Here is a 142,405-nt window from a genome sequence, read left to right as displayed (position 1 = left end):
AGGAAGGAATTAAATGACTTTGTTTCCCTCATAATGAAGCAGCTGCAGGAAGTTTTTGGGGGCCCACTTTTTTAAAAGAAAAATCGGTTAAAACTGACGTTTATTTCAGGTGCCGATGTTCTCCTTATTTTCCTATCTTCCTTTAATGATGACTAATTGCACAGTCCTGAGACCAAATAAATATGTATAGAACTGAGAAATTAATTTAGTGCCCAAATTTATACCAGATGTGTTGAAAAATTAAAATGTAAATTTTAAAATGACATGATTAAATGAGAGCCTATCCACTTATCTGCAGCCTTTTAAAAAGAATAATAAAGCAGTGCACATTTTATTTCCTTCTGACCAGTGCCCTGACATTAAAGGAACTCTCAGTCAGGAGTAGAATTAAGCAGGGCTGCTTGCAAACTGGTAAAGCAATTTCGCCACCTCTTTGACTTGAAGAGGAGTAGAAATTGCTGTCCTTGGGATATGGGTTAGGAATTCAGCATACTTTTCAACCAGCAGTATGGCTGCCTCTCAAACTGGCAACATTGGATGAGAGCTGTTCCTGGTTGCGTTGAGGTTGAAGTTATTTCCACTGCTCTTAAGAATAAGTGCCAATTATGGGAAGGAGAAACAAGAGCAGAGTACGTATGTATGACCAGTCCCAGATAAACATTACATGTGAATCAGCAAAATAAGGTTTTGGACCACCAATGATGCATACTTTAGCTCTTGCCAGCCATTCTGCTAGACCACACTGTTTCTTAAACAATCATCTTACAACTTGGCTTAATCGCCTTGAGCTCATGATAGCGCAGTATTTAAAACAAGGGAGTTTATTTAATCCACCTTTAATTACAGAGGCCATGCCTGTTCATTTCCTTTAAAGCACCTTGGCTTGGCTTACATTTTTCAACCATTTAATTGTCAGTGTTTGCGCAAGCCACATCATCCATCAATTTGCCCCGTGAAAAACAAAACAAAAACCTGCTTCTCTCAAAACTTTGCAAACACATCTTTCTTCCATTTCTGAATGGCACTTAATTACAGAATATAAATGCCAAACTATGAAAGAGAGCAGAGCAGTTTGCCGCTCCTTAGGGAGAACGTAACGGTGCTTTTGAAGTGCTGTGGGCCCATTGTGAGAGAAGTCGCCAGGGGAAAAAAACCTACCTTGACGTGTTGAATATTAATATATCTTTATTTCACTCGCTCAGAAATGCATTTCTCTTTGTTTTGAGACAGGTATGAAGAACTTGTGGGCCCTCCAGATGTTGTAGGACTATGGCTTCTGTCACCATCCCAGACCATTGGCCATGCTCGATGGGGTACATCAACATCTGGAGGATCTCAAATTCTTCACCTTTGCTTTGACTACTTCTTACTTAGAATGCAGCTCAAACGAATAAATAACCCAAGTGACCTTTCATAGCCTGACTCAAGCTTTGTCTACTCCTGTGTTCCTTCCAAGGCAAAACCTTAACATGTGTCTGCAACTGCACTCTATTCTCACCCGTATGTTGGGCAGAGCAATAGAAAATATGTCAATCAACCCTCTTATGGTAGCTACCTCACTCTTGTGACTGCTACCTCAAGGCTTATTTGCATCAGAGCAGCAAAAGGCACTGATCCATCTAACCCATATATTCATGAGTCTGAGAACTTTCCTAAATATTTATTCCAGAGTAAAACACATAGATTAAGGTAGGGCTGAGCGAAGCCTAAAGATGCCAAGAAAACAATGCGTTGGAGGATGGAAGAGATTCGTCCCATGCTTTCACCACCCTGAATATGTGAACAAAAAAAAGATGGTTAAAATTAATTCAGGCTAAGCTAATCTACTCGAAGCAATTATGATAATATGGCATAAGGCTGCAATTCTAACCCCAGCTGTTTATCTTGAGTGTAGACATACATTCACTTACTAGTTAGGAATAAGAGACCACCCGTTTACAGATTTCCTGTTAAGCTCTAACATGTTATTTGTTTTGTTTGTTTGCAAAATTATATCCCACCCTTCACTGTCAAACCAAACAGCATGAAACCAATCAATAAACACTGAAACATGCAATTCACTACATAAATCATTCCATCTGTCAGCATACTACTAGATAGACCAGGGCTCCTAAATCAGAAGGTCTGGAGAAAAGGGTAGACTTCCAGCTGGCCCCAAAAGATGGCCAATGGTGGTGCCAGCTGGACTTCAGGGGAAAAAGAGATTCTGCAACTGGTCCCAGAAGAAACTGGTCCCTTTCATACAAAGTGGGGTGAAAGGAAGGCGCCATTTTCAGCCGGGTATCTGATGCGACTTTGTGTTTTGTTTGCTTTAGCTTATCGTGATGCCGGAGGGTGACATGGCAAAGCCACTCCTCGGCCGACAAAATGTGGAAAGTAATGCAAGCCTCATTGCAGCCACTGGTAACACGACGGTGGGGATCCTGGGCAGTGGTGACTTTGCACGCTCCTTGTCTATGCGCTTGGTGTGCTCAGGTTTCAAAGTGGTGATTGGAAGCCGGAACCCAAAGCGCAATGCCACCCTCTTTCCATCAGCAGCTGAAGTAACTTTCCAGGCAGATGCTATAAAGAAGACAGATATTATCTTTGTGGCGGTTTTCAGAGAACATTACACCACACTCTGCGACCTCAGTGATGAGCTGTCTGGCAAAATCCTGGTGGATGTCAGCAACAACGATGAAATCAACCATCACAAAGAATCAAATGCTGAGTATTTGGCGTCACTTTTCCCATCATGCACTGTTGTCAAAGGATTTAACGTCATCTCAGCGTGGACGTTACAGTCAGGCCCAAGGGATGGGAATAAGCAGGTACTGTTCTGATATATTGGTTGTGTGTATACATCCAGACCTGTCACACTTGGAGAGAAAGAAAATGTGGTGGGAGGGGGGGAGAAAACATGGCTAAAAATGCAGTTACAATACATTTTTTCTCATACCTGTGATCAGGGCTCTTTGCAGTTTGGAAATAACTTGTACACAGCCTGCTGCCTTGCATACACCTCAGCAAAACCCCAAAACTCTCAGCTTCCTTTAAAGTAAAACACTAAATTCTGGGTCTCAGAGTTGCGAGAGCCATGATTTTTATGCAAATGGATTGATTATCTGATTGAGTCAAACAGAATTAATTCAAGCAATCAATTAAGCTGTCTTTATATTAGCAGTTCGAAAGCACGTCAAAGTGCAAGTAGATAAATAGGTACCACTCCGGCGGGAAGGTAAACGGCGTTTCTGTGCGCTGCTCTGGTTCGACAGAAGCAGCTTAGTCATGCTGGCCACATGACCTGGAAGCTGTACGCCGGCTCCCTCGGCCAATAAAGCGAGATGAGCACCACAACCCCAGAGTCGGTCACGACTGGACCTAATGGTCAGGGGTCCCTTTACCTTTTATAATCTAGTGACAGCCCTTGCGAAACAAAAACCAAAAAAAGCCACCCTCTCTGGTGTTCAGGTTCTCTAGGAGTCTGGGTCATAGCCTACAACTTACCTCAGAATTCAAGAAACTTGGGAAGAGGAAGTACATATGAGTCAACAGAGACAAAGGTGCACACATGAAATGCTCAGGTGTGTCCGTATTATTGCTTTGTATGGCACTCGCCATGCCATCGCTCGTCCTTGAACCCCGTACCTGTGCTCCTGATCTCTGCTTGCCAGTCGCTGCCATCACATGTCTTCTGTTTCCTGCAGGTCTTCATATGCTCCAACAACCAAGAAGCCAAGCGTGCCATTGCCGAAATTGCTCACATGCTGGGGTTCACCCCGGTGGACATGGGCTCCTTGTGCTCAGCTCGTGAGATTGAGAATATTCCGCTACGGCTTCTCCCTGCCTGGAAGATCCCCGTCTTCTTGGCCCTGGGTCTCTTTCTCTGCTTCTACACATACAACTTCATCCGGCAAGTTTTGCACCCTTACATCCGGGAGCAAAAGAACAAGTTTTACAAGATCCCTGTGGAGGTCGTCAACACCACGTTGCCTTGCGTCGCCTACGTCATGCTATCCCTCGTCTACCTGCCTGGAGTGCTGGCGGCCATTTTCCAGCTCTACCGCTGCACCAAGTATAGGCGGTTCCCTGACTGGCTTGACCAGTGGCTGCAGCACAGGAAGCAGATAGGTCTGCTAAGCTTTTTCTGTGCAGCCCTGCACGCTGTGTACAGCTTGTGCCTACCCATGCGGCGATCCCATCGTTACTCGTTGCTCAGAGATGCTGTCAGTCAGGTACTGTACTTCCAATTCTTTGGAATGCTGGTACATGGTCTGTTCTGTCTGCAAATGATGTGGGTGTAAAAAAAATGCTGGTGATCTTAGCTCGTCCCTAAGATCAGCCTCCATACCTGAGGCCTGGAAAGTGGTCAGTTTAGCACCATTTAAATAAATAAAAAAGCAATTTGGGTCAGAGAAGATTTTGGGAAATTACAGGGCAGGTAGCTTAATATCTGAACCAGGAAAAGGGGTGGAAAGCATTATTAAAGCTAAAATTACCAAGCACATAGTCTTGCATAGTTTCTGCAAAGTTAAGTCTTGTCTCGAGTGTGTCAAATAAGTATATGGATAAGGGTAATCCAGCAGACACTGTGTACTTGAACTTTCAAACAGCTTTTCATTCTGCCCCCTCACCAAAGTCACTTTATGGTCCTTTTATGGATCAGTAACTGGCTAAAGAACAGGAAGCAGAGAGCAGGACTAAACTGACAGTTAAGACAGTGGAGGGATTTAAGTAGTCAGTACTGGACCAGTGCTTTTAACTTGTTCACAAATGATCTAGAGTTGTTGTTGTTGTTTCTACCCCATCCATCTGGCTGGGTTTCCCCAGCCACTCTGGGCGGTTTTCAACAGAACATTAAAAACAAAATAAAACTTCAAACATTAAAAACTTCCCTAAACAGGGCTGCCTTCAGATGTCTTCTAAAAGTCAGATACTTGTTTATTTCCTTGACATCTGATGGGAGGGCGTTCCACAGGGTGGGCACCACTACCGAGAAGACCCTCTGCCTGGTTAGAGGTGATTAGTAAGGTGGCCAAGTTTGCTGATGACACCAAATTGTTTAGGCTGGGTAAGAACAAAACAGGTTTGCAAGGAGCTGCAGAAAGATATTTCCAAACAGGGCAAATGAGCAGTAAAATTGGCAAATGCAATTCAACGTAAACAAGTGTAAAGTGATGCAGGTTGGAGGAGAAAACCATAACTTCACATGTACACTAATGGGGTTCTGAGCTAGATACGCCTGACCATCGTGATCTTGGGATCACGATGGATAGCTTGATGAAAATGCCAACCCCACTGTGTGTACTAGCTGTGAAAAAGGCAAATTCCCTCATTAGGAAAATAAGCTGCCATTATCATAGTGTGTTATACAAATCTATGCTGCGGCTGCACTTGTAATACTGTCTATAGTTCTGGTCTCCACACCTCCAAAAGGATACAGTGGTACTTCTGGTTATGTACTTAATTCGTTCCAGAGGTTCTTTCTTAACCTGAAACTGTTCTTAACCTGAAGCAGCACTTTAGCTAATGGGGCCTCCTGCTGCCGCGCAATTTCTGTTCTCATCCTGAAGCAAAGTACTTAACCCGAGGTAATATTTCTGGGTTAGTGGAGTATGTAACCTGAAGCGTATGTAACCTGAGGTACCACTGTATTGTACAGCTGGGGGGGGTGGGGAAGGTACAGAAAAGGGCAATCAAAATTACCAAGGGCCTGGAGCGACTCTCCTTTGGAGTACAGGTTGGAATGTTTGCGGCTTTATCATTTTAGGGGGGGAAAGGCAAGAAAGGGTGGATGTGGCAGAGGTGTATAAAACCATACCTGATGTGAGGAAAGTGGACACACACACACAAACTATGGAATTCATTATCATAAGGTGTGGAAATGGCCACCAATTTGTACGGCTTAGAAAGAGAATTAGACAGATTGATCAAAGATAAGGCTACCAGTGACAATGAATCATGCTGACTGCATCCTACCCCCCGTATCAGAGACTGTCTGTCTCTTAAGTAGCAGTTGCTGGAGATCACAAATTGGAGAGTGCTATTGTCGCCAATGTCCTACTTATAGGGCTTCTCATGAGCAGCTGATGGACCACTCCGGAAAACAGGATGCTGGATGAAACGGGCCTTTTGTCTAATAGCAGAGATCTTCTTACGTTCCCCAAAGCATTGCATGGGAGTTTCAGTGCAGCTAGTGGAAATATATTCCACATTAGCAGTTTTAGACTCACAGCCTAAGAAATACTGATGAATGCAAGATGCCGCAATGAGTTAGCACTTTTCAGGTTTTTTATTCCTGCTAATATTGTCTGAGCCTCCTTCCCGATCACCTTGCTGTATTCGGTGCAAGGGATGCAGTCCCTCAACAGCCTCTTAATTCCAGCTGCATTTATTTCTCTTCTGTGATTCTTGTAAATAAATCCCTTGCAAGCCGTTGATGCCCATTTCCCTCTTTTCTTGCATTGTTTCTTTCTTTCTTTCCCCCCTGAGCAACATCCTTGCTTCATGAATCGCATTGATTTTAATGGAATAAATGGCTGGGTCTAAGTGTCAGTCTCTGTAATATAGTACAAATCCCATTTCTTTTTTTCCATTAGCCTGAACGCTTCTCTCCTAAATGCACTTAAACCAAATCCCATTAAGCCCTGAGCAGTCAAGTATTCAGAGAGCGACACTTGTGGACTTAGCTCAAAACTGGAGCTGATTTCACATATTAATTGCAGCCTTCAATGGCAAAGCATGGTCTGATCATGGAGGTGCCAAGTTATTGGCAAGCCCTGCAGAGGTCAGTGGGAAATTGAGGCTGATACAACAGAGGTGTTGCGTATTTGACGTTCTCTGGTCCAAGAGGTGGGAAGACAGTCTGCCGTGAACAGGGCTGCACTCTTCTGGAAGGAGCAGGTCTGTAGCTTCAGTGTACTCCTGGGGTCACATTTGTCACTGGAGGACCTCAGTGGCTAGGAATGCCTGTTTCCAGTTACCTGGCTGCTGCATTTTGGACCAGCTAAAGTTTCCTAGTTGACCAGCTACAGCCCTTTGGAACAGAAGCGAAGCCACTGTAACTTCCAGCTTGAATTGCTGCAACATGCTGCAAGTGGGGCTGGCCTTGAAAACAACTAGGAAACTTCAGCTGGTCCAAAACGCAGCAGCCAGGTTACGGGATTGGCTTCCATTTAGAACACACATAAACCCCTATATCCTTTTAAATGTGTTGCAGACAGGAGGGTTGTTTTTATTAAGTATTTTGTGTTCTTTTTATTTGTATTTTAATGTTGTGAACTGCCCTGTGATCTTCGGATGAACTTAATTTAATTGTTTAATAAATAAAATAAATGTCCAGATCCAATTCAGTCCCCAAAATGTCTGAAAGGCTACCTCCTTTCTTAGAGACCCCCTCAAGTGTTAAAATCAGATTACCTTCTTGATAATTCCACCATCCTCAGTAGTTTAGAGGGAGTTGGCAGCACAAGAGAGGGTATTCTTTGTGGCAGTTGCAAAATATAACTTGTAAATGATGATGATGGCGACTGATGAAATATAAGGTTGCTGGATGGACAACATTGGTGCAAACTCATTTTGTCCAGGAGAGGAGGCAGGTTGCAGTGGCAGTAGATTGAGGCCAATGGCAGAATTAAATGCCTAGACTGGAATGGGAGTCAGCCATGTGCTGGTGCAGAAGAATTTAATCATTGCCACCTTTGACAGAAGGGCCACCAGGCTGCTGCTGTTAAAGAAAAGAAACCCCATGAAAATGCTTCGTGGGTACGGAGCGAACTCTGTGTATCTTTTAAACCCTCTTTTGTTGCTCCTACACACCTTTGCTCTTGTTCCTTCAGGTGGAGAAGAAAACAGATCCATGGATAGAGGAGGAAGTCTGGAGGATGGAGATGTACATCTCTTTTGGCATCATGGCCTTGGGCTTGCTGTCCTTGCTTGCCATAACCTCACTTCCTTCCATCTCCAACTCTCTCAACTGGAGGGAATTCAGTTTCATTCAGGTAAGTGCTGCAATTCAAGGGTTTTTAGAGAGGGGGGAAGGAAGACAGTTCCCAGGGCCAAACCAGACACAACAAGGCTGTTGTTCACATAAAAAGCAAGGGATGTTTTTCTAATCTCATTCCAGTGCAGGGTGGCTGGGAACAACCTTCCTTTTTTCGTTTTCACCATAAAACAAGTAAAAGTAATGAAAGTAGTTCAGAAGATTGAAAAGAAGGGTCAAGAGCTGTTTTAGCCATGCCCAACATTAAAGCATTTGAACAGCCCCTTGGTTTCTCAAGCCATTTGCTGCTGCTGTTTGAGAAGTACAAGCCCTAAGTTCCTCTGGTGCACAGGATGAGTGTTGGGGTTCTTTGGACCCCAGACAGTTCTGCAGCATAGATTTGACACTTAAGAACTGATTTGCGGCTGCCACCCCATATTAAATATAGAAAATATCAGCACAAAATACGTTCAATACTAGTTCAAATCCATTTTTTTTATTTTCCTTTTCATTTCGTCATTTGCTATTTGTTTCTCTATATTGCATTACCCTAACAGAGGACTTTGTTGTTCCTCTGCCCCCCAGTGGTGAAAGTTTGTGTTTGTGTGTGTAAAAACTAGTTTAGAAGATCTCTACTAGGACATGCATGTTGTAAAACGACATCAATAATTTATTTTCCATGCATGTGTATTAGGATACAGTCCACTGCACACTTGCTTAATAATAAGCCCTACTGAATCCAGTGGCCATTTACTTCTGACCAAATATCCATAGGATTGTGCTGCTCTTTCTTTTTTAAGGAAGCCATTGGACTAAGACAATGGTCTGGATACTGAATTTCCCTTCCATAAACAGAAGGGACTCCCAAATCAACAATTCTTCCTGTTAGAAGAAAGAGGTTAGGGGTTGGAGAGAGGGGAGAGGCCATTTACGTACATCAATTCCCCTGCAGCCCCCAGCACATACCCCAAGCTGTTCTGGAGCGTCCCCTCTATACTCTGGAGTGGAGTTGCAGAGGACATACAGTGGGAACCTGCAAAAAAATCACCGCCACCAGCAGCAGGATCTCATGAGCAGAGTTCCACTCTCAGGAACTTAGGATCCATGCCAATGACTCATCAGAAGCAAATCACTGGAAAGTATCCTGCTCCAGTCATTGTATCTATTTTAGGCTGAATTTTAGCTGCCTGAGTTTTGCTCATTTATAAGAAAAGAAAGGCTTGTGTTACAGTTGTTCCATACCTATAGTTAGAGTGGTTTGTGTTAAAACTGCTTCACTGTGGTGGTGGTTGCATAAAGGGAGCTGTAAACTTTTACAAATCATTACTTAAAATTGACCTGATTACTTGGCAATGGACCTGATTACTTTGTGCCAGCCTTTGACCAGAAATGTAAATGTGAGGACAGCTCATCTGATCAGGCCAATCCGCTGTGAGAGTCTGGGAATTTGAAAAGAGTAGCTTCATTCTGCCCAAGTAAAATGCCCTAGAATAGGGGTCAGCAAACTTTTTCAGCAGGGGGCCGGTTCACTGTCCCTCAGACCTTGTGGAGGGCCGGACTATATTGGAGGGGGGGTAATGAATGAATTCCTTTGCCCCACAAATAACCCAGAGATGCATTTAAAATAAAAAGGCACATTCTACTAATGTAAAAACACGCTGATTCCTGGACCGTCCACGGGCCAGATTTAGAAGGCGATTGGGCCGTATCTGGCCCCTGGGCCTTAGTTTGCCTACCCATGCCCTAGAAGCTCATATATTCCCACCAACAGAATCTGGCCTAATAATAACAACAACAACAAAAATGTCAGCATTACCCATTTTAGCTCCTATCCCACTCAAATTAGTTATAACTACATCACATTGAAATCAGCAGCTTAGCAGTTTGGTTAGGAGGAGGTAAATCAGGGCCATTCGGGTGTGGTGGCTTTGTCCAGTTGGCTGCTCAGGATGCCAGGAGCCCCAGAGAACCCACATGCACCTTGTTGGAGGTCCCAATAGATACGCCTGTTTCAAATACTAGGTCATCCACCCACCCACCCTCTCCATCATGATATCATTCCTATTCATTTTCTCTTTCCAATCTCTTGTTCTTTTTGGATTTGCCCGCCCCCCTCATTCTCCAAGTCTATGTCCCTTATTGTGACAAAGCTAAAGTATACCTAATTGACATAAGCACATATTGCCTATATGCCTCCATTTCCCCCTCCATCTGTTTTCCCTTATTTTAGCATACAGGGACCTGTCATGCTTGCTCTATTGACGCACATTCACATGGCTACTAATAATAATTTTCATTGGTTTCGGACCTAATTAAAACTTACTTGACCTGGATGGAGGGCAGCCTTTGGGGATAAGGCGCATTTCAAAGCTGCTGCTCAGGTGCATCCCAACCCTGTGCTTACTCAGAAGTAAATCCCACTGAGGAAAGTGGGACTTGCAGCCAAGGAATTGTGTACTGTATTGGACTGTAGCATTGGGTAGGATACAGCTACATACAAAGGATAAGCAACGCTTGGGGAAACAAGAGTACCCAACTCCAGCCACGTCACTGAAAACAATGTTGTTGTTCCTCTTCTGCTCCCCTTTTCAGTCCTCCCTTGGCTTTGTCGCTCTGGTGATCAGCACTCTGCACACCCTGACTTACGGCTGGACCAGGGCCTTTGATGAAAGCCAGTACAAGTTCTACCTGCCTCCCACCTTTACTCTCACGCTGCTGGTACCGTGTGCTGTGATCCTGGCCAAACTCTTCTTCCAGCTCCCTTGTATGAACCAAAGACTGCGGCGCATCAGGAACGGGTGGGAGAGGGGCAGGTATGTCAAGTTCACCTTGCCCAGAGCATCGGGGGAATTTTCGAGTGCAGAAACCAGCAGCACTGTGTGATCCAGCATCTCTCTCTCTCTCTTCCATCATGACAAGTTTTCAAAGAGCACTATGAAGATTCTGGGGGTTTCTGAATATAGTTTTTGTTTGTTTTTTGAAGCTTGTAAGTTTGGTATTATTGAATGGTGGTGATAATCATCATCTTATTTCAGGCACTTAAGGAAGGAATGTTACCAGTGTTTTAGAATATACTGGTAATTCTGGGGGTGGGGAGAGTGGTTGCCTTAAAACTTAAATCTTTTGGGGGGGTGTTTGATGCGGCGGGGGAGAGACGTTACCAATGTATCTGGCTTACACCGCAGTATTTGGAATATATTGGTAATTATGTAAGGCAGGGGTGGCCAACATGGTGCCCCTCCCAGAAGTTTTAGACTACAACGTCCATCAGTCCTGACTATTGCCTAGCCTGTCACTGATAGGACTTGCAGTCCACAACACACAGAGGGGCCCATGTTGGCTAACCCTGATGTAGGGGGTGCAGAATGGTTGCCTTAAAACCTCAGTGCACAATTTTAGTTGCACAGTTTAATGATGCATAGGAAAATAGAATCACTCTGCTGATGCATTCAACAAAGGGGTGGGACACAGCATTTTCTGCGCACCTGGCAAATGGTTTCTGTCTTCTTCTTTTAAGCCAGCATTCCTGCATGATCACACAGAGCGCACAATCAGTCCACCCGTAAACCAAAGTGGCAACTCTGGAAGGGCCTATTCTCCGACAACAAACGGTGTAAAAAAAAAATACTCTAGGTCAGATTGGAAGTACGTGTTAAGTTTATTACACGGCTGCCATTAAAACAGCAACCACATGTTTATAAATCCCTCCTCCCCTTCTGTATACAAACTACCTGTGCCCCGATGCCACAGCCTGTGCATTTGCCCACCCGACATGATGGTCTGAAGCTGACGGGACAAAACCAAAAAGTGTCATCGGTTGTTGCAGAGGAATAACTAAGCGTGAAACTGCCACACATTTAAATGCAGTTCCAGCCTCACTTTTCCTTTGCATGGGCCAAATTCACACATTACTACTTATGTATTTATTACATTTATATAACACCTTTCTGCCAAGGAGCCCAAGTCAATTTATGATTTTTTAAATATTGAACAAATAAATGATGCAAAATGTAAAGTTGGCCCTGACTGAGCTGGTGGGGGAGGAGGGAATAGGTCCGACTGGAGCAAACCAAACCATGATGTTGTCTTTGCCTGCTTGCCTCTCTCTTCTCCTTCCCACACAACTGGTGTCCACTGACTGGAGCAGGCCACTATGTCATCCATGCAGCAATTGCTCAAGTCTCTTTGGCAGCTTTGATTAAGTGAAACGGCAGGTGTGCCAGTGATCGTTTTAGCATGTCAACAAATTAGGTAAAGTGAGCTTAAGAGGAACCAGGCTGCAAACTGAGCACATGCTGGCCCTCAACACAAATTCCCTCAAGATGTCTTGCAAACAAATGGTGCAAAAGTTGGAAAGCAACCTCCATTCCCAAGAGGGAGTAACAAGAAGCTGGTAGCTCTCTAGAAACATGGAACAGTTGATTCTAAGCAGAGCCTGTTGCCCTATGAAACCTCCTCCTGTGTCCTCATCTGCAGCATGTCGGTCTCCCCATCCACCTCGCCCTCCAGCCACTTCAGGTGACACACAGGGAAAGATCTCCTGGAATGGATCGCAAAGTTTGTAGTGGCTGGCAAGGAATCTCTTCAGTCCAAGGGTTACACTCCCTTATGAGGAAACCTTTGGGGGCTGTGTGCCAGTGATGGGTCTGGCCAGAGACAAAAGTGGGCCAAGCAATGGATGCAACTCTTTGTGCCTTGGTATTGTAGACCATGTTCCAGCCAGGCAGAAGCACTTAAGGAGGGCTCTGAGCAGGGCTGGTCAAGGGCTGAACAGGGTGGTCTGAAGGCTGCATTTGGCCCCTGCAGTCGTGGTTCCCCACCCATTTAATATGGAGGAAGCAATACGTACAACAGTTTATAGAAAGAGAAGAAATGAGCCTTCCCACCACCTCATCTAGTGTGCCCCTTTTATATCATAGAATTGCAGACTTGTTTTAAAACAGCGCAGGGGAAATTGGGGGTGGTGAGGCAAGGAGGGAGAAAAACGAGGGAGCAGCAGTAATTTGGTTGCTGGCCAACCACTTGAGGAAACAATGAAAACTTCCAAACGCAACTGCTGACCAGGAGCTTCTACAACCAGCTGACATGGCTGAAGAGCATCCATTTTTATGGCATCTTGTAGGGAAGAAAGAGGCTCATTGGCCCACTTAGAGGTGACCAGAGGGCAAGCATTTAATGTGACATTTTAAATTCACATCCTTCAAGACTGCCAGTCAAATGCCCCCAAACACCAGGGCACCTCAACTCCCTGCCTCTTAAATCTTCATTTAATGAGCTGCTGTATTCCCACCCAACCTTTTTCACAACTTTGATGCCAAAGCATTATCTAATGAAGCAACTTCCACAGTTGATGTACAATGGAAAGGCATTTCTGCACGCCAAATATAAGTCCTAAGGTTCTGGACGGTAAAAACGCATACAAAGTTCTAATGAGGAATGAATTCATCGGCTCAGAACCGCTTGTTCCAGGACCTGGAAAAGCCAATGAAGGAAGCTGGAACACCTGTAATTAAAAAAAGCCATGGGACAACCTTAACAAAAAGAAACAGCTGAGCAGAAAGTGGGATGAAGATGCTTTCAGTATTGTCCGGAAAAACCACGTCTCCTAAGTTAACACTAGTGCAAGTCACTATAAACAAATAAAATAACAACCCAAGACTACTGATTCACAGCACGGACAGCTTATTACTCCATTAAAGCAACATAAATCTTTGTCTAGAAACGGGCTGCTACACCCATCCACACCCCACTTGCATTGCAAAGCAACCCCGTTGAACTGACCCGATAACGGTTTCAATGCCACCAGGGATGCATGTTACCGTCAGCTGCTACACATACAGTATGTAGAGTGGGACTCTGACTGCTAGCTCTGATGTGTTGTCTCATATCTTGAGGACAAACGCTGTAACCCTGGCCAGATCAGATCCTGACTGCTGAATGGATTAAATGGTGCAAAAATGTTTTGAGACCACAGACGTGCTCGTTGAATCTGAAGATACAGCATAGACATTTAGAAGTAGTAGCATTATTTGATTACTGTTAGGATATTAGATACGGAACCTGTCTTGATACATACCACAGGACCATTTAGACCACAATCTGCAGTTTCCTTTTGGGCTACTCTGCCTATACAATTTAGAAGGGGCATATCAAGGCAAGTATCAGGCTGTGGCCTACAATCATAAGAAGCATGAATACATTCTCTACATGTACCGGAAGATGTTCTTGGGGACTGTACTAATAATAATTCCCCCCACCCTTTCCTCTTACACTTTGCTTGAGTTCAGAAAGACAATTTTGAAAGTTTGGGTAAAAAAAACAATTTACAGGGAAACCTGGGGAGTAATGACCGCTGTGCACGATTTACAATTTCCCGTAATTTAACTGCTGTCATACAAAATCTTGGGAGGAGTTTAAAAAGCAGTTTGGGAGTTCTGCAAGGGCAATCTTTGAAAAGCTAACTAAAGAACATTCAGGTGCATGCAAAGAGCACTCCTTTGGGTCACAATGTTGTGTAACACATGAATCGTCTGAAAGGCTTTCAAAACGCTGCAGAGGGAGGAAGAATCAGGCAGAAGGCAAACAAGGATTCTGTCGAAGGTAACAAACTCAGGCAGCAAAAAAAATTCAGTAATGGGCTGGCCTTAAGCCATTGTTACCATGGAGGATGGAAAGACAGAAATGCAATTGTTCCTTTCAAGAGTTTGACATGGATCTGAGCTGTCTTCATCTGGTATAGAAAAGTGAACACTGGCACCAGATGTAACACAATCGTATAGGACACCCACGTTTCTTTGTTGTAAGTCACTGTGAGCATGATTTTTTGTGTGTGTGGAAAAGCGGCATACGAAGAAAATTGAATGAATGAATGGCATTCCAGTCAGGGCGCTATGAAAGCAAATGTATCTGAATGTCTCTTCCAGAGAGTTGTGCTTGCTTCGGTGGGGGCTGGTCTATGGGGGCAATGGAACATTGGACAATCAAGCCTTCTGACTTACATCCAGTCCAGGGGGTGGCCCTGCCTATCTGCTTCCTCCTCTTCAGTCTCAGAGGTCCCCTTGCAGAACTCAGCAGTGAGGAGGATGGGGACAAAACTAGAATTAGTCGGCTCACCTAGTCATTGCCTCTGGTTCTGCCTTCTCTCCCCCCCCCCCCCAGTCCCAATGGGACACCAGATACCACTGACTCCATTCACATGCTATCCTTTCAAAATCAAGCCTGCAGCTGCAAGATCAAGAAACATCTCTCCTTGAAAAGTAGCCAGCTGACCCTATTTATAAGCAAAAACCCAGTGAGGACAAGAATCGAGAGATCCAATGTGACCGAAGAGCTGAGGCGGAGAGAGAGGTGGAGTATTACTCCTCACAATTTTATGCAGGTCTAGAGGAGAAACTTCCCAGTGATCAGACACCTAAGCGCTACCTGCTTTTCTTTGGCAAGCAACAGGGTAGCTACCACACTATCATGGGAGAAGCAAAAGAGCTGGGAGAGAACAACACCACCAGCCATAGGCAAGTGATCCCTTATGTTCTCTAACATGCCCCTCCCTTGCTAAACTGCGCCAAGGCTGCTACTCGGGAGTAGCAAAGCGTAGCTCCTCTCCAGATATTCTGAAAAATGTCAACGTATTTCCACAGGGTTGCTTTCCACATTTTTGTCTGCTTTCAAGACGCGAAATTCAGCAGGGAGGGCTAAGCTTGTACTGTGCTGCCAGGGGGGGCCAAGCAGAAGGAGGGGGTGCAGTTGTTTGGGGACCTGGAAGATAACGACAGTCATGGTGAGAGAACTGTAAGCCTCCGTGACTGTGCCCTTGCAATGGAAATCCTGTGGGGATCCAGCCTCTTTGCTTTTAACAGATACCACCGATATTTTCCGACTTCCCTCCACAACCACAAAATCCAGAAATACACAAACACACACCCTCCAGCCCCAGACAGATCCTTGTGCAGTGCACACAAGGAAGACCCAGAGCTCTGGCAGCTGTAACTTGACAGGCCACCTGTTCATATTGTAAGATGCCCATATAGTTGTTACATTCTCACTCATCATTTCTTCAAACGAACCCCAGCTGCTTTACATACAAACATGGAGGAGGCCAGGTTTCAGCACCTTCCTTTGTCTACAATGAACAACCCATAAAACATACAAGAACATACGAGAAGTTAAACAGAATAAAGCCTCTTTATAAATAAAAAAAGTTGCAAAACAAAAATCTTTTGTAAATAGTTTCTGCATTTTTAACCCATCACTACTGGGACAGAAGGGTTACGTGACGCTTGTTTGAAGATACATACCTATGTTATTTTTCTATTTATATTCTGTATGGATATACTGCTGCAAAATGAGAGACATGAAAATGTATACTGCTTACCATTGATGTTTTCTGCACTGCCCCAATTGTGCCTTGGGAGTTTTAACCAGTTACTATCCTGCCTCATACTGGAACTTTAATGCATCCTGTTGCTATCTTGTACAAAGTGTAACCAGGATATATATCTATGAAATGGAAGCACTGGTACTAGCGAAGCCCTGCTATTTATTTTCTTTCTTATTCGCAGTAAAAAAAAAAGTTCTTTCTAAAGTTCCTTTGCATTTTATCCTAGTTCGGTTGTTTGAGGCACATTTTCTCCCCTTGCGAAACACCAAGTTCCAGGGAGGGAGGGAATCCTAAGGCCAATAGAGATTCCCCTGCACTAATATTTATTGTTTTTATTTAATATTTATTTGATATTATTTTTATTTAATAGGCTAGTCACCTGGCCTCTGAGCTTCTTCTAAGGAAGGGGTGAGCCATTATTTTATTTTATTTTATTTTATTTATTTTATTTTATTTTTTGAGACAGTGATGACTTTATTGAGAGGGGAGATGTTACTGAAACAGTCAAGTTTCTTCCAGCCTCTCTACTTCCTCAGAGGCAGATGGAACAAGAGAAGGCCTCCTACTGCAAGATACAGAGCCGAGTTGTAAGAAAATAAGAAATGGAACTCTGCCTTTACTCCTTTGATGCCATGTGAACCAACAAGTCTACCACGAGGTTGCTGTATCCATATTCATTGTCGTACCCGGAGACCAGCTTCACAAAGTGATCGTTGAGAGCAATGCCAGCAGCAGCATCAAAGATGGAGGAGTAGGTATCACCACTGAAGTCACAGGAGACAGCCTGGTCCTCGGTGTATCCCAGGATACCCTTCATAGGGCCGTCGGCAGCTGCCTTCACAACCTTCTTAATGTCATCATACTTGGCTGGTTTCTCCAAGTGGCATGTTAAGTCCACGACAGAAACATTGGGAGTTGGGACGCGGAAAGCCATCCCGGTGAGTTTTCCATTCAGCTCAGGGATGACCTAGCCAACAGCCTTCGCTGCACCTGTGGATGCTGGGATGATGTTCTGAGCAGCTCCTCTGCCATCTCGCCACAGTTTCATTCTTGGCTTAAGATAGGGAGGAAACACTGTCAGGGAACCTTTACTGATCCATACAATGACCTAGGATATCTCGAGGCAACAAAAGTCACTTCATTCTCTATTTTAAAAAGCTATAGCAGGAAAAAGCGAAGAAGCAAAAGAGGAAAGGCAACGATTGCCTTCCCTCTTCATCGCTTTTCTTTTTAGCCACTACCTCAAAAGAATGCAACATGTCGAAGACACCATCTCCTACTTAGGAGATGCAGAATTTTGATGAGCTTATTTGGCACATGGCTTCAAGTGAGTTCATTTAAATTCTTGCACTGAAGCTTAACCTCTGCAGGTAAAGCTTTCAAACACTCCCTAGGTATTTGCACTGGATTTTTTTGATTTTTTTCAATTCCACTAGTTTCCATTATGCAAAGCTTTCCCTTTCAAAGTCTTAGGATCTAGCGAGCGCTTAATTTGAAGCAGGATTTATGGGGGGGGGGAATGTTTTATAATCACCCCTAAGATCAACACACCCAACAACTGTAATTTAATACAACGAAATAGACACGAAATACCCCAGCTATATTTGCATCCATTGTAGGCAAGTATTGGTTATGTTTTGTAAATTAATAAATACATGTTACTTAGTGCTATTCTTATGGAAAAAGAGGCGCCGGAATTCACCGTGAATGCCTCCCTTGTTCTCTTATAATGGCAATGGCATCCACCTGAGAGGTGCCAGAACTGAGTTCAGGTGAGTTCCAGCGGGGGGGGGGGGAGCCCTGATGTTAGCACTCAGTACTGACCATATTTATTCCTACAAAAGCCCCATCAGTTTCAGCCACACCTGCTTCTGCATATGTATTCTTAAGGAAGCTGTACAGCCTGATCCTATGCATGCACCCTCACAAGTAACAGTGCAATGGCAGTTGCTCCCAAGTAAACATGCAGATGACTTTTTCTGTGATCAATATCTTTAACGACCGAATTGCAATGAATGCACACTATTTCAGCAAACCAGATCAGTTTTACACAAACAGAACTAAATTAACAGCATGAAGAAGATTCCACATCCATGATCTGCAGGGAATAGATTCAGGTTAGCATATAATAAAGAGGATTAACATACAGGAGAAGCAAGCTAGGAGTTTCCCCTGGCTTTTTGCTTAACATCAGTCCAGCAAATATTTGTCTGCGCAGCCTTTGGCATTTCGTCGGGCATAGAGAACACAGGCCCCTTGGGTTAAACCAGTTCACTAATGGTTATTCATAAAGGCATCACTATTTTTCCTTGCACCTGCAAAGCAAAAGCACAGGCTGTGCTGACACCTTGTGGCTTTTGCCGCAGACAAATCCGCTTCTCCCTGCAGAGTAAAATTGCATTGGTCTTTCTTCAAAAGCAACTAGTGTGTCTGTCTGTCACAGTCGTGCTTGCTGAAATTCCAGAAACGGCTGTCGGCAAACCATGTGCTTGTCACTCGGAGAACAGCTGCAAGGTGACACTTACGACACGAGTAAACCAAACTGAATGGGACAGTCGCACCAACTCAAGTAGAGGACAAGCGTCCTGATGTGCTAGGCGGCTAAATGGGGGGGGGGGGTAAGGAGTCTCTGCCCCTTACCTTTGCAGAAAAATAGCATGCTAGCACACAGCTCAGACAACACAAGGAGCTGAAAATCCCTCGCCTAACAAGACTCCCAATGCTCTCTTTGCTCTGTGACCCTGTCACTGGGTGCATATCCATCAGTTCAAAGCAGCTGGTGACAGGGAGATTAAAAACTGCAGGGTTTTGGGTGAGAAGAGGATGTATACAGAAACTTTGTCTCTTGCCTCCTGCACCCCGTAGTTCATCCACAACTCCCCCAACGTGTCTCTTACATTCCTTGGGCACCAAAGAAATCTCTCACTTTGCTTCCCAATCACTGCTTTATCTCTTCTATGTAATAAAAATCAAAACTCTTTCCAAGCCCTTCTGTGTTTTCCTCAAATCCATCATCACAGAAGTGCAAGGCAGTGTCACCCAGGTTCAGAAGGATATACGTTCTTTCTGCATTTGTGACTTTTCGTCCAAAGAGTTTTGGCCCCCCTGTAGGCATGGTTTTCTCACCGGCTACAAATTTTTTATCCTCCTGACCATTTCTCCTACAGTCAATTCAATTCAGCACTCTAGAAACCATAAATTTGCTTTTTAACCTTGAAGCCAAGAGCAGCTACACATTTGTGTTCTCCCTACGATAAAAGATGTTTCCCTTATGACCATGGCAGAGTCATCCACTTCTCTACATGGCAGTATATCTAAATGCTTGCAGTGACATGAAAACAGGTTCAATTCACATGTTACTTTGGTAGCAGAGATTATTTTATCTGCAATCGCTTGCACTTCCAAATCACCACCAACACCCCACATTCTTGAAGCATCGTGATTGATCTAACCCTGTAAGGTATCTGCCACAAGCTGAACTGCACAGCACACACAAGGAGATGCATCTGTTTCCATTTCAGGTATTAACTTAATCAAATATTCAGAAGTTAGTTATTCGTGCATCTGGAATCCCTCATAAAATCTGAATGAGTTATAAAACACATTTATTTCAATTGGGACTAAATTCTAAGGAAGCCTAGGCATTTTCACACCCACCATTTTGCAGAAAAGAAAATTGGAAGGCACAGTTTATGCATTCCCAAAGGCCAAAAATTACTTGGGGTTTCTGATGTTCCAGCCATCATCTTGTATTGCAGTTCAAAACGTTATACCTCAGAGCTCCACCAGTACTTTTTTTGCTGCCTGCCAACCAAAGCTTATCACTACACAATTTCGAACTATGTATTTCTGACTCCTTCTGTAAGCAGAAATGAGGCACTCAGCTTGTAGAGGAAAGAGGATGGGGTAGAAATCTAAAATTAAAATGTTTCAATGTTAGTGTTTCTCCATACCTTTGGGGGCGGGGAGTCATTTTAAAGAGCTAGTGAAAACACACAATAATCAGTACTTCAGAAAGTCGTAATTCAGAAGTATCATTGCCAGGAATAAAACAGAGACCCTATTGTTAAAGCTCACTCAAACAATGAAGTGCCCCTGCTTTTGCACTGGAGAATTCCTGAAACAGCAGCAGCATTAACTTTTCTCTCAAGAGTTTCTTTATATATTTCCAGATTTCTTACACTGCGCAATACAACTGGACAATGTGGGAACACTAGGCACAGAGTGGAACAACTGTAATAACCTTCAAAAAGAGCCAGTGCACAATGGACAAAGTGCATCAAAAAAGAAAGAAACGCTACCAGGTTCTGAAAATATCTGAACCACACCTGTACCTCTCTTCTTTAAAGAACACCACAAAACGGAAGCTACAGACTTTAAATTTGCAAGGCATTTATGTTACTATCCACCTCTTAAATACGCATTCTGGTCTCCAAATGGCTATCCCTTAAGACCAAAGTATATTCTATTATTCTAACAGAGAAAATAATCCCAACATGCCTTGGGATGGCCACTGACCAAATGGCAACACACCACCTTGTTGGAAGCCCCAGTAACCAGCCAATATGGTGCAAGGAATTTTACTGCATATCTACACCCAATCAGAAAACCAAGGAAGGAGAGCAGGTGTAAAATTCCCATCACAGAAGGGGCTGCTAGAAATTATTGACTCTGCAAGTGGTTCTATGCCCTCCAGGGTAAATGACTGGCTAGTAGGGGGCAGGTTCAACTACAAGGAAGCTTCTTCTTCTGCCCCAAATCTACTCTAGTGGGTCAGGAGAACCCACAGAACAACATGTGATGGTGGGGGGGGGAAGAGGAGCTCGTTCCGTAAGGCAAGCCGAAATACTTATGGTGATGGAACAATCTCCTCAGTGCTACAAGGAATTCCACCCTATTTCCAAAAAGAACAAACAAAATTCTCCATTTGCTGCCCACAAATCCACCAAGCATCACCCCTGTGCTTTACAAGAACGTATTTCACTTAGAACTCTAGCCATCCCTTTAAAAAAAAAGCATTTTGTCTGCAAGGCTGAAGAAATGAATTTGAATATGGAACATGAAAGATTTGGCATGAGTTAGTGCTAATGGATCAGTCACACCTGTTCCTTTATTATTTTCCTCACAGAAAAGGATCTTTGAGAGTGAGCTCTGAGGGAGGAACTGGCTATGGTGTGACAAGATTTTGAACAGCAGCCATTCTGACAAAACCCCACAGGATTCCCAGCCCCAGCAGTAATGACTCACTTGTGATAAATAATCCTTTATTTCAGAAGTTTCCAAGTTTGTACACAACACTTCCCACCCCCCGCCCCGTGAAATTTTTCAGATTTGTAGCAATAACATATAACCATTCAGCAGCAAGTACCCATTTACATTTTATCCAGAAGACACAGAAAGGATTTTTTTACAAAGGGAAAAGAATGGAAAATTAGCTTACATATATATTTGGGTTGTGTACAGAAAAAACCCACCTCATAGGATAGGCTTGGCTATGGCTTCGTAGCTCAGATTAGCATCATATTTTGCCTCAGATCCAAGGCAGAGCTCATCTTGCCATATTTCCCAAAGTCTGAGATGTCTTCCCCTTGAACAGAATTATAAAAAAAATAGCCCAATATATTTCCTAAGTCTTGAAGTCAGCCAGCTTCACCTCAGACTCAAGCTGCCTTGGATTCTAAGGAGGTCCAAGTACCTCCAAGGAAGAGATTTTTGCCTCTGACTTGCATCTCATCCAAGGCCAAGGCACAGCCCTAATAAAATACTGGTGTTAGTTAATTACATTTTACATCTTGTCCACAGCCAACATTTCACATTTTAAAAATGTATGGTGGATTGGTATGTTTCCACTGTAAAACACTTCCCATACGATTTGTGAGTAGGGGCTTGTGTTTGAAAAGAACTGAAGATAGCAACTGTATGAAAAGCAGGGTTTGTTGTTCCTGAAAACAAAATTCATAATACTTATAATATACAGCTTTTTAAGGTTTAAGAATTTATAAAGCCTCACAAAACAAGCAGCAGGGGAATCTTCTCCCAAGTTGCAAAGTCTTCACCAGGTAGCAACAGGATTGGCTTTATATTTCCTGTAATCATCCATGCAGAAAAATGCAAGCTCCGTTTCATTTGCTGAAAGGAAAAATATTGAGCGTGTTTGGTGAAAACATTAATTTTCAAGCCACAGAACGTTAGATTAACATTAATTAGAATCACAGATGGTGCTGAATACTCTATGGTTCAAGGCTATTGCTAGTTATTCGCTTGTTTGTTTTTACATCAGATCCAAATAGCAAGAATGCGCTTAGTACACCCCACCCCACCCCCAAAAGCGTACTACAGCCAGGGGCAAGAACAGCACCCTTGTTAAAAGGCACCATTTTAAAACAAGGGCTTGCAAATGAAACCATTTGCAGAGCATTCCATAAATAAATCCAGTGCTTCTCTTCAGAATACATGGGGAAATAACAAAGTTCCTCATTCTGTTCCGCAGGAGGGGGGATATCCCCCTGAAATTAACCTGTAGCCATAATAATTTAATACTTAGAGGATGAGTAGAATATTTTACAGATCACTTTACATTCTCCCTCATGACCCATAAAAAAAACGTGTGTCTGAGGGAGCTAATTTTTTTGCCCTGCCAATGATTAATTCATGAGGCTTCAACAATATGCAAAGTGAAAGACACAAATTGGCTTCTCCAGCAATACCTTCAAATGCCTCTAATTATCCACAGGGGATATGGCAGAGCTGAAGGACCCGCAAAGGTTCAGAGCAGCCACAATTCTTCCCACCAGCGGGTCAAGGACTTCCTCTTCTAAAACAGTAAGTCAGCAACATTACTAATTCTGAGCGGGGGATGGAGCTGACAGAAAGCCATCACAATTAAGAAACATCGGATTCTTTTGAAGTGGCAAGCCACGACTAAGTTCCACCGGTTTTATTTTTTTTTAATAAACTAAACCAGAAGTTAATGAAGTCTGCCTGTGTAATGCAAAACAGGAGCGAGGGACGGCAACTCTGAATATTGGCTAGGATGCCTGCGGAAACTGGAGGCAAGGGAAAGTGAGGAAGATACAGCAGCAGTTCCCAAACTTTTTTGCCCTCCCCCCTGGACCTCTTAAAAATGGTTGAGGGTCTTGGTGGGTCACTTAATCGTATTTTTTCTTCCTTTTTTCACAATTGTAACGTGCTGTGTTGTAATTCTTAATTGCATTTCTATTGCTTCTTTTATTTCTTATATGGCGTTTTATTGAATGCCATAAAATTCTACAGCATTCAAATTCTAAATGTTCCTCACAGGCCCGCTGCAAACCCTCTGAATGAAGCTCGTGGACCACAGTTTGGGAACCTCTGTCATTCAATATACAGTGGTACCTTGGGTTAAGAATTTAATTCGTTCTGGAGGTCCGTTCTTAACCTGAAACTGTTCTTAACCTCAAGTACCACTTTAGCTAATGGGGCCTCCCGCTGCCACCACACGATTTCTGTTCTCATCCTGAAGCAAAGTTCTTAACCCGAGGTACTATTTCTGGGTTAGCGGAGTCTGTAATCTGAAGCGTCTGTAACCTGAAGTGTCTGTAACCTGAGGTACCACTGTACTTGCAAAACAAATGGGAGATGGTGGGATGATGCCTTAAGTCAAGGCGGACCACTGGTCCATTTAGCTCAGTATTGTCGGCAGCAGCTCTCGCAAGGTTTCTGGCAGAGCTTCTTCACATGCTGGGGATTGAATCTTCTGCAAGCCACCCTGAGACCTCTGGGGATAGGGCAGAATATAAATTCAATAAATAAATAAAATAAACCTTCAACCTTCTGCATGCAAAGCAGATGCTCTACCACTGAGTTCCAGCCCTTCCCCACGAGACAGTTAAGCCTCATTTATCAGACAATTGTTGCCAATTAAAAAAAAGTTAATTCTCCCAAGCACTTCCAGGTATAGGGCCTGTTTCTACAGGGTGAGTCCTTTAAAAGAGGCCCCATGGATACAGAGTACACATGTTCCACGGGGCCTCTTTTAAAAGACTCACCCTGTATATAACATTTCACTCCTGGGTTTATAACCTGGGAGAAATAAGCAGCAAGCTTCAGGTTCACACACTGACCCCCACTGTCCACTCCCTCAAGAACCACATTTCTTTGAATGCAGGATCTTTCTGGTTTAGTTACTAGAGCCTTCTTGTGACAAGGAGACTGTCGTCTTCAAAAGCAACTACTCTACTCTGAACTTTAAAATGGTAAGCGCAATGCCGGTGGTGAACAAAAGAGGTTCAAAGACTCTCTCAAGGCAAATCTTTTAAAATGTAGTATAAACACCAAAAACTGGGAAACACTGGCATGCAAGCGCTCCAGTTGGGGAACAGCCTTTACCAAAGGTGTCATGGGTTTTGAAGATGCTCAAACTCAGAATGAAAGGGAGAAACGTGCTAAGAGGAAGGCACGCTTGGCAAACCCTTACCGTGATCAACTCCCACCCGGAAATCTATGTCCCTGCTGTGAAAGGACATGTGGATCCAGAACTGGCCTCCACGGTCACTTATGGACTCACTGTTAAAACTGTGTTTATGGAAGACAATCTTACTTGGCTACAAGTGATCGCCAAAGAAGCAGCAGCAGCAGCACAGATTGAGAAGTGGGTAACTTGTGGCACTCCTGATGCTGCCGCCCTGGTTTCTGGCCAAGCATGTTGGGCTTTTAGGAGTTGGGAGTCCAACAGCAGCTGGAAGGCTGCAGGTTTCTGCACCCCTGCCATAAAGGAAGGATGCATTTCCCAACTTCAGAAAGTAGAGAACGCAAAGGTCCATATCCCCTCCTCTGTATCTTCTTGGGCTACATCACTAGCCAAACCAAAATAGTAAAAAGGGGCAGTGATGACAGCCCTCTGTATCTGACTCAATTCAATCATAGAGTCTTTTTAAAAGTGCCCAAGTCTCTTAGCTTTTCAATTTAATTGTTCAATTTAATTGTTCAATTCAAATTCAATTCATTAAGTGTTTCACCAGCTGAGAACCCCATTCTTGGGGAGGGTTGAACATAATTCTTCCACTTCATGAAGCAAAATTTCTATGGTCCAAATATTCAGGCAAAAGGTATACAGCTTCCTTTAATGCTTGCCTCCTACATCTCCACCATGAGAAGACTGGCCTAAGAAAGCCAATCTCACAAGACAGCAAAAAAGCATTTAGGTCAGGCAACCCCCAAACTCGGCCCTCCAGATGTTTGGGGACTACAATTCCCATCATTCCTGACCACTGGTCCTGTTAGCTAGGGATGATGGGAGTTGTAGTCTCAAAACATCTGGAGGGCCGAGTTTGGGGGTGTCTGATTTAGGTTCTTACAGGACTCATCTGTTCCAGGGCTTTCATTGAGACTATACCTACATAGCAGCTGCCCATGTTTCTGGTTCAGTGCAGATGAAAAGAATTCTGGAGCTCCCCACCCCCCACCCCATGGAAAGTTTTCCATTTCCATAAGTTCATTAGCAACAATGAATGGATGCCAATTGCAAATACGGGAACTGGCAACTTCAAAGTGGTTGGATTTGCTTACAAAATCCAAGCAGCATCAGCATGTGAAGTCAGGTCACTCTCTAGGGCGCCATAACATTTTGCAATGATAATTACCCTGTACAAATTAGCCGAATATGCAAATTAGCCTAAATGAGCCAATTCAAACATTTCTGGAAAGCCCACATCCCTATTATTCTGTTTATAACCACAGTCATTCCCTCCATTCCTGATGTTTACACTGTGAGTGCCATTGCTTATGCAGCCAAAACGCTACTGTCAGAGGGCAAGAAAGGGGTGGGAGGAGGGGGACTGAAAAGTTTGAAGACGTGCAAAAAGCTTTAGGAAGGGAGAGAGAAGCTCTGAGGGGGATAAGAGCCCAAAGCAATCCAATGAGGGCTGGGTATGCTCAGAGACTATGGAATGCTGACTGTCGGAGAGAGGCAGGAAAAACTGGAGAGATGGGATGGAGCAGCCACCTCCATGCTGTAACATTTTGCTGCAAATCCCACCGGTGTTCCACTAAACAGCTGCTTTAGAACACTTCTAAGAAACAAAGGAAATTTTCCCTTACAGTAGCAAAAGCATATTTCTGCCAGGAGAAAGAGGCCAGCCGTGCTGGCTTCAACATATCATTGTCTCATAATGAAGCTCCCCTATAGGTGCAGAGCTTTTAACAACACTGCATCAGCTTTCCAGTCAGGTGCCCTCCTCGTGTTTTGCACTACAACTCCCATGATCCCCCACCAGCAAGAGCTAAGGATGATGGAGAGTTGTAGTGCCAAACATCTGGAAATACCAGGTTGGGATCTTATCAACCCCCAAAATTAATTGAATGCAGAAATGCCCTAACACACCTTACTGATTTAATATTTAAAATCTCTTCATCATGTAATACATTTGATTGCTGAATATGTAAGCAAGTGTATAAAGATATAAAACAAGCACCTTTAGCTGTACTGCTGGTTAAGTGTTTAATGGTTCTTGTATTTGTACTTGTTTAAAAACCCAATAAAATTTTGTTTTAAAATACATATATTTAAAATCTCAGCAGTTAACTGGGAAGCTTGCTGGTCCAGTAAAAAAAAGACCAGAACCTAGCTCTCCTCATGCCATCAGTAAGCCTGAGTAGTTTGACTACCTCACAGGCCAGCCAGAGTATCAACCCAAAAGCTTACTTTTCTTTTTCGTATAATGTGAATCGAATGAGATGTGATCGCTACCTGCTCAACAAATGTTTCAGAAGTTCAGCTGGCTTATGTGGAGCAAAAGTTTACACCCACCCAGCGGACACCTGGTTTGCCACACAACACTGTTACCTTGCATTTATCGCTGCATGACATGGCCTATGGCACTTCCCAATCGGGTAGCAAGCAAATGTGTTCCAATATTCCCTTTTTATACTTATATTCCCTCTCAAGTGATCTTGGTGACTCTCTAGAACTGCACATTATTGAACAGGCTCTCATTACTCCTCACTAGTTACACTGCTTAAATTTCCAACCGAAGCATCAGTGTAAACGTCGCTGAAAAGATGAGGCAGGCACGGTACGAATAACCAAGCTGTCAGTCATTTAAAATTACCTTCAACAGAATTCCAAGCATAACCTTTTTATTTCGCAGTGGGGGGGGGGAACGACAGAGGGAATACCCCCATTAGCATTCTGAAGAGAGGTACATGGGGCCCTCGAACCCAATGATTTGAATGTATGTTAAGCATACCCACACTGGTCCTCAATAATAGTCAGGTTGCGTACGGAACATCAGGTTTAGCATTTGCTTTTCAGCAGGCTATCCAAACATAATCAGCCAGGATAATGACAAGAACAACGAGCTGAGGCCTCAGTCAATCCCAGCCCACTACCAACCTACGCCAGCGGCTTTCAGGGTGCTGTCCTCTGCCAAAATGAGTTTGTCATCATCTTCTAAACTCACGACGAGTTCATTGGTCTAGAAATGGAGGGGGAGGAGGGGATGAAAATAAATACGGAGTAGTCAAATAACATTATACCCTACTAGAAGGCAGGCACCTTCCAGCATGAACAAATTAAATTTAGAGAGATTTAGGAGGGGAGTGAGCAGTCATAAGATGTACCTTAGAGCCATGCGCCTGGTGAAGAATCTTCATTGTATCTGAAAGAGATTGCTTGCTTTGAGATAGGTTTTTTGTTTCTTCTACTGGGCATTTAGCTATAATGCTCCATTCTAAGGTCTTGTGCATCACACCATACATTCTTCCCGCACATTTGTTACCTTGCAATATTTTTCTTCTTATTTTGCTTCTCTCAACTAGAATTGGACAGGCAGTATAACATCATCACAATCCTAGAAAATCCCTCCGAATTCAACAGAGACTTGTTCTTTACAAGCTCAAAAATACTAACGGAATCAGCTGTAGAAGGTTTATATACTTAGAAACATGCAATCTAATCTCACATCCATTAAGCCTTGAACACAAACGCCGAGCAGAATCCTTAAGACTACTCAAAAATACAAATAAATTAAAAACCCAGTTGACAGTATAGGCTGCAGAATTCAAGCCACAAAATGAATCTGAATTTCCAATCGCAGTTTTGATTAGTAGTTATATGGTTTAAAAGTAAAAACTCACACACACACAGAAAGCAGCTCCCTTTTTAAACTGTTAATCAGAAGTTGTGTGATACAAGATCATCTTTCTTCCTAATATAATCACAGTTTCCCAATCCGGATTGGAGGCAACCTCAGAATACATCCCTACTTGATAAACCTCTACTTGCAACAAACATGCTGAATTGTGCATGAAATATAAAAGCTGGTGGTGTTTGCTAAGGACACTCACTGAGGACCTTTTATACCAAACACAGAGAGGCCACATTACAACTGACTTTTTCTTTATCTTTGCAAAATAAGTGGCAATCACCTATTTAAAGTAATCTTAGTAAAAATATGAAACAACCACCATGTCTTGCAATTGCTATACTGTTGCTGAACGTCCAGCCTACCTATCGGTGTTTTCAGGAAAGTCATACCCTCAAGCTTTGAGCAGCATTTTATTTTAAAGTAGGTGTGCTTCAAATGGCTGCTTTTTTCTGATAATTGCACTCTGGTTTCTTATTATCAATACCTGCTGCTTTTGTAACCATGTTATGTTATGCATTAGCAAAGCAAGGCAAAAGGCAAATGTTCACAACCAAAAAACCACCCATCCATTAACTAAACTGCTGTTTTCTTGCCGACAGTTAGTGAAGAACTATAATGGATTGGGTGGGAGCGGGCGAAACCTGTCAGTTTTGGTTCTTAGTTTCTTATTTTTTCAATCTTAAATGCAGTTCTCCAAGATGCTGCAGCACTTCGCAATTTTTTCATAAAAAATTAAGTGCTATTTTAATTAAAATTTAGTGCTATTGTTTCATTAAAATTTTAATGCTATTTTCGCCTAATGTACACATTTTGCAAGGATTTTTTTCCTAATATGCTACTGTATGTTTTGCATGCTGTTTTCACTAATCTATTCATTTTTATACACATTTCCCCAGCTATGTACATGTTTGTAAACACTGGTTAGAGAACTTTGTTTCAGAAAATGCAAATTTGACACATTCAGCATTAAAGGCAAACTTAATTCAGTTTCTCCCCCTATCCCAAGACAGGACTGAACTGCAAAGCACTGGAACTCTACTATGCAACTAGGAACCACTACAAATGTCCCCTGTAACTCCTGAGTCAAGCCTAGATCTTCTTGACAACAAAAGCAGGAGAAACCTGCTGTTTAATTGTTGCTCCCTGAAAGTTTTCAAAATGTCAGATTCCAAGCTAAATATAATATATATACTATATTGCCAAATCAAATATATTTGATTTTGCAGCCTAAATCCTGTTTGTTTTCAATGATTAATAAAATACTTTGCTTTAATTTTATATCCGTTTCACAAATTCATACTTAAGCTCTTTCCTGTTTACCTCCAGCCTCATTCCCACTCTCTTCTTATTTACTATGTAAATTCTTTCCACACGTAAGCCTCTCATTCCATGCTTCTTTCTCCTGCTTGGCTACCCCTTCTGACCTCACAATTAGTTGCTGGATATTGAAATGCAGAAGCACGGAGGAAACTGCAGTTTCAAAGGATTGTGGGTCATGAGCAGCACTTCAACATGTGAGGCGAGTTTAAGAGGCACTTAAGGAAGATGATAAAAAAATTAATACCCAAAAGACAATGCTGCCAATTAACACCAGCATGAATAATCTGCAGGCTAATACTGAAATGAATTCCAAGATGTACAACTGTTTAATTATTCCATGAGGTAAAGCTTAACCTGTCATGGAACCAAAACTCCCAATTATTTTCCAGCCCAACCTCTACATCCAGCTTCTCCTCACAAAAAACCACAATGGGTATCTAATTAGGTCCCCTCCAGATGTTGTTGAACTACATCTTCCATCATCCCTCACCAATGACCAAGCTAGCTGAGGCTCATGGGAGTTGTAGTCCAACAACATCCAGAGGGCATCACAGGCTAACCCCGATGCAGATAAACCAATTTAATGGAAGTGCAAGGAAAGATACATACCGTATTTATATTTTTTAAAAGGAGGTGGAAGTCCTGTCCTTAATACCACATCTAGAAAAAAAATGTTGAAAAGGAACATTAACCATTTTCACTTGGATTTAACAAGATACACACAATGGGTAAAATTCAACACTGCACTCTTCCAATTGTTCCATCTGTACAAGCATTTCAGCTTTCCAGGTGGAGCAATCATCCCTCCTTCCCCTGCACACTCTTTTGAGGGTTCTCCCAAGCCCCCCAGAGCCAGTTTGGGGGGGCATGGGGAGAAGATGGGGGAAGCCCCATTTCACAAACAGAAGTTCTTGCCCTGGGCTTCTGCTTTAAGTGAATCCTGCCCACAGTTATTCTCTGTTCTTAGAACCAGTAGCACAATCCTATGCATGTCTACTCAAAAATATGTTCATCTGAGTTCAATGGAGCTTACTCCCAAGTAAGTGTGCACAGGCCTGCAGTCCAAGTCATACAAATCAATGGAACCCAAGTTCCAAGAAAACATGAAGGCTTATAGTGCCACATTAAGTGTACCAAAGGATGTTTGAAATTACAGGTTAAAATCATGCACAATACATCCCAGTATCTGTGAAAAGTCATCATAATCCCATGAATTCCATCCACACTGTTACAGTGGTACCTCGGGTTAAGTACTTAATTTGTTCCGGAGGTCCATTCTTAACCTGAAACTGTTCTTAACCTGAAGCATCACTTTACCTAATGGGGCCTCCTGCTGCCGCCGCGCCACCAGAGCACAATTTCTGTTCTCATCCTGAAGCAAAGTTCTTAACCCAAGGTACTATTTCTGGGTTAGTGGAGTCTGTAACCTGAAGCGTATGTAACTTGAAGCATATGTAACCCGAGGTACCACTGTATATCCATAACTGCAGGAAGCCTTATATGTTACATGTCTCTGAAGCTGAGGGTCCTCTGAAGGATGAGCAATAGAATGGAACCTACGGACGCCTAGAACGTTGTTCATCCAGGCGATGACATAGTAAAAACATAGGAAGTTGCCTTATACCAAATCAGACCATTGGGTCCATCTATCCTAGTATCATGAACACTGATTGGCTACAGCTTTCCAGGGGTTCAGGCAGGAGTTTTTCCCAGCACTACCTAGAGATGCCAGGGATTGAACTTGGTACCTTTTGCATGCAAAGCACTAGGCTACAGCTCTTCCCTGGGGCCTATCAGCATGGGGCAGTCCCCCCCCCCTTTCCCCCCCTGCCACATGTTCCTTCACACACCAAGAAGCACTAGCCAGCCATAACAGTTCCTTACCATTCTTCACAAATTCAATAAACTCTCCGACAGTCTGATCCAGAGTAACATCATGGTACACAACAGGTTTAAAATTACGGTGCTCAAATGAGCGAACAAGACGAACAGTGACAGTAACGTCTTCTGATGACATGTGAGTTATCTAACAAGTACCTGGAAGGCAAAAATGTAATGCAACATAATGAAGGAGCTTGCTTTTGGAAAAAACAAGAGCATAAGGTCCTAGCATTGGGTACAATCAATGTTTCAGTAGCAAGAAACTTCAAGTTCTGTTGTTTATATGTTTAAGATGCATTCCAGCATTGTACATAAAGGATTGTACCCAAAATGCATATTGATATCGAACCAGAACTTTTAAAAATATATATACAAAGAGCAGCCCCTAGGGGCTGACAATTGGCAGGGTTGTAGTAGACAGCAAAGGGGAATTTAACCCATCCCTGCCCTGTGGAATTCTGTATCATTCTTTTGAATCTAGCATTTGCACTGGAAGGATTCCCCTCCGGCACCAATTGAGGATTCTACTCACTTTCAAGTGAACAAAATTTATATACCGCTTGACTGCAATAAAACCTCCAAGCAGTTTACAATAAATAACCTATTGAAACAAATCTAAAATGGTTACTTGCAGGTACTATTGTGTGAATAATATTTATTACATTTCTATACTACCCTCCATGCTCAGATCACAGTGAGGTTTACAATATAAAAACACAAAAATACATAGCATAATAACAAAAAAATACCCCTGCTGTTCAAAAGGCTAGATTGTTTAATCAGGGATTTAGCAAAGTTTTAACAATGTTCATTCTTGTGCCACTTCCAGTGTGTTGTAATACGGTTTGTACTTGTAAACAGATGTCTCATTTACTTGCTGTATCTTATTTGCTAGAATATACTATTTGTCGTTTTAACCATTTAAGTAAAAGGGTGTTTGTTTAAGAATCACATCGGTTGCCCCACCCACTTTTGGTCTGGCACGTTCAGAGCATCATGCAAGCTACACCAAAACCACACGGTGGCATAAATAATGTTTAGTAAAAGTCAAGCAGCGCTGTGTCTAACTAAGACACTTAGTTTTTAGCACCATGAACTGTACGTTTGCTCATAATGCACAAATACAAATGTTGTACTCTCCCAGATACTATGTTTCGTTACACACAATGTACCAGGGCACTGGGGTCGGAGCCACCCAACCCAAATCTCCCTGAGTATCACTCCAAACTCTATTTTTATTTTATTTTATTGGTCTCTTGCTCAATGGTGTAGCGGTGCAGGGACGAAGCACCGCCACTTAGCTCAGAGTGGTGAGATCACCTTATGGCGGGCGCCAATATATAAATAATTGCGTCAATCCTCTGCAAAACCACTATAGCGACCAACCAAAGTGTCAAACAGAATGTGGAGCAATTCTGCGCTTGACCCCATTCTCATGTCAGGCTAGGAAATGTCATTCTTGCTGCTACTGGGAATCCCCTGACCAACTCGCACGACGAATCCCGCTCTCCTCGTCCTCCCCGCACTTTGCCTCACCGGCGCTCCAGGCAAACGCCTTCTCTCCAAACACGTGGCCCAATCTCAGGCAGAGGACTTCCACTTCCTGGTACTTAAACGCCGCGTTTCCCAGGCAGCCTCCACAGCCTCGCCTCCTCTGCAAACGCCTTCCAGGAACTCGCCAACGATTGGCTGTCGCGAGCACATTTCTCCCGCCCTACTGGCGGAGTTGCGTCGCCCACTGGTCCCTTTATAATTGACGGCAACTTTGCCCATAGAGAGAGCAAAACCCATAGCCGGTTAACACTATATGGGAAATATAGAGATATGGAACTTGTAGAAAGCTTAACCTGAAATCTTATATACATACACGTTCTTGAAACTCAGAGAGGTTTACATACGTGTTTCATGTTCTCTGCTTTATTTGGTATTTGCACTGTACAGCGGAATCTGTTGGGAGCTGCCCGGAGTTGCTAGGGAAACCCAGCCAGATGAGCGGGGTATAATTTATTATTATTATTATTATTATTATTATTCACGTTTACATTCGCGTGAAAAGTGTAATCAGAATTTTAAAATGTATTAAAATTGCTTTGCGGTACAGTCCATTCTCCCCATTGTTGCAGGTTGGGGAGAAGGCTGTGGCCAATAGTGGCTTATGACAACCCTGCAGTGTAGCCCACTGTTAATACTGCAAAACGCTCCTTTCGTTGCAGCAAATATTTAATGAACTGAAGTTGCCTTGACACACCCACTTCCAACCCAAATCAACCGCTCAGTTTCATATTAAAATAGTATAATTTACGGTCTACGGAGACGGAAACAATCGTCTCCTTCGGCGAGGCGGGGTCTAGGGCTTGAAGCTGCGCGTTCGACATTCCTTTTCGACTGCAAGCGCTTCTCTTTTCCGCCGGGCGCCCCCTCGCCTAATTACGCTTATTATCCAGAGGCCAGCCTTTAACGTTGATGTACTTCCGGTTCTCGACTAGTCTGTTGGAATACTTTATGTGCGGGTCAAGAATGGGGGAAACCACGCATTGACAGAAACATTTCTCTCAGCATAGTCTGCTGAAAATGACATTTTCTCAGCATAGTCTGCATCTTCAATTAGGGCAATTTCCACGATTTGAAATTGCTAATCAAGAGTTCTTACCCCAGATAATAACCGTAGCTATTCTGAGCATGCAGTTTTGCTTAAGAACATTAAAAAAAAAAAAGCGGCTTGCAAAGTCCACCTAACATAGCATTACGTCTGCAAACGAAAAAACAAGCCAGCAAGCGCTGGACGGTCCACTAATAATCATGGGTGTCTGCTTTTTAAAGTTCGAATTAAGCTCAGGATGGATGCACGCGCACGACTTCCGAAAGTCCACGCCGCTGCTCCTTATGTGCAGCCCGCAGCTTCCTCGACAGACGTGATCGTTGTTGTTGTTTTTCCCCCATCCCCCCAAAATACTTGCTTACTTTAACCTTAATATCCTTATGTATTTTCATCAGCTTTTGCCATGGGCGTAGCCAAAAGAGGGGCAGCTGCCCCCTGCCGAGATCAAATAAAACAATAGGAATACGTACTTAACTAATTGGCCAATCACGTCGGTTCTTTCCCCCCTAACAAAAGTCCTGCCCCTCCCTAACAAAAATACAGTATTGGCCATGGGCCTTTGCCTCACTCGCGAAGAGGGTCTTCAAACAACGTAAGGAACCAGCGAGGTGGACTAGTCTAGTATTTTGGTTATACGTACATCTGTGGCCACCATTGGAGTCAGGCGTTGCCTTTCGCCCGTCAGTCACAGCCGCTTGCCGAATCGCGGTGGGAACAAAGGCCGGCGAGCGCCCGCCCCCTCTCTTCTGATTGGCCGAGCGAGCTGGGCTGATTCGTGAAATAGAGACTCTGGGGCAAGAAGCTGCAACGGGCGCAGTTCAGCCTTTTGTTGCATCAGGAAGAGGTCGCTGCGCGCTTCTGCAACCATGGCACAGGTAAGCCCCCTTCCCTAACAAAAGGGCGCTCTTCCAAGACACCCCACTCCCTTTGCAGGCGCGGCAAGTCTGCTTCTCTTTCGCTAGGCTTTTCTCAGTGTCGGCTTCTGTTTTCTTCGCATTTGTCGGCGGAAGGGTGTTGAGGTCTTGTTCCTGCTTTCTTTCTAGTTGGAAGTGTGTCTTCCACACTTCTCCTTCTGGCCGCTGCCTGATAAATTTCTGTTTTATGTTGCTCCTGCAAGCGCCCACACAAACCCCACCCCGCAATATAGGCGGCCCGGAATGAGGTGGGGGGGTGTCTCTTTCTTTCCTCGTCGGGCAGGAGGAGACATGAAGCGCCCTTGTTCCCCCATTGCAGAGCACGCGCTTGTGCCTTGGTAGGCAGTGCTAAGTTCTCCAGGGGCTTATTCCTCCGCAAAGTTGTGGCCCACTCTTAAAAGTAAGTCGCTACGTCTGAAATAATAGCCAGTGATCATTATAAAACCACAAATATGAAGCGTGTACTAGCCAGGTAAATTCTTAAAAGTTCTTCCAAAGCCGTTACTTTGTATCTTCAGTCATGGTGGTTGAAACTTTTCAGAAGCCAGACTTTCAAGATTTTGCACAGTGGGTCTGCAGTCCTTATGCATAATAGCTTGAAGCTGAGTTCTTGTTTAGAATTGCTAATACTGTACAGGCAGCCTTTTCTTTTCTCTCTCTCTCTCTCTCTCTCTCTCTCTCTCTCCCCCCTCCCATCTGGAACAGGCACTTTTGCCTAACTGATCTAGTGGTTGAAGGATGGGTGATAAAACCTCAGTTTTTATGGTATGTGAGGCTCTTGTGTGAAAGGATTCCTTAGCATGCTGACTGTGGATGCAACGAGAATTTACAAAGTTGGGCCTGGGAAAAAGCATGCAAATGTAGCTGGAGATAATGGCCCTTTGTGGCTTCCGCTGCCAAGAGCATGAGCAGCTTGCTCAAGGTATCCGGCAGCACTTGGTGGCGTGTGCAATGTCTTGGTGAAAGTGGCTTGCAGGAACTTGAACTTGAAAAAAAATTGGGCAACATCGGAGGCAGCCCTCGTAAGTCGTGCTGGAACAGCTTTTCTGCCAAGTGTTAGTAAAGCAACTCATTTTGCAACCTTCCACCCTCAGGATAATTATCAAGCTTCAAATCTCCACACTATTTGCCCAACTAAGTTCCCACACCTTGAATCTTATGCATGCTTGTCTGGGAGTAAGTCCAACTAACCTGGTGGGACTTATTTCAAAGTAAACATGTAAAGGACTGTACCACAGTTCATGAAGCTCTAAAACGTTTGGTGCTAAAATTTATTCTGATTTGGATGAATTATGTTTGCCTACATTAAGTGTACTGAACAGCAGTAAATCCCTTAATTTGAATCCTTTTTCGAAATAGGCAGAGTTTGAAAAAGCTGCAGAAGAAGTCAAGAAGCTGAAGACCCAACCAACAGATCAAGAAATGCTGGATATCTACAGCCATTACAAGCAGGCCACAGTTGGAGATGTAAATACAGGTATGAGTTAACTTCATACTACATTCAAATCCATGCTTAGGGATTGGTCATTGAGCAATCGTTGCTCATTGGGATTGCTCATTGAGCAATTCTTTCATCCTAATCTATTGAGTTATTTCATTGAGAACTATAAACTACTATATACTGAAAGGTAACGGAACTTACACCAGGTAGGTAAAGATCCTATATGCTGTGTGTCCAAATGAGCACCGTAAGTTAAATGTAGGTATATTAACTGTATGTAACACTTGATAGTAAATGTGCTCCCTCAATACAGAGCTCCTTAAATGCCCGGGGCAGCCTTTCAACGAGATCAACTTGCCTTTCATTTCAGACTTGCTCGTTTGCTTGAAAGCAACTTGCAATAGTAAGCAATTTACTTAGCTGCTTGTAACCTCTTTCAAAATCTGCTTCATACCATAAATAGTTAAAAGCATCAGTTGCTACTGCTTGCATACTACCTCCATACTACATAGCATGGAGTCCTGCGATGTGCATAGATTTCATACAACAGCATATAAATAAGTGGATTAAAAAGTAATATTGCAGCAAACATAACTATAGTTTCAGGTACATCATTTCACATCAAGTCTCCCTATTGAGGTGACCATCACGGCTAACTTCTGATACAGCAGCTCCTTTGAAATATGTAATACCTCACATACTTCAAGGAGTGTAGCCAGATTTAGCTGGTTATTATGAAAGAGTAGAAACTTCGAGTGGGATGTAACTTGCAGTAGTGCCTGCAGAAATGTTCTACATTTCAAAGGCCTAGTCAGGACGAGTTGTCCGATCCTTGCAGAGCTTCCATGTTCTAAGTGAAGCATTTTACCCAATCCAGTAGTTCAGGGCATTGCTTAACTTATTGGCGTCCTAGTCTAACTGACTCTCAAGAGCTTTGGGCTAGGAGCACTTGCAGCTCTGAAAGATACTTGCGACAAAGCTTGCTCTGATTTGCACACAACTCAAAACAAAATGCCTTTTCTGTGAGGGTCCTTGGCATAGAACTCGTGAAACTGCTGTGAGAATGGCAACTATAAACTGTTCCAATGGAACTTGCTATAAGTTTGAGCGACTGCCTTTAGAAGCTACAACCAGATCCTCTTTACCCCTCTCCACAACCCTTGCTCAGTATTGCAGTACAACAGTTAAGCAGGATATGAATGTGTCTGCTGCTCTGGATGTGTTGCCATGTTGGCACTCCAAGTATCCTATTGGACGAGTGTTCAGAAAGTGAATTCCAAAAGGATAGGTTGGGCCACTTTTAGTTGGCTGGAGCTGAGATAGCAGACCATTGCACAGCTAGACTAGGGTTCGCATAACAGCCTAGTATTACGCTTGGGTTTCATCTTTCAAGAGGAAGGTGAAACGATCAGATTCGCTAGTCGAGGACAGAAGCACCTATTTGGTATCTTACAACTAAAAGCACACCTGCAGAGTCTTCATGTTGCACTGGATAGCACTGTTTGGGGCGGGGGGGGTTAATATTTAGATATCCTTTGCAGGAGTATCAATAAGTAGCTGAAGTCAGGTTGGGGTGTCCTACAAGCAACTATTCAGAAGAGCCCTAAAGATGCTTGGGAAGTTAAAGTTAAAGCCCCTCGTGCAAACACAACTTTTGTACTGATCACGAGAATGACTCGTTGCTCTTAGAGGCCATTCATGTTGCCACAGCTGGTACCCTGATCTACCAACCTACTTGGTGGTTCAACCTACAGTGGTACCTCGGCTTAAGAACTTAATTCATTCTGGAGGTCCGCACTTAACCTGAAACTGTTCTTAACCTGAAGCACCACTTTAGCTTATGGGGCCTCCCTCTGCCGCTGTGTGATTTCTGTTCTCATCCTGAAGCAAAGTTCTTAAACCGAGCTACTATTTCTGGGTTAGCGGAGTCTGTAACCTGAAGCATCTGTAACCTGAAGTACTACTGTATTGGGTAACTCCGAATGCAGGGAAGTTAGCTGAAAAGGGAGTCCAGTTTCAGTACGTAAAACTGGATGGAAAGTCTAGGCATAATTCTGCTGTTTCTGTAGCTTGTGTGTGTTTTGGAGGATGGGGAGGGGAGAGAGGCTTGGTAGATGAATAAAGGATAGCATACTGGTTCTTGATAATGGGACCAACCAGAAGACTGACATAAGTGCCCTTGTTTTATTTTGCAACAGTGTGATTACTGATGGACATGCTGCAGGAGGGAGATCTGAAACACTTGGCTAATTGCCTACGCTTCCAGTGCCAGCAGTGCAAGGGTCAGGCAGTAGCTTAGCTTCCCTCTGGGATGACAGTGCCAACTAGAGCTAAAGGTCACCCAGTACCTTGCAAGCAGCTGGTTTTCATGAATAGCCCCATTGCCAATCCTGGAGTAAAAATGATAGGGCTGTGTTTGCATGGAATTCATTCTGAAATGCTAATCATAGAACTTGAGCACAATACATTTGTTTATGTATGCCCCACCCCTCTCCAGCCACTCCTAAAGCACAGGCATGGAAAGTAGGTCAAAAGGCAATATTTGACCATCCTGGGCCTTCAGGCAAGTCCTTCTAAAAGAGCAGTCAAATACGGACAAACCTACTACACCAAATGCTGGTGTTCAGTAGATTGCCAAGGAAACAAAGGCTGCTCTGGTACAGTAGCCACTGCACTAGGCCAAGGCACAAATGGTTAACTGTTACAAATGGTTAACTGGAAGCCAGATGAGAAGTTGCTGGCTCAGAGTTCATTCGATCCTTTGGAGGATGCTGTCTCTTTTCATACAGGGTGGCTGTATAAAGATTACTGGAAATATATGTGAACTTATTCAGATGCTTGAGGTTCACTATATAAATGCAAAATAACACGGTACGATGGAGATTGTGATCGGTTCCCAAAAAAACAGAATCGCTTGGAGCCAAAAGGAAGAGGCCGTCTGTTCCAGGTGAACATTTCCGCAATGGAATCTGCCCCTGTATCTCTGTGTACCATAGAGTAGCTAGTTGGGTAGATCAGAGAAGAGAGTGCCAGAATATTGTCTTCCTTATTGCTGAAAAGGATCCTCCTTGTAGATGGAAGTGGAACAACCAATATGGCAGCAGTGGTCCCAAAGTGAGCATCAAGTAACTACCAGAGCTTGCTCCTGAGATGTTCTGTGCATTTTCTGTCCCAGGGAATGGTTGTCTTAAGTGTCCTTGGATATATATATAGAGAGAGAGAGAGAGAGAGAGAGAGAGAGAGAAATCTATCTTTTCGGATCTTTTTCATTTCCAAATGGAATATTGCAACACATATGGCATGCAGTTTGCATGAAAATGTAGGGTGATTCCCTAATGTCAAACCACAGGGCATTGCACCCTGCATGAGATTGAGCAAGTTGTCTACCATTAAAATTAGTTGTGAATTGATGAGTCAGTTTCTGATAGGTGCAGCCAGTATGGGCACATTTATCTTAACATCTAGGCTGCCTAACTTGGCAACACAGGCTTCCTACCTTATGGAAGAACAAATATGCAGGCACTTCTGTTGATGTGTTAGTGAGTTGAGTTAGATGATCCAAAGGAAACTTGCTCATCTTGGTTCAGGGGGCTCCATTGTAGGCAATACGGTGCTTATTTTGCCGTCTCTCCAGCACTTGGTTATCCTGGATCCGAGAATATGGGTTGGCTTTTAGGTTGCACATTAAACCATGTATAAGAAATCATTTTGAACAATGATTAGTAAATACCCTTCATCCAGGAACAAACATGCCATGTTGACTGAACAATCCTTGGATTAAAGCTGTCCTTCAAAAGTTGAGAGGCAGCAACTTTGCTATCATTAGCAACTCTTCAGGGGAGTACCTCTAGATTGGATATCAACTTTAGAAAAACAGCTAGAATCAGCACACAGCAAAATGTGATCTATCCTAATGGAAACTCAGAGTTAACAAACAACTTACTATACAATGAACAAAAACATGCAGGAAGTAAATATTTGGCAGGCTTAAAGCTTTTTAACAAGCAGGACTAAACTTCTGTTTCTAGGCTGCAAAAAACAAACAAAAATAATAAGTAACAAAGGGATGCCAACATCTATACCCCAACCATGCTGTTGCCTCTTAAATCTAAATGGGAAGCTTAAGATAAATAAGACACTGACTGGTCAGGATCGTGATCATCTTTATTTTTAAGAAGTTGCACCTGCAAGTTCATGCAGTTTGACTTTGTTTGTATACCCAAAGTGATCTCTTGTACTGTGGGGGGAAAGCAAGGCTGTTTCATTACTATGTTAAAATGTCACTGTTTCAGACCGTCCTGGGATGCTTGATTTCAAAGGGAAGGCCAAGTGGGATGCCTGGAATTCCTTGAAAGGTAAGCCTTAAGTGTAACAGCAAATACAACTCAATTGCTATCAAATCACTGGGATGGCTGACTGAACTTAATCTCACCCATAGATCAACATTACTTGCCTTAACTCTAACAGTTCATTCCTTCAGCTTTATGGCCTTCCTTTAAGCCCTTAGTTTCAGTGTCACAAAAGCTGGCTATACTGCAGCTGTTTCATGTTTCCACATGTGCACAGATGTGCTGGTGTCAATGGATGCAGTGGGGGGAGGGTATCTGTGTTGAAACTCCTCCTAGCAGGCTGTTTCAGCACCTTTAAAATTGCCAAGAGTCGTCTTTTATAGATTCATAGCTCTGTACCTGAGAAGCTAGGAGGTTCCTTCGGCCAAAACACATAACTTGCAGGGTGTACATGGGAGTCAAGGTTGCTTGTTGCTTTCCTTTCCCCCACCTTATCCATTTTAAGGGATCATGATCTCCACCACTTAATCTAGTTTCAACATACAGCTGGGCCATCTTTTAGACTGAATTGACTATTCGTGTTCACAGGCCGCTGAAGTAAAGGTAAACCTACCATACAGTTATGTAACAAATGGGCACAGAGGAGTCCTTGCTTGGGTGACTAGGGCGAGGGAGGCAGGCTGATACCATAGATCTAGCATGGGTTGAACACTACTTCATGTTTTATCTCTGCTCACATGCATAATCCTTTTTCTCTTTCAGGAATGTCCAAAGAAGATGCAATGAAAGCATATATTAAAAAAGTGGAAGAGCTGAAGGAAAAATATGGAATGCAATAAACCCCTTTCCTGCATGCCTTAAAATGGAATCATGCCTTACTCTACTAACTTAAACTGTGTTACACAATATGGCAGTGCCAAGACTTGATGCCACTTTCTATAATTAATAGCTGTGTAAATTTACTTCTAACGGTTTGTATAATAAACACTATCAAATTCACTTGTTGGTAGTCTCGTGGATCTCGTGGATCAGGAGGAGTCCATTACTGTGCATGGTACCTGCACAAGTTGCATAGAGGACCACTAGTATAGAGGCTGGCCTCTGTCTGGCTCTCCAGCAAGGATGGCAGGATACCGTTGAAATATCTGAAGCCAGCCACAGACTGCTTTTAGCTGGAGTCCCTTGGCGCTTCCCTTCTTTGTCCCTTGGCCAGTCATTAAGAGCTGCTCAAGTGCTTCCAGTGCTGGGGCAGACATTGCTTCACAATTCCAAGTCTCTTGCCCATCTTGTGCGTGAACAAACAGCGAGACACTCCACTGGTCAGAAAAGTGGCAAGTTCAAACCACAAAAGCTAAGGAGCCTTGTTCTTGATGTAAGATTGGAAGTGCATTGCAAATATTGTTGTCTGTATGCAGCTTATAAAACTTGTAGGTCCCAAGCAGAATGATGCCGCACTTACTGTAGTTGAACAATGCAGCCAGTGTGGGGCACACCTTCAATAAAAAGGTAAAGGACCCCTGACAGTTAAGTCTAGTCGCAGACGACTCTGGGGTTGCAGCTCTCATCTCCCTTTACAGGCTGAGGGAGCTGACGTTTGTCCGCAGACAGTTTTTCCGGGTCATGTGGCCAGCATGACTAAGCTGCTTCTGGCGCAGCGGAACACCCGAAACCAGAGCAGCGCATGGAAACTCCATTTACCTTCCCACCGGAGCAGTACTTATTTATCTACTTGACTTTTTGGCGTGCTTTCGAACTGCTAGGTTGGCAGGAGCAGGGACCGAGCAACAGGAGCTCACCCCGTCCCAGGGATTCGAACCGCTAGCCTTCTGATCGGCAAGCCCAAGAGGCTCAGTGGTTTAGACCACAGCGCCACACACATCCCTACACCTTCAATAGCAGCTGTACAAATAATGTAGTGTAAAGCACTGGAGGGAAGTTCAACAACGCATGATTTGAAACGTGTCTCCTACATGAGCATTTCAGCTTCCCCTATGCACTCTTCTGGGAGTTTTGTAGAATCATGGAATTGTAAGGGACGCTGATGACCATGTAGTCAAATTCCCTGCAATGCAGAAATATGAAGCTGTCAAACCTGCAACCGTAGTGTTGTTAGCACCTCTCTCTAACTAGCTGGGCTATATCTATGCTCCCTCCACGCCTCCATAGCTGGTTTCAAGAGGAGCAGAAGGAAAACCCATATTGTGAGAGCCCTTGTGCAGTCCTTCTGCTTATGAGATGCATTAGGCATATTCCCCTCAAGTTGTTTGGAAAATACTAGAAGTGATATCAAGCTGCTCCATACCTGGAGTTAGACCCACTGAAATAAATGGGCTGATTTTGTTAGATTGCATTGGCTTCAGGGAGTCTGCTCTGAGCAGCACTTGATGTTGCCCTATGATCTAGCTTTGGATGTTGCCCTATGATCTAGCTTCAAATAGCAAAGATGACCCTTCAGTACAGGATGGGGGAAGCCAGCTTAATCCCTTGGATGCAGGCATAGTCTTTGAAAACTGCCTATTCACAGGCGGTCTTCGACTGTGTGTCACCTTAAAGGCTTAGTATCTTCCACAGGTTTCATTCAAACAAGTGCCAGCACAAGGGACCCCAAGACAAGCAGTGAAATGGTGTGAAGGTGGTTTTGGGCAGAGCAGAGCCATGGCCCTGAGACATGGCAGCCTGTATTGTATTGGGACAGGGCCAGATTTAGGTTTGATGAGGCCCTAAGCTACTGAAGGTAATAGGGCCCTTTATATGTCCAGCTGCCCTTTGTCAACAACAAATTGTCGCTGTTTTTTGTGTTGAATATATGCTATATGGTAATTTATGGACCCAATACATATCTAAAGCCATTTGCACATAACAGATAGGAGCCTACACAACACAAAACACTGTTGCTGTATGTAGGTTTTATTTTATTTGTTTATCTTATATTTTGGAAATGTACATCCAGTTGTTTTTTTTCCTTTAAATTTTTTGGGGGCCCTAAGCTATAGCTTCTTTAGCTTATACGTAAATCCGGCACAATAGGGAAGATTCCTAAATCCTACTATGGGCAACAATCTAGGTGATGCTTCTAGGACAATGAGGTGTTCCCCGCTGCAATTTTGAGAAGCAAATTGGGTCATAACTCAAAGATGAGCTGCAAAGCCTATCCTGGTCACCAGATGGAGCCAAATAACTCTTAATGTAGGCGATTTGGACGCCCTTGCCTACTCTTGGCAACTAAAGTTCTTAACTGCAACTACTGTTTTTTACAGGGTATTCAAGCAGTATCTGTTACAATATTCAATTGGAAGGATTAAGTAGAACCTTTTCACTCCTAAAGCTAGTGTGTGCTGCTCAAAAACCTTGCTGGTTCAGCTCAGATTTGTTTTATCTGTTTGGAGGTAGCCAAAAGAACCTGAAGCTTAGTGGAATCAAGAGCGAAGAACTAAGGCTGGCAGGCTTCGTACAGGAGCAGGTAAGAAGGCCTAAGCTGGATCATATCAGAGTAGACTTGGAATTCCATGATGCCTGTTAACACTGAATGCTGACTCTCCTTGAGTAGCTGCTGGGACCAAAAGAAGTTCCCAGGCCCTGCTCCTTAGAGCTCTGCAGGTAAAATGAGCAGAAGTGTGCTACTTGGACCAAGCCTTTCCAGTTAAAAGCTATAAAAAACATATCCTGTGAGAAGGCTAAGCTACATACACAAATGAAGTCTGGCTATGTGTTGTTTTCCTCATGGATGTGTGTGTTATGTGCTTCAGAAGACAAGTACAGTCATACCTTGGTTCTCAAACGGAATGCTTCCAGAAGTCTGTTCGACTTCTGAAAACGTTCAAAAACCAAGGCGCGGCTTCCAATTGGCTGCAGGAGCTTCCTGCACTCAATTGGAAGCCGCAGAAGCCGCGTCGGACATTAGACTTCCAAAACAAGTTCACAAAACTTCACTCACTTCTGGGTTTGCGGCATTCAGGAGCCAAAACATTCGAGTCATGAGGCGTTCAAGAACCAAGGTACGGCTGTACAGGGGTTGGGTCTTTTTTTCCTTCCTAAAAAATGCTGTTCTCCATCTCAGGTGTTTAAGATTTCTCCTATGGAAGAAAATCTATAGTTCCCATATCTTTTTCCTTTGGGAGATGGGATGGAAAATAGTAGTTGTGGGTAGGTGGGCTATTTTCAGCAAAAAAGGAGGAAAGGGGAGAGGATCTTTTTCCTTATCACCTACTTTTCTGAGGCTGAGTGTTGCCTTGAGAGGGGAGTCACAAGCTAGATGTGACTCAAGGATTTGTTTCTAAACAAATAAAAACTTATCTCTTGAGTGCGTATAGGGGTCTATACCATGACACAACAACAGCCTCTTGCCAGACATTAAAAAACAAACCCTTGCACTATTTATACCATTGCTAGATATGCTTTGAAAATGGCCTTATTTGTGGATTTGAAGAGCTCCTGCTACAACTCTTGAAGGTTGATTAAGCTGCCACTTTGCCTGCTCAGCCTAGAACAGGGGTCTGCAACCTGCGGCTCCGGAGCCGCATGTGGCTCTTTTACACCTTTGCCGCGGCTCCGGGGCGGATACTAGCAAGGGGAGGAGGCGCATTGTGCGCCCTGACACTCCCCACTGTGGCGGGCGCTGTACTGGCTGTGACGTCACATGGGGGCGGTGCGTGCATTAGTCACGCACCGTCCCGACGTCACCTTCCCGCCCGCTGTCAGATCAGAGTGCAGCGGCGCGCATGTTTGCGGCTCCCAGGTTTTTTTTCTTCGGAAACGGGTCCAAGTGGCTCTTTTTGTCTTAAAGGTTGCAGACCCCTGGCCTAGAAGAAAATCTGATAACTGGGCAGACTCTTGTTTTTATGGATGCATTGTAACAAAGGATGCCAATCTGAACTTTTTCTACAGTTTATTTCTGTTGATCACAGTATCACTGCAGTTGGCACTACTTCATATGAAAAGAGGCCCCTATTCTGACCCTGTTACTATTCCTTAACTTAAATGTGACCTAGAAAATGTAAGTAAATATCCTGACCTAATACTTAATGTAATGGTCAGCACACACAATCCTGTGTTACCAGAAAACGTTAATTGCCATTTCCTGTAAGAAATAATTGGGTTCAGCATAGGCAGTGCCATCTTTCTCCAAAGGTAAAGTAATGATTCAGGAAACATACAATCAACAGTCATGTCTCACTTGGGTCATGTCCTTCCAACTTCAGACTTGGTAAACAGACAGTAACTTGTAGGAATAAACAATAGTACAATGAATAAATGAAGTATAACAGTCAGGAAGATCCTGCCTCTCCCCAGTTATGTTGGTCCAAAATTATACTTAAACCCCATATTTAAGTTGGTTGGGATTCTGGGAAGTTCACAACATCAGGGACCCACTTTTCACACCACAATCTCAAGAATAAACTAACAGATCAAGAAACAGGTGAGAGACACTGTAGTTGTGCTGCTATAGAATATCAACAGATGGAGCTTAACACACAAGGCACAGATCTTTGGTTCTGATTGATTCAAAACAAATACATGTGTCCCCCCCCCCTTTTTTTTTTTTTAGGGTGGATACTACAGCAAATCATATCCACTCTAGGATTTTAGATAGATAAGGATCCTTGGGGGGAGGATCATTTCACCTTTATGATCAAGCTATGTACTACATGATTTGCTGCCTATTATTATTATTTTATTTATTATTAGTGCTTTTTACTGGGGGGCTGCAGGGGTATGCATACTCCTAAACATTTTGTGAATCTAAGTTTGGTCTCACTGAGGGGCAGTATTTCAATATGAGTAGGAAAATGAGAGTACCCCTAAACATTTTTTTAGGAAAAAAGCACTGATTGATTATTTTATTTATTTATTTAATTTCTGTATGTAAACAGGCTGCCTTAAGCAGCATCCATATGCTCTCTCCATTTTATTTCATGTAAGAAACCAACCTTTATTCCTCTGTTTTGTGAACTTCATTATTGGGTGTAAGGTTAAAGGCAGAAGCACATATTCATAAACGGACACATACGAACTTCACCCAAAGGTCCCAAAGCTCTTCAAAACTGAATGGATTCACCTGTACACCTTGTATCTGCAAGTGTCTCCACTGTTGGGGAAAAATTGACTGCTGTGCAATGAATGACTTTCAGAGCTGCACATTGCAAGAGTTCTCTATAAGAGTTGAGCGCACACAGTTCTAGAGCTGGCTCACAGATGTACTGATGCCTTTGAAGCAAATTTGCCCTGGAATGTATCTAAAACTGTTAAACACTCCAAATCTCTCTTCTCTTTCTCTTTCAACCCCCTGTATCTTTTGAGTTTCAGATCATCATATTGTTTCGCAATACATTGGCTGACTAGCTTTGTTTTGCACAGAACCCCTTCCACTGGACATCCTGTTTTTCCATTACAAGCTCTGCTTCAAAAAAGGCCAAACTATCTTGCAGTGTTGAAGTGAGTCAACATGATGAGCCCTTCTTTCAGTCTCAGCCCTTGTAGTTGAGCAAGTTTTTCTATCATGCCTCTATTCTACACTGATATAACCTTATATAAGCCCGTAACCTTATATTTATCTCATTTGTGTGTGCTATGAAAGGGCACATTCAAAAATTTGTACAGTGGTACCTTGGTTTTCAAACGTCTCGGAAGTCAAACATTTCGGTTTTCAAACACCGAAAACCTGGAAGTAAATGCTTCCATTTTCAAATGCACCTTGGAAGTCGAATGGTTTCCTCTGGGTTGTTGTTTTTTTTCAATTTCCTCTATTGAATTTGCAGGCCGCCCTTTGAGCCTCAGTTTTCGAACGTTTGGGAAGTGAAAGGGTCTTTCGGAATGGATTACGTTTGGCAACCGAGGTATCACTGTATTTTCTACAGCATCTGAAGGAAAGGACGGGGAACAATGATTTGGGATTATGGGAGTTGTAGTCCAACATCATCTGGTCCCGTATCTCCCACCTAAAAGACTGCAAATGTCATCTCAGCCCCAAATGTATTTTGGTGGCACTCTTTTCAAGCACCACTTTCTTTTCTCTCTGCCCCAGCATTAAAATAGAACTTTATAATACGGGCCTACCTTACAAGACTGTTGTAAAAATGAATGAGGTGACCATAAATCATGCTGAACACTTTGAATGTGCTAAGGTATGCTTAATCAAGATGAGGCAGCTGTTTTAAAGTGTTGTCTTACATCTCTCATTATGCAGAGTCAAACCACTGGACTATCTAGGTTTGTATTTTCTACTTGGGCGCACAGTGCCTCTCCACAAAGCCTTTCCCAGTACACCTACCTGAGATCCTTTTAACTAGAGATGCCACAGATTGAAACATGGTCTCACCCTGAACTGTGAGCCTTCCACTTGGTTTGGCGTATTTCCTTGGTGGGGTTGCGAACTGCCCTAATCACACTCTTAAAACGCTAGATTGCTATGTTTTCAAGACAAAGCTTGGACTTTGACAGCAGACTCTGATAAAGTTGGATGTTTTTCCTTGTGATTCACATGCTGCAATCTTTTCAAAGCAGTAACGACTTTATCAAATATAATGAGAGAGTGCAAAAGTTCGCTGTTTTATTATTCTGGCTAGGAGCTTCCTTACTTTTATGTGGAGTAACTATAACACTATCAGATCTCAGGCATGTAAAATTGGAGACCTTTAGCCCATTCCCTGACTTTATACAAGGCTGTATACAATCCCCTAAGGTGTGCTGCAGAGGACTATATCTGCTGTATTTCACTCTACTAACTGCTGTTTCAGTTGATCTTGAAAACTAGCTGCTGCTCTCAGAAAAGAGACTTGACTCCTAATTTGTGACATAGTCCAAAGGGAGCATGAAACAAGAAAATAGCTGACCAGCACTACAAGTACATGAAATCCCAATAAAGTAGATTTCTTTCCATTTTGTTTTTTCTTCCACATAACCTGATTTAGTCAATGAAACAGTCACCAAGTACGAAACAATATTGGCCTTCGAATGCAGAAATATGGAATGATCAGGGAAAGCATGTGGATGACAGCTTGCAAGAAATAACATTTCACAGTGCTGGTGCAAATACTGCGTGGGCAATTATCAAACACAAGAAGATAGCTTTTTAAATGTTGAGAGCTATAGATTTCAGAACAAGAAAGAAACTGAGGATATACACTTTACATGGAAATGACAGCACAGACAAATCAATAAGCCCACCACCCTGCTCCAACAATCAATTCACTGCAAGGGTGAGCAGCAAGAGAGTAAGAAGGATCCTCTGTCCACCCTGCCTCCCTTATTTTGCTCAGCAATGCCTTGATAGCTGCAGGCAGTGAACATAAGAAGGACTTGAGGGTACAAATATGTTAGAGCATCAGCCTTCAATCATCCTAGCATGCCAATGCCAGTTTAACTGCAAGCATGTGCAGTCTACCCCAGGCAAGAAGCTGGCATTGGATCCAGTTTTCACAGGCTGCTCAGAGCTGCTCAACTGGCATTTATCTTCTTGTGTTTTTCTTATGTTAAATGTTGTGCAATCATTGCTGGGAGATCCCTACTGTGAGTAAGAACTCCCAGAGAGAGTGCATGCGTGCGCGCGTGCTGTGTTCATCTGTTGGGGGGGGAGTGTCTAGTGACACCTCTAAAACAAACAAAATGGAGGCGATATGCTTCTCTCAGTGGCAATAACACTTCTGAATACCAGTTGCTGGAAACCACAGGACAAGGGAATGTTACTGGGCTCATGTCCTACTTGCAGGCTTCCCATGGGCATCTGGTTAACCACTGTGAGAACAGGATGCTGGACTAGATGGGCCTCTGGCCTGATCCATCAGGGCTCTTCTTATGTCCTTAGGATTATTTCAGAAGCTTTTTTGTGACACGTTATCCCCAATTGACTGGTGCACTTTCAAAAGGTGACCTTGGATGATAATGAAATGCAACCTGTTGCTGTTGTCGGCCTTTCTCTGTCTCAGGAGAAAGTGGAGAAGCGTGCCTTTGGGGGTGAAGTCAAACTGTTGCAGGGTTGCAATGCAGGCTGTAGAGACTAATACCTGTATGGAAGAGACATGTTTTGTTGCAGCTGAGGCAGATGAAGGTGTCTGGTTTTGCTTCCCTCATACAAACCTGCTTGGGTTTTGAGACCTTTGGGGGAGGCCCTTCTCCCAATCTCCACCTGAGAGAATGTGGGAAAGGGCCATCTTGGTGGTAGCAACTCCAGAACTTCCTCCCTGAGGAAGCTAGCCTGGCTCTCTTTGTTGTCCTTCCATTGGCAGGTGAAGACCTTGTTCCAACAGGCTTTTTGCCAAGTGACTGCTTTTAATGAAAGGGCTGGTGCCCTGCTGCTTTTTATCACAATTGTTGGTATTTTTAAAACACGTGTTACAAAAACGCTTGTTTTTTATTGTTTTTTTCTACGTTTTTAGTGATCCCCCCCCCCTTTGTAAGCCACCTTGAATCCCGTCAGGAGCAAAAATGGGGTACAAATAAGTTGTTGTTACTGACAAATTGACAAACTGTACTCCAAGTCTTGTTTTGTTTGCGGTTATTGCCCTGCTGTGAAAAAAACCAATAAAATGCCTATTTCACAGAGGAAGGAAGCACAACTTAGGTCGCCCTGAAAGAGGCGGCTTGGAGCACTCCAGGTCACCTGCGCATGTAAGCGCGCAGAAAACAGCGAATCCCCCCGGAAAAGGCGATCCGTGGAGATCTGCGTGGATCCCTGCCACCCGCGGCGACCCAGGAGGGGACCCTGCACTTCTGCCGCGGCCCAGGCGAGGGCGGCGGTTGTGCCCCCGGCGGCCCTTCCCTGGCGCCGGGCTTGCCCGGAGCGCCCTCCGCCTCTCTCGGCCCTCCTCCCCCTGCTCCTCCTCCAGCCGCTCGCCGGCTCCAGCCGCTTTCGGCGGCCTCCTCCTCCTCCTCCTTCCCTCCTCGGCTCGCTGCTGACTCAGCCACAGGGAAAACTCAAAGGGCAGTTCGCCTGCCTGCCTGCCTCCCGCCGCTCTCGGCAGGACGCGCGGGCGAGAGCGGCCTTTGACGCGCCCCACTCCGCCGCCATGGGCCCTTGGCCGGGAGCGGGCGCGTGAAGCGGGCGCCCGGGAGACATTTCTCGCGCTCTCCTCCGCCGCGCAGCCGCCGACCTCAAAGTTGCTCTCCGGACTTCGCCGCCTCGCTCCGCGGGAAGGGGCGCAAGGCAGCATGACAGCCATCGCAGTGCAGGTAAAATCGGGAGCCCAGGAGGAGCCATTCTTCCTCTCTGGCGGGTGGGACAAATATATATCTATCTCTTTTTGTTTGAGCTGGAGCTGTGTGTTTTGTTGGCATCGCTGTGTGCCGCCGCCGCCGCCCTTTGTTCTGGCGTTGCAGCGCCTCTGCCCGCGTTTCCCCCTCGCCCTACAGGCAGAGCCGCTCATCGCAGCCCGCGCTTCAAACTAGCCGACTTTCTTTTGCCACCTGTTGCTCGATGCAAATTCCCCGCTTATTATCATCGCTTTGTCTTGAAGCAAGGCGGAAAAAGTTCTCTTATGTGCTATTGTGTCGATCCCCCTTGGCTGTGGCCAACTCTCTGTCTCTCCCTGTCGTTTCCTTTAGGAGAGCTTCCCGGATAGAAGATCTTCTGTCCTCCTGCAATCTCAAAATCTCTCTCTCCATCGCTCCCTCTTCCTGTAGGTGTGTGTGTGTGTGTTTCAGATCCTCCAACATTTCTCCGATGAAAATAGGGACACCCTATTCCATCATAATAATAATTTCACTATTTATACACCGTCCATCTGACTGGTTTGCCCCAGCCACTCTGGGAGATTTCATACATACATACATACATACATACATATAACACTAAACTTTTTTTAAAAAACTTCCCTATACAGGGCAGCCTTCAAACATCTAAAAATGGTACCTTATCTCCTTGGCTGGGAAGGGATCACATAACTCCATACCCTCCAACATTTCTCCCATGAGAACATTCCAGGGACATTCCAGGATCAAATCAGAAACCAGGACAGTTTTTGTAAATCTGGGACTGTCTCTGGAAAATAGAGACACTTGGAGGGTCTGGCATTTACATCTGACTTTGAATGTCTGGACTGCTTTTCTAGATTTACATTCACCATCCAATGAGGGAAATCTGATGAGAGACAGTAGTTAGAGCGTGGGGGTTAGGGTTCAAATCCTCCCTGTTCGACATAAAGCTCACTGGGTGTCCTTGGGCCAGTTGCTGCCTCACAGCCAAACCTACCTCACAGGGTTGTTGTCCCATTGAATATGCAAAGTCTGTGCTTTCTAGCTGCATACTTCAGGGGTGGGGACTTTTTAAAAACTTGTTTGCTTTCTGACATTTCTGCCCTGCCTTTCTTCCGCCATGAAACCCCTTTTAACATCACGTGTACAAAACGATTCTGCTCCAGAGGCAGAGCTATGGTCCGTTGGGGTTTCACTGTGTAAGCTTTTGTCAACTTAAGGACTCAAATAACATTCTGAACTTGCTCCATTTCCTCCCTTCTCTCCTGGAATGCAATGAGTTGTTTACAAAGATCAGTGGCTCTGTTCCTCCCCGGGACATTATTACTGATGTTTCAGCAAAACTGACTCTCGCTCAGTGGATCTTGTGAGGATATTTTGTGCAAGAGCCATAGTTTAATATATAGAGATAGATAGATATATAATGAACCACAGGGGCTGCAATTAAGAAAAGAAGAGATATAGGATGTTACAAGGAAGATATGCTCACAGCGAATGTTTTTAGCTTGTGAACTAAGCTCCTGAGAAATGGGAGCAGGATGGCATCATAGAGAGTTGCTTTATACTGAGTCTGACCATTGGTCCTTCTAACTGAATCCTCTCTGCACTGGCAGCTGCTCTCCAGGATTTCAGACAGAGGTTTCTCCTTGCCCTGGAGATGCTGGGATTAGAACCCATGACCTTCTGTATGGAGAGTGGATGCTCCAACCACTGAGCTACAGCCTTTTCCTCAAATTCCCTTTTCAGCAGTTTCCAGCAAAATCATATAAATCTATGCATGTGTACACACACACCCTTAAAATTATTAAATAATAAAATCAAGCATTTAAAAACACTTAACCTTTAAGCAACTCCTATCCAGCATTTATTATTCCTCTGCTGGATGTCTCATCATCAATGCAAGCTCTGCTTGACTGAATTTCCCATCTTTCCCCCCAAGTTGTCCTCTCCTGCTTCACACTCCTTATCCTTTGAAAACATCACCATTCATCACGCTGATCAGAGAGGAAGTCCTGGTTTTCTCTTTGATACCTCTCTGCCTGGGATAGCTCACTCAGTAGAGTATGAGACCCTAAATCGCAGGGTTGTGGGTTCGAGCACCCACATTAGGCAAAAGATTCCTGCATTGCAGGAGGTTGGACTAGATTACCCTTGAGGTCCCTTCCAGCTGTACAATGCAATGATATTCCTTTGCTCCTTATGTTGTGCCCATATCCAAAGCAGCCTGGATAGCTCAGTTGGTTAGAGCATGGTGCTGATTATGCCAAGGTTGCAGGTTCAATCTCTGTATGGGACAGCTGTATATTCCTGCATTGCAGGGGGTTGGAATAGATGATCCTCAGGGTCCTTCCAACTCTACAATTCTGTGAAATCATGTCACAACATTATAAAATGATGGCCCTGGAAAACCCATGAGGCAGCTCCTCAGGCAATAAAGGTTATCTTGATGGAGACATCAAAATAGTCAGGGTCCTTTCCTCCAACACACAGGAAATCAGAACTTGGTGGAGCTGCAATGCTCATTACTAGAAAAGTGTGTATAGGGAGAAGTAGAACATTTTAATCTCTCACTTTTAAAACTCTGGAGGCGGCGTCAATGACAGCCAACACTTCTGCACAGAACAAGCCATGGCAAGACAGATCGAAATGTTAAGCTGGGGAAGTTTCAATGCAGCCTTGGGCGGGCGGCCTGGGCAGGCAAGCTTGCAGTGGCAGCCAGGGAGGCAAGTTCGTAAAGTGGGGCAAGCCACATGCGCAATAGACGTGTTCCTACACACACAATTTAAAAAAAATGCTCCGATGGTGGGAGGATTTCCTGGTTCAGCCAAGAACAGGTCTGTGCTGCTTTGTTGTTGTTGTGTAGCGTTTAGTCGTGTCTGACTCTTTGTGACCCCATGGACCAGAGCACGCCAGGCACTCCTGTCTTCCACTGCCTCCCGCAGTTTGGTCAGACTCATGTTTGTAGCTTCGAGAACACTGTCCAACCATCTTGTCCTCTGTCGTCCCCTTCTCCTTGTGCCCTCCATCTTTCCCAACATCAGGGTCTTTTCCAGGGAGTCTTCTCTTCTCATGAGGTGGCCAAAGTATTGGAGCCTCAGCTTCACGATCTGTCCTTCCAGTGAGCACTCAGGGCTAATTTCCTTAAGAATGGATGCGTTTGATCTTCTTGCAGTCCATGGGACTCTCAAGAGTCTCCTCCAGCACCATAATTCAAAAGCATCAATTATTCAGCAATCAGCCTTCTTTATGGTCCAGCTAGTGGGAAATAAAAACTCTGTTTGCTAGTATATGGTGCCTTGTTGCTTCTCTGAATAGTAGTCAGCCAGGGCATTGCCTACAAGACCAAAGAAAGATGTGACTAAGTGTAGCCTGCTTCACTTTTCTTTTTCTTATGAATGAAATATGGCAGATAATTTACTTTCTTTCCAGACTCTCTTCTTAACAGCATAAATGTAGCATCTCTCTCCCTCTCCCCCTCTCTCTCTGTCTCTCTCTCTCTCTCTCTCTCTCTCACACACACACACACACACACACACACACACGAGATGTTATATTCAAAAGAGTGGTTTGGTAAGACTTCCACTGCTTCTGTGGCATTTTAAATGTTTTATCACTGTCTTCCCTTTCTCACAGCACTCTCAAATCATTTGTATATTAAGGCTGCGTACACACCATAGATGTAAGGCACATTGCTTCCCCCAAAGAATCCTGGGAACCCCTCGCAGATCTAAAGTTCCCTGCACCATTAACAAACTACAATTCCCAAGATTCTTTGAGGATAGCAGTGTGCTTTAAATGTATAGTGTGTACCCAACCAAGCTTGTCTGCACGGTGTATTTAACTGACTTCAACGACTCTTGCTGTTATTGAGCATTCTTTCTAACTGGTCACAACATCAATAGCAATATAATTGCTGACTGCGATTTAAAAGCAATCGGTGTTTCTTTAATAGGAGGGGTATTTAACTTCTTTCTTTCTGGACCTTCTCTTTAAGGCCCAGTGGTTACTCACTCGTAGAAGACGGACAAGATCGTTTTTTGAGATGTTCATCAGGAGCCTGATTATCCTCTGCGTTGCGATAGCCATTGTCCTGTCCTCCATTGCTGTGTGCGATGGGCACTGGCTTTTTGCCAAGGGAAAGCTCTTTGGACTGTGGCACTTCTGCACAGTCGGGAACAATAGTGCCCTGAAATGTGCCACTGATCTCACGTTGGCCAACATTCGAGGGATCAACGCGGGAATGACTTTTGCAAGAAGTCTGGTGTCTTTTGCTGTTGTCGTCGCAATCTTTGGCCTGGAACTTCTCATGGTCTCCCAAGTCTGTGAAGACGTCAACTCCAGGAAGAAGTGGTCGATGGGATCGATCCTCGTTCTTCTCTCGTTCCTGCTCTCATTCACTGGAGTTTTGAGCTTCTTATTCCTTCTGAGGGACCACATCACTCTCACGGGTTTCACACTAACCTATTGGTGTGAATTCATTTCTGCCTTCCTTTTCTTCCTGAATGGAATCAGCGGACTTCATCTTAACAACATCACATTTCCGTGGAATAGAATGAGGAAAAATTAAAAGAATGGTGGATATTAGCTTCACCAGATACACAGAAAAGTAAACTGAGGCCTTTCAAAAGGAGACCAAGTTTTCTTAGTTTACATTAAGAGAAAACATATGAAATGGATGTCTCCAAGATCACTTGATAATGGATGCTGGATACTGGAAGTTGGCTATTATGACCTGCTTAGATTTTGAATGATGTAACTCTCCACAGAAATGGAAGTGCAAAAGACTGGTTTCCTTTTTTAAAAGCTCATTCATTTAAAGGTGGCCCAGTAAAAGCAAAACAAACTTGGTTTGCTGGTTTTAATGCTATTTAAGGCGCATCCTTACTGTAATCTATCTGGAGTTCTTAGATTTATTAATCAAAAGCCCCAATCAGGTCACAGTAAATTGTGACTTAATCTCATTAAAACCAATAGGTCAGATTGTCAGGACTAAGAAATCTCACTGGAGGCCATACTCAGTATCCAAGTGAGAAAAGATTATAAATGTGCTTTGTCCTTTTCAGAAAACTTCATGGTTTCATTTTTGCACATCAGCTGGGATCAAGATTAGGATCATTTGTACTATGCAAAATGTTGAGAATGCTAACTAGGGTCTCACCTCCAAATTCAAATAATTTGCATTTTAGCATAACCTATTCAAAAAACATTATATGGGCTTTGGTCCTTGTTGTTTCTGCCATGAGAGTATATCTGATTTATATACAATGCCAACATTTCAACAAACCAGCCATGCACTGTGGAGATTATTGCTCTCATCTGAACTGTACCTCCCATGAAGCTTTTTATGGTGACAATTTGGTTTCACGAGATACAGGGCTTGTCTTACATCTCACCACATTCTGGTGTCTCTCTTAACCATTTTCCAAGTGGGAAAGGAAGAGATCTCAGGCCAGAGTGCAAGAGGTGGCTGGGCTGCCCTGGAATGGATTTCAGTGGCTTTCCAGATGTGGTTGGACTCCAGTTCCCATCAGCTGCTGCTGCCAGCATGGCCTGTGGTCAGGAATGATGGGAGTTGTAGTCCAACAATACATGGAGGGCCACAGGTTCCAAGCACTGCCCAGCCGCATCTCCTACCTGGAAGCAGGATGGTTTGAAGGGGAACCACAGGAAGGCGCATTGATGGAGACGGACACAGACAACCAGACTTTGGTCATCGTGGCAAAGCTGCTTGCCTGATTTGAACCACAACAAGGAGCCTAATGACAGTAGGTATACTCTTAACAACACCGGCCAAATGATAAAATAACACCTGCAGTATTCATTTGGTTCAGTATAAGTGATTTTAAAAGAAACTTCCTTAAGATGTCCACCTTTAATTTTGTAACATTCAGGCACCCCTGTTGCTGGAGAGCAACACAGAGAATCAAAATGCTTAATATATGGGTTGCAGTCATCTCTTACATGGCTGGAATTTATGCTATATAATTGAATATTATGTCTGATTGCTATTTCTTTCATTCATGAATAGCAAGCATGGACCCCAGTCATTTCTATCTTAGAGTAAGCATCTTTATGAATAAGTATTATTCTCCCTCTCCCTTTTTCTTCACATGATTCCACAATCTCATTATGTGGCCAGATGGGTTAGAATGATTTCAATTATAGAAGATCCACAACCCTCATTGGGTTGGAGCCGAAGAGGTGAATTGGGCAGCTTAGCAGCAACAAAGGCACTTTGCTGCAGAGAGGCAGAGCTATCTGCCCAATATATTGTTAAAGAGGTCTTTGCTACTCAGAGTTAATGAGGAAAAAACAAGGCAAACTCTTCCCTATGGGCTAGAGATGATCTTTCAAAACGCCATCACTCTATGCAGTCCTCAGAGAACAGGATGTAGATCAGGGAATGCTGTGCTAGCATTGCCAATTTCACTTCCCCCTTCTCAAAATCACAGGAAGCAAAGTTCCTGCTCTCTCTTTCTCTGAAGGCAGTCATCCAAGCTGGGAGTGTTGTTCAAATTCTCTTCTTGTTTTTTTTTAAAAAATTAGGCTTTGATAAAAATGCTTGGAAATTTTTTTGTTTGGGTTTCAGGAGTGATCTAGTGTATATCTGCTGGCAGGATTGTTTTGAAAATACATCCAGGGGCACACGTAACTACCTATGTAGTTCTGTATGGATTGACAATTGTTTCTTGTGAAACAACAGCCGTAATACCCTAAAGAACCACCATTTACCCAGTGCAACCATTTCATGACTAGCAGAGAGAGAAGTATCCTCACGATCCACAATGGCTTAAAAGGGGTTGGTCAAGGTGGCTTTTATGTGAAGCTGTTCAACGCACCCGACCCCCAAATAGTTGTCAAAATGGTGAGCGGTTGGCACACATTTGTTCATGATTATGTTGCAGACATGTTGACCAATTGTCCACAAATGGTCCAGACATTCTAGGTGAGTTGTCAAATGGTAGAAAGGGCTGATGAACGCAAACCCTTATCAGAAACATGGGACAGGCCCTCAGAGAGACTGTGCTGTTCTCCATTTAAGCACAGTCCTTTTAAAATAATGGACATCTGGCAACTGGAAAGAGGCACTATTGTGCCATGGATTTCATTCAAGGGCAATCCCAAATGTTTGTTTAGGAAACATGCTGTCTTTTTGGAAGAACAGTCTAGTGAATGAAGGAATTGTGGCAAGGCTTGGTTCCCCACGGGCCTCCCCAGATAATCATCTTGCAGCACAACAACTGTGCAATTGTGACTAATCTGCTGTGTAAGAGCCACAGAAGTGATAGCTTCCCTTAAATAAGGACACATGCTTGGGGGACTTTTGCATTCCCTCCCCCTATCACTGGCTGCTTCTTAAGAGTTTCAGCTCCATTTTTTAAAAAAGCTCAACACTCCAACACTCCCTGAAGTACACATCATTCAGACTTTTCTAAAATTGGCACACTATGATAAGGCATCCCACATGCATTAGGCGGGCCTGGGTATCACACCATTTCCACTGAACTGAAGCTTTCAAGACTATCCCATGGAGGTTAAAATGCATTAGAGACCCATTTTGAGCTGACAATCTGAAGGAGCCCTCCGCGCCATTCTATAGCTGGTTCGTCTTATGGGCGTATGATTCCATTCCTAATAAAGGCCATTTTGTCAGTAAAGACTGGAGAGTGTGATAGCAAAAGGGCGTGTTTGTATGTGGTCTTTGTCTCAAATAAGTGTTGTTGTTTTTTATTATGAAACCTGCAGCTTTTCTAAACTGTTTTCTTTAAAAAAAATGGTAAGAGAATATAGGAAGAAATCTCAGATCTGAATGTCAAATGTTCAATAAACTACTTTGTGAATTGCTAGTTCTAATCCTCTGTCGCAATTTGGGGGCAGGTAGCCATTAAACAAGAGCATGCTTTGCACACAGACAGACCCGAATTCAACCCCCAGCATCTCCAGGTAGAACTAGCAAAGATCCATCTCTGAGACACTGGAGACGGCTGCCAGTCAGTGTAAATAATACTGAATCGGACTGTTTCCTAGCTTTCCTCCAAAATCAAAAATGAAAATGGAAGACTATTGGAACACAGACTATGGCACAGTCTCACAGCCACACATTTCTCTAGAGCAGAGTGATACAGTGCATGGAAGGCTTAGCAGAAGAGACCAAATTATATTTGAAAATATTCAACTTGAATCAAAGATACACATGCAACTGGTACTGTGCATAGTCACATGGTGGAAAAGGGTGCACATTCACACCCAGGGCTGAATAATAGCAAGGAATTGCTATCTTCATCTTTCTTTGCTTGGGAGCTTCACGAGGGCATCCGGTTGGCCACTGCCACAGACTAGAAAAGTCTGGCACTCCACAGGCAATTCTTAGGCTCTTAATTAGTACTTTGGCTCAAGGCGGCAGCATCAGTAGCTTGCAACAGTTCAGACTTGGAAGGGCGCTACTGTAAATGGGTCATTGATATGCCACAAACGGGTTGTGGGCAGTACAGGTGGGATGTTTTGTTTTGTTAATTACTGAATTTCCCAGTAAACAGGGATAGCATCCAGCTTCCTTGGTTCTTCCCTGAACCCAACGCAGATTGCTTTTCTCTCAGATCCCCAACTCATATGCATGTGTAGTGCGATGCCAAAATGATCTAGGCATGTTGAAAAGAAAAGCAAGTCCCTTTCAGCCTGGCAGAAATGCACACAGGACTTCAACAGCCAATTTCACAAGGTTTATTATGAGTTAGAAGCTAAGATGACAACCAGAGGAAGCAGAAGAGGGCAATTCAGTTTAAGCCTACCTGCCAATGTATAATGTTGTTTTCACCTAATATTTAGCTTTGGATTCATCACAACTATTTGTTCAATAAGGGATAGTCCAGAATGATCACACCAGACAAACTAGATGGTTCAAACTATCACACAGAGTAGATGTTGTTATTATCTCTTCAGAATGGGCTACTTGCTCCACACTGCAGCCTTCTGGGAGACCTGTAAGCTATTGGACCACAACTAAGGAGTGCATATTTATGCATCATTAACACAATGTAATGCAAAAATAAAAAAGAGAGCATCGTAGAGGCTTGGTCCCAGCTGATGTATATTATGCTTCAATTTGTTCAAGGTCTCATGTGAGACAAGAAACAGTAGCTCTGAAAAGATGGATGACGACGTTCAGTTAAGAGAAATGCTAATTCAGATTTTTTTGGTAACTTCCCCTGTGGCATTTTACTTTCAGGATTTATTTTAACCCTAGCATGTTGGAAAAGTGTGACAACTCCCCTTATCCTTAGTTTGAGGCTTCTACGTACCGGTATATTTCTTATTTGGAGGTAATAAGTCCTTTGCTTTAATTCTGGATTTTGGTTCAGACAACTGGTCATACAAACTGCCACAGTCAGTACAGAGCCCGCTTTGGCAGATGCATGAAGTGGGCACCGAAAAGTGTGCTTGGATCATACACATGCACCCTGACTGCAAAGAAATAAATGAGGGGAAAGTATTCAATTTTTACAGCAGGAGGTCAAAAGGCCAAACAATACAAGCTGTACTATGCAGGACGTGCATGAATGCCGAATCCAATCAAGATCCATTTAGCATGGGTGTGACTGGCAGCTGCTAGTGATATATAGGCATAAGAAAATCAATAATGTGGGGGGCGGGGAATGATTACTTTCTCTAGCGAGCAATGAATACCCAGGATCTGTTGAAACCCAGTTTCACAGTGTCAGTCACATTTGCTAATGAATTTCTTCTACCTGGTAGGTTCATGTTGGAATCTCACATGTTAGCAACACCTGCATGTGGTTCCCATAAGAGGGGAACTCAAATGTGCACATCCTTATTTGCACATGCAAATCAAAAGGCCTCAGATGCATTCTTTCTTTTTTTGCTCGCTCGCTCTACCAGTTTGAAGGCTCTTGCACTTCTGTGGGCCAGGCTGCAACTCCGTGCAATAGAAGAGAAGGCCAGGAATACACAGCCACAAATTATGAGTAAGGAGGAGTGCTGGAATCTTCTTGTTAGCTATTGCCACCCAAGGAGGAAGAATTTGCTGCTTCTCAATGTGCACACATTGCTCCCAAGAAACGGGGGGGGGGGGAGTCCCTGACACCCATCCCTCCCCAATCAGGCTAGCTGTGGCTCCTGCAGTTGCATCATGTGACACAGGGGCATGATCCAGATGAGCAGCAGCACAGATTTCCCCAAGGGAAGGGGAGAGAAAGCATTTTGCAGAGGCAGCCGTGAAAGCAAAGCAAATGCAACGACCCAAGCACACATGCCTGACATTTGGAAGTAGTTTTTAATGGTGGGATTGTCTCCACTAGTCCGCCTGGCAGAGTGGCGTTGTTCCACTTGTGCTGGACATGATACAGTTGAAGTTCTGTCGGCTCAAGCTCTACTGGCATGCAGTCAAACTAGATGACCCTTTGAGGTCTCTTCCAACTCTATGACTAAGCCATGTTTATCTACCTATATGTTTATATTAAAAAATTCAGACATGCAACCCATTGAAAGTAATAAGGAGGTAAAAAATGCACATTAACCCCACTCATCTGCTCAAGAACAGTCTTGCAAACACATCTAACTTAGCTCTGGCTTTGGCAAGTCTACCTGGAAAGGGTTCAATAGTAATACATCAGCCGCCACAAATAACACTCTGCATGTGTTTGATGTCTTTTCTGGTTTGGTACCAATATCATTAGCTGGGCATTCTCAGCTTATTGAAGAGATCATTGTACAATGGGAGGAAAAGGTAGTCTGTAATATATGCAAAACGCAAGATGTTTAGGGCTTTCTAGGCATCTTGGATTAGCCCCAGAAGACAACAGGAAATCAAGGTAGACGATGGAGAATAGATATGGCACCCAGCTTCCTTATTCTTAAAACATCAAGGCAGCCCTTCACAGAATGTGTTACAGCAGTCAAGCCTCTAGATTACAAAAGCATGAACAACAGATACATGGGCTGAGAGAGACATCATCTTCTGAGAAAGTAAAGTAATTTAAAAAATATTCCCACAGCCATCATGGCAGCTGAATGTCCAAGGTCCAAAGCTGCAAACCTGTGAGATCTAGTTTCAGTGCTGATCACAATCCATCGTTGAATCCTGCAGCCAGTTAAGGGTGTCATTTTTTGCTGTGTGTGTGTGTGTGTGTGTGTGTGTGTGTGTTTTAAAGCTTGTATTCTACAAAGTGTCTCCAGACAACACAATGTTTCCCCAGGGAAATGCAACTCATGAGTCATGTCTTGTCCAAACTATTCAATGCCGCACAATATTCAGCAGTACAAAACAAATCAGAAAAGCCCTTTAATCTGGCACTCACATCCCACTAGAAAATGGCATCTTAGAATGGTGTAGTCAGAAGGGAATCTTCCACCAGGAAACAAATCTTCATACATCTTCTTTGTAAAAAAAATTTTAAAAAATCCTCCAGGGGATAATAAAGATTCTGGGCACAGACAAAGCCAGACTCCGCGCACAGCTAATTAAGGGGCAAATTTAGCTTTCAGATCCATAATCTCAATTCTTGAGCTTTCCAGTTCCCTCCGAGTGAGCAATTAGTTCTTTCCTGCACAAGATCCATCACATTTGACTCAGATTTGGGGCAGAAGGTCCCCTTTCCTCCTGGGGGCTGGGCTTCATCAGCTGCAGCACCTGGGTGAACCCACTGACATCATTCGGAAATGTGCAGCTGTGATGCTTCTGCGAATGAATGTGTTTTCTTAAGTGCCACTGCCGCCATTTTCTGTGGATCTCCTGTTGGACCTAAACAAAACACTATGGGGTCAACATGCAAATAAGAAGAACACGTATTTCGATTTTTAGTGAATTACAATCTATGGGAAACTCACCTCTCCGTTAAGAAAACAGTAAAGCACAGCCACAGCAAAGCCCTGAGAACAAAAGAGACCCGTGTCATTTATGAGATATACAACTGGAAATGGCAGGTCAGCACTCCAGAATAAATATAGAAGCAAGAAAAAGCTCATGTAGACCTTCCAGGCATGCAGTGTGCTGCCAGATGTGAAGAAAAGACAGAGTGACTTACAGAGCAATCTAAACTAGGGCCGGAGAAGAGTGGTCTGTCTACTACTGCATCCCAAGTCCTGCCACCTCAAACCAGTCCGGGGCGAGAGGTGCAGTGGGGGGGGGGGAATCACAGGCACATAGCCTCCCCCAAAGGGCTTGGCCCCCTGAAGCTGGTGCCCCTGGTCAGGGCAGAAGGTGGCAGTGGGATTTCCACCATACCACTCCCACGAGCTCCAGGATTAGAAAGCTGGAGCAGCTTTGGAACCTGTGATCCATGGTCAGCTCTGCTCTATCCCTGCCCCATAACACCCCATTTCGGGGGCCCATGCTGGTTAACCACCTGTGCGAACGCTGCCATGCTTAGCGTCTCAAGTGCTATGCTTTCTGCTACCACAGCAAGTAGCAGCAGAAGTGATGGTCCCTGTCACCTGTGCCATATGTTAAGCCCCTCCAGTGGCAAAGATCCATGGGTTAGGATTGGATTGTTACACTAGGAGAAATGATATACTTTGCTGGACCAACTGGATATTTTAGCAGTTGCAGTGTTTTCAAACTCGTGCAGGTCTTTCTTGCAACAAGGGCATTCTGAGAAGAAAGTGAGGCATGGGGCAAGATGGAACAGGTCCTTGTTACAAAGAGGGTCCTGCAAGGTGCCATGAGAAATACTGGATCTCTGGGGTGTTGGTCTAATCAGAAACCCAATGCAGAGGAGGGCTACATCATGCCCAACCTGAATGTGTATTTCATTCCTTGTGCCATTTAAAAAAAGAGAAAGACTGTTAACTACCTTTGTCCTTGTGGGAGGACTTTATTCCTAAAGCAGGCATGGCTAAACCCGTTTGGGTTAGGGACTCACCTGCCTTCTCCCAATTTATGAAGTGCCCAAGACCCAACAATTATGTTGGTGAAAGGTGGGGGAGAATCGACAGTACTGGGATGGGCAAAGACCAACACCCTGATAGGGATAAAAAAATGTTCCCTCCCCAGTCATCTAATCAACCACTTGACCAGTGGAAAGAAGGTAATAACCTGTCCTCCTCAGTTGATCTGCCCAGATCTGGGAGGAGGGGGCTGTGTGCCAATGTCTGTGTCTGCTTGTGTTTGTTCACACTCTCTCCATGTATGTAAAAGTATGCATGAGAGAGAGTGGTGCAGCCATATCCACCACTGGCATGCAACCTACAAAAGATTTGCCAAGTGTTAATGTGTTGGGCCCCCAAAAAAGCATTAGCCAATAACCACCCCTGTCCTAGTTACCTAAGAATTCCAGTTACCTCTTTGCATCCTGTTTGCTCTAGACACCCGGGGGCCTGGAAAACATTAAGGAGGTTTGCCAACACAGCCTGTTTTGATTGCAAAAGACGGGTGGGGCTTCTTTCATCTGAAGATGATGAAGACCTTCCAAGGAACCAGATTACCTGGAAAGATCCGATGGCTTTTTCAAACAGAGCTTGAATCTCCATGGTGCCGTTCGTGGTATCGAAAGGGAAGAAAGCAAATATGATGTAATGGACTCCAAAGAGAGGGATGAGGATGAGTGTGGATTTAGCGAGTCTCCTAGGAGTAAAGACAGAGATAACAGAACAAAACAGAAATAAAGAAACGGCCTAAAGAGGGTGAGCTTCATATTGATCTCAGTTTGTAGGCAGAACTATCCCCTCCAGTAGCAACAGCAGAAAACGCAAAGGGAAGTTTCAGGGGCAGTGCAGGCCTGCCTTTAAAGATCAGCAGTATCACTAGTGCCAGACAACAGGTCACAGAGTCTAGGTCCCAGAAGTCCCTGCAGCTTCTGTTTTTTTACACATGGGCAGCAGGCACTATGGACATCCTCCATGAATCTATCTAAGCCCCCTTGAAGTGAATTCCATAGTTTATTTTATTTTTATTTTTTTTAATAATAATTTTTATTAAAGTTTCAATCAAAAATTAAACAACCAAAAAAAGAAAAGAAAAACATCAAAGAAAAATACACAAATACACCATACAAATCTCAAAGAGAAAATAAAAAAAACACAAAAGACAAAAATCAACAATAAAAAAAGAACATAACAATTAAAAAAAACAATATCTCTTTTCCATTTCCGTCTTTAAATTTGCTTATTTTCTTGACTTCCTCATACCTCCCTCTTTTGTATTCCAATCCAAATTGTTTGTCCAGCAATTTCTTTTCCACTTTTTTAATCCCAGTCTTTAATTTAATATAATATTGAAATATATAACTTCAACTTCTTTAAACCTAATCTTTAGTCTTAATATAATATAACATTAAAATTTTACCTCTTAATTGTCAAATTTCCATTTCATTAAACATCTTTAATCCTAATCTTTACTCTTGATCTATCATTAACCTTAACCTGTACAGCTGGAAACCGCTTGTTTTCAGTCGTGAATTCCATAGTTTAAACTCTGTGCTGTGTGAAGAAGTGCTTCATTTTCTCTCTCCTGAATCGCCTGCCTCTTCAGTTTCACGGGATGGCCCTTAACCGAAGTACAGTGGTATCTCAGAAGTCAAACGGAATCTGTTCCAGAAGTCTGTTTGACTTCCAAAACATTCAGAAACCAAGGTGCAGCTTCCGATTGGCTGCAGGAAGATCCTGCAGCCAATCGGAAACCGCAGAAGCCTCATCGGACGTTCAGTTTCCAAAGAACGTCCGCAAACTAGAACACTCACTTCTGGGTTTGCGGCATTCGGGAGCCAAAACAGACGAGTACCAAGGCATTCAACAACCAAGGTATGACTGTATTACAAGAGAGGGAATGGGGATGTTCTCCATCAGCTTTCATCACACTACGCTCAGGGCTTTGCATCCAGATTTGTGCTCTGTTGCTGCTACTATAGATGGGGATAAGATCTTTCCAAAAGAAGCACAAGCAGACCTGGAGGCATTTTATTGGGGTGGGTGTCCTTGAGGCAGCTAATCAGACAAGTTTATCTGGGTGATACATATCTTTGCATATATTTGCAGGCAAACAGGTAAAACGTCTGTGCACAGGTATCTCTTGCTGTTGTACTTATGTGTGAGGCTGAGGGTTTTTTTGTTTTTTGTTTTAAGCTGTCTTACTTGTATTGACTGGAATCCTTGTTCCTTCCATCTGGCCATCTAAGTTTGCTCATTAGAATCCTCACAATATTAACAAACAAAACAAAATTGATCTGCAAAGAGAATGAAAAGCTGGCATTGACATTCACATATTTGAAAGACACGCATCAAATTTGCTCTCTTCAGTTCGATCTTCATCTCAGAAATCAGCTGTGAAATGGACTTACAGCAATAGCATGAATTTGTTTATTACGGTCACAGACAAATAACATTTGGTACAAAAATAGAAGAGGCATTGTAATTCAGACTTACAACAATAGAAACTACCACAGGGCCTTGAATGAGCCACCGGGCATATGTAAGATGAGTATCCCAGCATCTGTAAGATAGCAAAATTCATTCATTATGCTTTTCAGGTCAACAAATGCCAGCGAGCATCATGTTAGCAATATTTGTCTTCAAAGGAAAAATATCGCAAGGCAACATGCCCAGCAGATAGGAGCTGGCATCCATCCTGCCTTTCAAATTATACCGGATGGATGAAACTATTAGAATACTCAAGTGTGCAGAAAACAAGCAGGAAAAGCAGAATAATACATTTGCATTTTACTGTGAGTCATGATTCAGAGGAGCTCAACAAATTGGCAATGCCCTAGTCGCCATCCTTTTTCAACTTGATGCCCTTCTTCGCCACTCCCATCAGCCCCGTCCAGCCTGGCCAATGGTCACAGCATGATGGGAGTTGTAGTCCAAAGCCCCCCCAGGATCGGGAAGAGTACCCTGGTCTAGGGGTGGGGAGGAGCTGGATCCATCTAGACCTTGATCACCCTCAACCTGGTAAGGGAAGTCCCAATGGTGTCAGATGATCCATTTTTGCCTGTGCATTTTGAAATCAAACTGTGCGGGCAAAGGCACAACACTATGCATGCAAGCCCTGAGGATCAGCTGATTGTCTGGGCTTGCATAGCCCTGTGGTGACTGCAGGCAGCCTTTCTGCCCAGCTGCTCCTTTACCTGCCACACGGCTAACCTCACATAGGACATCAGATGTGCAGCAGGAGGATGCTGCTGGGCCAAAACAGGCTTGTGGTTCTGGAGGGCCCCAGGCTAAGTAAGAAGACCAGGGCTGAGGTGAGGGTTGGCTGAGGACAGACTGAGGTTAATAGAGTCTCATAGAGCAGCCTCTACAGCTTCACCTGGCTCTCACTATAACCAGGACTACTTTTCTTGAAAAAGAGGGGCTGTGATCACCTCCCTTATTCCCTTAGAATGGCAATGGCGCCCGCCTGAGAGGTGCTGGAACTGAGTTCTGGCAAGTTCTGGCTGGGGAAAAAAGCCTTGACTATAACACAGGTATATATGGCTGCTGGCCTGAAAGATTTTTACTTCTGATACCATATTCCAACCCCAGTCAAACGTCAAAGTCCAGAGGCCTCACAGCAATGCAGCTGAGTCAGCTTCTTATCCTTTGACTTGAGGTTCCGAAAACACTTCCTTGTTTTTCAAGATAATATTGTGTTTTCGTTTAGCGCGGTCTTTGCAACGAGAAAACAACAGCACTTCACAAACAACCCAACTCCCCCTGCTGGATGGGAAATGATCATAATCAAATTAACGCATATGCAACAATACGTTTTTTAAAAAATAAGTGTTTAAGGTTCCACAATAATCTGTGTTGTTTTTGATGCAACAGGCGAAGAACAGCTGCCCTTCTGGAATTTATTATCACAATAACTGCAGATGCAGCTGCTTCCCTTCTTGCCATTTTAATACAGAGAGCTCCTGACAATGAGAGTCTTTCATAAATGCCCTGCTGCTGCTGCTGTTGTTGTGATGTGATGTTCAGATGAAAACTCTGCCTATTTTATTTTATTGATAATAATAAAAGTATGAGTTCTAGATGACAAATGAAGGCTACAAGTGGTTCTTGGAACAGAACAAAAGACATAAACATGGTTTGAAACCAGATTAACTGGCCTGACTTCCCAGCATAGAATGATGGGGATTGCTTGAGACAATATATGTCTGGGCAGTGGGAGATGGCAAAGAGAAAAGAACGGATTCTGTTTTCACAAGGAAGCTGCAGATTTTTTTATACTGGCCAGGCACTTGTATAATGGGATACACACTAATTTTAGGTGTGGTTTGATCAGTATTAATTGCAACTGAACTGCTACTGTTATTCTCTTCTTGTCTCAGTGTTTCAGAATATTGCAAGAAAATAGGATTGCAGCCATTTAAAACCAGCTGTCAAAGGTTCTGTGGGCACACAGCTGAGGCAACGCTAATAAATACAGAGCATGGAAATATGTAATGGAAACACAACTTACCCAACATTTTCATGTAATAGTCTGGTCGTGACCCATGCAATTGCAAAGAAAGTTGGAGTGCCTGCAGTAAAGAAAAAAAAAAGGGAACCCCCCCCCCGTCAACCCTTAAGGCTTTTCCATACTTCCTTTTCTCCCGCTCCTTTTGCCCACAGCAAAAACCGCTCTTTAGTGCTCACTTGGAGCAAATAGCAGTTCAGGTGTTTTGCGGATTGCCCTTTGTTCCAATTTAGAGCTAAAGACTAAGCGGAAGTGTGGGAAAGCCCTTAATCATACAACGCACAGGAAATCATAGCATTGTAGAGTTGGAAGGGACCCTGAGGATTATCTGGCCTGCAAAGCAGGAATATGCAGCTATCCCATCACCAGCTAAATGAATATTTTGACTCATAATAGCAAACTCCCGTGGTTCTGTGCCAATCAATTTGAAGCAAAATGGGAACAACCACAAACCAAAGAGAAGTTCCCCTGATACAGTGGTACCTTGAGTTAAGAACTTAATTCGTTCTGGAGGTCTGTTCTTAACCTGAAACTGTTCTTAACCTGAAGCACTACTTTAGCTAATGGGGCCTCCTGCTGCCGCTGCACTGCCACTGCACAATTTCTGTTCTCATCCTGAAGCAAAGTTCTTAACCCGAGGTAATATTTCTGGGTTAGCGGAGTCTGTAACCTGAAGCGTATGTAACCTGAAGCGTATGTAACCCGAGGTACCACTGTATACCCAGGGAATATGAAGCTATACACAAGCACATCATGTTTCAGTTCAGTTGTCCCCAACTCAAAAGGGAGCAACAACAAAAAAGAGCATGTGGAAAACTGGCTGCTGAGGACTATGAATGCATATTACTGGCTTCTTTGAAATGTGTTTGTTACCTCAGCTGTGTAAGCAATACATTCTGCCCCCCGCAAACCCTGCTCCATCACACCTCAAAGCTGTGCAAAGGATAGCGAGAGGCAGAAGGAAAGCGGCGAGTGGGGAGGCAAGAAGAGAAATAGAGGGAGGGGAAGCATCAAAAGAAGCAATGTAGCAAAGAGGACGAAAGAAAGAGGAATAAAGCAGGAAGCAAGAGCAGGGAACGAAGAAGAGGGAGCCAGAGGCTGTGTACACTCCACACGTTTAAAGGACATGACTTCCCCCAAAGGATTCTGGGAACAGGAGCATGTTAAGAGTGCTAGGAATTGTAGCTACAGCTCCCAGGATTATATGCGTGAAGCCATGTGCTTTAAAGTTGTGGTGCCAGAGATGGAGTAAGACAGGAAGTGAGAGACACACGAAATGAGGGGAAGCAAAGAAGAGTGCAGGAAGGCAAGGGAAGCAGAGCAAGGACTGAAATGGAGTCAATGGGGGATAATACTGTGCAGCATTCTGTTGCGGCTCCCCCACTGGTGTCAACTGGTACTTACCCCATCCCAGAACCACAAACCACCAGAAGAACTTTCTTTCGGAGAAGAAAGACATCACCAGCAAGGTATGAAGATAAAGCCCTTCCACAAGAAGCCAGCTGTAGTTAGCCATGATACAGAAGTTAATGAAGATCATGATAATCTTACATCGGCCCTGAGGAAAGAGGAAGAAGTGCTTTGTCTCCCTTCCCTAGGCATTTCACAGTCCTGCTACCGAGCTTTACCTTGCTGTGTCATGCTTGCTTTATCACCGGTGTAAAAGTCGGATTGTGGTTGTTACAATTACTACACTCATTTTTGTCATTCTCATTGTAGATTTTGAGTGATACACAACCAAATTACACACAGAATAGACCTGTGGGAATCAATGGACTGAAGTTGCTTAAATCCATTTATTTCAATGGGTCTGTTCTGAGTATGATATCATGGGATATAAGTCGCTATTGCCCATGTATTTTATGTATTGGTTTGGATTATTTTATTTCTGCCATTAGCATCCATGTTTAAATGTATGCTGTATTCTTTTTTATAAAAAAAAAGATGTAGAAGATTCAAAACGTTATCTTTTAAAATCAACTAGTCTGCAACAAATTATTATTGTTCAAGTCCTGAACAGTTTTCCCATTTTCAAACCTACTGCCAATCACAGAGGTTCACATTCAGTCCCTTGGGAAATCTTTATAAGAGCTGATTAATGCACTTCAATTAATTTCCTCCTAAAGTGTCATGATGCCACATGACACGTTATCCAAATTGTGTTTAAACACGTTTTGTTCTTTGGTTTCTTTGGCCTTGTGATTATTTTATTCCCTTGTGGTTGTGGTATTCATAAAACCAAAGAACAACTAAATATATAAACAATATATTATTTATGTTCAGACCATACATACACAAACAAGCAGATGAACAGCACACTCCTTAGCATTTTTTACTCATACGTAAATCCTCAGTTTTCAATGGGTCTGCACCAGGGAAGTTCACATAAGCTTGCACCTCAAGTCTGCCATTTTCTCTGACAAAATGGCTCACAGGGATGGAAAGGGATTTTAATTCTCAGGCACCTTTCTTCAACCTGTGATGAGCTGGATGGTAGGCCATATTTATAGGCTTCTTCCTTACCATGTGTAACTCACAGTAGACTGCATCGTCAGTGTCTTCAGACAGGACAGGATCTCTGATGAAGTTTGCCAAAGCTCGCAAAATGAACGATGCAAAGAGCTGCATGTGGATGCAATTTCTCGTACAGCGAAGCCTTCTGTGGCCCAAAGAGAAAAGCATCAAGATGGTTTCTAAACAAGGAACTGCTTGGGTTTCTTATCAGACATATGAACAGATCTTATACCATTTAAAGCAGAACCAAACTATTGATCTATCAAACCCATCTGCTCATGGGTGTAGCCAAGATTTTGGGAGGGAGGCAGAACTGACATGATTGGTCAGTTAGTTAAGTATTTCTATGGTTTTACTTGATCTAGCGGGGAGGAGCTACCCCCCTGCCCCCCTTGGGTATGCCCATGCATCTGCTCTGATAGGAAACTGCTTCTCCAAGATCTCAGTCCTGGAGATCTCAGTCTTGCTACTTGAAGTCACTGAGGATTGAATATAGGGCCTCATGGATATAAGGCAAAGTGTGCTACCACTCAGCAATGGTCATTCAAATCAACAGGAACCCCATCAATACTCTGCAAACATCCAATACCATTGCCTGATCCAATAGCATCATGAAGCAAAACTGACGTATTGATGGTAAAACTGAGAACTGTTGGACTGAAGATCATCTTTCCCACAACACTAGGGTGAGGAACTTGTGACCCTCTGGATGTTTCCGGGCTAGACCTCCCTGACTCTTGGCCATGCTGGCTGGGGCTGATGGGAGCTAGAGTCCTACAGCATCTTGATAACTGTGGGTTCCACCTCTGCTTTAATAGAAAGACAAAAGAACTAATAATGGAGCAATAAAAAGGGGGGATGCAGTCATTGCTTCTTTGCCAGGCTTCATCAGATCCACCTGAAAAACTTATCCAATGAGCAGGAGATCCACCTAAAATACAGATCATCTTCCCAAATCCACAGCTTAAGTTTTAAAACTTAAGTTTTTTCTTCTACCCACTTGAATATACACTTCTGCCTGTTGACGTTTGAACAGAATGTACACTTCCCCACTGTTACTGTGCAAAACAGGAAGCCCTTTCAGAATGAATATCTGACGAAAGATCAATGGAACGGCTTTTGAAATAACACTTTATTTCACTATTCATTTGGGGTTGGGTTTTTTCACAGATTAACCAGGAAGTAGAAACAAATATTTAAAAAGGAATGAATAATTCTTCTTCACCTGAAAGAACCCAGAATGCCCAAGGCAATTGTCAGCGCCACCAGAGAAGCGCTGGTTCCGATGGTGTACACAATCTCCAACTTCCTCAGGTAAGACACCTGTCAAGAAACATCCAGGTACACTCAGTCCAGGCAGAGATGTGAATGTGTAGGAAACCCACTTGTCTCAAAAAGAGTGACAACATGTCTTTTTTCAGAACATGCTGTCCCATCATTTGTTCTAAAAGCACGACCATGAACTAGGCTTTGCCTGCAATCAGAGTGATTAGAAAACACTGCCCCAGGTAGAATTAGGCTGGATTTAAAATTTAGAGACACACACAAAAAAACCCCACAGAGGGTTGTAAGTGGTTTACAACATATTTAAATTGTTTTACCATTGTCTACAGGTGCAGAATTGATGTGCCAGAAATCAATGGCCTGGCAGTAGGCTTTGCTTCCATGTCAACTGCGCTTGTGTATAACTAATCCCAATTGAGCGTCAGTCACTTAAAACAGACTGCTGTCCTATAACGAATTTTTGAAGGGAGAAAGGCTCTGTTTGTACTGTATTATGACTGAATAATACTATGTTTTGTCACCAGGTGGGGCTATTTGCAACACCTTTTCCTACTCTGCTCTTTAGTGCTGTGCTTCAAACCGGAGTAAGCCACTGGCGGATGATAAACGCATAGAATGAAGGCAGATATCTAAAAGTGTGGTATAGGTGGCTTGAGCGCACTTTTCCTGCTGCAGAATGAAAACATATGTATTTACGATATTTCTATATCCCACCTTTCTATGCCAATCTAAAAACAAGTACAATAAAAGTACAGCCTAAAAACAAAAGAAACTACGAAGCAAAGTCAACAGCAGCTAAAATCAAACAAGCAGCAGTTTTAAAAGCACAACAGAAGACAGAGCCATGGAACTGGATTCTCCTCCTCTCCTTTGGCTCCAGTTTTTGAATATCAGCAGGAACCTCATCCAGAGTTATCAGGAAATGATGCAGATCCAAAAGAGTCTGGTGAGAGGATATCCTAATGGGTTTTCCACCTGTGGCTTAGAGGGTCAATCTAAACAAGCAGAAATACCCAGGAATACAGGGAACGTGTGCTCAAACCACTTCCACCCCACTTCTGATGCTTCCCGATGACCTGCCTGTTGAGCATTCATCCTGGTTTGTTTGCAGGAAGGTTAGATGACATTGCTTTAAGGCGAATGTCATCCCACATTGCCCAGTGAATTTCTCCTTCACTTTCCTTATCACAAAAGGTCATGTTTTGGGGAAGCAGGCTTATTGTGAAAGACCTTCCGATCAACTATAATTGCCCAACCTGAATTTTCAGTATTGAATTCCACCCAAAAACAGCAACCGTTTGAAAGTGCCCATAGGATACCGTACTGATTATTTGTACTTACCCTACGCTGCCACGCAACTATAGGAGCATTAATCTCTTCCACATTTAAACCACAAGCAATATAGGGCCTTGGATATTTTTCCGACCAGCCATCCTTGGTGCAGTTACGATATATAAACCCTTGGTTTGCAATGACAGAAAGAAAATAAGTCATACAGTTAGTAGTTGCAATTAGCACTGGTGAAAGCTACTATTATACAGTAAATACACATTCAAGGCCACATGGTGGAGTCTGGAAGTTTTTGCTTCCCTTTTAGATTACCTGCAGCTTGCTGTAATGTCAGAACCCGGGCAAATTGTGGTTCTTCTTCACAAGCCAATTTAGTTTATGAAGCTGGCTTGTTTCAGCAAAGCATTTTCAAGATTAGCCATTAGTGGAGCAGAAAATTGTTTACTGTTCTTAAACCACGGACAAAAATAGCTGTATTCATTATGTTCCAAAGAGATGCATTAATCCTGTTATGTTTAAGAGCAATTAAGTGACTCTGTCTGAACACAGACATTCCTGCTTCTGTCTCTGTTTTACTTTTTTGTTCTACAAGGAGCAAAGTTCATTGTTGGCACCATAAAAATAACTGGTTCCCAAGAATGAAAACATCATTTCAGGATTGCAAGTGCGGAGATATATCACACAACTGGTTGCACTTACGCTGTGGTTGTTATGGCATGCTGTGAACCATAAAGCACTAGCATCAGTCACCTATAGTATAGTAAATGGTATACAGTTAAATCCTAAGTATATTAATTGGAAGTAAGTCTCACTATGTTCAATGAGACTGGCTCCTTTCTAAGTATACTTAGGCTTCAGGTTGTTTAAAATGTAACTGATTGATCAAGGCCAAGGTGAGTCGATCACCTTGGGCAGCAGGATCCACTGGCCTCCAAGGAACACATCACATATAGATTTTTATTCCTTCCTGGTTCCTGATACAGAGCTTCTCATACTCTTCCTGCTTCTTCCCTGACAGGTAGGCTGGGGTGACATTTTGTGGTTCACGTCCGGTACCAAAATGTCTTGGGGCAACGCTGTGATTGATCAATATGTATTTAAAGGTTTTCTTATCATCCTTCATCATTAAAGCAATCAAGCCCAGAGCAAGCATAACAAATCAAAACAGCAAGAAAAAAAAGCCAAGAGCTGAGTTGTTTCAGTTTTACCAGCTCCCTCTAGCGGCTGAGTTTTCCATCTGCAAGCAGCTGGTGGGAGAGGCTGTCCGTCTTCCCTGACCTGGTGCCCTCCAGCTGCTCTGGAACTAACAACTTCCATCCGTCTCAGCTCCAGCCAGCAGGGCTGATGGGAGTTGTAGTCTAAAGCAGCTCTGCAGTGTTCCCAGCGATCAGGCGACAAGCTGCTCGGTGCCCCTTTTCCAGACCCTCTCAACCAGGCTGTTAAGGTGCTGAATCATAACACCTGAATTGGGAGAGGCTGTGCAGTCCTTAAATGCAGTGGTGAAGTGGATGAGGAAGAACCAGAACAGCTTGAATCCTGGCAAGACAGGGGCTCTGTGGCTAAGTGACTCCTGTCGCTTCTACAGCTCCATGCTCTGGGGAGAGTTGCAGCAACAGAGGACCACTCCACCTCTGCCAGTTTATGTACCTTCCTCTGCCAGACTGCATACACGCAGCTGGAGACTGTGCTCACATGGAAACTTCCTCTGCTCATCCCTTTTCATTTCCCTCCTGGTTCTGGGAGACAGGAGAGGGTGGGGAAGCAGGTGGACCCTTCCCTTGCCTGACCTGCCTCTTCCTCCAACCCATCTGGTGCTCCACCAGCCTCCACCGGCCTCTGATTATTGCCTCCTGGCTGATACAGGTCCCCACAAACCACTGCCCCCCTCTCCTGAGTCAGACTCCACCCGCCCCCTGCCCTGATACACACTTGTCAGTCCCGGAAAGGGTCTTCTGGATCCAGCATTGTCGATGGAGGCTCAGGTAACCTTGGTGGCTAGAAGCACCTTTCTGGAGCTGCAACTGGTACAACCGCTACAACTGTTCCTGCACCAGGAAAACGTAGCCACAGTAGTTTGTGCATTGGTTGCTTCAAGACTGGGCTACTGCAATGCACTCTATGTGGGGCTTCCCTTGAGCTTGGTCCAGAAGCTGCAGTTAATGCAGAATGGTGCAACGTGATGCTGACAGGAGTGAGTCCTTGTCTGCATATAACACCTGTGCTCAGAGACCTGCACTGGTTGCCAATTTGCTGCTGGGTCAAGCTCAAGGTGTTACTATTAGAATATAAAGCCCTTAAGAGCCAGTTTACCTTACCCTATATGTCCACTCAACTGCTGCAATTTGCAGAACTGGCACTGCAAAGGTGCCACATAACACCCATTTGTAGCAAATCAGTATTTCAGGGTGGCAGCTCCCACTATTTAGAACTCCCCATCCATTAACATCAGGCAGGCACCTTCAATTGACTGTACTCTTTTCGGTGCCTGCTAAAAACATTTTTTTCCTAGAGAAGACTACCCAAATATGCAGAATGTTTACATGGGTTTTAATGTTTTTAGCTTATCACTGATCTTAATCACCATCCAAAGCAACCCTTCACTGTGGTCCATGAAAACACCACAGAACAAATACATCAGGCAGGAGCCGTCTTTCCTTGTTTATATTATGCTTCGTTTTTATTCCCATGGACCAGAAGGGGAAATTACCACTTCTATCTGTGTGTTTATAGATCCATATCTATATCTATATGAACAAGCAGTTTCCTCAGAAGCACTCTGCGGGCAGCCCATTATTTTTCTCATTTTGCAGATAGGAAGCCTAAAAAGTTTCATTGTTGGGATCTGAGCCCTGATCTTGGTCCAAATTCTCTCCATGTGTGGCACAAGAACATGAGAAGATGATTCAGGCTACAGATCCATCTGAATCACCATCCTGCTGCACACAGTGGCTAACCAGGTGCCTCTGGGAACCCTTCAAGCAGGAGATGAAGGCAATAGCCTTCTTTCCCATTCTGGCTCCCCAGCAGCTGGTGTTCAGTGCCATACTGCCTATGAATCCAGAGATTATGTATACAACCACCACAACCAGTTGCCCATGATAGATGGTGGATTCGTCTAGGAATGACATTTTTAAAAATCCAAATAGGTTGTGCCACTTGTCAAATTCTGCTTGACGTCACAGAAAGAAAAGGCCAACATAACATTTACAGAATTCACACTCTGGTCCGAATGGGATCCTGGGAATGGGAATTTACTGTTCACCTTCTTGCCGAACAGCAATTGCCCCACAGGGGAATAGGCAAGGAGCAAATGCAGAAACCTGCTATGCCTCCTGATGCCAATCAGCTTATGGGACATCCAGCAACATCAATTAAGCCGAGCCCCAGAAGGGCTCTTGGTCTGTGACATTTCTACCTCTTTCTTTTTTTCCTTTGTGATCCTTGGATGAAGGGTGGTATATAAATTTAATTAATAATAGTAATAATAACTCTGTGCAAGGCTAAGATAGCAGCATCAGACATTTCTGGAAGCAGCTCCTAGATTCTAGGTAAGATTCTACTTTCCCTAGAAAAACAGTACATGACAAACCATATTACAGCCTGTGTTACACTGAGGACTCAGCCTTTAATCCTTGACAGGGTACAAGGAAAGCCTGGCATCAGACAGTGCCTATGGAAGTGTTATGTTTTAAGTTTTACCTGTTTTCCCAGTTACCATTTGGAAGGCTTTGGGGCAAGGAACGCTAACTGTTTGCCCAATGGAAGAAGACAGCCAGCAGGTTATATTATCCCACATTCCAAGGCATCTGTCTAGGAGTCAAGAACAACAAAAGTTACATACCTCACGCCATCCAGACGAAGAAGAAGAATTACCACATTCTGATCCCCAGGCCTGAGGTTCCTCAACCCTGCTTTAAGTACATTTCTACGCCTCATTTTCCATTTGTTACACCTATAGTGGAGATTATTAGTATCTTATCTTCTGGGAAAGCTTGTGGCTTCTCTAGGACTGTCACAAATTGTGATGGAAACTCAAAGTTTAAAACTCCCAGATTTGTGCAGGCATTAGCGATCATTTTTCTCTCTTTCACACACACACACACACACACACACACATACACACACGTCTGTCCAGAGCAGCTTTTCCTCTATTGAGGCTCCCTGCTTCTGATGGATTAGCTGGAAAATCAGTTTGGCTGATTCTCTGAGCAAACCCCAGAATTTTGGCCATCAGTGCTTGAGATGATGTGGAGGGGCTAGATGGCAGCTCCACTCACTGCAAACTAATCTGAGCAGCCCACTTGGCATCATCTAGGCACTGCAGGGGCTACAAGGAAGAGAAAAACCTGATGTATAGCAACGCTTCGTATCATTCCCTCTGCTGCCACCACCACCCAACGCTACAAGTGTTTTCCAGCTGGTGCAAAAATACAAAGGGCTCCTTTTATTTATTCTGCATCTTCACATGCTCATACTTTGTTTTAGACTACTTGGGTCTGCTTCATGTAGAGCCCAGACACCACGGGAATTGGCAGCCTACAGGCATCCATTAACTAAGCCAAGTGGGCACTAATCAGGCAGTTCCAGGAGCATTTGAGAAGGAAACTGTGATGAGTGTGCTGGGAAAAGGGAGGAGAAGTGATCTTGTTTAATTGTCTATTATTGTGCACCATATACATATCTTCTGAAGTAGGCATTTGTCATTCCTAACAGAGGACCCCCGTGATGCCAATGGCATATAGAGATAAAGCGTAGTTGGGGGAGAGCAGATAGATGACAGACAGGGCCATTAATGTCAAAGGTTCCCACAGACCCACTGGATGCCTATCACCAGACTTCACCTCACTGATAAACAGGAAGGGCAAGGACACTGTGTTGTTTATTTAAGAAATGACTATATTGATAAAACATCATTAATCAAGACCAGGAGGAAACAGATCAATACTACCTTTCAGCCAGTCATTGTTCTGAAATCTCTTTCCCAGAAGTCAACCATTCCCTATACCACCTGAAACATGCACACCCACATTCACTCACCCAGGTCTCTGTGGACACCATAGTAGGGGGAAATATTTTAGTCTAACTACTAAATACAATACAGTGGTACCTCAGGTTAAGTACTTAATTCGTTCCGGAGGTCCGTTCTTAACCTGAAACTGGTCTTAACCTGAAGACCACTTAGGTAATGGGGCCTCCTGCTGCCGCCGTGCCACCAGAGCACGATTTCTGTTCTCATCCTGAAGCAAAGTTCTTAACCTGAAGCACTATTTCTGGGTTAGCGGAGTCTGTAACCTGAAGCGTATGTAACCTGAAAAGTATGTAACCCGAGGTACCACTTGCTCTCTGAGCACACTAGATTTGATTCCATGCAACACTGAAGTTTTTGAAACTGGAGCTTCCTTTTTCAAACATTATACAAGAAGCACAAAAGCAGGATGTGAGTGAAACGAGGCTGAAATTAGTCTAATTTTCTATCAAAAATGATGACAAAAAGAAACAGCTGCTTCTTTATTCCAGAATCCTTGATGCGTATCCTGGTATCTCTAATGACTGGGACTTTTCTAGCCTGCAATCTCTGTTTTGGAAATGAGTCCCACAAGTGAACCCATGGCTACAAAGTCAGACTAATTTTTTCTTACGCACGCACGTGCGCGCGCACACACACACACAGTTTTACCTGAACCCTGGAGCGATTCATTTCCAGTTGTCGCATTCACTTCCTCCTTGGAGAGGACCAAGCTGCAGAGTTGTTCTTCTGTTGTCATAATTTTCATGATTTCACATGATGAAATAAAGGCTCTGACCTGCTAGTTGAGAAAGCATTTGCTCTTTTATTGGTCAGTAGCCAAACACACACCCTACAAAACATCCACATAAAGGTTTATGGGCAGGTTACAGCTATAGAAATAGATGGATTCCTAAGAGTGCGGCATGTTAAAATCAGAGAATGCCCTTTGAAGTTTTGCCTACCCTTCTGAGCTCATTTTGAACTCACTAGAGCAGGAGTGGGGAACCTCGGGTCTGGGGATCAAATGCAGCCCCTCCAGGTCTCTGGCTCTGGTCCTTGGGGCTCTCCCAAGCCACTGATTTCAGTGAAAGCAGCTGAACTACACCAGTTCCATGTTGACAAAAAAAGTCTATGTCATCAGGGTTAGATTGCAAAGGGCTTAAGTCAGCTTCTTTCACTGAAAAGATATGTTCAGGAATTAGAGGGAGTTTATACAAAAGCCACCCCAGATTAGCTTGACAAGACCTGCAGCAGGTATAGCTGAAAGCACACTGGGGCTTTGTCCTATAACAGCGGGATATCCTTGTTTCCCCTTAGCACATATTTGATTTGCACTGCTTTGAGCAAATTCCATGCCAGCTGCACATTTATCTAATGCTTTTAATCTAATGTACATTGTAAACTTGCATTAACACATCGGGTTACGATACCAAGGTAACCCAGCCAGTTCTTGAAAATGTGTCGGCAGGATTTGTTGGTCTGCTGCTCCTTCGATTGCCTTTCAAAAAAAATTTCTTTCAAATGAATGAACCCTTGCCATTTGCCATTCAAAAAATATCAGAACATGCCCAAGAAATATGTTAGATTGTTTCTGTATGCCACAACTGCTGCTAGAATTTTGTTGGCCAAAAATTGGAAATTACAAGAAGTACCAACAATGGAGGAATGGCAGATGAAGATGATGGAATTTTCGGAGCTAGCCGACCTGACCAGAAGAGTCCGTGACCAGGAGGAGGAGGAGTACCAGGAGGATTGGAAGAAATTTAAAGACTATTTAGCTAAATATGCTAAGATAATTCAAATAGAAATACTTGCAGGTACCAGATTGGCCTAGGATTTAAATAAGTGATGTTATAGAATAATATGTTTAAAGTAAAAATGAAAAGAAAGAAAGATGTTAATTGAGTAAGTAAATTACATGTGAAAATAGTTTTGGAAAACTGTTACAATATATACATTGAAATTCAGTCTGGGGGAGTCGAGGAAGTCACTCAACAATGTAAAGAAAAATGGAATTATTACACTTAAGATTTTTGTTTGTTTATTTGTTTGTTTATATATATATGGAAAATCAATAAAAAAATTGGAAAAAAATTATCGGAACAGGATAACTATGCACACAAAAAAGAGAGAGAAGAAGAGGGGAAATCCCTCACAACTGGCAGCGGAAAAGGCAACCTAGACAGGAACAGCCCTGCTAAAATTCAGGATAACAAATGTGTGGAATTTCCATTCCCCCACCCCCACCCCGCTCTTTTCTTTTGTTCTTTTCTGCACACAGGAAATCAAAATGGGGAGAGTCTATTTCAGTCTTAACAAAAGCCAGTCCTGCTCAGCTATAGCAACCATTCCAAAACTGGCCAGTGTTAACTGCAGACAGCATACATTTCATCTGTGTTATAAAGGTCTCCAGTTAGCAGTGACAGACACAGGAAAGCAACAGGTAAACAGATTAAAAGCTGCAAACAAGGCTACGGCTCTTACTGGGGTTTCATTTGAGCCTTGGCCCAAAAAGAAGGGCTGGAAGTTGACTAAATACATTGAAATAGATTATCTGTATGCATTTTAGTCAGCTCATTTCTTAAGTTTGCACAAATCTGCCTATAGATTGAACATCTCACCTCCTGGTTAGGAATGTAGCCTAAATTTATTATTTATTTAAAAAAAGATTTACAACCTGCCTGACTGTAATCTGTACAGTTTTAAACCATAAGATGTTCAGATGGCCTGGACTGGTCCCTATGGCAAGTGCCAGAAGTGCTCAGCGGGCAGTCTGAAGGGGGGGGATATATGTGATAGATTATAGAGGTGGCTGGTGGACACACACACACACACACACACACACAGTCCTTGGCAGTGGCGTAGCGTGGGGGGTGCAGGGGGGCCGGCCGCACCGGGCACAACATCTGGGGGGGGCGCTCGCACTCGCAGCTCTCTGCCCCTACCTGGCTCACTCACTCTCTCTCACTGCAGTGCTGGCTGTGCGAATCCGATCCAAGCCGCTGGGTCGCCGCCCACTGTGGAGGGGGTGGGTGCCAGGCGTGTGGTGCGGAGAGAGAGCGAGGGACTATCTGGGGGAGGGACAGTGCAGCGGCCGCCCAGCGCAGCGCTGAGCGCGGGAGAGAACCACACCAGACCAGCCCAGGCAGCAGCAAGAAGAAGCTGGCAGCGGCGGCAGGTTAGGGGTTAGGGGGCGCAAATTACTTGCCTTGCCCCAGGTGCTGACAACCCACGCTACACCGCTGGTCCTTGGGTTTATTTTCTTGCATTTTTTAAGGGCTTCTTTCTTTTCTTTGGCTGGTCATTTGAGCAACGACTGGAGGAGGGGAGATCCTCTCTTATCTGTCAGTCACTCAGCATGGAAATCATAATATTTATCCTAACTTATTTGTGACAGTACTTGACTCAAGGCGAAGATGGAAACACAGGAGGGAAGGTGCCCCTTTGCTTCAGATTCCAGAGAAGCCTGACGAAGAGCAGGGGTGTAATCTAAAGACACACAAATTTGCAATTGCCTAAAACTAGGAAAGGGAGGGTAGGGTTCAAACTTTGCACAATCACACCTAGAAGGAAGGTGTACTCTTGGGCCCTCACTAGGAAAAGGAAGCAAAATGTGGGGATGGTTGGCCTGCTCAACTACAACCATGGCTCATGACATTGGGCAGGGGTAGGCAAACTAAGGCCTGGAGGCCAGATGCGGCCCAATCGCCTTCTCAATCCGTCCCGCGGACGATCCGGGAATCAGCGTGTTTTTACATGAGTAGAATATGTCCTTTTATTTAAAATGCATCTCTGGGTTATTTGTGGGGCCTGCCTGGTGTTTTTACATGAGCAGAATGTGTCCTTTTAATGCATCTCTGGGTTATATGTGGGGCTTAGGAATTCATTCATTTTTTCTCCCAAAATATAGTCCGGCCCACCACATGGTCTGAGGGACGGTGGACCGGCCCGTGGCTGACAAAGGTTGCTGACCCCTGACACTGGGCCTTACGTCAATGAACTATTACTCATCGTGAACCATGACACTTGGCTAGGAAAACTGAACTGACAGCCACAGTCTTGACAACTAGCCTTGCATTTTAGAAGAGGGAGCTTTCTGGATGACAGCAAGTACAAAAAAGGCTTCCTTTCTGTCTGCAGACATAGAGTAGAGCTTGGAACCATCTTTGGTGGAAAAATGCCTCAGCAGCGTAGATAGAGCATGTTAATTCCCTCACAGCCACCTGTGTGTCGCTAGAAAGCCCCGTTACATGCTTTGAGAACTATGTGTCCAAGCTCTGAAATGGAAAATAAACCAGAATATATATATATATATATATATATATATACCAAGCCATGACTTAAAATAGTCTGATCGCTCTGTTTTGTTTCCAAACCAGATGAGTTCCAATGAGAGAGGGGAATTTTTACCTTGCCTTGTTGGATATAAACATGTCAGAAAATGTAAGCATATGCGTATTTTGGTCAGCTAGGATAGCTCAGTCGGTGGGATTCTTAATCTCAGGATCATGGCTTTGAGCCCCATGTTGGGCAAAATATTCCTGCATTGCAGGAGGTTGCACTAGATGACCCTTATGGTCCCTTCCAATTCTACAGTTCTATTATTCCAGCGTAATGGGTTCGGATGTTATTCAGCTTGAGTCTGCCATTCTAAATAACAAGGGGGCGCTTTAAAAAGTAGCTCAAGCAACATGACTGAAAAAGGTAAGGGCACAGCTCTCCTGCAGGCAGCCAGGATTCCTTTATGGTTGTGTAAAAAAGGGTAAACTAAGATAGCTCAGTGTTGGAAATGTGGCAAGGACAATGCTTTCCTGAAACATACGTTTGTACTAAGTTTTGGGAGAAAGTGCTGGACTGTGTAGCTATGACTGTACAGAAAAAGTTAAATCTTTCAGTGGCGAATATTCTATTGAACTACAGTATTTACCTACTGTATGGAAATTAACAACAGGACAACAAAAATGGATCCTGCGTGCCCTAATGGTGGACAAGAGATTGATATTGAAGAACTGGAAAAGTAATGATACGATACCCTTTAATCAATGAGTTGGCGATATGATATCACTCGCAACCTATGAATGGGGGTGTGTGTACCACTTTTAGATATATTTTTGTTGTTCTTTTTCTCCCCCTCACTTTCCCTTTTTTCTGTATCACTTTATATTTTATTGAAGTATTTTCAATTAAAACAAATATTTATTTATTTTTAAAAGTTATAGAGAGTAAGTGAGGCACAGCTGATGTTCTGTAGTGGATAAGCCTGTAAGACATATGTCAAGAAGTCCTGCTTCAAATCTTGTTTCAGCAATGAATTCCCTCAGGGAAGCCACTGTCTTTTAGGATGCTTTCACAGTACCACCCAGCTGTGCATAGCAGCTTGGCTTCAATTGTGTCAGATTCGTTTCTGTCTGTGTACACACCAGGGGGCTTTCTCGTCTCTTTACTCCATGCAAATGTGTTCACAGCTACTTGTGTGATGTGAAACAGCACATCAAAGTTGTGTAACAAAGTACAGGGTGGATATGGATTTCGCACAGCATTCTATGAACACAGATTAGAAACCCAACACTGGAAATGCAGCGAGAGCACTGGAAATGGGAGGGTTAAAAAGGTAAAGGTACCCCTGCCGGTACGGGCCTGTCTTGACAGACTCTAGGGTTGTGCGCTCATCTCACTCTAGAGGCCGGGAGCCAGCGCTGTCCGCAGACACTTCCGGGTCACGTGGCCAGCGTGACGAAGCTGCTCCGGCGAACCGGCCCCAGAGCAGCACACGGAACGCCGTTTACCTTCCCGCTAGAAAGCGGTACCTATTTATCTACTTGCACTTAAGGGTGCTTTCGAACTGCTAGGTGGGGAGGAGCTGGGACCGAACGACGGGAGCTCACCCTGCCGCGGGGATTCGAACCGCCGACCATGCGATCGGCAAGTCCTAGGCGCTGAGGTTTTACCCACAGCGCCACCTGCGTCCCCTAATGGGAGGGTTAATGTATCCTTAATCTCAGCCCCCCTCCCTGTATCTGCAGCAGTAAGAACTGCTGAGGTAATATATGTGAAGCACTTTGAACACTGAATTGTTAGACCTCTAGGATGTATGTGGCCGTGGTGTGTGCACACCAGAAGAGAGATTTGAGTGGAATCACTCATTCAGTGCACCTATTATCCCAAGCAGCATGGCTAATCCATACTCAGTCATGTGCCAATTTCCCATAATTCTGCAGATGGGGGGGGGGGCAATAGGCTCTGCATAGGTTGTTTTTATCTCAGGAAATCGGTGCCAAATAGCTACTTCTTTTTACATCATATTTAAAACAAATGTAAGACGTTATAATCACACAAGTCAAAGGCAACCTGTGGGAGTCATTCCTTCCTATTGTGACAACAGGTCTAGCTATGGTTTTAAGCTAAGCAACTTAATTGGCGGAAATTTGTGTGCAAATATGAAAATCTGGTTATACAGGTCAAATAATACCCTTGTTTTCAAACTAATAGTCTGATACACTGTTGTACTTTGAGCAATAATTTTACACGATCCTTAAATAATATTGGATACCACATTTTTTAAATATTTGAAATGGATTGATTAAAAAAAGTTTAATTACAAACTCTATATATTTTAAATTTTGTTTTTGGTTTTTTTTTTAATGTTTTGCTAGCCTCCACATGACATTTATTCCTCTAGCCCCAACTGAACAACATTGCATTATGGAAACAAACAAGCAAGAAATAAAATTTTGAACAGGTGTATGTCAACAAAGCTATTTATTTCTCACATAATTTAGTATATCAGTAACAATCAATAATGATTATATAAAACATAAGCAAATATGCTTTTAACCAGCAGCTGTCTCAATATGGTTTATGAAGATAAAGAAAGCAGCTGTCATAAAACTTAGGTTTATAGACTGAACAAATCGGGAGACTATCCATTCAGCTAATACCCTCTGCGTATGCACAGCACTTAAACATTCTAATCCTCATAGCACACAGAAACTATTTGAGGACAAGACTGTGCTACGTGGTCTGAAAAGTTTACTTTTCCACTGAGCACACCTTTAGGGAAAGAAACTTTTCCCAAGGAAAATCTCATGCATTCCTAAATTGAAGCTGCCAGTGTGAATATGCTCCCCTGAAATAACTAAACTCTAATCTCTCTTCTAAAGCACACTTTTCCTATCCTCTCACTGCTTTGCTGATGCATCAGAATGTTTTGTATGGGACATACAAGTTTTTAGGGAGTTTCATGTCCTCTCCTTGGGGAATGAAGCTCAGAATTTTTCCAGCCTTATCCCACAGTGCTTTGTTTATTCAATAAGAAAAATGCCTTGGTGTTCAGTAGGGCTTACTCTCGCAGAATCGTATGTATATATATAGGATCATAGCCTTAGTGCATCAACCAGGCTCTCACAAATTTCTCCCCCTTTCCCTTTTCAGTGGATGGGCTCTTGTGTGCGTTTGCAGCAAAACAATAATACAAGGCTCTTGGGTTACTTACAGTTAGTGTCGAAGAGGAAAGGATTATTATTACGATGGTCCACATGTTCAGCTGTTGTCTGTCTCTTTCATCTCCCAGGTGCAGGATCAGAAGTCATTTCAATGGGCAATCCTCAGCAGGTTCTCTCAGTCTGTTTCCTTGGGTTCCTGAGCTCGCCTCATCTTTCGCCACTGCTGTTGCTTCTGTTACTGAGTCCCAGGAGGGCTCTTGGTGCTTCTTTGAAGCAGGATGCTTGACACACACCTTGCACTGCAGGCAACTCTGCAGTCCATGTCCCAGATATCTTCGTCACCCGTGCCCCCTTTCATTACTCATTGTTATCGCTGCACTTGAGCAAGGAAAGGTCAATCTTTTACGTTCCCACGGTAAGGGCAGCAAGAAAAGTTCTGGCACAGATGTCACAGGAGCCGGGGAGAGAGAGAATTTAATATCCTGGAGACTGGAAAGAAGCAGGTGAGCACACAGAAAAAAAAACCTAGTGGGATGGGGTGGGGGGAGAGCTTTGCACAATGGGATTCAAGCTGACCAAAATGGCTCTGCTAATGTCTGCCTGGAATGATGACCGGAGAGCACAAAGGAAAACTGATGGAGAGAGACTTCAATGGAAATGAAAGCTCCACTCCTGCGGAGCTTTAGTAGGAGCAAGCTTCAGTGGGTGGGTATATGGAATATGATTCATTGTTCACACACACGTGGGTAGGGATGCAAGTACTCCCTGGAAGCTACATATGGCAACAACTATATTGATCTAGTGTAAAAAGTAGGGCAACAGCTGCCACAGGTGCAGCCCATGCCTAATCACATTTATTCAAGACTTACACATCTAAGTAATGGTGCACAAAACTGCATCCTTGTATTATTGACTTTTGGGGGGAGGGCAGAGTTATAACCTGGTAAAAACATTTCAGAGCCCTCGACCAAAATCAAACATATACAGATTATGCATTTCATGCCTCCAACTCTTGAACACACATGCTTATTATCAAGTGTGAAATTTGACTACAGATCTGAGTCCCCGATCTTGTCGTGTCTTACTGCTGGCTTGCACTGATTATATTTGGTACAGTGGTACCTCGGGTTACATATGCTTCAGGTTACATATGCTTCAGGTTACAGACTCCGCTAACCCAGAAATAGTAACTCGGGTTAAGAACTTTGTTTCAGGATGAGAACAGAAATCGTGCTCCAGCAGCGCGGCAGCAGCAGGAGGCCCCATTAGCTAAAGTGGTGCTTCAGGTTAAGAACAGTTTCAGGTTAAGAACAGACCTCCGGAACGAATTAAGTACTTAGCCCGAGGTACCACTGTATATGTCATATCCTTTTTTTAATTGCAAGCAGGATTGCTGCCCAAATAGCCTATTTAAAAAAGGCTAGCTATGTCCGGGAAGGGGATATTGTACTCTAGAATGTTTTACCTGCCTGCATTTCTGATATTTGATCTGCCACAAAATGTTAATCACTGTGCAGCAATACAACAAATGCAAAAGAAAAAAAGGAAAGGCTAATGTAGAATTAAATTAGAAGCATTATTTTTCTTATAATGCTACAAGACCATATTAAATATACTTTGGGCTAATATTATCAACATCTGTAGGTACTGAGATGATTTGCTCCCTCAGATATTCTGAAGAATCCAGAACGACATTAGTAAACCGCAGAACTACTGTGATCCAGCAATTTCCCTGTCTGGCCAGCCCAAAACATTTTGATGTGTCACGCAAAGGACAAGATGGTGATTTCCATCACCCCGATTCCATATTGAAAAGCTAACCAGTTGGACTAATTTAAACAGGACAGCATTCTTTACTGCACCTCAGGGCAGCAGACTAGCTTAGAAAGCACAGGGCAAGCTGTCTGGCTCACACAACACTCTGTCCACTCTGCATGCCTTAGCGTATGAGGCAGCTGCCCAGTTCTGCCCAATGGAAGAGCTAGCTGGGGCATGTTCCACAGGGGGGGATGCACTGGGACAACCGATCTCAGTGATCACGGGTAGGAGGAGGAGTTACGCTAAGACTAGACTATGTCATTACAGAGGGGGCAGGTTTAGTCGTTGTCTGAGGACTGTTCCTGCCTCCGGGTCTGGTCCTGACCGGATGGATACTAGAATCAGCAAGGGATACCCACATGACCTGAAGGTGCTGCTGTGCAATGCCAGGTCAATGATTCATAAGACCACTGCCATCCATGACTTGATCATGGATGGAGGACTTGACCTGGCATGTGTAACAGAGACTTGGTTGGATGAAGCAGATGGGCCTGTCCTTGCCGCTGCTTGCCCACCAGGTTTCTCTTACGCACAGCAACCCAGGTCATGTGGGCGGGGAGGGGGGGTTGCAGTGATTTTTAGGAAGTCATTAGTTTGCACCATGCGTCCTATTGGGAAGACCCAGTTTTCCGAGTGCATGTTCTGGAAGTTGGGCAATAGGGGCAGTACAGGATTCCTTTTGGTGTACCGACCTCCCCGCTGCACCAAGGATTCCCTGCCCGAGCTGCTTCAGGTCGTGGCGGATGTTCTCCTGGAGACACCTAGCTTGGTTGTCCTAGGGGATTTTAACATCCATGCTGACACGACCTTACAAGGGGCTGCTCGGGACTTCGTGGAAAGCATGGCCTCCATGGGGCTGTCCCTGAATAAGTCTGGCCCAACCCATAGCCGTGGACATGCCTTGGACCTGGTGTTTACCTCTATGGATGTTGGTGATCTGATACTAAGTAAAAGCAAAACGAAAGAAGTGCCATGGTCAGATCACTTCCTGGTGCAACTGGACTTCTCTGCGACCCATCCCCTCTGCAGGGAGGTGGGACCAATTCGGATGGTCCACCCCCGCCACTTAATGGATCCAAATGGTTTCCAGAGAGTGGTAGGGGATGCTTTATCCCATGTTGATGGCCTTTCAGCTGATTCCCTGGTGGCCCGCTGGAATGCGGAGTTAACCAGGGCTATTGACTGTTTGGCTCCGAAGCGCCCTCTCCGATTGCATGGAGCCCAGACAGCCCCGTGGTTTTCCACAGATCTGAGGGCAATGAAACAATCATTGAGACGGCTAGAGTGCCGGTGGCGGATAACTCATTCCGAATCTGACCGGACACAGGTTAGAGCTCAACGTCGAGCCTACCAAGTGGCGATAGCGACGGCGAAGAAGAATTTCTTCACCGCCTCTATTGCATCTGCAGAAAACAGCAGCAGGAGACTTTTTCAGGTGGTTCACAATTTAGCGGAACCACCTGCAACATCGGGGCCCAGTATGGGCCACATGTTCTCCTGCAATGATTTTGCAAAGTTTTTTGCAGATAAAATCGCCCACATTCGGGAAGAAGTAGACTCCACCGTGGGAGCAGGGCCGGGGCGGGAGAGTGCTAGAGTTTTGTCTAGTCAGGTTGAGTGGGATCAATTCCAATCTGTTACCTCCGAGGATGTGGACAGGCTGCTTGGATGAGTGAAACCAACCACCTGTCTCCTGGATCCTTGCCCATCCTGGCTTATAAAAGCTAGCCGGGAAGGACTGGGCGATGGGCTTCGTGGGGTGGTGAATGCTTCCCTCCGTGAGGGAGCCTTCCCAGACCCGCTGAAAGAGGCGGTTATTAAACGTTTTAAAGACCTAGTTTGTGGCAATTCTTCTGCCTTGCACAACACAACTGGTGCATCAAAGTTTCACATCCATATTGGCAAAGTACCTTTGCTCCATCTGGTGCAGAGGAATGGTTCATGAGACAGCTAGTGATGTGGTCAATGACGCTTCACCTTTCTGCAATGTTTGCCCTGCATTTAGCAAAAGAATTTAACAAGAGCTCCCTGGACTGGGCCAATGACCTATCTAGTCCAGCTTCCTCTTCTCACAGTGGCCAACCAGGTGCCTAAATAGGAAGCACACTTAAGCCAGACCTGAATACAAGACCATTCTCTCCTCCCGACCCCCAGCCATGAAGCCCTTTGGAAAATTCCAGAGATCAGGTATTTGAGAGAAGGAACAGGACAACAGATTCCGTCTCCATTGGCAGAATTTTAACCTGCTTTGCCTGCTTGTATCTTCACCATTACAATGTCCTGCTGCAACACCGTTCCTTTCCCGTTACCTTTCATTGCCCTTTTTCTTAACTTTCTAATTTGTGTTTCATTTTTGAATTAGACAGGTAGTCTACTAACAAAATAATGAGACTTTTGTTTGCCTGGGATTGCTATGGCTGGCTATTAAGCACCAGCCACATCCCCTTGGCAAAGGCAAGGATGCATCATAATAGAAGTGTTTCTGTTATAAGGTGGCATATGAGGCAGCAGTTCCACCTTCAGGTTGTAAGGTCATCGTCAGATACTACAGGGAGCAAGACGCCTTCCTCTTGCTTGTTTTGAACTTCCAGGTCATGCATATAACACAGGGCCGGATTTAGGTTTGATAAGGCCCTGAGCTACTGAAGGTAATGGAGCCCTTTATATGTCCAGCTGTCCTTTGCCAACAACAAATTGTCGCTGTTTTTTGTGTTGATTACTTACATCATAGGAGCCTACACCACACAAAACACTGTTGCTGTATGTAGGTTTTATTCTATTTGTTTTTTATCTTAAATTTTGGAAATGTACATCCAGGTTTTTCCCCCCTGTAAAATTTTTTTGGGGGCCCCCAAGAAAGTGGGGCCCTATGCTATAATTTGTTTACCTTATACGTAAATCCGGCATTGATATAACATGCAGCTAAGGCACTGCTTATCATCTCACAGTTACATGTAGAAGCAAGGTGGGGGACTGTTGCACATAACTTTTAAAGGTGCGTGTTTGTTTTCTTCTATTGCAGTGGTTTTGCAAACTTATGCCTTCAATGAATGCTTTTTACATCAGTCAAACCCTGAGGGTCTGCTGTGGATCTGCTGCATGTTGCAAAGGATTCTGGGGCCAGCTGGGCCTTCTCCACCACCCTTCATCAACGGAACAACCTCTTATATATCAGGAAAAGGTTGCAGAGGGAAATTGGGATTGATGGGCAAGCTGTATTGCATGGAAAACTCCCTACAATTCTTACCAATCATCAGAGAAGCTCTGACAAGCTTCCAGGGTCCCTGGAGCTACAATACTTGCAATAATTAATGTCTAAAATAGGGGTGGGGGGGATATAATCTGACCAACCCTGGAAACCCCTGTTTTGCCTTCTAATCCTAGGTGTGCAGATGCTGGCGGCTGATATGCCTGGAAGCATCAAAAGCTACCATATGCCAAGTCAGACCATTGAGCTATCTAGTTCCGTACTGTCCAAGAGTTAGATTCTGGAATTGGTTTTGAATCGCAGAGGCAACCCTGGAATATAAGGAATGAATACTACTATTCCTGCTGCGGCTGAGCATGGACCTGGCCTTTCACCTCTGACGGAAGAAGGGCCACAGCCCATTGGGACAGCATCTGCTTTGCACGCAGAAAGACGCAGGTTCAATCCCCAGCACCTCCAGGTCGGAGAGGGAAAAGACTTCTGCCCCAAACCCCAGAGAGCGGCTGCTAGTCAGTTCAAATTAAGCCCGGTAAATAAAGCCACTAACATGCTGGAAGGCAATTTACAGATAACAATAAGTGTACTGCTAAAAACATACCAAAAAAAAAAAAACATTAAAAGCAATTAGCCATGGAAAGAAATAATCTATTGAAACCATACCAATAATTAAAGCAACGCACGACACCAGCCCTTTCGTTAAAAGCAGCTTCCAAAAGTACAGTACAAGCGCCGGAGGAGAAACCCATGTCTTTCTCATCCTCCCTTCCAAACTCACTTCACTAACCTGCTCAAACTAATGGTATAGCCCCCTCTGTCTTGAAAACCCTTTCCGAGGTAGCAAGCACGAGGTTTTTTGTTTTTTGTTTTGTTTTGTTTTGCTTTTAAGGAACCTAAAGCCACAGCTTGAAGCATAAACCTGTGGGGAAGACAGAAAAGCCTCCTGCTGCCTGGCGGGCTTCCCTTCCTCGCTTCCCCCCCGGCCGAGAATGGCACGGTCCACAGCGTGCTGAGTGCCTCGGAACGGCGGCTTGGCGACCGGCTTAGCAACGGAGGTGGAGGGACAAGCTCCGTGCGGAGGGGAAGGGCGGGTGCCGCCGCCTTCTTTTTGCTCCCCTCGCCTTCCCCATGCCCCTTCCCCGCGCAGCCCCCCACTACCTACCCGGCTCCCCCGGCTGGCCCTGGGCTGCGTGGAGTGACCCGCACGCACGGTAGGTCCCTCCTTGAGCCCAGAAGAGCCAGGGAAGGGCTGGTAGGTTTACCCTGGGGGCCCGGCAGGTTGCAAGCGCAGCAGGCTGTTGTTTGCCCGGGGATTCATTGTCAGAGCAGAAGCTCCCCTGCGTGAGGCAGCGGACGAGGGTGTGGGTTTGTGGTTATTGTTGTTGTTATTATTATCATTGCAACTATTTCCCCATCTGTCCCAGTGTTGTCTATTCCAGGGTGCAATGCAATGGTTCCCAAACTTTTTTCAGGCTGCTTCCCACCCCCTTTAGTTCCACAAACTCATTCATAGTGTCTTCTTAAAAGGCATTATTCAAAATAACGGTTTGCATAAGCCGCATCATAAAATTTAGAACAGGAACAATTAATTGCGTGTTTCTTCAGAATCCAATTAAAACTTTTTAGTTTAATTCAACATAACTGAGGGATTTGATCCACTGATAACACCAGTTTCCCACAGCCTGATAGTCATTTATGCCTCCAGTGCCACCCTGACACCCCCTTAGATGTTTTGCTTTTAAGGAACCTAAAGCCACCCCCATAAATGACCCTTGGTATCCTACTGCCCATTGCATTATAGACTAAATATTTGGCATGTGGTCCTTTTTAGCTCCTGGAGAATTGGGTTGCTTCTCTATGCAGGCTCAGGCCTCATCAGCCTCCTTAACCACTAACTCGGCTTGTAGTGAGTTTCTACATGAGCAACTGCAGACAACACCCAGGTGTTGCTAACATGGCGCAAATGTTAGTTTGAGGGTCATACATGTCTACTGCTTCAGGCAGCAGATTGTCGAGTACAGGTGACCAACCTGTGGCATGGGTGCCATAAGGGGCCAGGGGTGTTGGTGGTGCACTTCAACAAGGGTGCTTGAGAAAGAGGTCCTGTGGCCTTAGATAATGGCCTGCTATTGTTCCTTTCTCTTCAGTGCTGCCCTGCTACTAGCTAAAGATACACCTGCCTCTGGATACAAGGAGAATTTTATATGCACTGAGGTGGTGTGGACTGGAGTTGTAATACTACATAGTGTGGACTTAGTGTGCTTGCCCAAATGTTTGGCTATCACTCTTCTAGAAATACCTGTGGAAGTTTGTCCCATCCTTGTATTTTTTTAAGAGTCCATGTTCTCTTGAGATTCCACTATACAAAGGGAGGTTGAGCTGAGCTGGAGTGTCTGGCCCAAACTCATCCAGAGACCTTCATGGCTGGTTGGGAATTTGAACCCAGGTCTTCCGAGTCCTAGGCACAAGTTCTCACACATTTTATTTTTTAAGGTACATTGTTCTCTATTTATTTCCCACCATAAACAGTATGTTCCAGTATGGCACATACAACCTATTTTAGAATAAATAGGTGAGGAAGCTGTGTTGTGCAAGAAACACATAGCACAGGGTTGGTACCAAAAGCAGCAGTTCATCTCCCCTCTCCCTCAGTTTGGGTAGTATTGCTGGCCTCATTCTCCATCTGGCTGCAGCCATCATTTATGTAGTTCGGCTCAGGAATGTGTGACAGTATCATCAAGATACGGGGTAAGCATTATGGGGCGGGGCGGGCCAATTTGAAAGTGGGATGCTGTTTCAGTGTCCACTTTATGTCAAGTATTACCAGTGCTATTTTTCTAGAAAAAGAGGTGCCAGAACTCACCACAAATGCCTCTCTTGTTCTCTTATAATAGCAATGGCGCCCACCTGAGAGGTGCCAGAACTGAGTTCTGGCAAGTTTCGGCTGGGAAAAAAGTCCTCAGTATAACAAATTTGCTCCTCTTCTCTCCCTTTCTGTTCCAAGGCTTCACCTGGTTTTGCGATGTCATGAAGGGGTTGGCTGAGACAGACGTCCAGCAGATGAAGTATTGCGAGCACAACAGATGGTTTATTGCTTAATTTTCTGTGGCAAGCCCTAGGCTCTATTTACATTTAGATATCTCTGCTTACTTCAACTGGACCTGCAATTCCTCTTAGCTGCTGCTGCTGCCTTTTGTAATTGTCTTCATGAAGTAAACAACTCATTCTAAAGTTATTTAAAGCAGGGAATTGAAATGCCGTTACTATAACTCCACATATTAATGTCTAACAAATGAAGAGGAAGTTGGAAAAATTAAGATATTTTTAAAAGATTGCCCGAGGAGATTAATTTATCATACTCTAAAAAAATAATCAGATGGGCCTTGAGAGCAGCTCATGTTCCTTTCCTGGAACATTCTGAGATGGATGGAAATAAACTTTCTGTACATTACATTTGTTTGGTCAGGACCTGTTTCTTAAGCATAAGAGTATATCTGAATTGTGATCCTTTTATGTGGCAGAATTATGGATTGTTGACTTACTCTAAAGCATTTGAGCCATTATGAGGTTCTTAAAGTTAATGAAGTTTGGCAATTATAAGTAACATTACTGTCTGGATTTCTGTGATGAAGCCTTAATTTGTGTGTCTGATGTGTCAAATTGTTTGCTGAGAAATGGCCTTTGCTCTATTTGGAAGACAAACACAGTTCTCGTTTTCAGTTCTGGCTTTTCAGTATTAAAACTAAATAAATAAACGAATCTGTCAGAAAGGGCATTTGTTTTCCTTGGGATTCTAAGTACAGTACTACATTTACTCAGAAGTAAGTCTAGCTTTGATCAATGGGACTTGATCCTGTCAAAATCCTGTCAAAAGGATTTTAACCTAAACCATAGAAAGGGCTAAGCACTTACTTACTTATAAGGAGAGTTCAAGGGCAGTCTGCTTTGGTATCACTGAGTATGGAGAAGATTAGTGTGAGCAGCAGTTACTCCGAAACAATTAGTGAGAGAATATTGGTATCCCCCTTGTGATACTGATTTATTTATTTTTTATTTAACCGGATTTATATACTGCTTAAACATGAAAACCTCTAAGCGGTCCACATGAAAACAAACAAACATTTAAGAATACTGATAATATCAGAGATTAAAAATAAATTGGCCTAATTGTTTTTCCTAAATATAAATAACTAGGGGCTGTGCTCCCCTTGCCAGTCCACCACATTTAACCCACCAGAGATTCCTCCCCATGCAACTACTAAACTTGCTTTTCACCCATTTCTGAAGCCACTTCTCCCTTCTGTTCTGCAGCCCTGCTTTGCACTCCTGTTTTCATGCCTATACCATGAGAACCTCCTGAATCTTCTTCCTCCCTCTCATCCCAAGTCCTAAGCACCCTTTCTACATTTTCCCCAGCTATGAAGCATCCACCGTCTCCTATTCTTCAGACCCTCTCATGCCCCTGCTTTCATCTTCAACCTCATTCCCATGCCTCTTGCTCCCTCCTTTTGCAACCCCTTCAAATATTCCATAGTACTTCACTCAAAACTGTTGTTGTTTAAAACCACAATTTCCATCTATCCCTGCTTTACTCAAACTTCTGTCATTGTTTTAAACCACCACTTTCCCCCTCTCAGTGTTACCTCCCTTCTCCTGTCCTAGGGCCACTGCTGTGGTGCAAACTGCCTTCTCTCTCTCTCTCTCTCTCTTATTTCTTTATTGCAAACACTCATAGATACATCCATTATACATAAATAAAATGAAAAGAAACAGAAAAAGAATAAAAAAAAATAGATAACTAACTTCAAAAAACAAATATTTTCAAATTAACTTCTACATAGGGAGTACAAGCCTTTACACAGCTTTGGCTTGACTCCTTAATTCGAATCATGACTTCCTGCTATCCATGAACGTACTTAGTAAATCAATATTTTTTTTTACAGATAACTGTATTTAGATGGTAAGTCTTGGAGAAACGTTCTGATTGCCAGTAGGGTTTAGTCTACGCTAAGCCAAGTGATGCTCTGGAAGCCTTCTTTTTCCATGCAATTTATAAAGACATCCTATCCTTAATCTTTCTTTTGAGTGATTTCTTATTAGGTCTGTTAATTTGGTAAACTGCCTTCTCTTTTCCCCGCATCCCCTTTCCTGACTTCATGCAAATCCAGGATAGTGGTGAGGTGCTACCAGTACTCCAATGGGAGCTGCACAATGACAGCTCAACATTTTATGTATTATGTATGTATAGGAAGAAATCATCAGGTTTTTTAAAAAATATGCATTCTAAAACAAGGGGCTGGATCCAGCTAACAAGTCCTGCTAGCAGAAGCCTGCACAAGGACTTTGTTGACTCAGTAGGGCTTTCCTCGCTTTTCTCCCCCTGTGCGCCCCAAGTTGGCTCGGGGGGGGTTGGGAGAACCCCAATAACAGCACAGCAGGGAAAGAGAGGGCCGTTTGTTCCATCAGGCAAGCAGAAATGCTTGCGTTGACAGCAGTCTGGTTAGTGCTACGTTGAATTCCTCCCAGAATTACATATTTAAATAAACATCAAGTTTACATTTCTGCGTAGGCTTCCCTAAACAGAAATGTATTTAGTAGGAATTAATAACAGCAAAGGTGCCTATTGTCATGTCATATGGCACTTGTAAAAATGCCAGTTCCATAGATTGAAGCAGGCACATACAGGGAGGGGGGCCAGGGCTTTTTTCCAGCCAAAACTTGCTAGAACTCAGTTCTGGCACTTCTCAGGTGGGTGCCATTGCCGTTCTGAGAAAATGTGGGAGGTGTTCATGGTGAGTTCCAGCACCACCATCCCTCTCTCATTTTCGGACAATAGCACTGGTGAGGCAGTCCTCCAAGTAAACTGGCTCCAGGTTGTTAAGGGATTTTTTTACTAATAGCAGCACCTTGAATTTGGCCTGGTAACAAACCAGTAGCCATTGCAGATCTCTGAGTAGAGATGTAATAATCTGACAGGGTCTAGATTTCAGCCTCCTATTAAGGTTTAAGCCTTCCCCCTCACCTGTTGCTGAGGGAACTGAGACATATCCTTCAGTGTCTACCCTGTTTCCAGATGAGTGAGTTTGGGGGAGGAAGGATTATAGAACAGATTTGTAAAAAGCCCCCTGCTTGTTGTGTATGCCACATGAGAATCACCTTCAGGCAACTAAACAAGGAAGTGTCATTAAAAATTGTTGGGTTTTTCTCCTGCCATAAAATAATTACATAGATATACGTGGGCAGGTAGGTTTGTATAATTAGTGGAGTTATTTGCATGTTGTTATGGCCATTATGAATGAATCTAATATCCTATTTATAAAGCATTTGTTGGTTTTTAAGGGGGGGGGGATTCCTTGGAAATGCTCGGCAAGCTGTGTAACAGTGTCATCCATGGCAGCAGGAATTGAACTTTCGACTAGGAATTTGCACATCAAGTGTCTTTGTGCATGTAGGATTTTCATATGTACTACTATATTTTTGCATTTGATTACAGGGAATGATCATTTTGATGCCTGTGAAGTTGTATTAACCACAAGAAGATGGAAGTGGTGAAATCAGCCTGTTCCGAAGAGTTCAGCAACACCAAAGAAACCCCTGAGAAACTGCAATCTCTTCTTTTGGACAGCCTGGTGGATGATACTAAGGAAGCAACTGATGTCCCCAATCGCCTTGTGGAATCCAGTAGGTGATTGGATATACTTATGCAGGCGGGACTTCTTGGTTTATAGGTTTCTGAAGGCCTTCGAGTGCTTCCAAATGTTAACTGTTTTCGGTGGGGTGCGAGGTTCATTACCAAGAAATCCAGGTTGTGCTGTTATAGTTGATTGGGAGGTCTTGCACGCAAAAACCACCCTTCTAAAAGTTTAGACTTATTGGAAGAAGCTAAGAGATGGGGCAGTACATTGGATAGTGGAGGGGGTGGGGTAATACTTGCTTTGATACAATGCCACTTCCTTGCGAACAAATCAGAGCAAACGCTTATTAAATAAACCAAGGTTATCTAATCTCCCTGAATGCTCAACAAATAGGTCATCTGAAAGACCTTCAGTCTTGCTCCTAATGAAGTTGACTGGTTGGCCAAGCAATCCAGAGATACACTGCTGCTATGCAGGCAGAATGGCTGCTAAATCCTTTGCCCACTTAGCCCGGGCAGGAAGCGAGGAGACTTACAAAAAGACAACATCTAGGTTAGTGTGGTGAGGCTGATAGCAATGGGCAGGTTGGGAGCGGGTCCCTGATAGCTTTTTCGACAAAGAAGGTAGACTGATTAGACTGTGGCACCGATCTACCTAAGCTAATCACAGCTAAGCCTCATTAAAACAAATGGAACGCATTAGTAACCGCTAATTTTAATTGAGCTCTGATCCAGCTGATCTGACTCAGTATACCAATTATTGCTTCTGATTTCTTTCATTCTTTTTTTCTTCTCTTTTCAGAGATATTTAGAAAGCTTCTAAGAAATGATGTCATACAGGCTAAACCTGCCATCATGCACTTTGGAGGGTATATAATGGAACAACATCACCAGCAAGTACTGGTAAGTAATAATGGTGTTCACCTATGCTCATCACGCTAAACCATGGTTTAGTCTCAAGATGTGCATGAGCAGGACGGAGCCACAGAGCATCTTAGACTTGGACATTCTTATCCTCCCCCCTCCCCCTCCTGTACAGTTGGGAAAAGGACTTTGGTAGCATCTGCTTTTTGTTTCACTGGATCTCGAATTGTCATGCCATCCATAGAAGGGACCATGGTTTAGAGCAAGCCATTGTCAGATTCAAAATCATGGTTTATTAAGCTGGCTTGTTTAAACTAGTTGCAGCTGGCGGTAAACTACAATTCCTTGGGTTAGACAACACAGCTAGGGAAAAATCTCTATGTCAAGCCTATCCACACAGATTTATTTTTTTCTAATTCCCGTCTTGCTCCTTAATTTTGACAGGAAGTGAATTCTCCACCCTGGTTCCTCTGAAGCTTCAAACAATTCTTGCATATTTTATGTAATATAGTGTAAAAGTGGCTGGGACATAAGCCAGCATTTGATGCAAGAGGTGATTCATTAGGAATTGAACTCGATTGGTCAGAACCGTGAAAATCTATGTCTAAATCCATTTAAAAATAGATTTCTCCCCCATCCTTAGACACAAAGCAAGATTCAAGGGAAGTGAAAATGCTGCCAGAGCTTCTCCTTGGACCAGGGCAGCAAGTGGTGTGCCAGCTCTAAACTTGCTGTAGCTCCTTCCTGCTCATGAAAGTGTCTCTAAACCGTAGTGTAAGCATAATATAGAAATGCGGCCACTGTCTTTTGATCACTTTCTGAATATCTTTTCTATTTCATTTGCAAACACAAAGGGGGAGAAAACCCGTAAGAACAATACTGAAGGAAATGATCGGTCAAGGAACTATTTTCCAAAGCTCACTAGATAGCACTTCGAATTCATTACAGTTAGACTGTCACTTAAGATTTTAAAACATAGATGTTTGTTCTTAAAATGAAAGGCAGAAAAAACCCTGCTTATTTTGTTCTGCAGAAACTTCTGAATATTTCAAGCGAAGTTATAAATTTCCATGTTATTCCACCGGAGACAAAGTACTTTCAGATCAAATACAGCAAAATAGTAAGTGTCAGTAGTAACCTTCTCATCATTTGCATTTAATTCTCCACTTTCCATTCTCACATTGCAATATAAATGGCAGCTGGGCACTTCTTGGGAAATTACCGTTCTCTGTTTTACAGCAACGGCTTGTCCCTGGCTTGTCCTTCACAATTACGGTTGATTTCTGTGCTGATGAATGGCGATACTATTATGACTGCCTTAGAATCCATTCTCAGGTAAGACACCACAAGAGGGGGGAATGTATATGTGGCCTCCTCCTCACTTTGTATGAGTGAAATAAATGTTGTTGTACTCCATGATACATAAAAATAATGGATTGATCTTACAGATTAATAATATTCAATTTTATTCACTGTATTGTCAGTCTGTATTATTCATCCCTTTCCTTTGTGTTATTTTGTTCTACCCTCAGTGAAGAGATAACACACTGAATTTGGGGGGAGGGGGAGGGAGGAGCAAACAGAGGTCTAATGTGAACCTAATGAGGAAATACTAGGAGTGTCTGGTTTGGTTTGAAATACAAAATAGAAGTGTTCAGAAGAACAATGGTTCCACGTTTTTTAAAATCCTCAAAACTGGTCATTTTTTCACTCAAATGCAGCAAATTTTTGTTGGAATGGATTGCAGTCTCCTTATAGGAAGTACACTTGTGAAATTTGCATGGGAAATTCAACTCAGTGCTGCAGAAAAATAAAAATGAAGCTTCTTAGAATGCTGAACATTTTCAGGAAAGCTTCTATGTTTTTCAATTTTTCCTCATCCCCAAGAGGACTAGAAACATGCCTTTAAAGGCAAAAAAATGTCATTTATCACCATTGGATGGAGAGATATATCTCTGTATAAGGCAAAAAGTTAAAGGACTCCTGGACGGTTAATTCCAGTCAAAGGTGACTTTGGGTGGGGCGCTCATCTTGCTTCAGGTCGAGGGAGCAGGTATTTGTCCACAGACAGTTTTCCAGGTCATGTGGCCAGCATGACTAAACTACTGGTACTTAGAGGACCATGACGAGTGCCAGAACACACGGAAACACCGTTTACCTTCCCGTTGCAGCGGTATCTATTTATCTACTTGTACTGGCATGCTTTCAAACTGCAAGGTTGTTTATAAAAACCACTGGCATGTGTGGCTGGAATGTAGCCCACTGTACAATTTTAAAAGCCACATCCATTTCTCTGGTTTAGACTGCTCTGCCTCCTTTCTTTTAGCAAATGTTTTGTGCCACTGGGGAAGTGGTAATTCTGTATTGATTTGCTTTGGATGTTTGTATGTGATGCCAATAAAAGGTTTGATGATGATGATGATGATTTCTCTGGTTTTGGGCTAAAAAAAGTTCCCATCCCTGATTTAGGCAGAAAGCACAGTGATTTGGCCATATGGCTGTCTAAATCTGTTTCCATGTTCTCATATCTGAGAATGGAATAAGGCCGTAATCCTGCGCGCACACACACACACACACAAAGTGACCCTGTAGTCAGAGACCTCTCTTGTCTGTTGCTGCACAGTGCCTAATATATATTTGGCACTTTTTATAAATAATAAACAATTGTTCTGATAATAAGTAAGTCTTGCATCTTGGTAAACATGTATAAAATCAGACTGAAGATCTTTCCCCTACATTGTGTATGTTCCTATAATGATAGGGGAGGCATCTCCATTATTCTCTATTGAAAGCCAGTCATTTTTGACAAAATTCCTGCAGTCCACGTAACCTTGGTTCTTGTAACTCAGTAGTACAAGAGGAGCCAGTTAGCAACCACCCCAGTGCATGTCAATTAATATTTATCTCTTGTAACAGTCTATGTAATTTCCTTCTTGGTTTTCCCTCCAGGGAGATGACACGTTGCTGGTTCCTCTACATGCCTATCCTGTGATGAACACTGTAGAATTTCCATCCTTCATTAATTTATCTGATGTTTCTCTAGGACAATGGTAAGCTGTTATGATTTTTTTTTAATTAAACTGTTTCTCATGTGTTGCTAAAATAATTAGCTTAATGTGACGGGTTGGGGAGAGGGCCGAACGAAACAGTACCTTTTCATATGATATTAACTCAATCAGGAAATACAATTGCATCTGGTTTTACCATAGCAGTGTGCTTTCAGTGGGCATGCATTGTAAAATATATTTGATTATTCTGAAAGATTATCTGCAACTGTAATGCTGTATTTCTCCAAGGCTGATGAGATTTCTGAGAGACAGTGTTTATATTCCAGCAGTATTCTGCCACTACGGTAGCCTTGGTTGTATAAATGCTTTTCATTAGCACTGTGCTCTTACTACAGAGTTATAGTACAGAGATGATGTATTCTAGAAACAAATGAAGCTGACTTATAACAAATCAGACCATTGATCCACCTGTTTCAGTATTGTTTACATAAATTAACAGAGACTCTGCAGGGTTCTAGAAGGGAGTCTTTCCCAGTCATACGTGGAGATGCCAGAGATTTAACATAGGACCTCCTGTATGCAAAACAGATGGTCTAATATTGACAAGCTGAAACGTGTATAGAGAAGGGCGATCAAAATGATCAAGGGTCTGGAAACCAAGTCTTATGAGGAGCAGTCGAGGGAATTGAAGAAGTTTAGCCTGGAAAAGAGGAGACTGAGAGGAGATGAGATAGCCATCTTCAAACATCTCAAGGGCTGTCACATGGAAGGTGGAGCAAGCTTGTTTTCTCCTCCTCCAGAGGGAAGGACTCAAACCAATGGCTTTAAGTTACAAGAAAGGAGGTTCTGACTAAACATCAGGAAGAACTTTCTGGCAGTGAAAGCTGTTGGACAGTTGGAACGGTCTCCCTCGGGAGGCCGTGGACTCTCCTTCATTGTGGGTTTTAAAGCAGAGGAAAGATTCCTACATTGCTGGGGTTTGGATTAGATCAGGGGTCAGCAAACTTTTTAGCAGGGGACCGGTCCACTGTCCCTCAGAACTTGTGAGGGGCAAGACTATATTTTGAAGGGAAAAAATGAACAAATTCCTATGCCCCGCAAATAACCCAGAGGTGCATTTTAAATAAAAGCACACATTCTACTCATGTAGAAACATGCTGATTCCCAGACCGTCCACGGGCCGGATTTAAAAGGCGATTGGGCCGGATCTGGCCCCCGGGCCTTAGTTTGCCTACCCATGGATTAGATGAACCTTGGGTCATCCAGCTCTACAATTCTATGATGCTAAACCCTTGAGCTATGACTTCCCGATGCATGAAAGTCCCTGGTTGTGGACCCAGAAACATTCTCCTGAATGCATTCAAGTGAGGGAGAGGAAGCGCTTTGAATGTGCTTTAAAGGTATAGTGTGTGTGTAGCATCTACGCACAGGCCTCATTGGGACCATTTTGCTTTTATTTTTTATATATATATATTCTTACAAATCCTGTTCATTAAGTGAAAGTAAGTTTATTCTTTAAAAAATTCTCTCCTGAGTCCCATGATCAATTCCATTTTTCACATACACCCATCTCACCCTGTCCACCCATGCCTTCCTTCTTAGGAAGGCCACAATTGCTACCCAAATTGGAAATGTTAAAAACCTATCAAGCAGGAAATCTCTTCTTCATCCAAACTTAAAAAAAAAGAAAAAGTTTCAAGGCAATACTACATATAAACTACATTCCTTATTTATCAGCTAGACAGGATTTTAGTCAACAGTTTATAGAATGTTGGAGGAGTTTGAGTAAAAAATAATTATTATTTTTTAACAAAGTGAAGAATATGCTGTGTTTTTCTAAGTCATTTTGTTTTGACTAGTTAAAACCAGACATGCAAAAATCCTTACAGATAGGCTTGGCTTTTGGAAAATGCACAGGGCATCCGGATGTCAGCCAGCTAGGAATCCAAAGCTGCTTTTTAAGCTTAGGGTACGCGTCTAATCATTGGCTGAGAAGATGAGTCTAATCCCAATAACCTTTGAATAAGCCTTATTGATATCAATAGATGTAACTAAGCAAGAGCTGGATAATGGTTCCAATAGTTTCATGTTATCCGTCCTGGATGCTACCTCTTATAACCACAGATGGAGAAGTCAAGTTTCTGAAGGCAGCCCTGTTTAGGGAAGTTTTTAATGTTTGAAGTTTTCTTCTGCTTTTAATGTTCTGTTGAAAGCCACCAAGCGTGGCTGGGGAAATCCAGCCAGATGGACCGGGTAGAAATACTAAATTATTATTATTATTATTATTATTATTATTATTATTATTATTATTATTGAGTGCTGCTCAGTCTAGATAAAAATGGATGTAGTTTCTCTCTGTTGATCTATTTATACATGTAGTGTACAAGTGGGGGATCTTTATGGGGTGGAGTAGTCAAAACTGTGACCTACAACCTGAGTGACTGTCAGAGGAGTTTGCTGAAAACTAAATTCTAAAACACCTGATCTATGAGGTCACACAATTTTTAATTCAGGATGTGCAGTGCAATTCTATACACATCTACTCGGAAGTAAGCCCCATTGAGTCCAGTGGGACCCCAGGCTCGCAGGATCTCATTTGTTTTTTGCTAGAACCCTGAGATTCACAGAGCAAAACCTGGTGCAAAAGACACATGCTTGGAATTAAAGAATTATCAGTCCAGGAACTCACAGTGTTTCCATGCAAGGATCCATTGCTGGTTATCTCAAGTTTCTGTCGTTTCAGCAGTAGAATTTGCTGGGCTAGGCAGGTTATCCCGTTTCATCTGTTATTAAACAATTTGGTGTCAGAAATCCTTCTTGATCTAGAGAAAACTACCCAAATATTTACCTTCTGCCCAAGCCTCATATAAATTAAAAACACTGTAGTGATTACAGCTGCCTTTTCTTTCTTATTATTTTCATAAAATAATATAAATTTTCATTCAAGATAATATGATAATGAAAAAATACAGCATCAGAGCAAATTAAATACATGATTGTTTTGCAGATTATTGTGTTTTTTCTCTTCCAGGAATTGCTAATTTTAATAAAAATACTACTTTATTGTCACCTGTCTCTGGTTCATATATTGCATTAATTTGACAAGGGTTTCATATTCGTGTCTCTTTGTACTTACATTTCCCACAAATTTTTTATTATTTCAATATATCAGGAAAGAACGACTTGTGTAACTACACAAAATCAAATCCAGTTATATATAAAGGCCCTACATCACTTAGTGCAGAGTCAGACTAAAAATAATTGCAGAAAGAACAGCAACCAGTTCAGAAAAGATAGGGCATCACAACATACAACTGAATAAGTTTGGGATCCCGTGATCAGTCCCAAACATTACTGATTCAGGTCTCTCTGGATATCTCTATAGAAGACTTCCATTGCTGAGCAACAGCCATCTCAAGCTGCTACCAACATGAAAGGAGCCAAATTTTTGCATTTAACCGTTGGATTAAGGTCAATTTCCAGGGCTAAGGAGGGTTTGTACTTACCTGTTCAGTACATTTCTATCTGTCATGCTGCCCAGGGGTGGGCAGATGTGCTAATGAACATTAATGTAATTATTTCTGATTCTTTTGTCCTGTATCACCTTTTCCAGTAAAGAATATGTGATTCCCCTGGAGTGCAGCTGTCCCATAGATTTTGAGTTCCACATAGACTTTCTTCAGCCTCACAAAGCCTTTACTGTTCATCCAACATCTGGTAAAATCTTGGGAGGGGGAGCATTACTTCATTAATGTGTGAATGCTAGTATCTTAAATAGCATGTACTGTATATATAAACATATTATAGTACAATCTGCCACCACCCCTCATGCTGGGCTGGGTAGGTAGATGGGTGGGTGGTTTGAATGAGGAAAAGTGTCCCTTCACCCAGCTAAGACATCTTTACAGCAGCTGCTGAATTTGTGGGTTGACAGCCAGTTGAAAGCCCCAAAATGTGGGGTTCAGTGCGAAGGGCCGACCCAAGCTGGCCCATAATTCTCTGGATCTCAAGCCAATCTCACTGTCCTGTCCACCCACTCCAGGCTGCCATGCATGGCAGGGCTGTAGATAAAGCCACATCGGTGGTAGGGAGGATGTTAGGATTGCCCCCTACTCCACAAATTAAGAACAGAGATCTTAATTGCTACAGCCTCCCCAGTTGGAGAAAAGGAAGCCTATGAGCATCGAACTGCTGCTAGACTACAATGCCCATCCTCCCTGGAAATTGGGCCATGTTGCCTTGAGCTGATGGCATAGTTTATCTGCACCAAGATGCTTCCAAAAGGTTGAACTTTTGGGATAATCATGTTTGTTTGTTTGTTTGTTTGTTTGTTTGTTTGTTTTTACCAAGAAGTGCCACCAGCTGCTGAACTATACTAGTAATCTGCTTTTCCAATCACCTTGCCAAATTCGCATTACCTTTAATGCCTCTCAAACTAAGCTTCCAAAAATCCCTGATTGTTCTGTACAATTTCTTTCAGTCATAAAAGTGCTGTGATTTCAAGGTGAATGCACTAACTATTTTTTTGTTTTTGTTTTAATTCACTCATTCACTACAGGAATAATTCCTGCCAACGGGAAAGCAGAAATTATGGTAACATTTGCACCATTTGAATACGGAACAGCCCAGATGAAAATGGAGTTGTGGATTTCACAATTTAACTCAAAACCTTATATATGTGCGTTCACAGGAACATCATCACCACGCCCTACATTAACGTATGTGCGGCCGGTACTTGCTTTGAACATTTTTTTAAAAAAATCATTGTGTGCTTCACTGAGAAACCTTTATAAAATAATATTTCCTGGGGAGGGGTGTACCATACAGTGTGTGTGTGTTAGAAACAATTGAGCCAAGATGATATAAATACATCAGGCTGAATCCAGAGTAAATGAGTAAGTAAATGTGGTGTTAGGCGACATTGAAATCAGAAGAAAAGTTAGCTACAAAGTCCTGTAGATTTAAGTGGGAGGTAAGTTCCTCTAACTTTGGATCCAGCCCATCATTTTGTTTGGAAAAAGCTGCAGTAAAGATACTTCTTAATAATGCTTTGAGAACAGTAATGTCATTTTTTTACACCAGACTGAATTTCAGCATCATATGTTTATAATTAGGGAGGGAAAGAGCTGTCTTAGTTTCCAGTCCATTTCAGTTTCATGTGCTCATTCCTAGTTCCATTCTGTCCCATTTCTGCATTAATGTATATTTAAATAAAAATCTGGATGAAAATGTATAGTTAAATATGTATTTTTAAGAGTTGACATTTTTTTCTCAGGGTATGCATTTCTCAACATATTTTATCCTAAAATAAGCATTTTTGGTAACTAATATGGAGTTGAGAACTGTGTCACAAAATGCACTTCAGAAGTCACAGAAATATGATTCCCTAGCAGAGATGAGTATTTTCATATTGGAGTCATATAAATGAGGACTTTACATCCTCCAAATAATTTTTTAGAACTTAGGAAAAAATAGAATCTAAAGTGTTTTCACAATAATGTAGGCAGCTTTCATAGTCTCTTGGCTAGGTCTCAAGAGGCTAACTTTATAAACTTACAAATTCTGACCGGGCTCAGATTATAATCTGAAGCAGAGAACAATTTTTGAGAGCTCCTCAGCCATCACCACCCCAATTGTGCTCACTCTTTCCTTCTTCTTACCTTGGAACTCACTTGGCAAGCATAACAGCAGAGGCAAGGAAGGAGAAGAGAGGTTGGGTATTTGCTTGTTCTCCCCCTTCTCCATTTTAACATTGTGCACATAAAAGGGTGCCTGGGCTCTGAGCACATGTGGAAGATATAACTGTCTCAAGGGCTTCTGCCATTGCTAAAGCATACACAATGATTCAAGTCTCACAATATCCAAAGTTTTAGACTCCCACTTAAAAGCCAACGTTTTTTTGAACCACATCTGCAGTCCTTTGCAGAACTATAGCTGTACTTCCATCTATCACAGTTAAAATTATGTGTCTCTTGTGAAATCTAGGAGAGCAGACTTTGAGAAGCAAGAAGCAGTTTTGGCGAGAATACCAAAGTCTCCACAAAAAGCAGTGGCACGGCTACTGCAGAAGACAGCATTGCCAAAGCAAGAACGGAGCAGTCCTCTACAAAAACCACAGGTGGGGGACTTAAGGAAAACAATAACGGCGGCAAAAATTGTTAGAATGAAATTGGGCCCATTATTTGTTTTGATGTGTCACATTTTATTTCGTAGGCCATTGAATATAAAAACTTGAGATTCCCAGCTGATTTGTCAAATCCTTATGCTGTGGCAACTGTTTTGGTTCAGGAACCAGGCAAAATAAAGATTAAATACTTAAAAGAAGGTAATAACTTTGAGTATTACATGTTTGTGTAATGTGTGGTACTACAGGGCTGGAATTTCTGGGCCTGACTAGAATACATGGAAACAGCAGCAAACACACTCAATCTAAGTGTGGAAGTGCAGTGGTCACAAACTATTTCACCTATTTGCATTTGCATTCTATTCCCTCCTCTTCCTCTGTTGTGTCCCTTGTGATGTTTTCTAAATTGTATGCTCTTTGTGGTAGGGAACTTTGCTTTCATTTTATCACTTTCCATCTTTTCCCCCAACCCACCTCAGGCAGATTGGCTAGTCAGCCCTAGGAAAGTGATTTGAAGTTGGAGGAACTTGTTCCCACCATAAAACACAGCTTAGTTTGACTAAATTTGGCATCTCTGTACATTTACTAATTTGATTCTGTGACTTACAGGTACGAATAATGTCTCATTGTAGTTCTTACATAATATGCATAGTAGGAATAATTTCATAATTTTATTGTATGATTAGTCTATATGATATATTGTACATACATAGATAGATGGGTGGATACTGCCCTGGTATGTCTATACTGTAGATGGACAGGTGGTTATAAATATTTTTGGACAATAAACAAACAAACTGAACCATTCCATCTGAATCTGAAGGATCTTCCCCCAGTTGCAATAAATCACTTCCAACTCTCATGGCCTTGCAATTCTGAGCACTGAAGGTCCCTTCGACACAGTATAACTTTGTGTTTGTGAGGACCACGCTTATTAACCTCCCTGCATGGTTTTGGCCTCGGACCTTCTCTGTACTGATACTGCCGCTTTGCCACCCTGGTCATCATATGATCACTTCTTCACATGTGTACCACTTGATGAGGGTTTGTTGTATATCTTGAATTATGTTATGTAAACAAGAAACGTCTCATTTGAAAATATTCATAGAGCCGAGGTCTTATTCCCATAACACCTGAAGCTTCATCATAAACTCCTGTAAAACAGATCTTGGTAGCAATATAATCCACACTTTTTCAACATTCTGCAGTCTCTTTAACGCCATACTAAATGGAATATTTCACCATTTGTAACTGCAGCCCCTGGTGGAAGGGCTATTTTACTCTGTCTCCTGAGCATCCTGTTTGTATTTGTGCCCTACAGTCCTAGGAGGGCAAGGTGATGGAGGAGCTATAACAAGGCAGGTGAAAGAAGCTGTTTTTGAATTGAAAGTCAAGCAGGACATACAAGCAGAGCTAACCAACCAACTTAAATGGTGAGTGGCGCTCACATATTATGCAAGCAGAAATAAACAAATATAACGGCTCATTGTATTTAGGATTAACTGAATACGCCGCTTAGTGTATCTTTTGCAAAAAGTGGATAAAGTGATTTTATTTTTTGCTTCCCAGTTTGTAGCTGGTGAAAAATTATATGATTGTGATTTATCTTGGTCAATAACTGAACAAAAAACTTACTGGGACATAACCAGTGATGGTTTTGCACTAGTGGAAAGCAATTCCGCTTTTGCAATGTGCAGTCGTCGTCCCCCCCCCCCCCCCCCCCGGATATTGGGAGGCCTTCTGGAACAGTAAGGGTTATGACACAGGGGGCTGCAATAGGTAGAGGAACTGGCGAAAGATAGGCGTTGAGCAGAAGCAGAAGCACTTTCTGTGAATCACCTCGTTGTTGAATCTTGGTTTGTAAATCATTCATGTGCCAATACAAATGCAGTCTTTGGGTTGAAACAAAAAAGAAGCACAGGGCTATAACGAGAAGAATACTTGAAAACAGAAGGGAGTGATTCAGCCAAAATTAAGCATTTTGAAATTAGGTGGATTTCAACAGTAGAAATTCTGTTGAAATTACTGGGTCTTAAAAGTGCTTAAGTTTAATTGTGTCTTGCCCATGTCAAGTCAATAGGCAGGCGATCTAAAAAATCTGCACAATGTTTGCATTGGATTGATTTACTCTTTGCAAAAGCCTTGTTAGTACAGTGGGACCTCGGTTTAAGAACAGCCCTGTTTGCGAACTATTCGGTTTAAGAACTCCGCAAAACCGGAAGTAGTGTCCCGGTTTGGGAACTTTTATCTCAGTCTAAGAATGGAAGCTGAATGGTGGAAGGGCACTGGCGGCAGGAGGCCTCATTAGGGAAAGCGCACCTTGGTTTAAGAACGGTTTCGGTTTAAGAACGGACTTCCAGAACAGATTAAGTTCGTAAATCAAGGTACCACTGTAAATATTTGTCTGAGCTGAACTTTAAAGTGAAAACTGTTCTCTCCTCTCTTATTTGAATGCAGGCAGGTTCATTTAGGCAAAGATCCAATTTCTCCAACTTTTCAAAAGCAATTTTCTGAAGACCGACGTAGAGAAGTAGAACTGTACAAGGTAGGGCATATTTTTGTTTTAAAAGAACTGTGTGAGTTTGTTACATTGCAGGCGACAGCTGGGATGCATGTACCAAGGAGCTAGATCCATCTTGTTAGAGTATACAAAATGTGTTCAGGATTGTGGCTTAAAGACTTACCTTGAGAGGAAGCATGCACCTTGCTGCCATTAATTTTTTTGGATAATATGTGCAGTCCCGTTTCCTGTCTTCAGAGTTCACATGCAATGTATAGCAGGAAGAAAAAGGAAAGTGGGGGAGAAACAGAAGAAGCGGGGGGCACCCACTATACAAGGTTTCCGGGGATAGCTTCATGTACCCTGTAGGTTGGGCAGTGGTCCTGTGGCATCAATATACCAGTGCTACTTTTGGAGCATGCCATAGTCTTACATGCCTATTCAACGTAGACAAATAGTCAAAGGGATACAGGAATCTGCCTTGTACTGAGTCAGACGCATTGTCCATCCAGTTCAGTATTGTCTACACTAACTGGCAGCAGCTCTCAGGGGTTTCCAAAGGGGATCTCTCAGGAGATGCTGGGGACTGGACCTGGGAACTTCTGCGTGCAAGGCAGATGATCTGCCACTGAGCTACAGTCCACTTTATTTGTATACTCCTTTTCTGTACATCTTATGCTCAAAGTGGTTCACAGTTCACAGCAAAGTATGACAAAAAGCAATGCACCACAGTCCGTAATATCCAGAAATGTAACACCCTGTCCCTTAGAGTTCCAGACAACTTTGTCTCAGCTGGAGAACGATCTCATCCCACTCCTTCAGTGGCAACCTATGAATCAAACCCAGAACTCACCTCACTGATGAGTTCTGCTTACATTTTGCAAGTCCCTTGGAAGACTACAATTTTATTGAGCCCTAAATGCAAGACTTTGCTTAAGGATCCATCAGTGTACTAATGTGGGTATTTATATATCTTTGTTTATGGTGCTGAGGCAGATTAAAAGGGGAGAGCCTATCATGGAGAAGGAGTTTCAAAGGAAGAATGTTGAAGTCTCAGTCAAACGTGTCATCCGAGACATTGGCGAGGTAGGTCTTTGTGTCAGAGTCAAATGGGTGGATGGGAATACAGCAGGGAAGCTTGCCTTTGCGTTAAGAAATCCTTGTGAATATAACTGGGAAACTTCCTTTCGTTGGTGTCTCTCACCAATAGGAAATAACAGGGAAAAGAGTCTGGTGAGCACTTGGAGATTTATTAGGGAGAACAGTTGTGTGGGGATAGCCTAAGATTGCACCAGTAGTGTGGGGGTGTCATAGCCACCTGAAATTTGTTGATTTAAAAAGAAATCTCAGCCAGATGCATCCCAGAGATGATTGGCAGAGAGGAAGAAATGAAACAAGTTGTCACCATGAAGTTCTGATTATTGTAATCTTCTTAATAAAAAAAATCCTTCCAGTAGCACCTTTAAGACCAACTAAGTTAGTTCTAACTTAGTTGGAACTAACTTAGTTGGTCTTAAAGGTGCTACTGGAAGGATTTTTTTTATTTTGATTATGGCAGACCAACACGGCTACCTATCTGTAACTGTAATCTTCTTGCGCTTCTTGGAAATAAGGTTGCCTCCAGGCTCTTTGTATTTTGCTGGAGAGATTCACTCACATGCTGGAAATTTAGGTTTACACAATTAAAGTGGATTAAAGTGCACTGGTGTAACAAATCCACTTTTAATATAACAACAACAACAACAACAACAACAACAACAATTATTTATTATTTGTACCCCGCCCATCTGGCTGGGTTTCCCCAGCCACTCTGGGCGGCTTCCACAGAAACCAAAAATACACTAAAATATCACACATTAAAAACTTCCCTGAACAGGGCTGCCTTAAGATGTCTTCTGAATGTCAGGTAGTTGTTTATCGCTTTGACATCTGGTGGGAGGGCATTCCACAGGGCGGGCGCCACTACCGAGAAGGCCCTCTGCCTGGTTCCCTGTAGCTTTGCTTCTCGCAATGAGGGAACCGCCAGAAGGCCCTCGGCGCTGGACCTCAGCGTCTGGGCAGAACGATGGGGGTGGAGACGCTCCTTCAGTTATACTGGGCCGAGGCCGTTTAGGGCTTTAAAGGTCAACACCAGCACTTTGAATTGTGCTCGGAAACGTACTGGGAGCCAATGTAGGTCTTTCAAGACCGGTGTTATGTAGTCTTGGCGGCCGCCCCCAGTCACCAGTCTAGCTGCCGCATTCTGGATTAGTTGTAGTTTCCGGGTCACCTTCAAAGGTAGCCCCACATAGAGTGCATTGCAGTAGTCCAAGCGGGAGATAACTAGAGCATGCACCACTCTGGCGAGACAGTCCGCGGGCAGGTAGGGTCTCAGCCTGCATACCAGGTGGAGTTGGTAGACAGCTGCCCTGGATACTTTTAAAGTTAAATCAATCTCTTTGTGGTTAGGAAAGTGATGGGAAAATTTATTGAAAAGTGTAAACAATTGATTACAGTAAGATCATGTCCTGCGCAGGGGTTACATTCTGAGGGGTGGCGTGTAAAGCTGGAATCGTGCACAGTTGAATCTTACCTGCCAGAGCTGGCGCAGGATCGTACAGGGCCATCCAAGATCTTGTGAAGGCCTCTGGAGCCTGGGCAAAACCTCCCCAAAGCCTGGTAAGCAAGTCTGAGAGCTTAAAATCTCTTGCTGTGCCTGGAAAACTCAGCCGGGAAAGAAACTTTAAAGCTCTCCGCCTTGCATGTGTTTAATTTGTGCGATACCAGTTGGCCTGCCGCTGAGCACATAAAGCTGTGATTGCACAAGTTAAAAGGGCACAAGTTGTGACCCTGCTGTAATGGGAACGAGTATCACCACTGCACAAGCAAATCAAGATGAATGTTCATAGATGTAGAACTTTCCTGCAAACATCAGAACAAATGTTCCATAAAGACCGGCCACTGTCAAACCTCCATGTAAGCAAATTGGGATGAATGCTCAAGAAACAGGCGATCCAGAGGAGCCCTTAGTTCTACAGAAGTCAATGGGTCATACTTCTGTATAATTGCAGATACTTTCACCAGTATAAATAGGCTGCTGTTAAATAAAGAGCTTGAAAGTGTTTATTCCTAACTGTAACCCTTTAAGACTGAAACTGTTCCCTTTTTGTGTGCCGTGCAGCCCCCGAAATTCTATCCCACGTTTGATCTCCTGCTAAACAACCCTTGGTGTCACAGGCACTGGAATCTGCGACGGTTCCAACAAGCTGCTCGAAAGGTACTGAAACAAATTGTCTCAGTTCAATACCGGTGTGCTACCTGCCAGCTGCAGGAATGCTGCTCATTCCTAAATCCTTCCTGAATTTGCAAGTGTGTTTTATAACTTTTTTTTTTAAGTTACAGTTTTGCTGTGAAACTATGATTGAATCTATATTGCGGGTATGATGGCTTCACTGCCTAAAGTGTTTGCATTAAAAGGAAACAGTATGCCAGCTGTTTGATAATCCCACCAGTCCAGCTGCCAAGCCTAATTCTGCATGGGTAGGAGAAAGTGGAAGTCACAGGTAGATGCACTGCAGCAATTATACCAGGCCGTTGGATGCCTCGCCTTCCAGCTTCACAAGAACAACAAACATTCCTACACTTTAAGGTTCCATAAGTATGTTGATCGGTGCTTCAGATAGGTAGCTGTAGGCAGCTTTAAAGGCGTTATAATTTTTGTGCCTTCTTTTACGAATTCAAATTAGTTTTTAAAGGGCCACATGCACTCTTTGTGCATATATTTTCCAAGTTTGTTTCACAACTGTAAGGTCTAGAAAACCCTGGGGCTTAAAAATGAAACAAAACAATTTGGCAGTTTCCAGACTTATGTACACAGAGATTCCAGAAAAGTTTTAGAAGACACATGCCACATAGAAAATGGATTGAACAATATCCTAAATGATTCTCCTAGATCTTGGTTCACGGCCGGCTCAATCGTGTGCTAAGTGTGTGGCGTGGAGTATTTAAAAATATGAAAACCCAAGACTGGGAAGAAGCATTCCCATCAGGTAAGCCCTCCAATTTGGAAACTGTTTTTTAATATTTGTTTTCGTGTCACGTTGTGAAAAATGATTAGAAAGGATGCCATGACACACTGCTGTGATGCGCACCCTCGTGTGCTATAAATGAATGAATAAAGGAACAGCTAGAAAAATCCTTCTGTACCAAGATGGGTTTTGTAGCACAGCCCTGCAATGCTTCCACTATGCTTTTTCCTCTTGTCCTCTGTGGGTGGGCCACACACCACAAGTACTGTAAAAACAAGAAACAGGAATGTCATACCATTTGCTTTGTGCCATAAATGGCAACGGCTACTGTCAGATGCAGGTGGTGGTTGCTCGTGAGTAACCAGGCAGGACTCCAACCTGTCTTTTACAGGTTTTATTTGGTGCAAACTATTTACAGTGCGGGACGCGGGTGGCGCTGTGGGTAAAACCTCAGTGCCTAGGACTTGCCGATCGTATGGTTTGCAGTTCGAATCCCCGCGGCGGGGTGAGCTCCCGTCTTTCGGTCCCAGCTCCTGCCCACCTAGCAGTTTGAAAGCACCCTTAAGTGCAAGTAGATAAATAGGTACCGCTTTATAGCGGGAAGGTAAACGGCGTTTCCGTGTGCTGCGCTGGTGCTGACTCGCCAGAGCAGCTTCGTCACACTGGCCACGTGACCCGGAAGTGTCTCCGGACAGCGCTGGCCCCCAGCCTCTTAAGTGAGATGGGTGCACAACCCTAGAGTCGGACACGACTGGCCCATACGGGCAGGGGTACCTTTACCTTTACCTTTTTATTTACAGTGCAGAACCACAAAGTTCATGTCCTCTTAGTCACTTGCAGAATCCGGGAGTGGCCCCTTCCGGCTTCTCCCCCAACATTAGACACCCCAAATCTCTGCCTCCCCTTTCGTTTCACCCCTCTGCACAAGCTGGGCAATGGAAATGGCGTATCTGCCTCCTGGCCAGCCGGGCTAGGTGAGGCGCTTGGGCTCTCAGCAGGATCTTCGAGCCCTCTCCTTGCTTGGCTGGCCCCTTCCCTCTCTGCTCCACTGGAGGTGTGGCTTTCCCCACCGCTGGACGAGGATCTGCTCCTCAGAAGCATTGGAGGCTCTCTGTATTCCCCTGCCTCCCTCCCCTGTTCTGATGGCAGTCCCGTGACCATTTAGGCAGAACAGCAGAAGAAAGCATGGGGAAGCATTGGGAAGTGGGGACACCTTCTGCCATCATCTTCCAAGTCCCAGGGGTCAAAATGAGCAACGAAGGGACAGAAGTATCCTACCATTTCTGTTGATCAAAATGCATACCCACTCTTCACTCAGTCTTAGCATTTGTACATTTCTGTCCTGGTTCAACAGAAAGCAGTTCCGAAACGACCAGCACACTAGCGATAAGTGATGATGGAAGAGTGCCTTGTGTCCTCACGGAAGATCGCCTGCTGCCTTCTGAATTCCCCACTTACAGTTCGTCTCGGGCTGATGAGCTGGTAGGTGCCTCTGTGACGTTAGCAATGGTTGATGGGTTAAAAGAGAGTGTCGCACTCCTTTCATTCGGTTGGGCAGCTGCTTCCTGTGGCTACAAAACTGGCGTTCTCAAGGCCATCGATCCCAATTAAAAAGCATCCTGTGGTTACCTGTATGCCAGTTATGATATTTCCTCCTCAATCCAACCATTAGAAAAGATTGTTGTTACATAAATTGAAAACTAATAACAATATTTATTTGTTTGTTTTGAGAAGAAAAGACAAATTTTCCTGTTTGAAAGATTGATAGTGGAAGGTACAATTCAGTACTTGAGATTACTTTTCACAATAATCTGCATCAGAAAGTCTGGTGGGACCAGAATTTTGAAATTTCAATTGAAAAAATCTGGAGGAAGCACTGGTCTAAGGTTCCATTTAAACCTTTGGGAGCTGCATTTGAAGTTGGTCCATGGTTCGTATTTAACGCCAAGGCATCTGTCTTGTGTTGCCCCAAGGGATGTGTCTGCTGTTCTTGGAAGGGATGCCAAGTTGTAGGCACCTACTGACCTGTCTAGTGGGACTGCCTGAGGTTTATAATTTCACATTATGGGACTTTGCCTAAATTGCCTTTACTACTGCTCAGCCAATCCCATTGGTTCCACAGATAGCATTATTAATTTTCTTCTTGGCTGAGGATCACAACAATAAGAATCAAGAACGAGTTGCTCACTTCTTAGTGGTGGCTCAGGCCACATGGTGGAATGCTGGAAGACATTAATTTAAGAACTCTGGGTTTCTAGTATAATTAAAAAATGGCAGATAGCCTATTGGAAATGTGATACCATCTTACATAGTGTTTTGATTTTTTCCCCAGGCACCTGAAGCTCTTGGTATAGTTCCTGTCAGGTCTGCAAATGTTAAGATTAAACAACTTCACCACTTCTATGAATTAAAGGTTAGATGGCTGCTAAGTCGGGTCCTGTTTTTTACTTTATGCTAGATGTTGGGCGGAACGCGGGTGGCGCTGTGGGTTAAACCACAGAGCCTAGGACTTGCTGATCAGAAGCTCGGCGGTTCGAATCCCCGCAACTGGGTGAGCTCCTGTTGCTCGGTCCCAGCTCCTGCCAACCTAGCAGTTCGAAAGCACGTCAAAGTGCAAGTAGATAAATAGGTACCGCTCTGGCGGGAAGGTAAACAGCGTTTCCGTGCGCTGCTCTGGTTCACCTGAAGTGGCTTAGTCATGCTGGCCACATGACCCGGAAGCTGTACGCCGGCTCCCTTGGCCAATAAAGCGAGATGAGCGCCGCAACCCCAGAGTCGGCCACGACTGGACCTAATGGTCAGGGGTCCCTTTACCTTTACTATATGTTGGGCAAGGCATGATCAAGAGGGAACAGGTGGCAGATTTCTAAGTTTTCCAGTTATTATTTTTTAAAATTGTATAACTAGGTCAAGAGAGAGGGATATTGATCCTGAAATGCCTGCCATGTGAAGTGTTTCCTCTACACAGTGTCATGGGAAGGCATGTGAATTATGATGAATATGATATTCCCTTGTTAATTCATTTTAGGTAATTGTCATTGGTTCATTAGAGTTTTCTACCGTATTTCAATTCCTTTTCCCTTTGTCCAAAGGTCCCTCAGCATTTCACCCTCATGGCATATCAGCCATTCTGTGTGCACCATGCGGCAACCAGTTACAAAGTTCCAAAATATTCCCAAATTCTGAGGACCGGTGCAGAGGTAACAAAACTTCTCCAGTATTGCCCCCCCTTTTCTCGTGTTAATCTTAGCATTTGGTGGTTCAATAAATACTTTTTAAAAAACCTAACTAACAGAAAGACACCTTTCCAGAACATTTACTTTCTGCCTTTTTATCAGGAAGAGTTGATCCCAGTAATACCGGCTTCAGAGGAAAAACTCCAGGCACAAGAAGACGAACTGGACACCACCCTGCTAAACCTCAGAGCTCCCGAAGCTTTGCTTCATCCTCCAACCGATCATCCACTTCAAATTTTCGTAAGTAAAAAAGGGCAGGCCTCAGGGCCACATCCTGAATGGCTTGACTACAGTGGTACCTCGGGTTACAGATGCTTCAGGTTATAGACGCTTCAGGTTACAGATTCCACTAACCCAGAAATAGTACCTCGGGTTAAGAAATTTGCTTCAGGATGAGAACAGAAATCGTGCTCTGGCAGCAGCGGGAGGCCCCATTAGCTAAAGTGGTGCCTCAGGTTAAGAACAGTTTCAGGTTAAGAACGGACCTCCAGAATGAATTACGTTATTAACCTGAGGTACCACTGTATTCAGTTTCCTGACTCCTTATTGGTTGGCTGTCTTCAAAAGAAGCAAGAATTGGGGGTGTGGTCTGTGGCTCTTGCTTCAGTGTCGCCCTTCGTTTCCTTTTCAGAATCCTAGCCCAGGACTCTGTGAGTTCAAGCAGCCATTTCCCTACGCAGAAAGCAGCATTGAATATCATATTTGCCCCATTCCGAAATACGAACTTACCAAGCAGTTCCCAGCAAAATCCTGCATACCGATGACACAGAAGAAGTTCCTTCATCACAGGGTAAGGGCTGTTGAAGTCACTGGGGATCCAAGACATGGGAGCTTGTCTTCTTTTACTGGCTACGATTGCTAGCAGAATTTTCTGATGTGTGGTCTTTTCAGGAGGTGATTCACGGCTTAACCGGCTGGAGAAAATTCCCATCAGTTATCCATTCAACTTTACCTAATGTACCTGCTCTGAACAACATACCAATGCCATTCTGGTAAGTAAGAACGAGTGCTTTTGTTGAAGCACCTAATTAGGTTTATTGCACCTCAGTTGTGTATACCCGAAACAACCCAGGGAATGTCGCAAGACTGAAAGTGTGGGCTTCCTGACAGGCTACTGATAGGCTAGTTCGTTTACAGTTTACAGTGGTACCTCAGGTTACAGACGCTTCAGGTTACAGACTCCACTAACCCAGAAATAGTACCTCAGGTTAAGAACTTTGCTTCAGGATGAGAACATGCGGCGGCAGCAGGAGGCCCCATTAGCTAAAGTAGTACCTCAGGTTAAGAACAGTTTCAGGTTAAGAACAGACCTGCAGAACGAATTAAGTTCTTAGCCCAAGGTACCACTGTACTATTGACTTATTTCAAAGCATTCGTATCCCATTCTTCAGATGAAAAACGGTGCTAAGAACAACAGCCAGGTGGTCCCGGACCATTGCTCTGTACTTTGGTCAGATCAGATGAGCCAACGATGAGTGCTCATCTGGCAGCTAGCCATTTATTTATTTATTTATTTGTCCTAGGCTTATTAATATCAAAGTGAAATGCTTGATTTGTGCATACGGCATTGCATGTGGTCAGTAGAGGTCAGGCTAAGCCTAAGTTACTCCTCAGTGAGGAGTTGAGGGAAGGGGAAGTTGGCTGCTAGATTTGTTCAGAGGAAGAACTTAGCTCGGCAGATTGTGGCTACTGTTTTGTCTTTCTAAGCAACACTCTTACAATGCAAATGGCTCATTTTGATCGGATTTTTCTGTCTACGCATCGGGCACATTCCACACATTTCTGGTTTTTTCAGTCATGGATTCCTGCTGTTCCACCACTTTCCACCCACACCATTGGCAGAGCGTTTTTGTCCATCCCCTCAAAGTTTTCTGTGACCCGTAAGGTCAGACCCTGTTTTATGTGTTTAAAGGTTATGATGGAGGTAGGGAGGGTCATAGCATTGTGTTCGCTCTTGTTTCTTTTATAACATTTTCAAGAATAACAATAGTTACTAATAAAAACAACTTAAAAGACCCAACAGTGAATGTAGACAACACACACACACACACACACAACATATTCCTTATTTTTCGTTTGAAAGGCATTGATATAGTTATCTATGAAAAGATAACATTATAGAGAGGGTGTAGATTGTGTTTCTCCCATTCTCTCCTACCTGCATCACTGTGGTTCTGTCTTCCGCAGCATTGATCCCTACAATGAAGTCATGATTCCAAAAGCTGTACCTCCAATACTGAATGACTTGCCAGAGCATGATAAGGAAAGTGTAATCGACGAGTAAGTTTCCTCTGCGCTGTTCTTTTGAAACAATTTTGTTGTGTTTCAAGCGCTGGGACTTGATTGCAAACGTGTATGTGTATGATTAAAGGTGTACAAGGTTGCTCTTGTATGCATGATGCTTGGGTTCCTAAATGACAAGTTAGGCTACAGTCCTAAGCCCACTTAAACCTGGGAGCAGCAGGATCAGTGGAGTGGTGATGGCAGGGCAGTGTTGCGCACCTTGCTTCCCAAGGGTGAGCGTCTCTGCCATTTAGAGGGTGCGGATGGCGGCAGAGTCAATCCAGTGCTGCTGTGCCCACACACCCCACTCAGCTCCCCAAGCCTCACCCCTCTCCCTCTTGGTAAGCAAAAGCGACATCATTGGGAAGCCAAGGTTGCAACGCCATCCTGCCTTCATGGCCTCACTGAATTAAATAGAATCTGCTTTTGTGTAGACATGCCCTCAAACAACTTTAACAATAAAATAGCTGTCAACTTCATCTTCAGAGTGGCTGACGTGGAGTCTCCAGTATTGCTTATACCAGAGATGGTAAAAGCTGAATTTCCACAGATTGACCTCTCTTCTGATGAGAACAGATCACAAAAGTATGGAAGGTAAGCCTGTTCCCATTAGAGGGGTGGGGAGTGAACCACCTGGCCTAAGATGATATTGGACCATGACTCCCACTATTGCGGGCCATGGGTCATAGTAGGTGGGGCTGATGGGAACTGGGGGTCCCACACAACCCTACGACAAAATGTCACCCAGCAGTTAAGAACGTATGGCAGCCCATGTCGGTAGTGTAGATTTTGGTGAAATTCATCAAAAATAGTTCAAAAGGGCACATTATTCTTTTAGATTTTGCAAAAAAAAAGTTCAGCAACCAGCAACTTGCCCACCCTCCCCCAATCTGTGTCTGGATTTTTTGAAATATGGCAACAATAACCTTCAGCTATTGTTTCCCTCTATAAGTAGATGAATATCATTGGTGGTCATCTTTAGCCACCCCTGAATTAATAATACAGCACAGTTCCTAATGCACAATTATTTTGATTTGTTTTATGTTTTTGCCATTCCTTGTAAAGAAATAACAGATGAGATCAAAACTGAGATTTAATTGTACTGACAGTTGGTGGGGAAGGCAAGCATTCAGGTTGTGCAGAACTGTTCTGCTAAAAAATAATCCTTTGTACTTTGGAAGCCTGTTACTGCGCCTGAGTTCGGTTCAAGCTTGTTGGATTTCTGTAGTGAAGCAATAAATGTCATAATATTGACCAAACCTATTTATAGCATGTAAGCCCTAATTAAGCTGATATGTTCTTAAGTCGAAGCATATAGAGAAGCAAAGATGATGGTGAGAATGGCCCTTGGACTGTGTATCCATCTAATTAGCTTTATTAATCTGAGTTAGTGTATGAAGATGTAGTCTGCAATCCTATTTAAGGATAAGGGCTAGAGTAGGCATAAAGTGTGTTAAATGCATGAAAGCATTTAATGTCCTTTAAAAAAAAGAAACCATGGAAGATCAGCATTGGGACCATACATTTAATTTGTATGTTTAAATAAAACCAGCTGGGGGAGGATCAGAACCATAGCATGAGACAAAAATCGCTCCCACCCTATGCTGTCGTTTATACTGGAATAAGTTATCATAGCCATCAGTAGCAGTAACACTTTCCCTCCCAGGGGAAATGGCAGCTTAGAAGCAGGAGGATTTTCACTGGGAACACAGGATGGGGGAAGGTTAACCCCTTCCCTGCTTGCATGCCATGGTCTAGACCCTCTGACACACATACACACCCCACTGCTACTAAATGGCATTTCCATGCGCTCTGGCACTCGTCACAGTGTCCCATTGCACCAGAAGCGGTTTAGTCAGTGCTGGCCAGAAAGTTGTCTGTGGACAAATGCCGGCTTCCTCGGCCTGAAAAGCAAGTTGAGTGCCTCACCTCATAGTCAAGTTTGACTGGACTTAACCAACCAGGGGTCCTTTACCTTACAACTAGTAAAGGTAAAGGTACCCCTGCCCGTCCGGGCCAGTCGTGACCGACTCTAGGGTTGCACGCTCATCTCGCTCAAGAGACCGGGAGCCGGCGCCGTCCAAAGACACTTCCGGGTCACGTGGCCAGCGTGACAAAGCTGCAGCTGGCAAGCCAGCACCAGCGCCGCACACGGAAACGCCGTTTACCTTCCCACTATAAAGCGGTACCTATTTATCTACTTGCACTTAGGGGTGCTTTCGAACTGCTAGGTGGGCAGGAGCAGGGATCAAGGAACGGGCACTCACCCCGTTGCAGGGATTCGAACCGCCGACCTTCTGATCAGCAAGTCCTAGGCACTGAGGTTTTACCCACAGCGCCACCCGCGTCCCTATACCTTACAACTACTACTAAGAAAAAACAGGCATGCTAAATGCATTTATGCATTAAACATACCATTTGCTCTTACTCCTATTGTACGCAACTGAGGTTCGCTTCTGAAGGCTGTTATGATCCTTGCAGCAGTTAAGAATTACTTTCTCTTCCTAGTGAAATAAATATAGAGCTTAAAGCTGCCTCATGCACATCTGTGAGTACTTCTGCACCTGTATCCAGGTAAGTGAACAATGTGAATATGAATAGACATTGTATTGCTTTGCTGGTATAGTTAAGTAGAAACTGTAATGATCCTTATTGATGGATACAAAAAGGCTACTAAATGACCATTATTCTGTGGACTCAGTATAGGAACCAAGCCCCACTGCTGCCTACTTTAAAGGAGATTAGATTGAAGATTTATGGGCAAGATGGAGCATGGTGGAATTCATATATATGTATGTTTTATTGGGGGAAATAAATTAGGAAAGTATATAACATTACACAGCATTTCTTGCAGTTGGTATGATACAATTTTGTCCACAGTATTTGTTTTATACAATCTGGCTCTTGGTTTTTAAGCCACAATATGAAATATTATTATCATAAGAATAAACAACAGGATTTACAATTTCATGAATTATATGTAAGATTACAGTCAGTATACATGTCCACATGTACTGGATATGTATATATTATCTGTGAGAGGAGTTATAAATACAAGACATTGTTTCTAACAATATAAGCAAATATATAATGTGTGAACTGCCCTGAGACCTCCGGGTATAGGGCGGTGTATATAAATTCAATAAATGAAAAATGAAGTGGTGTTGGTACAATATATTCCATCGGTTTCAGTAGCCCTTGGATTTTCTGTATGTATACCAAAATTTGGATATGTTTGGCTTGTGTGATGCACTTTTGGATGCACTCAGAATATGGGCCATTATATATGATAGACTTCTGAGTATGGCAGGCCAAACATTTAACTTCCGAACAGGTTCCTCTCTTCCCAATCATTTGAATGTGCTCTGCCAAATGTTGGCTACTTCTGGTTAGTGCTAGCTCCGGCTGCTCCAGGAACAGTCTAGTTTGCTTTGTTTCATGTCCTGAACTTTTTCCTCTATCCTTTTTCAGAGATATAAGAGACATTGTGGACTGGTATATTCAAACTCAGAACAACATTTTTGGACAAAGGATAGGTGAATCTATGGAGAAACTGAAAGAAAAGGCCATTCAGAAGCACCTAATCCTCAACTAAATACTGTGCTTGAGATAATTTCATGCATCAGCCAAACTTTCTACATTTTTTTAATGTAGCATAGCTTCTTGTGAAAATAAAAGCTCTACACACTGTTATATTTTCATGTGAGGACCCTGAACATTGCAAATTATATGCCACGTGAATTGGAAGCATAATATGTTTCATTTCCCCTCTGTACCTATACATCGGTTGCTTCAGAAAATGGGCCTTATTGTGTATAAGCTGGCTTGCAAGAGCAGCTTCACACACTAACAGAGAGAAAGGTTGAGGGGGAAACACCAGGTGAACAGTTAATATCAGTGGTGGGATGCCCTCCCATCTTTATTATTTTATACAAAGCTCCTTCTGAGAAACCCTGTGTCTAGATTCTTTGACAACCATGTTGCTATGTATATATATTTTCCCATATAGATGTTTGGTCCATAGCTTACCCACCTGTGCATACACAGAAAGAAAGAGCACAGTGTTGTGTATCTTGTGTGACAGCATGAATTGCTTTCTGATAAAAAGGTAGAAAAAAACTGATACGCTCTATATTTGAGTTCATTGCCTTCTGTTTAATTGTGGAATAACAACAATTATGAACTGTACCTCAGACTCTAGCCTGGACTCTTTGACTTTCTGGATTCAAAGGGTCACTGTTTCCCCTCAAGATCTTGCAGGCAGGTAGATTAGGCATAATGAGACAGCAAAGTGAAGGGGATTGAAAGTGAATTATCACATCGGCCCTGTCATGGGCCTGTCAAGGAGCCGACTGGTTGCATGTTCAGGAGCTGTCTCAGTGACAGACAGCGTTAAACGTGAAGTTTGATTTTTTTTTTTTTTATGATCTGTGATATTGTGTGTGTTGACGCTGGTCTGTGACCGTATTAATAAATTCATTCATTCAACGTGAAGTTTGATTGGAAACGGGAACTTAGCCTGAGGAAATGTCATGTAAACTAATGTCTGTAAATAAGTTTTCTAGTATTAAATACAACAAAACAAATTTGCTTCATTTCCCCCTAGTTTTTAATTGGATTAATTTGCCAAGCCCTTGTTTTTCTCTGCATTGTTCTCTGGTCCGGTCTGGTTTCACGTAGACGTTTTTATTACCTAGTGTAAAATACATAAAATTCCAAGTCATCCTTTATCACTGACACCCCCAGTTACATAAGAAGTGGTGATTTATGGGCTTTATTAATTGGAAAATTGGAAAAATGCTTAAGATTTTCATAAGCTGATGTCTGTGGGGAAACGCCATGTTCCTTAACATCAGTATCCTTGTTCAGTGCAATATATATATTGCCAGCCACTTAAATTAATTAGGCTTTATAGGATTGTGGGGAGTAACTGACGCGCCTTCTGAAAATAGATCTAAAATCTGAAAGAGAGCAACATTCAACTATAATAACAAAACAAAACAAAAAGTTAATATACAGGGTACATCCACTCAAGTTGGGAAATGTTCCTGGTTTAGCCCCAGCAGCTCTTGAGATGCTGCCAGGCAGACTAGACAAGAGTGGCAGAGAATTATGGCTGGACCAATGGAACTTAAGGAAGCTCTCTTAACATCACCAGACTTTGGAGGGCTGTGCTGTTAGTGGGCTTTCCAGGCGCACATCCCAACCAGGGTAGAGCCTGGCCTTGCTTCTGAAAAGCATCTGGAGCCCCAGGTGAGTGGCTTTTCCAAGCCCCTGGGGTACTTGGCCAGTGCCCAGCCCTGCCATCCGTTGGTTCCAGACCTGTTGCTTTTTATGAAGTCAAACCATTAGTCCATCTAACTCAGTATTGTTTATACTGACGGGCAATTAGCTCTCCAGGATTTCAAACAGGTCTTTCCCAGCCCTACTTGGAAACACAGGATTGAAACTGGGACCTTTTAATGCAAAATTTGTGCTCCACCACTAGACGGATATGTAAAGTCACAATCGTCACTCTCAGCCATTGCCAGCACCTTAAAGCAATAGCTTTTTTTCTTGTTTTTAAAAAAGTCTTAGGCTTTCTTCACCGCTGGGCAATCTTCCCAGTTTACCTGTGTGGATAGAGGGTATTCTGTGTCCCCTGCTGCGAAAGTGTTATTGTTTATATAGTGTGATTCATTGTTAAAGTGTGTTTGAAGTTTCTAAAGCCAGCGCTACAGATTCAATCAGGTTTTGCTAGATAACCCACCTAACATAGCTGTACAAATAACAACATTTGCTATTGATTATTGTCCACATGTGCCACTTGATTAAATTTCCCAGTCAGCTGAATGAGGGTGCAAAGGTTTAATTTCCATTATTTCATGCTGGAGTTGCATTTTTAATTTCCTGCACAGTTTTATGCTATAGGGTGCTGCCTCGTTGCAATATGTGGTCATGACCTCAGTCTTCCACGGAAACAGGGGATACAGATACAGTCACCAGGGTGACCATAAGCAGCTGGATAATCAGAGCTGGCGACAGTTGGGGGAAACTGCTACATTACACACTAAGAGGTTTCTTTAAAAAAATATTAAAAGAAACAAAAAGTACATCAATTTTACAACCATCATTATCGTTACATATTTTCAGCTTCACGTGTGTTGGCATCCTTCCTTCTCAAGAGACAATGGAGTGTGCCTCCAGGGGTAAAGTCAAGCCATTGTTTTAGCAGCCCCAAAGTCACCTCCCTGGGGTGCAAGCCTGGGCAGTGTGTATGGAGGTCCTGGGTTGCCCAGCTGATAAGACCCCTCTCTTGGTCTTGCTGATGTGGTCCAAAGGAAAGCAGAACAACACGTTTGGCACCAGCTTGGCTGCAGGAGTTTCCAGAACCATCTTAGAGACTCCACTCTAGATTTGTGTAGGGTTTACTCCTTAGCCTTTTCTTCTCCTGAACATATCCCGCAAGGCAGTGGAGATTTAGGATCAGAGTTTTCCTTCTACATGGCTACCTAGGTTGATGAGCTCCATTTGCCACCCCCCCACTTCCCTCTACAGTGGGGGTCAGCAAACTTTTTCAGCAGGGGGCCCAGTCCACTGCCCCTCAGACCTTGTGGGGGACTGGACTAAGTTTTGAAAAAAAATAATGCCCCACAAATAACCCAGAGATGCATTTTAAATAAAAGCACACGTTTTACTCATCTAAAAACACCAGGCAGGCCCCACAAATAACCAGAGATCCGTTTTAAATAAAAGGACGCATTCTACTCATGTAAAAACACGCTGATTCCTGGACCATCCGTGGGCCGGATTTATAAGGCGATTGGGCCGGATCCGGCCCCCAGGCCTTAGTTTGCCTACCCATGCTCTACAGCATGTGCAGAAACTGTCGCCTTGATCTTTGGACCCACTATTGGTCTCGTCCACACAATCTGTCGGAGTCTATCTTCACATGCAGAACTCCCTAACTCACTGAGGGTTTGAGACCTGTTGGCTACCCTCACCTGGTTTAGCTGGCTAGTCAAAGCCGTTTCCCGGGGTGTGGCCACTGTCGCATGCTGATAACTTCTAGGAGCCACAGGTGAGAGCTGGGTGGGGGACCAAAGGTGGACAAACTACCCCAGAAGGTGCATGACGTGTCCCCCACCTGAGGTACTACCCCTCCCCTAACACCCCATACACCTGTGTAGACATTTCTTTGACCCAAAATTATTGACCATTTTCTGTTGAAACATCTAAGTATCAGTCACTCCTAGCCCTGACCTCGTACCAGACACTGAGTCCTCAAAGGTTGAACCAGGCACCCCAAAGGTTGAGGAGAAGCAGATGAGGGTCCCTGAATTCAGTGCAGAGCCTTCCCTTGAAGGGTCCTCTGCCCTGATAGCAGATCAGGAACTCCTGGAACAGTCAAGAGTAGAAAGAGGGGCTGTTCGCACACCCAGTCTTTGAGACCCATTGAGATGAATGGTCATGATGACTAACTTGAGACCATTCATTTCAATGGGTCTACTGAGCAAAAGTTTTTTTTATTATTATTAGTTTTTATTAATGATACTCTCAGGAAAAGTTACAGTCAACCCAGTTTCAAAAGCAAATGCACATAATAAAATCACATGTCTAGGTAGGCTTGTGTGAGCAAAATGGTTTTTAGCATGCAGAAAAACAATGCAGTAAAAGGCTGAGTTCCAGAAAACAGATGCTGCCACACTAAAGCTTTTTTCAGAAAGCTATGGGGAGGGTCATGAATGGCTAAAATTGGGGGAGGGGAGTCACAGGTGGGGTGCCAGGTTTGGGGATTTCTCCCTCCTTTTCTCCCATAATCTAAGCACTGACTTGATTTAGAAAACAGCTACACATTATGAACTAGAGGATTTCGTATGGTGAACCAGAGCAGTAGGTGTTTCAGCATCATTACTATACGCCATCATAAGATCACTGGACCTCTTCTCTCCTTTTCATTCTTGCAAGGAGCTAGAAATAGCACTCCAACGTAATTGCAAACCACATGTTAGCAACTCCAGCCCAGACAAGTTCTCCTGATGTAAGCCAATCAAAAGACAAAGGAGGCAAAATTAAAGGACCTTTGGCTGGCATTTAGACTGGGAACATTAGTGAAGAACAGCCACACCTGCTGTAAGTAAACTGTGTACACAGTTTTAATGGACGGTTGCTGTTACAACACCTACAGCACATTTTTTAAAACTATATAATTATTGTAATGCACTTGAACCCAGATTCCAGAAGGGTAATTAGATTATGTTCACCACCTTTAGAGGACTTTGTCCAGAAAGGCAGCCTGTAAGTCAGGCATGGCCAAACTTGGCCCTCCAGCTGTTTTGGAACTACAACTCCCATCATCCCTAGCTAACAGGACCAGTGGTCAGGGATGATGGGAATTGTAGTCCCAAAAGAACTGGAGGGCCAAGTGTGGCCATTCCTGCTGTAAGTATTTAAAAGCTAGCACTCAACTAAAATATTGTGTTAGTGGAACAACTTCTACATATACAAAAAGCCATTCCTCCTCCCCCACATGTGTGCTGCCCCCAAACATGGTCCAAAGGTTTGGGTTAACCCCCAGAACAGATTTAGGATGTGTGTAGGGAATGCCCTCTTGCAGAAGCAGATGTTGTGGTGCTTGCACACTTATTGCACAATGATTATAGTTGAATCCTGCGCACAAGAAATGACTAGAATGTTGGACTTGATGATGGATCTGTGTGGTCTGATCCAGCAAGGCTCCTCTGAAGTAATGACAAGTGCTTGTCCAGATTTTGTATGTCTATCTATGATAGATTTAATCCAATAAAGGGGTGTGCAGATTAAAACATAAATAATTGAAACTTTTTACCTGCTCCATTAAAAAGTGTGTTCACTGCACACTTGATTGCTGCACAAATGCATCCCTCACAATTTCAATCTGTGAATACATTTTAATCATGATTACAAGTTAATCTGCCCTGAGTTGGCTGCATGTAACTACATTCCTATTCTGATTTGGCTCAGAATTTTCTGCTCACCTAGCTTCCCTTTCAATATTTGTTTTATGCACTAGATGGCAGCAACAACAAATTAATCAAATGCAGAAAAGTACAGTAAAATAAAATAGAGGCAGATGTGGGGTTGTGTGAGTTTTTGGCTGATTCTGGGAGGCTTATCTTGTTCTGCACTGAACCCAGAGCTATGGCTTGTGGGTTGCCCAGGAAATAAAAAGAGGAGGCAAAACATGCTGGGGTGTTCATGCTGTGAGCCCTGCCATCCTAGGCTATTATCTGTCTGATGCCTGAGTCACTTCTAATTCCTGGAGCCCTAGATCAAGCAAGGGTTAAACTCTAATGGAGGATTCCATTGCTGAACTAGCCGGGCAGGTTTCTTTGTGAGAGAATATTATCTATATATCTATCAGCCTATCGACATACTTCATCTGAAGATCACAAGGTAGTTTACAATATAAAAACACAAAAATGCATAGCATAAATAATAACAAACTCAGTTGAATACTACCCCATGTCTGTCAAGTCTCATCCAGCAAACTAGTTGTTCCATTCCCAGCAGGGCAGGAAGCTGGCTCTCTCAGATTGATTGTTGCAATGCACTTTACGTGGGGCTGCCCCTGAAGACAGCTTGGAAGCACCAGTTTGTGTGCTGACAATTCCAGAGAGGTTACCCATGCTAGTCTGTAAAAGACATGACCAAGAACCTCCTGGCACTTAAAGATTTGTGACACAATCTTTCATGCCCTAGACGCCATTTCATAGTTGCTTCAGCTGGTAGCTCCTTACTAATTAATTCAGTAACTGCCTGTGGAATTTAGTAATTGCCAGTAATTGGTCTACCATTCTATAGTGACCTCAACCCTCCAGGGCTGCACCATCCCTCTTTTTCTTTTAAAAGATGGTGTCTCTTATTATTAAAAATACAGTGGTACCTCGGCTTAAGTACTTAATTCGTTCTGGAGGTCCGTTCTTAACCGGAAACTGTTCTTAACCTGAAGCACCACTTTAGCACCCTTTTTTTCGTGCATTCATGCTTATTTGTGCTCTTTTTTGTATTGGTGCAGTTATATGTGATTCTGCTTTCATTAGTGAACACCTGCACTGTTCCAGGGTGGACATACAGCTTCATTCCCAGTCAGCACATGCCCCGTAGCTTCTTGCTGAACTTCTGTAACTTTCCATACCACAAATAAAGTAGTGGACAGAGGGATGGTGCAGTGGCACTTAGCTCACCTCTCAGCTGTGGAGTCAATGTTGCTTAGCAGCAGGGAGATTGGGAAGGCCAAGGAGGGACAGGAGAGGTCAGCGCTGTGCAAATGCAGTCACCCATATTGCCCCTCCTACTCTCCTGCCCCACATGCAGCAGCGACTCACCTGCAGAGTCACTGTGCTGTGCACCACTGTGTGTGTGTGTGTGTGTGTGTGTGTGTGTGTGACTTTTGTTAACACTACAGTGCCAGAGTGCCCCTCAGGATGCCAATAATGTACATAATAGTATCACAGAACTAATAAAGGATAGCCGTGTGTCCATCATAAACCCACTATAGTGGTACCTCGGGTTAAGTACTTAATTCGTTATGGAGATCTGTTCTTAACCTGAAACTGTTCTTAACCTGAAGCACCACTTTAGCTAATGGGGCCTCCTGCTGCTGCCGTGCCGCCGGAGCATGATTTCTGTTCTCATTCTGAAGCTAAGTTCTTAACCCGAGGTAATATTTCTGGGTTAGCAGAGTCTGTAACCTGCAGCGTATGTAACCTGAAGCGTATGTAACCTGAGGTACCACTGTATTAATGCAGTATTATGTCAACTACATGTCACAGAATACCCAGGGCAGGGACACACACCACTAATCTGAACCAGGCTTTATTTTTAAAAGTCAAAGCTTAATCCACAACAAAGTTAACTTAGGGAACGGCCTTGGCTCAGTGGCAGAGCACCTGCCTTGCAAGCAGAAGACCCCAGGCTCGATACTCCAGTTGGATTGAGAGAGACTCCTGGAGAGCTGCTGCCAGTCTGTGTAGACCAGGGGTAGTCAACCTTTTTATACCTACCGCCCACTAATGCATCTTTCTTGATGGCAAAATTTCCTTACCGCCCACCTGTGCTCTATGGACCGAGGATTCTGCTTGTGCTATAGAACCCCCTACCGCCCACCTATAACCCTGAAACGCCCACTAGTGGGCGGTAGGGACCAGGTTGACAACCCCTGGTGTAGATGGCCCTTTGCTCGATGCTTCCTCCGTCGCCATGAAACGAGAGGCACTCTAGAGGGCAGCAGAGAGCAGTGGGTGCCTCTTCCGCCCATGGTCTCTCCCACCCTATCCCGTCCCTTGAGAGAAGCCTAGGGGGGCGGGGCAAAGCGCCACAACAACAACACCTGCGTGGCTCGGGCTGTGAGAAGCCTTGGAGCCGCTGAGTGGCGTCCGCGATGGTCGTCGCTTTGGAACTCTCCGCGCGCTAGAGAAGCGGCAGCTCCGTCGAAGCGCCTGGCTGGACGGGCGGGGAAAAGCGACGCCGCCGCCGGTCCTTCGCTTGGGAGCAGCTCCGCTTCTTCTTCTTCTTCTTCTTCTTCTTCTGCGTCTTCTTCTACCTTGCCATGCCGGCGACGGCTCCGCCGGGCGTTGAGCCGAGCGCCGGAGCGCCGGCGTCGGGGGAGCCGAAGCCTGTGTCGCCGGTGCTCCGGCACCTGGGCTCGTTCGCGGCGCGCGCGCTGCTGTGCCTGGCGCCCGTGTACCTGGCCGGCTACGTGGGGCTCAGCTCCAGCTGGGTGCTCATCGGCTTGCTGCTGTGGATGTGGTGGCGGAGGAACCGGCGCGAGAAGCGCTCCCGGCTGCTGGCAGCCTTCGGGCTCGTCGAAGATGAGAAGCAAGCCATCAGCCAGGGCATCGCCTTGCAGCAGCTGCCGGCCTGGGTAAGCGGGCGAGCGGGGGAAGGAGCGCCCTGGGGGCGCTTGTGGGGGACCGCTTTGGATCCCGGATGGCAATCTGGAAAATCGTGCCCGTCTCCTTATTTATCAGCGCTGAGGTTTATTTGTTTGCGCTGAGGTTTGTCTTACGCATATATAGACTGCTTCATTTTCAGTTTCCAAACCGGTGAGGAGCTTTTCAGAGGGAAACTGGAACAATATTTGAGCCAAAGCAGATTCCCTTCAGGTTGTCTGTTTTTGAAACAGAGCAGCAGAATTCACCCTTGTAATTTATTGCTTTTTCTGAATGGTAATTCTCCATTCTGGTGGTGTCATGTTGAAAGATTGGTCTGAAACTTTGGAGGTAAGTGGTAACTAAGCCAAGAGATGCCACCCCAGCTTATTGTCAGTAGGTAAATAAATTTTAAAAATCTGTTAGTAATTAATGTGACTTTTTAATATCCTTAAGCTACTGCATTGAGTGCTGCTGTGGTCCATACTCAGTAGAAATCGAAGATTGGAGTGGAATGTTCTTGTCACTAGGATCACAACTTTACAGATCCTTTCCCCATGAGGCCTTAAAAGCCAAATGGGTGTCTAGCTTTCAGTATCTGGTTTTGTAATGTATATTTAATTGCTGTTAATAGCCTTTAAATGTTTTTGAATGGTTTTTGATAATCTTTTGTGGTCACACTGGTTGATGTTTAAAAGCATGCTTCTGAAATGTTGTAGGTCACTTATAACGCAATCCTGTAAACTTCTTCTGAGAAGTAATCCCTATTGAATTCAGTGGGACATACTTCTGGTTAACTGTTTGTAGGATTGCAGCCTCATATACTTCTGGGCCGCCTTTTTCAGGCTCCAGGCAGCTTATGAAACGGTTAAAACAAAAACTGTTATCAGGAAAGAAAACTTAAAACTCATGGCTGCCGCCTGTAGTTGTTTGCGGTTGTTTCCCCTGTGCTTGTTTCTTCTTCTGATTGGCTGTCCTGATAGTGAAAAGGTAATATGTTGTTGGTTTCCCCGTTTCCAATCTGTCTCAGCTACCATGACCAATGGTCAGGAATGCATTTGGAAGGTGCAGATTCCCCATCTTCTGATGATTTGTAGAGGTTCTCTAAAGATGTAACTGAGCTTGACAGTGTTAGTTTTATCACAGCAGTGAGAGGGAAAATGTTTATTGACAAGGAGACACGCCTGACCTCCGCCTCCCGCCCCCCAGCCTCACCCCACTTTTATATTAAGGTAAAGGTTTTGTACAGCATCTGAATAGTCCCAGCCCAACACTTGGATAACAGGCAGTATCTTGAAATGTATGTGTTTGTGAGGCCACTGACATTAATATGCCATTAGATGTAACAGTGATGGCTAAAATAACTGTGGTGGTTCATCTGTTCAGTGAACTGAGATGATGGAGAGTTTGGAGTTCAGATTTATTGTGCTCTCATGTGAGGTTAATAGGTATTTGTGTGATAGCTAAGCTTTACTCAGAGTAAACCCATTGAAACAGATGAACATGATTAAGTTGGGCCTATTAACTTCAGTGGGCCTATTCTGGTTAAAACTTAGCTGGATGCCATTTTTTGTTTCTGAACCTGCTGCTGTTGTTTTAAATGTAGAGTTGCATCAGCTGGGACTGACAGTGAAGGAGATCAGAGGGGGAACTTAAACCTTGCCTCTCTTGCTGAGGTACTGAGGGAAACCCCTAGTCTGAAGCAAGTGTTTGCATTGTGAGGAATAGGATTGCACTGTCAAACTCATATAGTGTTCTCTGCTTGAAATGCAATTGGCTCTACAAGAGCAGTAACATGCAGAGGGAAAAGTGCAATTTGCTACACTTGACCCTGAGGCAATTTGATCATAAGTTTTGATCATCTGTTTGTTTCTGTGCTGCTTCCTTACAAAACTGTGCCTAAAGTCATTCACAGGATGAACAAGAGCAAGTATAACAATAAAAAAAGGAGGAGGAGCAACTTGAAATCAACATGATCTCAGTAAATAAATATTTAAAAATCAGCCCAAAGAGCATTGTATAAAACAGTGTAAATATGCTAACCTAATTAATCTAACAGTTTAAAATTAAGCAAGAGAAAGAATGGCAGCATGCAAAACAGGAGTGGGGGGCTATTTCCAAATACTGTACTATTCTACAGAAGCTCAACTTGCATGCATTAAATGTAGCCACACCATTCCCTTGCTGCAGGCTTCTCTTCCAGCTCTCACCCCTGGGTCTCCTCTCAATTTCCCCCCAGTCTTTTACCTAGGGAGGTAGATATTGCTACTCCTCCTTCAAGTCCCATCTGCACTCATAGCTTTGATATTGTTCACCTCTCTCCACCAAACATCTCTTTCAATACTGTCTTCAAGGCACTCAGAAACCACCAGAAGCCACATTTGTTTGTTTTGAGCCACATTCTTGGAGAACCTTGGGATCACAAGAAAATCTGTCTTCAGGGCGCCCTTGTGACTCCTAAATATTATATTAGTGTATCCTTCTTTAATCCTTGAGTGGTATTGTAGCACTGGCAGCTTATTTATTTATGTATTGCATCATTTTTGCATCCCGCCCTTTCTCCAAACAGCTTAAGGTGTGTTCACATTACCACCTGAGAGAGCAGTGAAGTTGTCCCCCTCCCCGCATTTCACAGCTCTTTTCTCCCCCCCCCAGCTGTTCACATCAGTATGGCTTTGATTAATTTCTGTTTGTATACACCAGGGGTACACAGCCTGCAGCCCTCCAGATGTTTGTTGGACTACACCTCCCATCATCCCTGATCACTGGCTATGCTGGCTGGGGCTGATGGGAGTTGTAGTGCAGAAACATCTAGATGGCTGCAGGTTGTGCACCTCTGGTGTAGACAGATGGCTATTGCTCTGCCTCTTCAGTTGGAGGCAGCAATACTTATGAATACGAGTTGCTGGAATCCACAGGAGGGGAAAGTGCTCAGATCTTGCATATGGTCTTCCCACAGGCACCTGGTTGGCCACTGTGAAAACAGGATATTGGACTAGGAGAGACATTGGTCTGATCCAGCAGTCTCTTCTTACGTTCTTATACATAGACTGGGGGGCAGCAGATTGATGAACAGGGATGCTTTATGCAAAGGTATTCACACCTTGGCTAGAGATGAATTAGGAATGACTGAAGGACTCTAACCTGTGTAAAACAGTTTGATGTATCTTATAACAAAGGTTACATATGCATTTTGGAGAGTGAACATGAATGAAAAACCCAGCACTGGCAACTCCGGGAGTTCACAGTAAAAGAGAATGTGAACCTGGCCTTCGTCTGTGTTTCAGCCTCTTCCGCCCTGGCAATATCACTAATCCTTGACTCCACCTACCTATTTGCTGCAGCTGTGCCAATGTTGCAGTCAATAACACACACACACACACTCCGGCAGAAGCAGGCCTTGGTATTGTACTCTGGAATTTCCAATGTATTATCATGATGGATGCCTAAAGTATCTGAAATATTTTCCCATCCTTGAATGTTGCTTGTCCAGTTTCTATTGCTTCATAGGTTTCTCTTTTACTTCTGTACAACATAATGTGCAGAAGGTCAAGAGCAGCTTTTCCTCCTTCACTGGGAAAAAATATTTTACGTAGTACAGTGGTACCTCGGGTTAAGTACTTAATTCGTTCCGGAGGTCTGTACTTAACCTGAAACTGTTCTTAACCTGAAGCACCATTTTAGCTAATGGGGCCTCCTGCTGCTGCCGCGCCGCCGGAGCACGATTTCTGTTCTCATCCTGAAGCAAAGTTCTTAACCTGAGGTAATATTTCTGGGTTAGCGGAGTCTGTAACCTGAAGCATATGTAACCTGAAGCGTATGTAACCCGAGGTAAAGGTGTTGGCAGTTATAAATAATTGAGAACATTATTAGACTTTCAGAAGGAAGTGCTTTATAGGTAGATGCCTCTGTGTGATCATTTCTGCTTGGAGTGACATAGGATACATTCACCACCACAAGGTCACTGTGATGAAAGTGTTGGTCTGGGTAGCGTAAACAGCAGAAGGTTGCATCAGTCGGGCCTGTTTAGAGCTGGGTTTGCCAACAACAAATGGGCTTTCCCTGTGTGTGAGGTTTTATTATGCATGTTTTTAAGTTTTTACTGCTTTCTTGCAATGGGAGGGGCCCTCATTCTTGACATCAAACTCTTGAACCTGCTGGTTGTCTAGCTAGCTTCAGTCATTGGGATGGAATTCTCAGGAAACTCATATTTGATGCTCCCATTACTTTGTATATAATATACTGCCAAATCCTCAACCTGAATGGAATGCCTATGTGATGCTCTAGCAAATGAGTCAATAGGTGAAACAATCTCGTTCAGAAGTGGGCCGTCTTCTGCGCCCCACAAGTCAGAGTCAGCCCTGCCACAAGGCAGAGTGAAGCAGTGGTGCAGGGAATGGACAGTTGTGTGTTTGCCATGTTGCCTATCCTACACCATTCAAGCTAGCTTCCTGTTCTCGGGTACAGTGTGGGACATTGTCCCATTGCTAATGTTAAAACAGGATTCAGCTGCCACTTCTGGTTTGCTTCAGTACATGGATTTGGTGTTGGGGAGTTTTGTTCTTTCCTATTTTTGACTTGCCCTGCCGTGAGCCATGCATTGGGTTGACCTGCATATACAAGTGCAAATCAAATATTCAAGTTTTACAAATCCTAACTGCAAACTGGCCAACAGAGATGAATAAAGACCTGGTCAAAGGCATCCAACTAATACAGCAGCTTGGCAGGTTATAAAAGCTAAGGCTGAGAGTAAAATAATTGGTACTGCATGTGATTTTTTATTTATTTCTGCCCAATAACTTTCGATTGTTAAATTATTGGGTTTATAATTCCCAGTACTGATTCTGCAGGAAGTTTCACCCAGGTCCACCAGTAGATACTGCCTGTGGAGGTATCAACAGCCTCCCTAATAATACAAACTTCTGCATGTTTACTCAGAAGTAGGACCTGCAGTATTCAGTGGTACTTACTCCAAAGTAAGTATTAGACAGCAGCTTAAGTGTCTCACTTTGAGGGGGAAGGGCAACATCTTAGAGGCAGAAATATTATTATTATTATTTTATTAGAGTCATTAGTTGCTTGAAGTTAAAAGGTCTCCCAACAACTTACACTTGGAACACATATATGTACATAAATACAACGTATACCCAATATAAAGCATTAACATTGCATACAACATACAATACAGATGTTTTCTGTCTCAGACGGTACCATTTGATCTTGCTTCCTGCTTTTGTTCCAGCCCAGTTATTTGCATGTTGTGGCATTTGCTCTTGTGTAACAAAGAGGAAGCTGTTGAGGTGAAAAACATTTTGTTTTTACTGGACAGCAATGCTCCACTTTCTATTTACACCTGTAAAACTGAAGGTCGGCTATAACATTCATATCACTGGCAAGGAAGAACTTTAGGTTGTATTCAGTGGTGACTTTGCACAAGGTGGGGTGACTTCATTTTTGCAGATTACTGATACGCATCCAGGCTCTTCACAAAAGCTGTTTCCAGAGGTTGGAATACTATTTGCTCTCATAAAACATTTCCACTGACACTTGTATATAGGGCAAACTATTTTATAAGAGTGTTTTTAAACCACCAATTCATTTTTTAAAAAATAACACCATGGAAGTATACAACCAAATAATTAAAACATCATAAATTTGGATCCACATTCAGAACATTATTCCCTTAGAGAAACTGATATTTTATCACAAATAATCTAAGTAGACATTATTCTCTTAGAACATTGAAGTAAGATGTAGCTCAGTTGTGTATTAAAGCTGTAATAAACTGGTATTTTATAGAGAAGAAGAACAGTTTTGATTAGTATGAAAATTGCAGTTCATAGTGAATCCTGCAGACAGGCTTGCCAGTTGAGATCAGTGCCACTTGGTTCCTGTGGTATTGGTCTCCTTTATTACTAAATGCCAGCAGCGTTTGATCTCTAGCACCTGAGAGGCTGCACATTTTACCATATAAGAGTAACACCAATGTGTTAATACCATTTACTGTAGAAGATGAGGTGATTTTAAAATCCTGTGTGTGTTGACCTCTAGAAAAAGCATAGTAACTGCTTATGTGTAGAAAAGCATGCTGGACGACTTTTATGTTTTAATTTGTAGATGGCAAGAACTAGACTTAGCTTGAAACATCCACTCTTAAAAGAAAAGATGCAAATTAATTCATAAGAATGAAGCTCCTTTATATCATGTCAGATCTGTCTATCAAGCTCAGTATTGTCTACTGTGAGAGACGGCAGTGTTCCCTAGGCTTAGCTAGAGGTATTGCCCATGACGTGATCATTTCAACTATTCAACTAAAAAAAATAAAATGCTGGGCTTGAACTTTGGACTTTTGACATGCATGGCATGTACTCTACCTTTCTAATAAAACTGTTTGAATTAAGGTGAGACTTTTCCCAAGTGGAAACCTGTGGAAGCAGATTGCTGAGGCTGCAATCCAATGTGCTAGGGAAAGGGACGCGGGTGGCACTGTGGGTTAAACCACAGAGCCTAGGACTTGCCGATCAGAAGGTCGGCGGTTTAAATCCCTGCAACGGGGTGAGCTCCCGTTGCTCAGTCCCTGCTCCTGCCAACCTAGCAGTTCGGAAGCACGTCAAAGTGCAAGTAGATAAATAGGTACCGCTCCAGCGGGAAGGTAAATGGCGTTTCCGTGCGCTGCTCTGGTTCGCCAGAAGTGGCTTAGTCATGCTGGCCACATGACCCAGAAGCTGTACGCCGGCTCCCTCGGCCAATAAAGCGAGATGAGTGCCACAACCCCAGAGTCAGTCACGACTGGACCTAATGGTCAGGGGTCCCTTTACCTTTACCTAAGCCCCGTTGACATCAATAGGTCTTACCTCTCAGTAGACAGGGTTAAGTTTTTGCTGTGAATATTTTGGGACAGCAGCAATCGTCTCAGATTCACATCTATCTGGGCCATGAACAGTGTGTATCTACCAAATTTTACATGTCACTAATGGCTGGTTCAGACAGTGCTACAGAAGCAAAGTTTACAGTAGTGAGAGGAACTTGGAGTGAAGAGATTCGGTGTCTGAGACGATCTTCAAATGGAGAATTTGTCATTCTTGGAGCCAGTTCAAATGTTAATAAATAGCAGTCTATAGCATAGTCAGACTGAAGGTTCAGGTACAGTGGTACCTTGGTTCTTGAACATAATCCATTCTGGAAGTCCGTTAAACTTCCGAAACTTCCAAGGCACAACTTCTGATTGGTGCAGGCACCCCGGAAACAATAGCCAACAGGCGTTCAGCTTCCGAAAAACGTTCAAAAACCGGAACACTTATTTCCGGATTTTCGGCATTCGGGAGCCAACATGTTTGAGTACCAAGGCATTCGAGAACCAAGGTTCCACTGTATTTGAATGCTCTACCAGCTTAAACAGCAATAATAATGTAAGGATTAAACCCTTCTTGTTCTTGACATATTAGCCTTCCACAATCAGGGTATCTTTTTACCCTGAGGTGTATTCAAAACACAGTTGTCCCAGCTTGAGTCTGAAGAGGTCCTGTCTATTCCACAGAGAGACAGTGAATGTTTGTGTTGGCTGAGCTCTATGAACTGAATGGTGCAGAAGCAAGTGAAGCCCAGAACAGAACCCCAAGCACCATAGTCAGGAAAGTTATGTAAATTCTACATCGGTTGGAGTTTTTGTGGAACAAATAATCTTGTGAAAACCCCAAAGCTTCTGGTGTATGAGGGGGTCTGCAGTTTAAGTGATGCTCTAACTTCCCATAGTTTGTAGGCATTGTAGGTCTCGTTTTGAGCTGCGTCCTCTTTCTGCAGCATAGAAAAACTGCCCTGGTCATGATGGAGAATAATTGGCTTGTCAAGCGGCTAAAATAGACACTGCTTTCATCCCTAAGGGAGCTCAAATTAGCCAAGGCAGAGCATAACTGGATGGGTGTGAGAGAGACAGACATCCATGCTGTATAATTAAAGCACATGGCTTCCCCCCAAGGAATCATGGGAACTGTAGTTCGTTAAAGGAGCTGGAAATTATAGCTTTTTGAGGAATAAGTTACAGTTTGCAGGAAATTGATGTGCTTGAAATGTATGGCAAGGAAAAAAGCAGCCGTTTAGGATTTGGACTCTGGAGGATTGGCCTCCTGTTACTGAGAATTTGATCCTGCCTGTGTGCTTGTTTCTTTTGACTGTATTGTCAAGAATGCCTTATATGCTGACTGTTCTGTCTTCTGTAGGCCACTGACTCAATGAATTTAAATTTCCCTGTTGGGAAAGGGGAGCCCAAAGCAGTATTCTTGAATGCGTAGCAATAAGATTTGCACAAGCTTCCTTGGAAACCCGTTACTAAGTTTGCCAACGCACACACATCAATGGACTATCTCCCATTGAAAAGAACCTCACAAGTTGTTCTGTGCACCATAGGTTCTCATCAATGTCTTTCATAATCCCATTGTCTTTACTTGCACCCTGTCTATAATTCTTTTTCTCAAAAAATGAGCTCACATCTCGCTTTTTTGTTCGTTCTTGCTTGCCAGGTTCACTTCCCTGATGTTGAACGGGTGGAATGGCTGAACAAGGTGAGGCACTGAGCCAACATCAAGACAAGTTTGATCTGGATAGACTTTATATACTCTCTTTAAAGCTAGATCTAAAACACAGCACATAAATGTCCAGTGAATAAATATATTTGCTCCAGTGAGTGGGTGGGTTAAATGCTCATGTTGGGCATACCACTTTTCAGGCAGTTTACATAAGAATTATCACTGGCCACTGGGCTATTCTAGTTTTGGACTGCATTTACTTGAGACCCTCTGTCCTTCTCATGTGTTTTCAGTGCAATCCTTGGTGCTGAATGCGTTTCCTGCTTCTGTTCTAGAATCCAGGAACGGTTGGTGAAAAGGTGATGATGTATTTGCACACCGCCAGCCTCTTCACCACCTCGCCATTCCCTCTCTCCTTCCCAGTAAATGGCAGTGGACTCCACTCCTCACTGAGTGCTCCTGCTATAATCTGATATTTTATTTTATTTTAAAAAGAGGAAACTAGCAAACTCTCTCTCTCTGCTTGCTATCTTTAGATACTCAGAACCACAGTACAGACTCCATTGTATGATGCAAAGCTTCTATTCTTTTTTTCTGCTTTGTGTGGTATTTAGGTTCTTGAACAGGCCTGGCCATACTTTGGGAGCATCATGGAAAAAACATTTAAGGAAGTCATTGAACCAAAAATCAGAGCAAAGAACGTGCACTTGAAAACATGTACATTCACTAAAATCCAGTTTGGAGACAAGGTAAGGTGACGGCATTGGCTGTGAAAACCTAAGCTAATTGATTTTGGGATATGTGGCTCGGGCAGGGGGAGGAATAGTGCTTAAAACCAAAGTAACTTCCATATAACTCTTTGTGAGAGATTTCCTCCTCTCTTCCTGCACCTCCATTTATACTAAGTGTGTGAACTGCTTAGTTTCTGCTCTTTAGCGCTTTAAAAAATATCAAGAAGTGTAAACAGCCAGCCTTTGTTAGGACTGTAACAACTTAGTGTCAGTCTAACCAAAATATTTGGCTCTGCCTTTAATTTTCTTTAGCAGCATTGTTAAATACCAGAATTCCTCTTCTCTGGGAGGGATGTTCAGTTTAGGATGCCTTGTTGCATTCTGATTTAGAAGTTAGCAGGACAGGATTTAGAGGGCAAGTTGTCTGCTATAACCAAGTTCGAAGTTCTGTTTCCTCTGGGATTTAAATGGGTCTAGTTTGATATTTGAACATTCTTGTTTTCGAAAGCAATTGGACCTTTTTTCAGTATGTTGCTCATCACAGTGGCAGATAACACTGTTGTGTGTCTTCTCTGCTTTCAGTGCCCTAAAATCAAAGGAGTAAAGGCCTATACCAAAGAAGTCGATAGAAGACAAGTGATCCTGGACTTGCAAATATGGTAGGACAGTATTGCTCCCCGCCCCCTGCTGCCGCCCTATAGCTTGTCACTGAGAATTCTCCGATCTTACAGTGCAGTGGTCAAGGAAAGTCAATAAGCTGATTTGGGCACCTTGATAGAATTGCTTTCCATGAATCAATTATATCAATCAATTATGTTTTCTATCCTCCTCCTCCGGGGCCTCAACGAGAAGGGCATACAGTATGTTGCAACACTGAGAGATGTTTGAAAATAGTTTGGGGGAAATGCTGAGCCCATTAAGGAAAGAACCTTTATTAGTATTTAATGAATGCAGAGCCTGTGCTGTCTGTTGCTATTTCTGCGCTTGCATATAGTCCTGCTCCTACGTTGCTAAAAGAGAAAAAGTGCAATGGGCAGTTACAAGGGTCTCTGCAGCCTGGTTCGCATGTCAGATCATGAGAAACCAAGCTATGGCTTCGCAGGAGGACTATGGGAATGTGTGGCCTCCCACTTGCAGTTCCTTGCAGCCTTTTTATTTTTTTACTCCCATACCATGGCAAGGCAAGGTTTGGCTTAGCCTGTCATCCAAATCCAGGATTGTGGTTAAGCTCTCTCCTAACTTACCACAAGCTGCAGCCAGTGTGGTGTAGTGGTTAAGAGTGGTGGACTCGTAATCTGGTGAACCGGGTTCGCGTCCCCGCTCCTGCACATGCTGCTGCTGGGTGACCTTGGGCCAGTCACACTTCTCTGAAGTCTCTCAGCCCCACTCACCTCACAGAGTGCTTGTTGTGGGGGAGGAAGGGAAAGGAGAATGTTAGCCGCTTTGAGACTCCTTCGGGTAGTGATAAAGCGGGGTATCAAATCCAAACTCTTTTATTTATTCATGATGCTGCAGGTGACTGTCTCTCTGATGTGGCTGCATTTAGAACATGGCAAATTTTAAA

The 142,405-nt window shown here is 43.5% G+C and overlaps 7 protein-coding genes across 18 annotated transcripts in view; 5 read left to right on the top strand and 2 right to left on the bottom strand.

The window, feature by feature from the left end:
* STEAP3 (STEAP3 metalloreductase) overlaps window positions 1–11,975 on the top strand; it is a 24,713-nt gene extending 12,738 nt beyond the window's left edge. For 2 of the 3 annotated variants that reach the window (XM_081007825.1, XM_081007826.1), the window contains exons 2-5: window positions 2,316–2,810; window positions 3,687–4,214; window positions 7,818–7,979; window positions 10,553–11,975. In XM_081007825.1, the coding sequence (XP_080863951.1) occupies window positions 2,325–2,810; window positions 3,687–4,214; window positions 7,818–7,979; window positions 10,553–10,843 (1,467 nt within the window). In that variant the 5' untranslated portion in view covers window positions 2,316–2,324 and the 3' untranslated portion in view covers window positions 10,844–11,975. Of the gene's footprint in view, window positions 110–2,315; window positions 2,811–3,686; window positions 4,215–7,817; window positions 7,980–10,552 lie in introns of all 3 variants that reach the window. The other variant, XM_081007827.1, reaches the window with a different exon arrangement.
* On the bottom strand, window positions 4,194–34,129 carry LOC308479111 (UPF0538 protein C2orf76 homolog). Of its 5 annotated transcripts, none has more exons than XM_081009582.1 (8): window positions 33,966–34,128; window positions 33,200–33,466; window positions 31,667–31,819; window positions 30,392–30,442; window positions 27,936–27,973; window positions 27,713–27,790; window positions 22,348–22,466; window positions 4,194–4,262 (listed from the first exon to the last, which is right to left on the bottom strand). In XM_081009582.1, the coding sequence occupies exons 3-8, from the start codon at window positions 31,797–31,799 to the stop codon at window positions 4,211–4,213; spliced, it is 471 nt and encodes a 156-aa protein (XP_080865708.1). In that variant the 5' UTR covers window positions 31,800–31,819; window positions 33,200–33,466; window positions 33,966–34,128; the 3' UTR covers window positions 4,194–4,210. The 5 variants fall into 5 exon arrangements, with proteins under 5 accessions (XP_080865708.1, XP_080865709.1, XP_080865710.1 ...); XM_081009585.1 differs by lacking the exon at window positions 4,194–4,262 and adding an exon at window positions 23,045–23,151 and having other exon boundaries at window positions 22,341–22,466; window positions 27,709–27,790; window positions 33,966–34,126; XM_081009583.1 differs by lacking the exon at window positions 33,200–33,466 and having other exon boundaries at window positions 33,966–34,129.
* Window positions 34,130–35,007: 878 nt separating this feature from the next.
* DBI (diazepam binding inhibitor, acyl-CoA binding protein) lies at window positions 35,008–41,905 on the top strand. The gene is made up of 4 exons (XM_081009641.1): window positions 35,008–35,137; window positions 36,536–36,653; window positions 40,910–40,972; window positions 41,669–41,905. Exons 1-4 carry the CDS (start codon window positions 35,129–35,131, stop codon window positions 41,743–41,745), a joined length of 267 nt encoding a protein of 88 aa, XP_080865767.1. The 5' UTR covers window positions 35,008–35,128; the 3' UTR covers window positions 41,746–41,905.
* Window positions 41,906–50,662: 8,757 nt separating this feature from the next.
* Window positions 50,663–58,938, top strand: TMEM37 (transmembrane protein 37). The gene is made up of 2 exons (XM_081009352.1): window positions 50,663–51,070; window positions 55,086–58,938. Exons 1-2 carry the CDS (start codon window positions 51,050–51,052, stop codon window positions 55,656–55,658), a joined length of 594 nt encoding a protein of 197 aa, XP_080865478.1. The 5' UTR covers window positions 50,663–51,049; the 3' UTR covers window positions 55,659–58,938.
* A 3,439-nt stretch (window positions 58,939–62,377) lies between these two features.
* Window positions 62,378–91,897, bottom strand: SCTR (secretin receptor). Of its 5 annotated transcripts, XM_081008385.1 has the most exons (15): window positions 91,820–91,897; window positions 86,069–86,454; window positions 79,246–79,375; window positions 77,268–77,378; window positions 73,620–73,738; window positions 72,220–72,317; window positions 71,004–71,139; window positions 69,885–70,038; window positions 68,484–68,544; window positions 66,467–66,533; window positions 66,176–66,267; window positions 64,532–64,670; window positions 64,388–64,423; window positions 62,936–62,977; window positions 62,378–62,849 (listed from the first exon to the last, which is right to left on the bottom strand). In XM_081008385.1, the coding sequence occupies exons 2-15, from the start codon at window positions 86,111–86,113 to the stop codon at window positions 62,667–62,669; spliced, it is 1,413 nt and encodes a 470-aa protein (XP_080864511.1). In that variant the 5' UTR covers window positions 86,114–86,454; window positions 91,820–91,897; the 3' UTR covers window positions 62,378–62,666. The 5 variants fall into 5 exon arrangements, with proteins under 5 accessions (XP_080864511.1, XP_080864512.1, XP_080864513.1 ...); XM_081008386.1 differs by lacking the exon at window positions 91,820–91,897 and having other exon boundaries at window positions 79,246–79,372; window positions 86,069–87,119; XM_081008388.1 differs by lacking the exon at window positions 91,820–91,897 and having other exon boundaries at window positions 62,681–62,849; window positions 64,371–64,423; window positions 86,069–87,119.
* Window positions 91,898–92,072: 175 nt separating this feature from the next.
* CFAP221 (cilia and flagella associated protein 221) lies at window positions 92,073–123,390 on the top strand. Of its 2 annotated transcripts, none has more exons than XM_081006569.1 (25): window positions 92,073–92,252; window positions 97,535–97,722; window positions 98,478–98,578; window positions 99,573–99,659; window positions 99,779–99,874; window positions 101,489–101,589; window positions 105,161–105,264; window positions 106,106–106,265; window positions 107,533–107,665; window positions 107,761–107,872; window positions 108,993–109,104; window positions 110,129–110,216; window positions 111,168–111,257; window positions 113,332–113,427; window positions 114,103–114,199; window positions 115,533–115,660; window positions 116,511–116,591; window positions 117,271–117,378; window positions 117,517–117,654; window positions 118,046–118,204; window positions 118,306–118,406; window positions 119,602–119,694; window positions 120,184–120,291; window positions 122,206–122,271; window positions 123,169–123,390. In XM_081006569.1, the coding sequence occupies exons 2-25, from the start codon at window positions 97,581–97,583 to the stop codon at window positions 123,290–123,292; spliced, it is 2,625 nt and encodes an 874-aa protein (XP_080862695.1). In that variant the 5' UTR covers window positions 92,073–92,252; window positions 97,535–97,580; the 3' UTR covers window positions 123,293–123,390. The 2 variants fall into 2 exon arrangements, with proteins under 2 accessions (XP_080862695.1, XP_080862696.1); XM_081006570.1 differs by having other exon boundaries at window positions 92,073–92,293.
* Window positions 123,391–131,071: 7,681 nt separating this feature from the next.
* Window positions 131,072–142,405, top strand: part of ESYT3 (extended synaptotagmin 3) — a 40,083-nt gene continuing 28,749 nt past the window's right edge. Inside the window, exons 1-4 of the mRNA XM_081006557.1 lie at window positions 131,072–131,581; window positions 140,105–140,146; window positions 140,725–140,859; window positions 141,424–141,500. Coding sequence (XP_080862683.1) covers window positions 131,267–131,581; window positions 140,105–140,146; window positions 140,725–140,859; window positions 141,424–141,500 — 569 coding nt within the window. The 5' untranslated portion in view covers window positions 131,072–131,266. The remainder of the gene's footprint in view (window positions 131,582–140,104; window positions 140,147–140,724; window positions 140,860–141,423; window positions 141,501–142,405) is intronic.

Source organism: Podarcis pityusensis (genome assembly GCF_964106645.2).
Source record: "Podarcis pityusensis genome assembly, chromosome: 1".
NCBI classification, from domain to species: domain Eukaryota; kingdom Metazoa; phylum Chordata; class Lepidosauria; order Squamata; family Lacertidae; genus Podarcis; species Podarcis pityusensis.
Note: the sequence above shows the minus strand (reverse complement) of the source record. Positions and strands in the feature narration are given on the sequence as shown.

Excerpts from the sequence above, each read along its gene's own strand:
- SCTR (XM_081008385.1), bottom strand. The coding sequence starts at position 86,113 with ATGTGGACCATCGTAATAATAATCCTTTCCTCTTCGACACTAACT. Across the intron at positions 66,534-68,483 it reads CTATTACATGAAAATGTTGG|ATGCTGGGATACTCATCTTA; the intron begins GTAAGTTGTGTT and ends GCTATCTTACAG. Across the intron at positions 62,850-62,935 it reads ACTGTTTTCTTAACGGAGAG|GTCCAACAGGAGATCCACAG; the intron begins GTGAGTTTCCCA and ends TGTTTTGTTTAG.
- TMEM37 (XM_081009352.1), top strand. The coding sequence starts at position 51,050 with ATGACAGCCATCGCAGTGCAG. Across the intron at positions 51,071-55,085 it reads TGACAGCCATCGCAGTGCAG|GCCCAGTGGTTACTCACTCG; the intron begins GTAAAATCGGGA and ends CTTCTCTTTAAG.
- DBI (XM_081009641.1), top strand. Across the intron at positions 36,654-40,909 it reads AGTTGGAGATGTAAATACAG|ACCGTCCTGGGATGCTTGAT; the intron begins GTATGAGTTAAC and ends TCACTGTTTCAG. Across the intron at positions 40,973-41,668 it reads TGCCTGGAATTCCTTGAAAG|GAATGTCCAAAGAAGATGCA; the intron begins GTAAGCCTTAAG and ends TTTCTCTTTCAG.
- CFAP221 (XM_081006569.1), top strand. The coding sequence starts at position 97,581 with ATGGAAGTGGTGAAATCAGCCTGTTCCGAAGAGTTCAGCAACACCAAA. Across the intron at positions 98,579-99,572 it reads AACATCACCAGCAAGTACTG|AAACTTCTGAATATTTCAAG; the intron begins GTAAGTAATAAT and ends TTTGTTCTGCAG. Across the intron at positions 109,105-110,128 it reads CTAACCAACCAACTTAAATG|GCAGGTTCATTTAGGCAAAG; the intron begins GTGAGTGGCGCT and ends ATTTGAATGCAG.
- LOC308479111 (XM_081009583.1), bottom strand. The coding sequence starts at position 31,799 with ATGTCATCAGAAGACGTTACTGTCACTGTTCGTCTTGTTCGCTCATTT. Across the intron at positions 30,443-31,666 it reads TATTGAATTTGTGAAGAATG|ATGTGGTATTAAGGACAGGA; the intron begins GTAAGGAACTGT and ends TTTTTTTTCTAG. Across the intron at positions 27,974-30,391 it reads TTTTAAAAAATATAAATACG|ATACAATGAAGATTCTTCAC; the intron begins GTATGTATCTTT and ends AATCTCTTTCAG.